The 144,179-nt window shown below is 42.2% G+C and overlaps 2 protein-coding genes, 1 long non-coding RNA gene and 2 pseudogenes across 8 annotated transcripts; 3 read left to right on the forward strand and 2 right to left on the reverse strand.

The window, feature by feature from the left end:
* The first annotated feature begins 33,680 nt into the window (after positions 1-33,680).
* Positions 33,681-43,136, forward strand: PDP1 (pyruvate dehyrogenase phosphatase catalytic subunit 1). 5 transcript variants are annotated; one of them, XM_010358624.2, is made up of 3 exons: positions 33,734-33,949; positions 34,791-34,825; positions 39,035-43,136. In XM_010358624.2, the coding sequence occupies exons 2-3, from the start codon at positions 34,795-34,797 to the stop codon at positions 40,690-40,692; spliced, it is 1,689 nt and encodes a 562-aa protein (XP_010356926.1). In that variant the 5' UTR covers positions 33,734-33,949; positions 34,791-34,794; the 3' UTR covers positions 40,693-43,136. The 5 variants fall into 5 exon arrangements, with proteins under 5 accessions (XP_010356927.1, XP_010356926.1, XP_030793791.1 ...); XM_030937929.1 differs by having other exon boundaries at positions 33,817-34,088; XM_030937930.1 differs by lacking the exon at positions 33,734-33,949 and adding an exon at positions 34,290-34,357.
* A 14,344-nt stretch (positions 43,137-57,480) lies between these two features.
* LOC115899650 lies at positions 57,481-119,257 on the forward strand. Of its 2 annotated transcripts, XR_004059262.1 has the most exons (4): positions 57,481-57,540; positions 59,065-59,220; positions 118,859-119,038; positions 119,160-119,257. It is a non-coding gene; the product is annotated as an uncharacterized LOC115899650 (long non-coding RNA). The 2 variants fall into 2 exon arrangements; XR_004059261.1 differs by having other exon boundaries at positions 118,859-119,257.
* On the reverse strand, positions 58,083-61,570 carry LOC104658556 (annotated as a pseudogene).
* LOC104658555 (phosphoglycerate kinase 1) lies at positions 76,670-78,461 on the forward strand. The gene has a single exon (XM_030937733.1). It carries the CDS (start codon positions 76,749-76,751, stop codon positions 78,000-78,002), a length of 1,254 nt encoding a protein of 417 aa, XP_030793593.1. The 5' UTR covers positions 76,670-76,748; the 3' UTR covers positions 78,003-78,461.
* Positions 78,632-78,984, reverse strand: LOC115899649 (annotated as a pseudogene).
* Positions 119,258-144,179: the final 24,922 nt, after the last annotated feature.

Consider the following 144,179-nt stretch of genomic DNA (forward strand, 5'->3'; position numbering starts at 1 on the left):
AGAGAAACATGTTTATTGTAAAGAAAAAAACAGAGCATGTAAATATTTTATTAATTGAATAAATCAAATGCTAGAACAACAGATTCAAGTTCAACAATCAGTACAAAAATCATTCTTGGACTATTCATAATTTTGCTTAGTCAGTTCTGCAGAGAGAAGATAATGGCATTTGACTTGCTTCTCTCTGATTTTCCTTGCTCGGGTTTGAAAAAGAATCCCCTGTGGCTTCTCTCCCCCACATTCCAGGAGGCATCCTGTTCACTCAGGATGGTGTAGTGGGAGTGCACTCACTGAGGAGTCTTGGGGGTGTTGAATAGGCTCTCCTATCACTTACTCTGACAAGTGACCACAAACACACAATGCTAGTTCTCGAACCTTCTAGAATCTGGACTGGATGATCCAGAGGGCCCTTCTGGCTAGAAGGCTAGAGATGTCCTTTTCCCCTCCCAGGAATCAGCCAGCTGAGAGGGTCCAAATCCATCCTTCTACTCCCAGCAGGTACCATGCTCCCCAAATCAAGGGAAAGATAAAACTCCCAGAAACCCTCACTTGATTTCCACCTCACCTTGTCATGGGAAGACCTACAGCTATAATCTGTGTGCTGGGAGAGAGAGCTGTGTCGTGTTTGAATATCCTACGAAACCTTAGGAGACATGGCAGGCGGTGAGGTTTGAGAAAGACAGAATCCCCACATAGCTTTGCTGGCTGTGCCACGTGTGAGAACCTTCCTGATGCTGCCAGGCCCGAAATGCCCCAGAAGTACATAGAAATGCTCTACTGTGAACCCATTTAACCAGCTTCCCAAAGGTTAGGATTGCTTTATTTCAGCTTCACAAGAAAGACCTCAAAGTGGCTTTTTTTCACTATGGATTTCAACCTGTCAATCTGTACAATGTCTGATTTAGCAAAATCTAAAGGCATCTGAATAAAAGGCCTATAGACAAATTGTGAATGCGCTCCTATTAAACCCTTGGACAGATTTAAAGGCAATAATGATCTCCACTTACCAAGGGCCGACTTTGCACAGGAGCGGCACTTTTGTCTTTCATCTTCTCAGAAACCCCAGGAGGTAGGTGTTACTACTGTTCTCACTTCAAAGTTGAGGACATTGAACCAGATAAGGCAGATTAATTAAGTTCACATAGGTAGTAAAAGCAGGAGCCGTACATAAACCCAGGCTCTTGCCTGTAGGCAACATTGCCTTCTATATGGACAGGAAGGAACAGAGCTTCAGGCTAAAGAGAGATCTGGAACCTGGGACTAGTTCATCAGCGTGGCTGAGTGCTACTTTTTTCCGTTCCTTCCTTGCTGCCTCCACATCCGCTCTGATCTATACTCCATATTTGATAAATGCAATAGCCCCACAATTTCTCTTAGAGGCATCTGGAAATATATAGGTCAAACTTAGAAAGGAGGAAAGTTAAAAAAAAGATTCATGGGGGTTTCATGGGGCTCAGTATCAAAGCACGTCTGCGTGTCACATGCACGCACGCACACGCACTGAGCCTCGAATGTGGCCTCCCCCCTCTGCACGTGAAGAGGAGAGCAAGACCTCTCTGTGCTGCAACAGCTCTGTGAGTGCTGCCCAGAGCAGCTGTGGCCTCCCGGCCTCATCACGTCACAGAGCAGCATCTCAGTTACAGCCCGCCACCCCGCCTTGATGCTTCCAACTCCCAGCTCTTCTCTTTTTTTCTCTCCTGACCTCTCTATCCTTGCTGTGGATTAGCTCTGTATGGCTAGCTTGGTCTGTACTTCCGCAAAGTGAATCCCATTTCCTCTCTCCTGCTCTGAACCCAGCTTTTTCGGATGTCTGTGTTGGTTTCCTCCTCCAGCCTTTGCAGTACCCACTGTGCCTGCACTCTTCCAGGTTATTAAGAGTAGGTGGCAAACGAGGACAACCAAGACCAGGTCTTCTGCTGGGTGCTTCCCTGGAGCCAGCTACCAGCTTTTCCCAAAGATGGGTACAGAGATGCCAGTGCTTAGCCTTGAAGGCTTGCTCTGAATTCCAGCTCTGCCACTCGGACCAGTACTTCACTTCCTGAGTCTCAGTTTTCTTATCTGTCTGATGGGTATAGCAATTGGTTTGATGATATGATGGGTACAACAGTCTCTTCCTCAAAGTGCTGGGAGAAGTGAGTGAGATAATGGTATAAAACACTTGGCAGGGGCACCTACAGAGAGGGTTCTAGCTATTAATATGATCAGAATGTTGTGACTGATTCCTCACCATTCACAGGACACCAACTCTGCCTCATTTTCACTTCCTCCTTTTACATTTTTTTTCTTTTAAACATACATTACCTGAGTAACCTTTACACGTAGGTGTTATTACCCCAATTTATAAGGAAGAAAACAAAGCCACGGACAGGTTATGTAACTTTCCCAAGGTCACGTCGTTTGAAAGAAGAGCCGCTGGGATTCAGTGGTCCACTCTGACTCCTTCAGGAGACCAGCAGCAGGGTGCTTCAGGGGCCGTGAACTTTGCTGGCGACTGAGAAGACCAGGTGATCAGACAATGCCCTGCAGATGGGGCCCAGACAAAAGGAGAAACAGGCAGGTAAACAGATAATTACGGAATAGTGGGATAAAGGTATCCAAGTAGGCAGTCAGGGTCCTGGGACCCCCCTGGGGGCAGGTCTCCAGAGCCCATGTTTTTTCCTCCACTACTGTACTGATCACAACTCAAGCTAGATTATTTCCTGCTAGATTATGGGACACGTTTGAGGAGAGAAAGAGTAATTCTGACACAGGGTAGGGGATGGGGTAGCAATGGAGAAGGCCATATAAGAGTAGGTGGCCTTATTAGAGTCAGCTTTTGAGGAAGGGACATAGGTAGAGAAGGTAGGAAAAGGCATTTCTAGGTGGTGAGACTAGCATGAACAAAGGCAGAGGGGCTGAAGTACATAGGATTCATGGTGGGCCAGAACGTGAAAAGCCTAGAATGCCATGGTAAGCAGCGTGGGCTTTATTTTGAAGTTAAAAATAGAACCACCTAAAAGGTAGGTCAAGATTGAAGCTATTTTGGGTGGCAGCATGTGTGTGGAGGCTGGACAGGAGAGAGGAACGTTTCAGGGAGGAAAACCAAGAAGGTCTATACATTTTTTTTTTTTTTTTTTTTTTTAATTAAAGAGATGGGATTCACTGCAGCCTTGAAATCCTGGGCTCAAGCAATCTTCCCACCTCAGCCTACTGATCAGCTGGGACTACAGACACATGCCACCATGCCCAGCTAATTTTTAAAGTTTTTGTAGAGATGGGGTCTTGCTGTGTTGTCCAGGCTGGTCTCAAACTCCTGACCTCAGCCTCCCAAAGCACTGGGATTATATGCATGAGCCACTGTGTCCAGATTAAATCTAACATTTTAATCCAGGTCAGTCTGAGTTACTATGACAGAGATGGTAGTGGTGGTATAAAATTCTCAGGACATAGGTTAGCTATGAGAAGGGATGGGGAGATTAAGAGGGTCCAGTCAGAGCTCTGCTATGTTGACTAATCAAGCCAGCACCCAGCGGAGGAGTACAGTAAATCACAGTCAACTTGAATACAAAATATTTCCTAGGCGCAAAACAGGAAGAGCAAGAACATGACTGTAGGTATTGCACTGTCAAAAGAAGGAATGTATCGTGGAAGGGAAACTGCCATTGCAGAAACAATTAAAAAGAAAATAAATACAAGCACAGAGATGAAGAAGTTGGCAGCTCCAGGAGAAGGGGCCCGATGACCCCCAAACTCTACAGTCTCATCCCTGAAGTGAGTGTATTTTGACCCAAGTGTGGTTCTTGATGTCATTAGCCTTTTAATTTATATCACTGACTCTCCTTGCTCTGACTTAATACTCACCAAATCATCTATTGATTATAATTCTCCTTTTTATATAGATCCTCCTACAGAGGAACAGAAACCCCTGAGCAGCCAACATGAATGTCCAGCACATTTGGCAAAAGGCAGTAGAGTGTGGCAGTGAAGAGCATGGGCCAACATGCTTGAGTTTGAAACTTTCCAGCTGTGTGGCTTTGGACAAGTTATTTCAAAGCTCTGCAACTCAATTTCCCTGTCTGTAAAATGGGGAAGTTAATCGTACCCTCTCAAAGGGTCATTGTGAGAATCAAATGACAAAATACATGTAGACACCTGGAAGAGTGCCTGCAAGTAGTAGATGCTCAATAAACGATGATTGTTGTTATTACAGTCTCATTGCCAACTGATAAATGGTGGCATTGTGGTTATTTAAAATATCGGTCTCTCATGAGGATGGTAAGTGTGAGTTGGTCTTCAAGGGTGTGCTTTCCTATGAGACTGATAAGATTGAGTTTCTGGGCCAGGCGTGGTGGCTCAAGCCTGTAATCCCAGCAACTTTGGGGGTCTGAGGTGGGTGGATCACCTGAGGTCAGAAGTTCGAGACCAGCCTGGCCAACATGGCAAAACCCCGTCTCTACTAAAAATACAAAAAAAAAAAAAAAAAAAAAAATTAGCCGGGTGTGTGGCACATGCCTGTAATCCCAGCTGAGGCAGGAGAATTGCTTGAACCCGGGAGGTGGAGGTTGCAGTGAGCTGAGATCATGCTGCTGCACTCCAGCCTGGCAACAGAGCAAGACTCTGTCTCAAAAAAAAAAAAAAAAAAAAAAAAAAACCGAAAAAACAAAAACAACCACACACAAACAAACACAAAAATCCCTGAGAACCTGATCTTCTACTATGGTGAATGTGTTTGCTTGTCTGTTTCCCATAAAACATTTACAAGTCCTTGAGAGGAGAGTTTGTGCCTCATTGTCTCAAATCCCAAGTGCCCAGAATGGTAGATGGCACATGGTAAGTGGTTAATACATTTTTATAGACTTTATAGCTATGATTCCAATATTGTCACTGGCCTATTTCAGATCTGTCCAGTAGAAAAGTAATTGAGCTATATTGAAATGTATAATTTTCAATTTTGTAGTAGCCACATTAAAAAAAGTTAAAACATGAAGTAAAAGTAATTTGGGAAATATTTTTTATATTACACTCTTACCTCATACCATATTTAAAAATATTAGCTACAGTTCAAAGACCTAAATGTAAGAGCCAATACTATAAAACACTTAGGAGGAAAAATGGGTGTAAATTTTCATGACCATGGATGAAGCAATAGGTTATTTGAGATGACACTAAAAGCATAAAAAACAGAAGGAAAAATAAATCGGATTTCATCAAAATTTAAAACGTCTGTATGCTAAAGAATACTGTCAAGAAAGTGGAAAGACAACCCACAGAAAATACTTTTCTATTGGACAGATCTGAAATAAGCCAGAGACAATATTGGAATCATAGCTATAAAGTCTATAAAAATGTATTAGCTACTTATCATGTGCCAGCTACCATTCTGGGCACTTGGGATTTGAGACAACGAGGCACAAACTCTCCTCTCAAGGACTTGTAAATGTTTTATGGGAAAGAGAGAAGCAAACACATTCACCATAGTAGAGGATCAGGTTCTCAGGGGTTTTCTGTTTGTTTGTTTGTTTGTTTGTTTGTAGGGTTTTTTTGTTTTTTGTTTTTTGTTTTTTTTTTGAGACAGAGTCTTGCTCTGTCACCAGGCTGCAGTGCAGTGGCATGATCTCGGCTCACTGCAACCCACAGGAAAAAAGTATTTGTATCCAGAATATATAAGGAACACTTACAAATAAACAATAAAAAGACAACCCAATTTTTAAAATGGGCAAAGGATTTGAGACAGTCCTCTAAAGAAGATATACCAATGGCCAATACTCACGTGAAAGGGTGTTCCATGTCATGAGTCATTAGGGAAATGCAAGTCAAAAACCATGTGAGCTACCACTTTATATGCATTAGGATGGCTATAATTTAAAAACAGAAAAAGACAGAAAATCACAATTGCTGATGAGGATGTAGAGAAATTGGAATCCTTACACATTGGTGGTGGGAATGTAAAATGTTGTGGAAAATGATTTGGTAGTTCCTCAAAAAGTTAAACATAGAGTTATCATATATTCCAGCAATTCCACTCCTAAGTTTATACCCAAGAGAATTGAAAACATATGTACATACAAAAACTTGTACACATGGCCGGGCGTGGTGGCTCACGCCTGTAATCCCAGCACTTTGGGAGGTCAAGGTGGGTGGATCACCTGAGGTCAGGAGTTCAAGACCAGCCTGGGCAACATGGCAAAATCCCATCTCTATTAAAAATACAAAAATTAGCCGGATACAGTGGTGCGTTCCTGTAATCCCAGCAACTCAAGAGGCTGAGGCAGGAGAATCACTTGAGCCCGGGAGGCAGAGGTTGCAGTGAGCCAAGATTGTGCCATTGTACTCCAGCCTGGAAACAGAAAGAGACCTTATCTCAAAAAAAAAAAAACAAAAACAAAAACAAAAAAACTACTAGTACACTAATTCACAGCAGCATTACTCATGGTAGTGAATAAGTAGAAACAACCCAAATGTTAACTGATGAACTGATAAATAAAATATGGTATATCCATGAAAGGAAATATTATTCAGCTATAAAAAGAATGAAGTACTAATACATATTACAACATGGAAAAATCTTGAAAACATTATGTTCATGGAAATAAGCCAGACACAACAGTCCACATATTGTATGATTCTATTTTTATGAAATATCCAAAATAGGGAAATCTATAGAGACAGAAAGGAGACTAATGGCTGCCAGTGTTTGAGGGGAGGCTCAAACGGGGAGTAACTGCTAACTTGCAATGGGGTTTCTTTTTAGAGTGGTAGAAATGTCCTGGAGGCTGAGCCCGGTGGCTCACGCCTGTAATCTCAACACTTTGGGAGGCCGAGGCAGGCGGATCACGAGGTCAGCAGTTTGAGACCAGCCTGGCCAACATGGTGAAATCCCATCTCTACTAAAAATACAAAAATTCCCGGGAGTGGTGGCATGTGCCTGTAATCCCAGCTACTTGGGAGTCTGGGGCAAGAGAATCGCATGTGTCCGGGAGGCAGAGGTTACAGTGAGCAGAGACCTCACACTGCACTCCAGCCTGGGTGGCAGAGCCAGAATCCATCTCAGGGACAGGGCCGGGGGGATGCGGGAACAAAACAAAACAGAAATGTCCTGGCATTCCACAGTGGCAAGAATTTCACAACTTTGTGAATATACTAAAAAACCACTGCATTTAACATTTTTAAAGGGTGATTTTTATATAATGTGAAATTTTATATTATATGAATTATATCTTAGGTTTTATTAAAACCAATGTATCTAAAATATTACAGGTTGACTATCCCTAATCTGAAAATCCAAAATCCAAAATTCTCCAAAATCTGAAACTTTCTGAGCACCAACATGACACTCAAAGGAAATACTCAATGGAGCATTTTGGGTTGTGTGTTTTCAGATTAGGGATGCTCAGCTGGTAATGTAAATATTCCAAAATCAGAGAAAATTCAAAACCTGAAACACTTTTGGAGTGTTTCCAAAGTGTCCCTTTAAAATAAGGAATACTCAACCTGTATCATTTTAACATGTAATTGATATAAAAAGTTATTAATGAGGTAATTTACATTTTGCCCATGCTAAGTCTTTGAAATTCTGTGTATATTTTATACTTACAGCATATCTCAATCTGAATGCTACATTTTCTTTTGAAATGTTGTATTTAGATTTCATAAAATTTACAATGAAAAAAGTAGACTCACAAGCCTAAGTTGTCTCAAGCATGCTTCAAAGTTTTCCAGTAACGGAATCAAGTATCAGTGTTTACATTTTTGTTTTAATTAAAATGAAATAAAATTTAAATTGCACTAGACACATTTCAAGTACTCAATGGCCACATGTGCCTAGTGACCACCTGAATGCACAATGCAGGTCTAAGGTAGACTACTAAGCCTATCTCATTCTGCTATTACCAATCTAAACTAGTGTTTTTGTTTTTCCCCAGTACCATTCAACTGTGATTGTTTCAGTCACTGTCCTAGTTAAAGTAGAACTATATTTGGGGAAACGGGTCTTTCAAGATTCTTCCTACTCCCCTGGTCCTTCCTCCTTCCCTGCTTCTTTACTCTGGAAGCATAGGAAGCTCGTGTTGATGTCATGGTGGTGGGTTGCCCTCCGATATCCCTCCCCTCCACCTCTTTTAGTAACCTCTCAATTTGTTTTGGGCAGCAATGCACAAATGGAATGATATAGTCTTGGCTCATGAGGTATTAGAGAAGCCCAACTCATCCGTAGAAGAGGGTTTCACTGGTCTATATACATCCTCTGGGTAGGTGGTGATACAGCTGTTCCCATCTAGCCTTTGAATGTGCACCAATATCATCTACCTATGTACTGAGCCTCTCCTCATCCCAAATCACTTCTTGCCCACTCGGACTTCGTGTAGTCCCAGCAGGACATATAGCAATCTCTGGACCATCTGCACACCACGTGCTGGTCCTTTCTCTGCCTGACCATGCCACATTGCCCTTTCTGCTCTTTTGCAGCCTTCCCTGGCGAGGAGGGCTCCTCTCAGATTTCCAGACTGTAAATGGGACACAGGCCCCTTCTGCCTTTGGCTTTCCCCTTAATCTAGCAGGGGACTGCATTGTTTCCTGTCTTAACGCTTGTGGTAAACCATTTATGCATACCTCCTAGATGTGCTTTTGAGGCCACCTCTAAACTAGAAGAAATAAATGAAATACAACACAGATGACCTTCACTTTGGGTTTCCTTTCAATGAGTTTAGGCTGCACTACACCCATTTGCATGGGGGGATATCTCAAGAATTCTGAACATGCATAATTGAATATACTTCTACTGCAGCACAACCTAGTTAGATTCTAGCAAAATGCTCCAATTTAATCTATGTTTAATATTTTTCCGTTGCTCACCAAACTGATTTGGCAATATATTGCAAAAAGAAGTGCTGAATCCAAAAAAATGGCAATATATCAAGAGCCAGATTTTCAAAAAGATAATCATAGCAAATTAAATCTTGGAGTACTTCTTTAACTTTTAAAAAGATTCTTTCATGTCTACTACAATAAAGCCTTTATTTAACTAGAACAAAGTATTTTACTCACATCATCTGGTTAAAAAGTAAACAAGCCTGAACCAATGCATCACTTAGAAATATATTTGGCTACAAGTAAGAGAAACCCTGACTCAACTGACTTAAAAAAATAAGGATTATTATTCCACATAACGGTGAGCCCAGAGCTGGGTGGTGTCAGAGTTTCAGCAGTTCAGTGATATCACCTAGATCCAAATTATTTGTATCTTTTTACTGTAACATCCTCAGAAAGTTGGCTTCAGTAGCAGCGGCAGCTTCCTGAGTTGCCAAAATGTGGCATAAGCCCAGGTATCCCCTCATCACACAGCAAGTCTCAAGGCATTTATGCAGTCATCCTCTGTCAAGAACAAGGGGACCCTTCCCCTAGAAGTCCCCATAGACCTCTCAGGTCTCTTTGGCCATAATCACATCACAAGCCAAGATTGGCTTAGAATAACCAATAATTATTCCTTAGGCTCAGCGTGGCCTTGTCCTAAACCCATGAAGATTAAGCAAAATTCAGGTTCTATTAGCAACAAGAAAGGGGGCTGGCTGGTGGGTGGGTGGTAAACCAAAAATAACTGTCAAAAGCATCCTTTTTTGTTTGTTTGTTTTTTTGGTTCAAATGTTTGGCTAATCTTCCTTTCATGTGTGGTGGTCCACATTCTGCCTTTTTGATAACTGGGGATGTTGAAATAACCTCAGTTCACTAAACTGTGAGCATCAATTTTTCATTATAATGGGCTGTAGGATTAGGAGGTTTGGAATAATGGGCTTTTTTTTTTTTTTTTTTTCTGAGACGGAGTCTGGCTCTGTCGCCCAGGCTGGAGTGCAGTGGCAGGATCTCAGCTCACTGCAAGCTCCGAATGGGCTGAATTTTTATTGGCTACTGGCTTATATTTTGGAAGGTGCATTTTGGGCAAATGATCAACATTTTTTTCTTTGGCTATGATTTACTGTTTAACTCCAAAAGCAGAGTGCTGAAAAATGTTGCTGACTGTACTGCCAGCCTCCTGTTTTAGTTGTTTGGCTATTGGTCACTTTCATTTGATTCCATAACAATCTACAAAGTAGGGTAAGTACTACAACTTCTAACTAGGGTCAGAGAAGTAAAATAACTCTCCTAAGGCCACATAGCAAGTTTTAGGCTTCCTAGCTGCAGACTTCTCACCAAGTATAGTGTGATGAGCAAAATAGCCTGAAAATAACCCTGGCAGCTCACTCCGATTACCAGTACAACCAGCTAGAAGAGATGCAAGACCTTTTTCTCCCAGCAGAAGGGGCTGCACTCAAGTGCAATATTCCAAAGGACTGGTGGTGTCCTCCCCACTGCAGGACCGTAGCATCCTATGGATCCCGAGGTCCCCAGATGCTAGGCAGCTGGCTTTCCCAGCTACTCCTGTAAGCAGCCAAGCCCCCAAATCTAGACTGCCTGGACCAAGCTGCCTATCCCTTCACTGACAAGGCAGCTTTCTCAAGCTGGCTTTATAGAAAAGGTAGAATCGGGGCGATATTGTTCCTCTGTTACAATATGGATTCACACTACATGTCTTGCAGAGCACTGTAACTTACTTTATAGGTTTACCCTTTCCCCAATAAAGCCTATTTCTTAACCCAAACTAGGTGAGCTTGTAGAACTCAATGGCTGTATACCAGGTGGTGACTCAGAAGGGACCCAATTTACACAACAGACACCTGCTTCTTTTATGTAGGTAGAAGGATGTGTCATCCAACTGTCCCTACAAGTGCAAAGCTATTAATATAGTGCTGCATTAAAAAAAAAAAACTCATGGAAAAATTGTTTTACCCTTAAAGTTATGCTTTCTAGTTATATTACATGCATCCATTTAAGTCATCCAATCTTGCCTCTACAAGATAGAGTATGTATAAACACATATCAATAAAAGTTATACATCATACTTTGTTCTGAGACTTCTTCTTTCTGCTTTTTGTTACCCCCATTTTAGATACACACACACACACATCCCACTCATGAATTTTCTGACAACTCACCAATGCCATTGCTAAAGCAGCTTGATTTCTCTAGTGATTCTGAATATTGAGATTCTAGGGGCACATGGGAACATTCTCCTCTCCAAATTCTTGTGATCCTACAATTTCTCTTATGTCTCAACCACAGTGATCTAAGACAAAGTAGCTTTTTTTTTTTTTTTTTTTTTTTTTTTTTTTTTTTAACTAAACAATCTCACTGTCATCCAGGCTGGAGTGCAGTGGTGTCATCTTGGCTCACTGCAGCCTTGACCTCCTGGGCCCAAGCAATTCTCCTGCCTCAGCCTCCCAAGTAGCTGGAACTACAGGTGCACACCACCAGGTCCGGCCAATTTTTGCATTTTTTGCAGAGACAGGGTTTCGCCATGATGGCCAGGCTGCTCTTGAACTCCTGGACTCAAGTGATCTGCCCACCTCAGCTCACAAAGTGTTGGTAAAACAGGTGTGACTGCCCAACAAAAGTAAAGGAGCAGGTTTCTCAGTAAAGCATTAGTCTACCCTCATGGGTTTTCCTTTGATTACTCTTTGGGATACTCTCCATCTTAATCACATATGCTAGAGACCAGGAGTTTAAGACCAGCCTGGACAACATCACAAGATCTCTGTCTCTGCCAAAGAAAAAAAAAATCAAACCAGAGAAACAACAACAAAAAATAATGGTTTATTTCATTGTCCTCCTAAGGTTTTCTTAAAATTGATTTTTAAGTGTTCATTACTTTTTACATTATTCATCTACCAAAATGACTAAAATAAGACAAACTGCCAATACTAAATGTGGAGAAGGATATAGAGCCACTGGAATGTCCATACGTTGTTGGTTGGGTAATATGATACAGCCACTTTTGAAAAAGGCCTGGCAGTTTCTTTTAAAATTAAAAATACAGCCACCGTATGATCCAATAATTCTACTACTAGGTATTTACCCAAGAAAATAACAACATATGTCCACAAAAGACTTATATAAAAATATTCATAGCAGCTTTATTCATAATAGCCAAAATGTAGAGATAGCCCAGATATTGTCAGTGGGAAAATAGATATACCAATTGCAGTAACTTTAACAATTGGAATGCAGTTTAGCAACAAAAAGGGAGCAAACCAGAGACATATGCAATAACATAAACAAATGTCTAAATTGTGCAATGTGAAAGAAGTTTTGCATAATGAGTACAGTCTGCACTGTATGATTCCAACTATACGAAGTTCTAGAACAGGAAAACTAATCCATAGTGAATAAAATTAGAACAGTGTTTCCTCTTTTTCAGATGAAATCTCACTCTGTCTCCCAGGCTGGAGTGCAATGGCGTGGTCTTGGCTCACTGCAACCTCTGCCTCCCCGGTTCAAGTGATTCTCTTGCCTCAGCCTCCTGAGTAGCTGGGACTACAGGCACATGTCACCATGCCCAGGTAACTTTTTTGTATTTTTAGTCGAGATGGGGATTCACCATGTTGGCCAGGATGGTCTCAAACTTCTGACCTCAGGTGATCCGCCTGCCTCGGCCTCCCAAAGTGCTGGGATTACAGGCGTGAGCCACTGCGCCCAGCCAGAACAGTGGTTCTTTCTGGGGTAGTTAGAATGGAGATTGACTGAGACAGATCATGAGACATTTTGGGGTGATTACTGTTATTTTGATAGGGATCTCAGTTACATAAGTGTATGGATTTGTCAAAAAGAGAATGTTCACTTAAAATTTGTACATATCATTATGCATACCTTAACAATAACTGTAAATAAAATTAAACTCTAATGAAATGTATGCTGAACTATTTAGGGAGAAGTGATGTCTGCAACTCATTTTGAAATGTATCAATAAATTAGATGGATTGATGGATGGATAGGGATGAATAGTTAGGTAAATATGTGATAAAGCAAGTATAGTAACAAGCTATGATAGAATCTAGGTGGTGAGTATATGAATGTTTAGTGTTAAATTCTTCCATATTTTCTTCTACTGAAACCCTGTGTTTCTGACAATTTTCATAACTTATATTGGATATAAGTTCATTAGCTTCTTTCATCTTCCGAAATCGGTACATCCTCCTCTTCACACTTCCTTTGGTTCTCACGGTTTCTGGAGGCAGAGACAGGCTTGAGACTACAGCTACCCATGCAGTGCTATTTGAGGGACTCCAGAAGGCTTCTCTGCTCAGCATCCCCCCTCACTTCCTTCTCCTACCAGTCACAACGGAAGGTTTCTACTAAGCATTTATTTCTTTAGACCTAGAGGGAGTTTAGGTCATCACAAATCTCCTATCAATATGCAAATATTCCCATGTCTGGGAAGTAATTTAAACCTGGGGGGACTTGTCAAATAAAGGAAAGCAGAGTCTTTTGTGACAGTAAATAAAATATACAGGAGATACGGACAAGAAAGAGAAAGAGAGAATCTATGTGGGAGGCTAAGACATGTCAAAGCCAAACTACAATATACAGTTTTGCCTAGAGTCAGGAGTCTGAGACCTGGCTCAAACCTTTACAAAGTACCGTTTATCTATAGGGAACAACTCTAATCCCTGTTCCCCAAGGGATAACAGCCAGAACCTAAAAATAGAGTCAAGATCATGGTCATCAAAAAATACTTTTCTGGCCCCAGCCTTGTTTGCTCTACAGAACTGAAGTTCCTCAATTTCCTCCACTTCATTCTGGGAGGCATTAGACAATGTCTTGTGCACGCCTGAGAATGAATCCTCTCTCGCTCCTTGACCTGCTGAGGCTGTAAGTTTCTCCTGGGCATGCCCCCAAGGCCTGTGCCAAAGGTCTGGATGCCTACCTGGAGCTGATTTCCTCTCCCATGCCATCTCTGGTCCAGAACTAGGCTTGGTTCAGCCCATGCCTCTGCTCAGCTGCTTTGCCCCTTCTGAGTTCTAAGACCTGAATGAGGAATGTTCCCTTTGTCCTCTAAATCCCCATGTTTTCCCTAGAAACTTCACTGAAACCCTGTTTTGCATATACATATATACACACACACACATATATGCACACACACATACATATATATATATATATATATTTTTTTTTTTTTAGACAGAGTCTCATTCTGTTACCCAGGCTGGAGTACAATGGTGTGGTCTCGGCTCATTGCAACCTATGCCTCCCGGGTTCAGCGATTCTCCTGCCTCAGCCTCCTGAGTAGCTCGGACCACAGGCGCGTACCACCACACCTGGCTAATTTTTTTGTATTTTTCTTTCTTTCTTTTTTTTTTTTGAGATGGAGTCTTGCTCTGTCGCCCAGGCTGGAGTGCAGTGGCGCAATCTCAGCTCACTGCAAGCTCCGCCTCCCGGGTTCACGCCATTCTCCTGCCTCAGCCTCCAGAGTAGCTGGGACTACAGGCGCCCACCACCACACCCGGCTAATTTTTTTGTATTTTTAGTAGAGACAGGGTTTCACTATGTTGGCCAGACTGGTCTCGAACTCCTGACCTTGTGACCTGCCTGCCTCGGCCTCCCAAAGTGCTGGGATTATAGGTGTGAGCCACTGCACCTGGCCTCCTGTTTTGCATTTTCGATTGCAGCCTCTTCTCTTCAAGGCTTGGGTACAGTTCATGGGGTCAAGCCTGGGGCCACCTGTGGGACAGACTAGGGCTGTACCGACACAGCCACCCCTTATCACTGACTCAGTTTTCTTGGACTATCTTGCAACTCTCTTCTCTTTCCTCAGGATGAATTCTGAGTTCATTCTAAGGAAAGAGAAGAGAGTTGCAAGATAGTTCAAGAACTAAGGCTTTTTGGTCCTTCATGTAAGTAGGCCACCCATAAGTGTTTCTCCTTCTGTTTCTTTTGAGGCAAGACTGAATAATAAGGAGATCCCAGCTGAAGCTATCAGGATGGGACACTAGTTTCTGAATAAAAATAAATGGATGCAGACCTCAAGTTACATTACTGCATTCCACTGAGAGAGAGTCTTATATCTTCACCTCCTTGCTTATGAGCTTGGCCATGTGATTTACTCTGGCCAATGACACATTGGCAAATGTGACACAGAGTCTTGGAAACAGTTCTATAATGGGAGCTCCCTTCTTTTCTTTTTTGGAAGACAGTAGCCAGTAGCCTGAGGTACCTGCTAGATGCTGCAGACACAGGGCCCAGTTGCCCTTGCACCATAGCCAACCACCAGATGTGTGAGGGAGGCCATATCTGATCAATCAGCTTCTGGCTGACCCGCCAGCTGACTGCAGCCACATGCGTGAGCCCAGGCGGTGCCAACAGAAGAACCACCTAGCTAAGCTTAGTTCATATTGCCAACACCTGGTATCATGAGCTGCTCAGTAACTGTTGTTTTAAACCACTACATTCTGGATTGATTTGTAAGGCAGAAACAGATAAATGATACACTGTTGGGTGGGCAGAAGAGGGAATGTGGAATTGATGGAATAAGCATCCATAACTGATTGATAAGACCTAAGGTCCTCTTCAGATTCTGAAATTATATGATTTGGTGAGAAAATCCCAATGTCTGCAATAAGTGTAATGCATGTAATTTAAATTTATAATTTAAAAACTTCTCTTCTCCTCTCTTTTACATTTAAAATCCCACAGATATGTGACTGATTATCTACACAGGGATCTTATTACTTCTTGGCCATGCCTTGGTGGTTCTGTTGCCACCAAGTACTCCAAGCACACAACCTCTCTTAAATGTGCACTGTTTGTAAACTTTAACTTTGCATGATTCATATCCTAATCTTGAATAAGAGCTATACACATGACAAAGAGTTGAGACTTATGCATGAATTAATTTTTTAAATAAAAAGATATTGAGATCACTTGCAAAGTCACACACAACCATAAAAAAATGCGGCTGCCATAACATTAAAGGAAATTACCTCTAGGCTTCTATCCAGTATGATGCAATTTTCAAGGACTAAGACAGAGGCCTTGAAAATGAGCGGTAATAATGGAAATGCTGACATATCCATAACTCTCATTGCTTAAGGAATGGCAAAGAAAGACTAGAATAATAATGACACATTGTGAATCCCCAGTATTTTTACCTAGTGTTGGCAGCAGGTGATGGAACAGGCTTTCATAATAACATTATAATTAAACTACAAATTGTTTGTCTAAATAATTTCTGAAAGTCAAGAAAAACAGTGCTGTATTTAATTTGGGATAAGATTTCATTTTGCTGAGGTTTTTGCTTCCTGCTCCCAAGTGAGAGGTTTCTCAGATAAGACACCACCCTGTCCTGGTTTACATACCTGGTGTCCATGGAGGGAAATGCAGGACGGAGGCAGATGCATCTTTGTAAACAACAGGTAGTGTCGCACTAAGGACTGTAGGCCTGGACCTCTTGGAAAATGTCCTTTTTCACCTCCCCCCTCCCCTTCCCTGGTTTTGACATAGTTTTCTCTTTGAAAACACAGGGATATCAGGAAAGAGTGTGAACAGAGTCTCATCTCCATTTATGCTCTCCCTGTACCCCCTGCTCTGCTTGCAAGTCTCCTGAGGACCTCAAAGGGTGTCCTCCTCCAGATACTGAGAGCTGACCCAGCAGGAGGGGCCCGGAATAGTTTGAAGGTGCAGCCACCCTTATTCATTACAGAATGTCCTCTCTTCTTATCTTGCCTGTTTTTAGCCTGAAGGACAAAGAAAAAGAGAGGAGTCTCAATTTTCCTTGTTAATCTGCTCCAGCTGGCAGCCTGTCCAACATTTGAAATCATCTGTGATGTAACAATTATTTTTTTAAAACACTGACATCCCATTTTATGTAATTTGATGGGGTAACAGGATGGCAATTCAGCTTAGAAAACATTTTGACCAGCAATCATTCAGACAAATAAAAATGAGGACAAAAAGGATGACTGCGACAAGCAAACTAGAACAGCCTGCTATGCCAAGCACTTCACATGAATCATGCTTTCCAAAGGCCACATTGCTTATCTGTTCCATAATAACCTGGAACCTCCTCCTCATCAAGTCTTTCTTGGGCTCCTTAGTAGCCCAAGGTTGGCAGATGTACGGACTTAGAACAGACGGATACCCAGAACCTCAGACTCACAGCTGAAGGGACCTCATCGTTCATTTTTGTTCACCACGGATTCCCCATGCCAGTTCGGGAGTTGGAGAAATTGGTGTAGAGTGGACTGGGTTGAATTGTGTCCTCCAAAAGGAGATGTTCAAGTCCTAACACCGAGTACCCATGAATGTGACTTTCTTTGGAAATAGTATCTTTGCAGAGGTAATCAAGATTAAGACGAGGTCATTAGGGTGGGCACTAATAGGACTGATGTCCTTAAAAGAGAAGAGACACTGGAACAGAAACACATGAGGGGAGAACTCCATGTAATGACAGATAAAGAGGCTGAATATTGCAGCTGCAGGCCAGGGCGTGCCAAGAATTGCAGGGAAACTACCAGCAGCTAGGAAGAGGCAAGGAAGGATCTTGTGCTATAGGTTTCAGAGAAGGAAGGGCCATTGGACACCTTCATGTTGGGCTTTTGGCCAACAGAACTGTGAGACAGTAAGTACCTATTGTTTTTGTTGTTGTTGTTGTTGTTTTTCTGGAGATGAAGTTTCGCTCTTGTTGCCCAGGATAGAGTGCAGTGGCACCATCTTGGCTCACTGCAACCTCTGCCTCCCGGGTTCAAGCGATTCCCCTGCCTCAGTCTCCCAAGTAGCTGGGACTATAGGCATGCGCCACCACACCTGGCTAATTTTTTTTTTTTTTTTTTTTTTTGTATTTTTAGTAGAGATAGGGTTGCTCCATGTTGGTCAGGCTGGTCTCGAACTCTGACCTCAGGTGATCCACCTGCCTCAGCTTCCCAAAGTGCTGGGATTACAGGCATGAGCCACTGAGCCCGGCCTAATAAATACCTATTGTTTTGGTGATGGGAGCCCTAAGAAATGAAGACAGAGAGCTTAGGCAAATGTCCACGATCACACAGCCTGTGATGACAGAGAAGACTGGCGAGTGTAGGCCCTGCCATCCCCATTCCAGAGCTCTGTCCTTTGTCCAGGGCTTTCTTCCTCTGAGGCTTCACGCATCAGTTGTCTGTGTATGTTTTCTCCAGCTCTTATTTTTGTTCTGGATTTCTAAAATAATTTCCTTCAAATAGACTTTTTTTTGTCTCCTGACTCCTGCTACATACAACTTTTTATTTGGAAAAATTTAAAACCTAAGATAAATTCAGAGAATAAGTCAATGAACACACTCCCTTCACCCTGATTCACTGATTCACATCGTGCCATGTCTGTTTCCCTCTCTTTTACTTTCTCCCATGTGTATTTACTTTTTTCTGGAATCATTTGAAAGTTGCAGGTCTCATGACATTTCATATCTAAAATATTTCAGCATGCATCTCCTAAGGACAAAGACACCCTCATAACAATCAGATTCAGAAAATTTAACACCAATTCAAAATCATTACCTAATAAAATGACCATATTCACATTTCTTCAATTGTCCCCTAAATGTCCTTTGTAGATATTTTCTTCCTTTCTTCCATTTCTTCCCCTCTACTTTCCTTTCCTTCATTTTTACACCCACCACCCAATCACCCAGCCATCATGCCTCTTTAGCCTCTTTTAATTTGGAGTATTCTCCCACCTTATGTTTATTTATCTATTTTTTCTTTGTCTTTCACAATATTGACATTTTTGAAGGGTCCAAGACATTTGCCCTACATTATGTCCCACAATATGAATTTGTCTGCTTGTTTCCTCGTAATTAGATTTGGATTAGACATTCTGTGGTAAGAATTTTACCTAGGTGATGCTGATTACCTAGGCGATTGTATCTCACTGGGAAGAACAGGATGTCAGTCAATCATCACCCTTATTACTGATGTTAGATTCACTGGTTATGGTGGTACCTGTCACATAGTCCTAATGTAAAGATATTTTTTTCCTCGTTGTAATTAATCAATGATCTGTGTGAGATATTTGAGAGAAGACTTGTTCTTACTCATTTAATAGAGTACATCCAGAGTTAAAAACAATATTGACTTGATATTAGATATCTCTCCATAGCTGAAATGCAAACCCTAACATGTCCTTTTACTGTGTGTGTGTGTGTGTGTGTGTGTGTGTTTTACAAGGGGTGGAGGTTGGGTTAGGTTAAAACTAACCTTCGTCTTCTATAAACCACCAGCCTACAGACATCTGAAGGTCATTCTCATGCCTTTATCAGTACATGTATAATATTATCCAGGTTTTGGCCTCATCTAAGCTTTCTGACCCCTATTAAAATTTGTGTGGAAACTTCTTAAGTTTATGCCTTCTTAAGGCATAAAAGGTAAAGTGTATCTTTAAAGGTAAGTTATGTATATAAAAAGGTAAGTACATCAAATAACAAAATGCTAGGTAGGTAACCCCAAGGCTTAAAGCATAAAATGACATTATGTAAATCAAAGTTTTGCTTCTCAGCATGTCAAGGCCGAAGGATCACGGATAACATAGAGCTTATTCTATGACACTAGCAGCAGGGTGATATTTTCCTTGCTGGCTACCACAAAGGACGTGAACTTGAGAATGCAGAACAAAAATAGATCTCCAAAGCCATGTCAATCATTTTTGAGAGGTCAAAAATACTCTCTGCTTTAAGTGGAAGTTACTGCTTTGGTAATCAGTGTAACAACATTAAAAACGCACACCTGTCTCTGAGTGAGTCTCAAACGCAGTGCTCAGAGTGGAAAACTCACCAAGCCCACCCTCAGAGCATTCCTTTGCCACTGTGGGGCTGCATCTGCTGTGGGATTCCTGTGGAATTCTTTTTGTATCATTTCCCTACTAGGTTGCAAGTTCCATGAGAACAGGATCTTTGTCCTGTTTTATCTCCAGTGTCAAGAACACTGTCTGGCACACATTGGGTGCCCAATAATTATTGGCCGGATGAACTAGTGACTAAAAGTAGTGCTCTTCAAAGTTAGATCAACTCAACCTTTCCCTAGACTTTCTAAGCAAGAGATGTAACCTTCTGTCTCCTCCACTCCCTTTTAACTTAATTACAAAATTTGTTTCTGGGGAGTGTGTAAAGGAGACTAAAGGAGCCCTTCTCAGTTTCTCCCTCTCAACCTCTAACCGCTCAGCTAGTCATTTCAGGCAAGACAGGCTTCAAGGCACAGCCCTGTGTGCCAGATCAGGTTAGGATTGCTCTCCTAGAGGCCAAGTATCTTCTTTTCTTTGCAAAGCTGGAACCAGGAAGGACTCACCCATCCTCACTGGTGAGCTCACCTCCTTCCAATATTTTCATTGCTGAGTTGCTAAAGGTCATGAGGAGAGTGCAGCCTCAGCATTGTTGATAGAATGTGTAATTTGTTTAAAACTTTATATTATTTCCCAGCATGGCTTTGTCTAGAAGTAGTGCAATATCAAATTTTAATTTGCTTAAATATGTGACAGCTAACCAAAATAAATTACCTGCCTTTGACGATTAGCACATTTATTGTTCATGTGTACATGCCTTTGTTTCAAGGAACCTGAAAGAAGCAATCAGTGCATACGAATCAGCATCCTCCAGACTCAAAGATAGTAGGTAGCCAGTGAACAGGAGAGGACAGAGGGGGCAGGAGAGAAGCACTCCTTCCAGAAGAAACGGCAATAATGCCACTTAAAATATAAAAAGTAGTATCATGTGCTAGTGCATGTAGAAAACTTCTGTTTATAAGAGCCCTGTGAAATAAGAACTATTATTCCCATTATAGAGAGCAGGAAACTGAGGCTTAGCAAGGCTGTGACTTGACAGTAGCAAGGGGTGGAGCAAGTATTTGATGGAGCGGGTCTGACCTCAGAGCCCTCGCTTCACCACATGCATGAGGAGTGTGTCCAAGTGTACGGTAGAGACGGAAGCCTGTTATTTACTATTGTTGTCTGGCAAGTTTTCAAGGAAATCTTTTTGATCGTTTCTTAAAATGCTTATGTTAGGAGAAACCCAGGACAGATGAACTCCTGTTAGATTACTGCCTCAGAGTTCAGATAGAGGAATCCCTATACTCTTCGTAAGCATCTTTTTGATTATTTAGTCCTTTTATCATCATTGTGGTTCTCCTTGAATCGCACTTCAAAGATGACACATTCCAGAAAAGTATGGATATAGTTCAATTCCAGAGAGGCATTTATGTGCGAATCCATGCAAAGTTCTGCTATTGTAGGTGCATTGAATGAAGGATACTGGGCACAGTCAGCCTTCATCATGGCCAAGTTAAAGATTATATTACTGCTGACTTGCTTAGACACCCGGATCCAATGGCTCATCCCTTCTCTCTTCCCCTTGCAAAACATCAGAGGGAAAAAAAGACCCATATATACAAAGGTCCTTTTTATTTTTTAGCCTAACACCTAGAAATAAGTAGAAGGTTTACATTCATCAGGCCTAATTTTACCTAAACTGTATAAGATTTTATGGGGGGGAAATCCTTCCCAAACCAGTTTCATTTCCATGTTGGCAACAGCCTCTTTCCACAACTACAGTTCACATTCTCTACCACTGTGGACACAAGTTCTCTTTCCCACTACTCACCTTCCCCCTCACTCCCCAAGACACATACAAGAAAAGCATCGAAAACCAGTTCTAAAAAGCAAGCACAGGCTAGGCGTGGTGGCTCACACCTGTAATCCCAGCACTTTGGGAGGCCAAGGCGGGTCCTTGAAATCCAAAAAGTTAGGAGTCATGTTATAAACGATTACATTTAAGCTGGAGTTGGAAGAGACATGCTCCTATATCAAAGAGTTCCTGCAATTTGCTTGTCAGTGGCTTCACCACATCTGGATTAAGGGGAAATTAATTTGCAAGAAATAAAAAAAAATGCTTGCTTTTCTTTTTTTTTTCCCTTGAGACAGAGTTTCGCTCTTGTTACCCAGGCTGGATTGCAATGGCATGATCTCGGCTCACTGCAACCTCCATCTCCTGGGTTCAAGCGATTCTCCTGTCTCAGCCTCCTGAGTAGCTGGGATTATAGGTGCCCACCACCATGCCCAGCTAATTGTTTTGTATTTTTAGTAGAGACAGGGTTTCATCACGTTGACCAGGCTGGTCTTGAACTCCTGTCCTCAACTGATTTGCCCACCTCGGCCCCCCAAATTGCTGGAATTATAAGTGTGAGCCGCCACCCTTAGCCAAATTTTTAAAGGCATAAAGACTATGTCTTACTCTTTTCTCCATTTGCAGAACACAGCGAACACCCCAGAACACAAACATTCGAAGAATATTTATCCAAGTAGTTTGCATATAACTAAGTCAAATGTAAAGAGAAGTTTCTCTCCCTGGACAAAACTGATCACCTTATTTGCAAACTGGTATACCACAACAGGCCCTGAAGCGAAGCCCCAAGAGGTAAAGAAAGTTATAAGAACATTCAAATACCACAGGCACATAGCAATGGCTTGAGAATTGAAATTGAAATTGAAATTGAGCTAATTAGTAAACACCATTGTTTAGAACAGTCTTGGCTAAGTAATAGGGGTTGTGTTTAAACCTTCAGGGTGACATCTATTTATACATACTTCAAGTGGTAATGGAATTTCCAGACGCAGAATAGAATAAGTGCCATCAAAAGGTAGGGTAATTGCCAACTGCAACTGAGATCCTCAATGTTCGTTTATCCAGGTCATTGATTCGTGAGTCATGGATTCGTGGAATGAAAACCGAACACTGAGCCAGCAGTTCCCTGAAACTAGGAAAACAACAAGTTCTTATTTCCCTGACAAAATCTGGCTACAGTTCAGCAATGCAGTAAAAAATATGCTCCATAAAAACATCTTTATGGATTTTCTCATTACATTGACAATTTCCCCTCATGGAGGGTGGAATCACCAAAAACTTGTATCCTAGATATGCATACATTTCCCATGAACATAAAAAGTACAAGGAATAAAATTATAATCAATCGTTTCATACTCTACCAAATTTGGAGAATATAAGCATACATAGTGTTATTGTTTTTTGTTTTTTGTTTTTTTCATTAAGAGATAGAGTCTTGCTCTGTCACCCAAGCTAGAGTACAGTGGTACGATCATAGCTCATTGCAGTCTCAGACTCCTGGACTCAAGCCATCTTCTTACCTCGGCCTGGAATTACAGGCATGAACCACTGTACCTGGTCCATTAGCTATTATTTTAACTCCTTAGTGGTATCCAAACATTGAATTGTTTGCTGTTGACTTGAGGTTCTTGGGCTTACTTTTAGTAGTGATTAAACGGAGATGTGAGGCTACACAAAACTTTATGGATGAAATTGTGGCAGCACTGGCAATTGTAAGCAGTGTCAGAGAAAGAAAACCAGAAACCCAGAACATCACCACTTGCTGGTGCTTATTTCCCTAGTTTTCAAGATAAAAGGAATGGAAACGGCTCTTCTAACCTAACACTTTGGCAAAAGCAGCATCACACAGGTTCCGCTACATCATGTACTCACTGTGATTGGCAGCCTCCAAGATGGCCTCCTGTGATTTCTGCTGGAATTCGTATCCCTATGGAATGCTTTCTCAAATTTTACCAGAGTACAGAAGTAATTGTATTTCACTTCCAAGATTGTTGTAAAAGATGTTGTAGCTTCTGTCTTGGTCTCTCTCTCATTGTCTGTCTCTCTCAGATTACTCACTCTGGGGAAAGCCAGCTGCCATGTTGTGAGTAGCCCTACAGAAAGGCCCATGTGGCAAGAAACGAAAATGTTCAGCCATGTGAGTGAGCTGGAAGCATATTCTTCAGCCTCAGACAAGCCTTCAGGTGACTCTGCAGCCCTGGCTGATGGCTTGACTGCAAACTCAAGAGACCCTGAGCTAGAACCACTCAGGGAAGCTGCTCCCAGATTCCCAACCCTCAGAAACAGAGTGAGATCACAAATGTTTGTTGTTTCAAGCTGATTTTGGTGGTGATTTGTTATCCAGCAATAGGTAATAGACCCGCTGTAATCTTGGACAAGTTAGATAAATTAAGCGCCTGTTCCTCATCTATAAAGCGAGGACTATGATAAATAAAAATACATTTATATTCCTCTCCTTTATTCCAGAATGAATTTATGACTACTGTTCGGGATATATAAAATAAAAGATAGCATAAGTTAAATGAGAAGGTAGGCAGAAAAACAAGGGTGGGGACATGGAACAGAAACAGGAAAGAGGTTTAAAAAATAATATATGGCACACATTCCATAACTGAGTCACAATTCTGGTTCTAAAACTGAATAATTCCTTTTACCTCCTCCTCTACCCCTCCAAACACAAAGAGATAGAGTCTTTTATTCAGTTCAGGGTCCAAGAATTTTAAAAAGAATCCAGTCACTTCTGAGACTTATAATTATCCTTAATACTAACATGGGTGGGAATTTTCCTTGGGCGCTGCCCTAAAGCAGACACTGTGTGGAGTACGAGCTGATGCCTTCATACTCATGGGTAACTGCATGAAATGGGATGATACATACAAAGTGTCTCATATCATGCAGGCTCATAATGGGCTCATACAAGTTACTACTATAACTATTACTACTCAGTGTCAGGTTTTACCAGTATAACAGCTCACCTCTTAAAAATGTTTGCCCTTCACAGGCTAATACTCTTGACTTTTTTTTTTTTTTTTTTTTTTCTGAGATGGAGTCTCACTCTGTTGCCCAGGTTGGAGTGCAGTGGCGCGATCTCGGCTCACTGCAAGCTCTGCCTCCCGGGTTCACGCCACTGTCCTGCCTCAGCCTCCCGAATAGCTGGTACTACAGGTTGCCACCACCACACCCGGCTAATTTTTGTATTTTTAGTAGAGACGGGGTTTCACCGTGTTAGCCAGGATGATCTCGATTTCCTGACCTTGTGATCCGCCCGCCTCGGCCTCCCAAAGTGCTGGGATTACAGGTGTGAGCCACTGTGCTTGGCAATACTCTTGACTTTCTATCCTCATACATATTCAAAACAATCCACTTCAGTCATGAACTGAATGCAAACAGTGTGGGAAAAATTCTGGATATTTTGGATATTTGTCCATATTACTTCCATCTCAATAAGAAAGTTTGACATAAATTTTGTCCATCCTCATGGCCACCCATGCACAAAGCTCTGGGCCTCTTTGATACCTTCCCCCTTTTCACCCTTTCTCATTTACCTCGCCAACAAGTCCTGATTTTTTAGTAACATATCTTCCTATCTGTTCCCTCCTTTACACCCTTGCTGCTATTGTCTAGCTCTGCATTTTAACTCCTTACACCCACGTTTAGGCAATCACTTTCAGTTATTGCCAATCAGCTATGATGTATATCATTGTCAGGGCAATTTTCTCCTTTGATCATAATTCAGTCAAGTGTCAATCTGCATCCCAACTGCACAATGAGGAAGCCCAACATCCTTGAAATTAAAGACCTTCAAGAATCAAGACCCAGACTCTGCCCCAACTCTAACTCCCATTCTTCACCCAACACAGCTCCTCGACTCAGATTTGCTCTCCTCCTGGGCTGTTCTGCACTGTGGTTCTCACCTAGAATGCGCCACCACTCCCACCCCCTTTCTGGATCTCAATTAAATTCACTAAACCTAGCTCAGATCCTAGTTCAGAGAACTGAGAGTCCCAGAGTTGGAGGGACTCTGAAGGTCATTCTGTCCAACTCTCAACCTCACCCATATATCATCCATTTACCTAGCCAACATTTGTTAGCTACCTCCTAAGCCAAGTTAAAAACATATATGATAGATTCAGCCTAGGAAGAGGTCACATCTATACAGGGAGACTGGCCTGTAAATGATGATAATGTGAGTATAAAGTTCAAGACACAAACAAAGTGCTTTGAAAGCACAATCTTTGTCATTTGTTGCTTACATTCTATTTGAATACCTTCAGTAACAGCAAAATCATTGTCTCAAGGGGTAGCTCATTCCATTTTCAGAAAACTGTAACCACTTTTAAATTATCATACTGAGTTTAAATCTAACTTCCACACCCTTATTCTAACTTTTTCTTTTTTCTTTCTTTTTTTTTTTTTTTGAGATGGAGTTTCGCTCTTGTTGCTCAGGCTGGAGTACAGTGGCGCGATCTCAGCTCACTGCAACCTCTGCTTCCCAGGTTCAAGTGATTCTCCTGCCTAGTAGCTGGGATTACAGGCGTGTGCCACCATGCCTGGCTAATTTTGTATTTTTAGTAGAGATGGGGTTTCTCCATGTTGGTCAGGCTGGTCTCAAACTCCCGACCTCAGGTGATCTGCCTACCTCGACCTCCCAAAGTGCTGGGATTATAGGCATGAGCCACCATGCCTGGCCGTTTTTTCTTTGTTGTTGTTTAAGAAAGTCTTACTCTGTTGCCCAGGATAGAGTTCAGTGGCTGATCTAAGCTCACTACAACCACTGCCTCTCAGGTTCAAGCAATTCTTGTGCCTCAGCCTCCTAAGAAGCTGGGATTACAGGTACATGCCACCACACCTGGCTAATATTTGTATTTTTGGTAGAGATGGGGTTTTGCCATGTTGGTCAGGCTGGTCTCCAACTCCTGACCTCAAGTGATCCGTTTGCCTCAGCCTTCCAAAGTGCCGGGATTAGAGGTGTGAGTCACCGCACCTGGCCCAGTTTTTTCAAACTCCAGTGTTTTCAAAGACAAAGCTAGCTGTCTTTTCATATAACTGTCATTAAAGAATTTGAAGAGCATGCCATGAATATCTCTAAACTTCTCATATGTTCTGATTCTAAACTTTTTATCCTGCTGGTAGCCCTCCTCTGGCTACACTGTAGATTTTTTTTATGCCCTTCAAAGTTTGGTGGGGATTCAACAAGGCAGAATGGAGGGAGGTTATCAGCTCCTTTGTTCCTAACTCAACCTAAAATCACATTTACCTTTTGAAGAGGGAAGGGGGCTTTTAGACAATCAAAATTGCTGCTCATTACATTGCTGCTTTTAGACAATCAAAATTTCTCATTACATTGCTGCTTTTAGACAATCAAAATTTCCCATGACTTGTTTTTTCCCTCTCTCATACACCTAAGTGCTCTCTAAAAGCCTGTAGCAAAAATGTGTTGGTTTTTGTTTTCTTTTTGTTTGTTTGTTTTTGAGTGCACTGGCACAATCACAGCTCACTGTAGCCTCGAGCTCCTAGGCTCAAGTTATCCTCCCGCCTCTGCCTCCCAAGTAATGGGGACTACAGATGTGTGCCACCATGCCTGGCTAATTTTTAAAATTTTTTTGTAGAGACGAGGTCTCACTATGTTGCCTAGGCTGATCTTGAATTCCTTGGCTCAAGCAATCCTCCCACCTTGGCCTCTCAAAGTGCTGGGATTATAGGCATGGGCCACAAGGTCTGGCCTGTGACACAAATTTGAATGGCTCATATTGGAGCTTGTTGCTTGCTGCCTTGTACTGTTGGTTAATGTTTTTTACATATATTTAAGCTCTCCACCTAAATATTAGGTTTCTTGAGGATAAAAATATTTATTATTCATTTTCCTTTAATAAATGTATTAATAAATACATGAGTGTTAAGGGAGAAAAATGCTGTGGTATGCAGCATAATGTCCCCTCTCTCCCCAAAAAAAGATGTCCACATCATAATCCCAGAACCTGTGAGTATGCTATGTTACCTGGCAAAGGAGAATTAAGGTTGCACATGGAATTAAGGTTGCTAGTCAGCTGATTTTAAAATAAAAAGATTATCCTCAACTATCATAGTGTACCCAATGTAATCATCAGGATCTTTTTAAAATGAAGAGGAGGAAGTCAAAGTCAGAGAGTGGCTGGAAGGTGCTAGCACTGAAGCACTCTGCTAGCACTGAAGATGGAGAAAGGAGCTATGAGCCAAGGAATGTGGGCAGCTTCTCAAAGTTGAGAAAGGAAAGAAAATGGATTCTCCCTTAGAGTCCCCAGAAGGAAACACAGCCCTGCTGAAGCCTTGATTTGAGCCCAGTGAGACCCATTTCAGACTTCTGACCTTCAGAACTGAAAGATAATATGTGTGTTATTTTAAGCTACTGAATTTGTGGTCATTTGTTACAGCAGCAACAGAAAATTCATTTTAAAGTACTAACATTTGGCGTTGCCAGTTATCATTTGGCTGATTCCCAATCCTTATAACACACAGAGTTTTTTAAAAGTCGAAGTTATTGGGTAAATTTTGAAGGATGAACCCAGAAAATAAGAAGCAGAGCTAGCGTTTGAACTCAAGTGTCTCTGACTCCAACTCACACTCATTCCACAAAACCAGTATGCCTTAAGGAGGGATAACATCAAAATGCAATATTGCACCTGAGTATTTCTCTGAATGTTCTGATTAGCGTTCCAGAGCCCATCCTTTCTGGCAGAAACTGGATGGATAATTCAATATCTATTATTCCTCTTTAATTCATTGCTTTTTTTCTCTCCTTGAACTTTTCTCTCTCCAGTCAATACTACTTAAACATAAAAGTAACATTTTGAACTGGATATTAACTTACTGCTTTTAACAAATCAAATTGTTCACTTCACATCATATTGTCAACTATAGTTATATTAGAATGTGAGTTGAATACAGTAGGTATTCACCTACAAATACAGTATCTGGTTTCTAAGGAAAATATGCTTTTATAATGTACGATTGGTTCTCCTGATAAACTATATTCAAACCCTGCAGCTCTCTAACAAGAGTGGCTATTCAGTGGTGATACACTTAGCTGTGCAAACTTTACTGCTGGTTACAGACACATTAAGCATGGGTGGAAATTCTCCAATTATAAGGATGCAGTTTGCTCTCAACCCCATAATGAAAACATAAAATTTTCTTTAGTTTTTCAGAAATCTAGAATTAATTAAATCCTAATCCTGACATAAGCCCTTTTGAAACCTAAGGAATAAAAGGTGACATATTCATTTATTCATTCATGAAGTATTTTCATTCACCTGTTGAAACATGTTGTTTTCTTTTCCTTCATTTAAAACAAGTCCATTCATCATCGAGCTCCTATTACACGCAGTGGTCACTATACTATAACATAGTGCCTTAGCGTGCAAGCTCTGGAGTAAATGGCTCCACAATTTCTTACTTCTGCGATCCTGGGGCAAATTACCCTCACTGAGATTCAGTTTCCTCTCCTGTGAAACAGATATAAGAAAAATGCCTGCCTCATAAGGAGTCAGTGCACTTAGAGCAGAGGTTGGTAGAAAGGATGCATCTGCTACCTGTTAGTTTTCACTATATGCCAGGTCATAGGTTTGTATTGGTGGGTAAAAAGACATGTTCCCTGTTCTTGAAAAGCTTATACTCTAAGTAGTTAAGATAAGCAAAGAATTATAGCTTTTAAAAAGTATGCAAATCGGCCACTACTATTTTTGGGTTCACAGCTTGGTGACTCCTACTGAAGTCTGTAGATTGGCAGGACCTGCTTTGGGGCAGCCATGACTGGCACCTACTGTAAGAAGTGCTCTAGATACACCCCACTGTCTCAGCTCCCCTGAAGCCTGTCCTCCACCTCGTATCCTCTGTGCTTTGGGGAATCCACCTACAGAATTATATTGAATAAAAAATTAATCTTGCCAAATTGTCTGATGCCCAGATAGTAACACCGACACCTCCCCTTTCATCTCTCCCCTCTTGCCCATACATGTCATCTTTAGTATTTGAAGATAGCCTAACTAACAGGAATTTTTGAAGTATGTGCCAATCTCAGGTCCATAGGCATGCAATCCTCTTGGTAAAGCACTTGAATTCCATCATTAAGCAACCCCAGACACCTACTTTTTGTATTCTTTGTCATGTTCAATTAGTACACAGAAACTTCCTGCCTGCCAGCCAACAGCCTTTGGTCCCTAATTTTGCAAGAGAATAAAGCTTTCTTCTCCCTTGAACATTCTACTCTCATGAATTCTGATGAGAATGGATTCCTTTTCAAATATAAAATGAGACAAATGTGAAAGCATCTAGAACAGTCTCTGGTCCAAAGGAGATGAACCACAGTACATGTTGTTTCTTTTGTATAGATGATTCGTCAATCTCACTGCTAACTCCAAACAATTTAATTTCAAAGAAGCAACTCCCGACACTGAAATGGTAATTAAACAGGTAGCCATTCTTTAGTTACTTAGCAATTTCTTGCTGATTTCCTAGCCAAGACCTATAGGGAAACAGGTGCTACAGGGGTATGGTAAACCAGCCTCTTTTCCCTGTGACTGCTGATTTTGGCAAAGGCCACAGTAAATCAGTAACCATCAGGGTAAGAGCATCTCAGACCCACATGCAGGTCTATTTTAAGCTTCTTGGCTGGCACCACTGAGACTGCTGGATCATCTCCATGTTGTCAAAGCTAACCACCAATACCCCTAAGGGTCTAAGGGTCTTATCACCTGCCCACAAGAACATCAGGGCAATCTGGTCAAGCATTGCTCATTTTCGAATCTGTCCTAGGGCAAATGGATGACTAAATGTTAAGGTTCACATTCAGGAAATGTCATTGCATTTTTGATTATCACAGAAAGCATTTGTGTAAACAGGTGATTTTGCACAGTGCTTTCTTAGTACCATACTATTTTTGAAGCCCCTTCCTCTCTCCTTCTCTACCTTCTCGACAAACGATCCTGGGTTGTTTCAGTGCTTCTTTTCAACACTTTCCAATGTTGAAGTATCAACAGGTGCTCTGGTGGCTAAGACAGTCTGGGGTCAACGCAGTAAACCCAAGGACCTGTCCTGACCCTGGCCAGATGGCCATGTGATAACAAACAGCACTTTTGAAGCAAGCCCATTGGGTGGCTAAATGGAGCTCCATCTAGAAACAGGAACAAAGCCAGGCCAGAGGAGAATCAAGGTTGAGATACTAAAGAATCTTCTCCAGTTGTACCAGTGGTTGGTACCTTTGCATAAGGGTAGTTTATTTATATATACCTCTCACTGAACTATACAACTTTACAACCAGAGGACAAAACTTATACCTGTAAATGAGATTATTTCAAAGCCATCACTTTAGGCTTTATTCTGATTTCAAAAACACCTTGGCATTCAATACTTACGTCAAAATTCTTTTGACTATATTTAGTGGTGGCAAATACCAGTTTTTTTGAGAGTGGGTGTTATTTCTGGAAATATCCAGGTCATTCAGAACTAAGAAGAATAAGACGGGAAATCAATACTATTCTGGTACAAAACCAAAGTGTTGGTTATAGTAAAACAGGTTGGAGTTTCCTGTGCAGATCTGAAAACAATTTGAAAAGGGAGTTTTAAAAGTGCTCTGAATAATGGCAATGTCAGTGTGGAATAAGGGTTGCTACTAAGGTAACAGCTTTGAAGAGGTCATTTGATATGAATGTTGGATTTTTTTTTTTTTTTTTTTTTTTTTTGGAGACGGAGTCTCACTCTGTTGCCCAGGCTGGAGTGCAGTGCTGCAATCTGGGCTCACTGCAACCTCCACCTCCCAGGTTCCAGCAATTCTCCTGCCTCAGCCTCCCGAGTAGCTGTGATTACAGATGCCCACCACCACACCCAGCTAATTATTTGTGTTTTTAGTAGAGACAGGGTTTCACCATGTTGGCCAGCCTGGTCTCAAACTCCTGTCCTCAAGCAGTCCACCCGCCTCGGTCTCCCAAAGTGCTAGGATTACAGGCATGAGCCACCACATCTGGCCTGGATGTTGGATTCTTACTACTCTATTTCACAACTATTTAAAAAAAAAAAAAAAGGTTTTTTTTTTTTTTTTCTTTTGAGACAGGGACTTTTGTAGTCGCCTAGGCTGGAGTGCAGTAAAGCTACAGCAGCCTTGGCTTCCTGGTATCAAACAAGCCTTCTGAGTAGCTGAGACTACAGGCATGCACCACCACACCCAGATAATTTTTTTAAAAATTTTTTGTAGAGATGGGGTCTCACTGTGTTGCTCAGGGTGGTCTCTGGACTCAAGCAATTCTTCTGTCCTGGCCTCCCAAAGTGCTGGGATTACAGGCAGGAACCCACCAAGCCTGGCCAGGAAAAAGTCGGTAAGACAACAGAGAAGTCTAGTATGTACTTCATTTCTGGGTCATAAAGCGGAAACTCTTAAAATTTCTCTCATAGCTTCAGTTAAGTGGTCTCCATGTCCACAAAGTAAGGGTTAAGAGGCAGCGATCCTACGTATAAATGAATTTAAACTGATATTCTAAGGTTCTAAGATTCTCCATTCTGTTAATAAATTAGTACCTAACTATAGAATATAATGCACTTGGAGGCCTGGGTTTCCTACTTGCCAGTTCTTAATCTAAAACACTGACATGGACATGTCGGTAATATCAAGAATAGCTAACACTTATATAACACTACATGCTATGCAATTTCTTAGCAAGCTATATATGTCAACTCTCTTAATACAGCCCTGTTATTACTTTTTACATTTTTATCTTACATGTGAGAGAACTGAGCCATGCAGAGTTGCCCATGACCACACAGAAAGCTGCAGAGCTGGGAATGGAACCAAGCCAGCCTGCCTCCAGCTGCACTCTTAATCACTAGGCTACACCATCCTATGCATCTATGAAGAAGAAATCAGATACATAAATTAATACGAAAAGGGCAGTGAAGAATATTTGCAAATTTATGGGAAGCCCATTTGAGAAGCAAAAAGGAGATGAAGGGAGGCAGATGGATCTGTAAAAACTGGGGTGAAGTCCAGACAGACTAGCCACAAAAGTTCCATGGGCAATCTGGGGATGGGCAAAGAGTCTCCTCTAGTTTATTTAGAGAACAGAGAATACAGCAACTTGAAAGATCCAGGAGTTATAAAGGACCAATTGGGGTATATAACGTTTTTTATTACATAAAAATCAGGTAATTCACTCCACATCATTTTGTAAACCTGACTGGCTAGTGAGAAGTTACGTGTAATAAATCAAAGTCAACTTATTGGTGAACACTAGGGAAGATAAGTGCAATGCTCTACCTGCCATTTGCAAGGAAGCTTTCAGAAGCCACTATCCCGTAAAAGGGATGTATGGATGGAAGTCACTGAAAAGCCCTCGACCTATCTTCCGTTTTACCACAGCCAAAACCAATGCCACTTTAAGTCTAATCTCATCTGAGGTGAAAACAATCTCATGGAGCAGAAATGGGACTTAGAGCAGGGAATGACTCGGATGAAGGTCTTCTGACTCCAAGTCCAGTGTTCTTTCCTTGTAACCATTCAGGGCAACGGAGCCAATATTGATTTCAAAACTCCTCGGAGAACGTAAGCACACATCTATGCTACAGAGAGAATTCCCTCATCACAGTTCCGTCTTGCTGCTGTCTACACCTGCTTCCTCTCCCTGGGACGATAGAAAACATGATGGGCGTTAATGCTTCTAAAATCTGCAACACATCAAATGAACGAAGCAACAGCTACTCTCGAGGTTCTCTGCTACGCCTTGTACCGCAGGCTGCCGTGAGCCGCAGGGAGTTGAGGTTCCCGTGAGGCTGGGAGCCGCTCCCGCAGCCTACCCTGGGAAGCCCGCACCCAACCGCGAGGCGCGGGGGAGGCTTGGCCGCTGGGCCGGCCACCCACACCACCGCATCCCCGCCGAGGTGCAAGGGATTCGAGGAAGCCTGCACGGCAGGGGAGCAGCCCGTTCCTCGCGCCCCACGCACACGAAGACGTTGGAGCCGGTCCAGGCGCCTCCCCTCTCCCGACCCCCGAGCCTGCTCCACCAACGCCGCCCGGCTCCACAGCCCACCGCCTAGCGCCGCGCAGCCACACCTTCCACCCGCTAGAGGGAGGGGTCACGTGAGGCGGGCCCGGGGAACCAATGGGCGGCTCGCGCCGAATGGAAGGGATTGTCTGACCTCCGTGACGTCACAAAGCTGGCGAGGAGCGCGCTCCTCTTCCGCCCCCGCCCCACCCCCGGCCGCGGCCCTCTCCGCCTTCCCTCCCACTCGCCACTGCGCAGCCAATCGGGAGGCGGGAAGACTCCAGCCCGAACGTGCGGGCGGGGCAGGGTGGCGGCCCCGCAGGGTAGGGGAGCAGAGTGGGCCGGCCGGGGGCGAGGGCCCGGGCTCCGGGAGGTGCACGGGGCTGAGTGGAAAAAGCGCCGAGCGGTGGCGTCGTTGTCGCTCCCTCCTCGTCGGGAAGAATCGTTTGGTCTCCTGCGGTGCCCGGTTCGTATTCCCTACTCCCGGCCACGAGGCGCCCCGTCCGGGATCCTCCACCCGTCCAAAGTTGTGAGGGGGCGCCGGGCGTGCTCGCGGACCGGCGGCCGCGGGCGTGCAGAGGGCGGGACGAGCCCTGGAGCGCCAGGTGCGCACCGGGGCGTCGGGGCTGTAGGGCGGGAGCGGTGGCGCTGGGGGCCGTCGGGGGACTGGGGGCTCGGGGCGGGGGCGGGGCCGCCGTGTAGCCCTAGCGTCTTCCGGCCTCTGCGCGCCGGCTGTCAGCAGCAAGGGCGCCGCGGAGACCGCGGCAGAGTGAGCTCCGGAGAGGCTGTAGGGCTGCGGCTCTGCCTGAGTGTCTCCCTGATGCACCCCGGGTCCGGGCTGGCCCCGCTGGCAGCTTGCCGCCGGCCGGCCCCTGTTCGTCTGGACTGAAGCGGGCACCCGTGGGGCCGGGCCGGGCAGGGCGGGACTGGGCGGGCAGCGGGCGGGGCTGCTGTACGCGTCCATGGGCTTCGCGCCCCGACTGGATGGAGGGGCTGGCCCTTGGGGCGCGCCCCTGCTCGCGCCTGGGCCCCGCTGTCTTGGGCTGTGGCTCTGCCTCCCCGGCGGGGTGGGTTGGTTTGGTTGGCTTCCTTGTTCTCTCCACCCCTTTATCCCTCCTCCATTCTCTTCCCCCCTCCCAGCCCATTCACCGGGCTGGAGCGAGACCTCGCCCCTCCTCCGCTCCCGCCTCCCCGCCGCCGCCTCCTCTAATGAGCATCTCTGCCTTGCTTTCAATGGGCCGGTGCTGCTGTCGCTGCTGCTGCCCGCGCGGGTTGTGGATGTTGTCGGCTCCGTGTTGTGATGACAGGAGAATGTGTGTGTGTCCCGGGCCCAGACGAATTGGTAGGTATTCACTTAACTACCTGCGTTGGGTACCCAGGAAGGATGGTGACAGATTTTTGTGTATGGATGGTTTTAGGTGGGTCAGCGTTGTATTAAGGGATGAGATAGATTGGAAAAAGGGACAAGGGCGTCTTGGATTGGGATAGCTTTGATGCCTTTGTGAGTGCAATTTTTCAGGTAGCGACAAAGGAAACTAATCAAACAGGTACTGGCATGGTGCTTCGTATCATTCTTCATTCATATAAAAAGATAGCAGGAGCTGTGAAATGGCTAGGCATTTCCAGAAAAATGTTGAAAAATCAGGGATGGTCTTTATGTAGAGTGTTTAATGCAATCGGATTACATAAACTGGGGTTCTGACACATTAAATGATTAGCATAGCTTTTCTTTTTCATTTACATCAGAAACTTTGCAAAGCTAAAGGGCCCCGGAGTCGGTGCCTTAATAGCGTTTGCTAATTAATTTGGTCCGTGGGTCTATTGATGGAGTGGAAAAAATGTCTTGGCACAGGCTCTGCTAAGCACATCAGTAAGAATGGATGGGTCTCTTTCCTGTTTCTGGTTGCAGTACATCTTTCTTTATTAGTCATTGGCCAAATCAGCCAAATCTGCCTGGGACGAAGATGCTGCGTATAACGTGGCTGAGTCTAGATCATGGAATAGGAACTTTTCCGTGAAAATTGTGATCAGGAATAACTTGAAAATTTGACACTGCTCTGTTTTACCAACAGTTGTACCTGGATGCTGTTCTTATTGCCTGATCAAGAGCCTTCTACACTTAATTTAACAAGCTTGTCCGCAAAAGTTTTGATGTAGAGGGTTTTCTTGTTGTATCAGTGGATATTCTGAAGGATGTTAAGAGTTTTTCATTGCTCACTTATTGTTTATGAAAGCATTTGAAAGCACTTTGACTCCCAAGGGTATCTGATCTGATGGAGAGAATATATCACTTGTACCGATGAGGATAGAACGCTCATTAATCACAGCAGTTTTCATAAATTCCAACTTCCCTAGGAATTTTGTCTTTTGAAGGCATGTCAGGAGTTGGGGCATTAGGATATAATCCCAGTCCATGTGCTAAGCCTCTTCATAACTGAAAGATACAGTCAATAAAATTCACTCTCATTTTTTTGTTTTTAATCTCAAGAACTTTTGCCTTGAAGGAAAAATGTAGTGGAGAATTTGTTTGATGTTTGAATATAAGTATTATTAAAAGCACCTGCTGTGTGAATCATTAGCTTTTTGTCACTAGATTTCATTCATTTTGCAATGAACTACAAAAGTAGAAAAGATGTCAAACCAAGCCGGATGCGGTGGCTCACCCCTGTAATCCCAGCACTTTGGGAGGCTGAGGCGGGTGGATGGCCTGAGGTCGGGAGTTGAAAACCAACCTGACCAACAGGGTGAAACCCCATCTCTACTGAAAATACAGAATTATCCGGGCGTGGTAATCCCAGCTACTCGGGAGGCTGAGGCGGGAGAATCGCTTGAACCCGGGAGGCAGAGGTTGCAGTGAGCCGAGATCACGCCATTGCACTCCAGCCTGGGCAACAAGAGCAAAACTCCTCCCCCCGTCCCCCCCCCCAAAAAAATGTCGAAGCAAAGGAATTTAAGGAAAGTGCAGGTTTCCTGGATTTGTTATTTCTTAGACAATCAAACACTGTTATGCATCTATCAACTCTCCCTCCCCCACCCACAAATAGTATTTTGAGTCAATTTATATTCCATACAGGCACATTTTCTTTTTTTATTCTGTAAGATTCTTAAGTTTTAAAGAAAGAGCAAATGCAGTCATAAAATTATGAAGAAAAATTGTTTTCATTAAGATTACATTCGTGTACATTTTTAGTGATAGAAAACCTTTATACAAAGCACAAAATGAGTTGATATGCTTTCTGCGTGCAAACCTAAAAAGAGATACGATTTAAGTGTGGAAGCCGCTGTCATGTGGCCCAACATTTGAGCACATCTTCTGGCTCAGTCATGTACACTTAACCTCTGGATGACTTTCAGGTATTCAGTTTGAAGTGCTTTTATTTAAATGGTTACTCCTGATGGATTCCTGGTTTTCTGGAATTTCTGTTTTTCATTAGTGCATTTCAGAATACTTTTTTAGTTACAGATTCTTATTTCCAAAATTATAGCCATTACTTTCTATTGCCTGATCTTGTCTTCATTTTCGTAGACAAATCCCTTCTTAGTGCAGTTAAAATGATGGTACTTTCTGCTACTTGCAGAAGAGAATCTGTGTGGCTGGCTTATGTAGTGCTTTTTACAGAAGCAAACAAGAATCAATGATTATTCGGTGTTTAGTTTTCTTTGCTTCCCGCTACCCCGATTTATCACTTTTTCTCAAATTATTCTTCATAAAAGGTATATGAAAATAATATATAGCTAACATTTGCTATGATATTTGTAAATTCTTTTGTTTCTTAATGAGTTTAGCCCTGGGAAGGAGTAGTTGCTATTAACTCAGATGGTTTTATTTTCCATGTTCCTTTTTGTTTATTGCATTTGTTTATTTAAAGTATTTCTAAAGTGTGTTTCTTTATAGTCCAAAAGACTATTTTGAAGCAGTATCTCAAGAATTCAGGGAAAATATATTTTATTGAGGAAGAAGAGGGATATTTTCTTGCCTAAATTATCTAGATTAATGATATATTTATTAAATTTTCCAAATAAATGCCCAGAAATTATTTTCAGTGCATATAGAGAGTGATAGGAGTTTTTTAAAGTTTGTAATTATATTGCTGTACCTTTTCAATCCAAACCTTAGACTATTATTTGACTATACTGCTTTCCTGGAGCACATAAATACCTTTTTTTTTTTTTTTTTTTTAACGTGAGAAAAAACAGTTTTGGTCTTTTGAAATTTATTTTAAGTTTACAATTGACACATAGTATATATTTATGGGATATACTGTGATGTTTCAGTGTGTGTATATATTGGTAGACATTGTGTAATGATCACATCAGAGTAATTACCATATCCAAGAAAACATTTTTCTAGGGGTTAATTCTACTTTGGATCCATAGTAGATGAAAATACTTATATGGTTTTTCCTTATGGCTGCTAAGCAGGGGACATTGTTAGTAGGTAAATTAAGTTCTAGGACTGAAGCCATTTATGTTACTAACAAAGCTTTAGAGCTACTACAATACTTAAACTTTTTTTTTTTTAAATTATGAATGGCACGGTAGAATTCAACAGTGAATAAATGAAACCTGAATTTTATTTTAAAGCCTCACTTCCATAAGCTTAAAGGCATGAATCTTAGAAAAGCCTTAGATAGCATCTGTTCCGTTGTGTTCATTTACAGGTTAGAAGAGTGAGACTCAAAGATGTGAGCTGACTTTTCCAAGATTATTTGGGAGTTGGTGGCAGACCTATGCCCATTAGCCTGGCAAATTGCCACAGTGGTCTAGAGAAGCAAGTTTTGCAAGACCATCTACTGGGGTACAGGAGAGAAATACTGGAATTTCTTTTTTTATTTAATTATGTAGAAATTTTTCTGTATATGTTACAATGCATATTACTATAGTAATATATGTATATGATGTATAAACATCTATGTTGTTCCTCAACCTACACTCCTCAGAGTCGACTGAGATACACACCTCATCCAGCGTATGCTACCTTTTGCAAGCCAAAGGAGAACTGGTGGCAGTAATTTATGAGTATACATATGTTTGGGCTGCATCTTAACACTTTTGATCATAGCCATGTGTAATCATGCCAAAATTGACCACAGGTCTATGTAAAGGATCTTAATAAATGGAAGAAGTCCCTGTGTAAAATGGGAGATTTCAAGGCATTTTTTAAGGATAGGGAGATAGAAGGATGATTGGTCAGGTAGACTGCTACTGCATAATGTTATATAACCTTCATCTTCTCAGCTTTCCCCAGCCAAATCTGTTGTACATTCTGCACAGTTTGTACTGCACAAAGAAGAACAAAGAAAAGAGAAAATTGAAGTTTGAGTACAGGAGCCAGGAGTTCAGTCCTGGTTCCACGAATGATTGGGAGTTGTGCCTACCAGAATATACCCTGTAGAAATAGTACATGATGTGTGTATAAAATGTAGTACTTTCCAGCAAAGGCTTAGCATGTAGATGGACTTGCTTAATATTTGTTATAAAGGCAAAGCTAGATTAAGTATCCTGAAATGTAACTCTTTTCTTTTGTACATCTGTCTAATTTGCTGTCTAGGAATCCCAGTCAGAAGTTCCAGCCTGCCACTGTTCTCTGATGCCATGCCAGCACCAACTCAACTGTTTTTTCCTCTGATCCGTAACTGTGAACTGAGCAGGATCTATGGCACTGCATGTTACTGCCACCACAAACATCTCTGTTGTTCCTCACCCTACATTCCTCAGAGTCGACTGAGATACACACCTCATCCAGCATATGCTACCTTTTGCAGGCCAAAGGAGAACTGGTGGCAGTACACCCAAGGAAGGAGATATGCTTCCACACCACAGAAATTTTACCTCACACCTCCACAAGTCAATAGCATCCTTAAAGCTAATGAATACAGTTTCAAAGTGCCAGAATTTGATGGCAAAAATGTCAGTTCTATCCTTGGATTTGACAGCAATCAGCTGCCTGCAAATGCGCCCATTGAGGACCGGAGAAGTGCAGCAACCTGCTTGCAGACCAGAGGGATGCTTTTGGGGGTTTTTGATGGCCATGCAGGTTGTGCTTGTTCCCAGGCAGTCAGTGAGAGACTTTTTTATTATATTGCTGTCTCTTTGTTACCCCATGAGACTTTGCTAGAGATTGAAAATGCAGTGGAGAGTGGCCGGGCACTGCTACCCATTCTCCAGTGGCACAAGCACCCCAATGATTACTTTAGTAAGGAGGCATCCAAATTGTACTTTAACAGCTTGAGGACTTACTGGCAAGAGCTTATAGACCTCAACACTGGTGAGTCAACGGATATTGATGTTAAGGAGGCCCTAATTAATGCTTTCAAGAGGCTTGATAATGACATCTCCTTGGAGGCACAAGTTGGTGATCCTAATTCCTTCCTCAACTATCTGGTGCTTCGAGTGGCATTTTCTGGAGCCACTGCTTGTGTGGCCCATGTGGATGGTGTTGACCTTCATGTGGCCAATACTGGCGATAGCAGAGCCATGCTGGGTGTGCAGGAAGAGGACGGCTCATGGTCAGCAGTCACCCTGTCTAACGACCACAATGCTCAGAATGAAAGAGAACTAGAACGGCTGAAATTGGAACATCCAAAGAGTGAGGCCAAGAGTGTGGTGAAACAGGATCGGCTCCTTGGCTTGCTGATGCCATTTAGGGCTTTTGGAGATGTAAAGTTCAAATGGAGCATTGACCTTCAAAAGAGAGTGATAGAGTCTGGCCCAGACCAGTTGAATGACAATGAATATACCAAATTTATTCCTCCTAATTATCACACACCTCCTTATCTCACTGCTGAGCCAGAGGTAACTTACCATCGATTAAGACCACAGGATAAGTTTCTGGTGTTGGCTACTGATGGGTTGTGGGAGACTATGCATAGGCAGGATGTGGTTAGGATTGTGGGTGAGTACTTAACTGGCATGCATCACCAACAGCCAATAGCTGTTGGTGGCTACAAGGTGACTCTGGGACAGATGCACGGCCTTTTAACAGAAAGGAGAACCAAAATGTCCTCGGTATTTGAGGATCAGAATGCAGCAACCCATCTCATTCGCCACGCTGTAGGCAACAACGAGTTTGGGACTGTTGATCATGAGCGCCTGTCCAAAATGCTTAGTCTTCCTGAAGAGCTTGCTCGAATGTACAGAGATGACATTACAATCATTGTAGTTCAGTTCAATTCTCATGTCGTAGGGGCGTATCAAAACCAAGAATAGTGAGTGGCTCTTTCACTGACAATTCTCAAATGATACACATTTAAAGGGCAGATTTTTAAAAAACATACTACTATAATAAACATTTCCAGCTGGTCATTCTAAGCCTTTACCCATTTGATACTCTAGCTAGTCAGGTACTTTAAATTGACTTTGCAGCAGGGTGGCAGGGTCAGGAGAGTCTGGTTCTGCCTAGCTCAGATTTCATGGCACCTGCACTTGAAGCAAGTCACTTCTTTATCACAGGTGTCTTGAAACATTGGCTTCTTTTACCAACCTGAGAAAATTAGGATGACCTGGCAAATAAGATCTTGAACAGGCCAAAAGCAAGTATCTTGCTGTGTGTAGTCTCTTGGTTAAAGTGAAGAAACAGTACTGTTCACACCTGCAGACCCCTTTCTTCACTGAGATTCCAGTGTACGTGAGAACATATATTTATTGCATGATTTTCTAGGTGCACAGTCTATGCATTATTCATATACATTTATTTTAGCCTGAAGTGGTTTTCAAATCCAATTCTTTAAGCCATAAATGACCAAGATCCAAGCAATCTGAATTTGTTTTTGTGATTATTTGACTGGAATGCTTCTTAAGTGGAATAACTATACTGCCGTTATCCACCCGATTTCCTAATGTAATTGAAACATTTTCTATTTTGCCACACACTTGGAGACAATAAGGGTTTTTAGTTTTATCTACTCTTCTATTGAAGTTAAATAAAGAAAAAAAGATTTTTTATTTGTATTAATGAAAAGCTTTAGTTTAAAATAAGGAGATCCAGAATAAAAAGAAGAGACTGATCTCTTCAATTATTGTCATCTGTAGCCACCAGCACACCACTCTTACATAATCCCCAAAGGCTTGGCATGCTGTAAGTGTGTGGTGGGTAGACTGCTGCCAGGGAATCGTACTTCTTATTTAGTAGTGATAAGACTTTTCATCATTTTTGGAATTTTAAAGATGACATATATAAAATAAGTTTAAATATCAATTTGGGGAGTAAGGTTTAATATGACCATTGGATATTGAGACAGGAGAAAGTTTTTGTTTTTCTCCATTTAGACATAAGTCAATTAAAATATTTGGGTTTAAAATGACTAAATGCTTTAAACATACTGTAGCTTAAGATATATGTGTTAAGATATATACATGAGAAGCTTTAAAAGGTAACTACTGTGCATGCCTGATGCTTAATAGAACACTTACTTAGTGACATCAAATGTTTGCAGCAGTCTCCATAATTATATTCAGTCCCTTCTAATACTGTATCAACGTAAATGAAATAAATATATTCAAATTGGCTTTTTGGGAGCTTATTTACTATGCATCAAATGGCATTTTGTTCCTGTGTTTAGTAGTGATCTGTATACAGCTGTGCATATACTTTCATCACTTATTCTAGCATCACTGTTAAAAAATGGCTGTGATTATGTTTGATATTCACCTGGATTTTAATACAAGCCAATATCAGCTTCCCATCATGTAATAACTTGGGTGTTTAGGAGTCTTTTCACATTTTTGGGGGATATGAACCAGATGTTCAAAGATTCCGTCTGGAGTGTGGATACTGAATCCGTGTAGTACTGGCTGCAGAATTTGTTTCAATTGAAAATAGACTCAGGAAGATTACTGCTCAGAATATCATATAATGTTTATTTTTTGAGGTGTTTTTGTTTTTATTTGTGGTTTTTTTTTTTTTTTTTTGGAAGTCAGCTTGGAACTTTTTTCCTGGGAAGTATTTGGGAGAGGGAAAGGCTGTACTATATATTTATTTCTAAATGTTTTGACTGGGCCTTTTTCTTTTAATGATATATGTGGACTGCTCTAGCAAACCCTGTTTTCAGCTACTATTTGAATGTTCTTGAACACCACCACTGAAGAGTTTCATATTATACACCAAATAATGTCTCATCTCTATATAGTATAGGGAATATAAAATTGGTTTCCTGTGGTCATGATCAAGATAGTAATATTATTACACAAGAAACTTGGTCTGCAGTCTGAAAGCTGGTCTACTCTCTATAGAAATGAAAATGCAGCATGGAGTTGACATTGTAGAAATGAAAGTAATTGAGTATTAGAAATCTGAATGTACTGTCATCTAAAAGCAATTGTGCTTTTATTGTAATTGGTTGTCACCGTGATATGGTATCTAGAATTAAAGAATACATGTAAACTTTCATGGTATTTAGCCTTTCTTAATTTTTTTTAAAATTTAAACTTTCTAATGTATGTATTCAACTTCTGTATTTATATTTAATCAGTGGTTCATGATACATAATACACCCTTAACTAGTTAAATGGAATGTTGGTATGGTACAGAGTACCATATTGGTAAGAAAACTGTCTTATAAAAGATGTATGTGTGTGAAGACATGAAAGTTTAATGTACAGAATGGTTGGAGAAATGCCCATGGTGAATTAAAGCTTCGTATCTGCTTTCTGAATGCCCTGTGTTGGTTTTTAATAACAAGATTCATTAGATGCTTCCTATGTATGGTAGATTATGTTTAACTTTAGGATCCAGTAGATACATAGTACTTCAAATTTGTAAAAATTGAGGTAAAATTTTTTTTTTTTTTTTTGAGACAGAGTCTCGCTCTGTCGCCAAAGCTGGAATGCAGTGGCACGATCTCGTCTTACTGCAACCTCTGCCTCTTGGGTTCAAGCAGTTCTTCTGCCTCAGCCTCCCGAGTAGCTGGCTCTAGAGGTGCATGCCACCATGCCTGGCTAATTTATGTATTTTTAGTAGAGACGGGGTTTCATCATATTGGCCAGGCTGGTCTTGAACTCCTGACCTTGTGATCCACCCGCCTTAGCCTCCCAAAGTGCTGGGATTACGGGCGTGAACCACCACACCAAACCAAAATTGAGGTATAATTTAAACAAAATGCACAGATTTAAAATTTGCGATGTAACATTTGGTAACACCCCAATAAAGATATAAAACTTTTCCTTCAGAAAATTCCCTATGCCCCTTTCCCATTAATCCCTCTCATAACTATCGTTCCACTTTTCTCACTATAATTTTGCTTCTAGAAATTTATGTAAATCATACATGTACTTTTTTTTTTTTTTTTTCAGACAGTCTTGCTCTGTCGCCCTGGCTGGAGTGCATGATCTCGCCTCACTGCAGCCTCCACCTCCTGGGTTCGAGCAATCCTCCTGCCTCAGCCTCCCGAGTAACTGGGACTACAAGCATGTCTCATCACACCTGGCTAACTTTTGTATTTTTAGTGGAGACGGGATTTCACCATGTTAGCCAGGCTGGTTTCAAACGCCTGACCTCAAGTGATCTGCCCACATCAGCTTCCCAAAGTACTGGGATTACAGGCGTAAGCCACTGTACCCGGCCTATATATGTACTTTTTATGTTTGACTTTTGCTCAAATTTTGGAGATTGACTTATGTTGTATTCATAGTCTGTTCCTTATTACTGAGTAGCATTCCAGTGTTTGAATGTATCACAATTTATCCATTCTCTATTGATGGATGTTGTCAGTCTCCCCCTCTTCCCCTTTAAAGATAATTTTTAGATTAATAATTCTCAGAAATGCTGTTTGGTTAAGGTGTAGCTTTAACTTTGCAAATAATGATTACCAGTAAGTTTTATGTTAAAGCTTTGATGATAGGACCCTTTAATGCCCTTAAAACAAATGGTGGGAATTTTTCATGGTGAAAAGTTTGGTGGGATTAAGGTGTCGCCCGTTGCTATTGGCCTCTCTGTTCCTCTCCCACTAAGAATTTTGTTGAGTTCATTAAGCTTGGTAAATTATTGTGTTAATGACAAATTGAGAAAATGGCAAATTATACCTCGGTGGGTTTTTTGTCTGTTTTTTGAAAAACGTCTCTGTCACCCAGACTGGACTGTAGTGTTGTGATCACAGTTTATTGCAGCCTCAACCTCCTAAGCTCATATAGCTTGGTTTTTGATGGTTTGGGTTTATTGCTGCATTGGCCATAGTTAATGATTAGGGATGAGGAAGGAAGAGGATGAAGTGCTGACTGCTGGGGATGGGGCAACTGACTTGAGTATTTCTGCTTTCATTGAACAAAGTTAACACTGCTTAGAATGAGCTTCCATGTTCACTAGTCAAACACATACCTGAATGTGGGTTGTTCGTTTGTCCTTGGATATACCAAGAGGATCTAGGTAACTGTTATCCTTTCCATAGGTTGACATATTTAATTCTGACTTTTTTCATAAATAATAGAACAATTGCTATTCATTGTAGAGTTTTTCAGACTTTCAAAAGCTGCGTTCTATTAAAATTGATGCAGTGGTGCCTTTACTACCTAAACAAGCTGAATAAATGAAGACGTCTTAATGGCATCAGAATTGGCTTGTTACAGTATGAAAGTCATTTCCTTTTTTCCTTTCAGAATGTACTTTAAAAGCCAAGCTTAATCCTATTAAATCCTATGTGTCCAGTTCTTATGACAATGCAATTTATAACCCTGGATTGAATCATAATGCATAGCATTGTTTTCTAAGTAGGTCTCAAATTACAAGTCTTCAAAACGAATATATTAGGAATGATGAAATTTGTATACTCCATGTGCCATTAAAAATGGTTATCCAATGCATGTATATTAAGGTCCACACAATTTAGGCTCAGTTATTTAGCCAATATTTAGGTTCATAAATGGTCCCCATCCAACCCTTGACTCCCAGAAGCTCCCTATGCACAGAATGAGAGAAGCGTTTCCTTGAGGGTCCACCAGGAACTGTAGCTGCTATTTGTGAGTATCAGGTACCCAGCTTCAAAAGGACTGGATATTTCATCTGAGTTCATCTTACTACCCCCACCCAAAGGCAGGTGGAGGAGACAGTTTTCCATCCAAGATTCTGCCCAGACTGATGAATTCTCTGCTTTTCTTTCTTTTCTTCTTTTTTTCTTTTTGAGACGGAGTTTCGCTTTTCTTGCCTAGGCTAGAGTGCAGTGGCGCAATCTCGGCTCACTACAACCGCCTCCTGGGTTCAAGTGATTCTCCTGCCTCAGCCTCCTGAGTAGCTGGGATTACAGGCATGCGCCACCACACCCGGCTAATTTTGTATTTTTAGTAGAGACGGGGTTCTCCATGTTGGTCAGGCTGGTCTTGAACTTCCGACCTCAGGTGATCCACCTGCCTTGGCTTCCCAGAGTGCTGGGATTACAGACATGAGCCACAACGCCCGGCCAGTTCTCTGCTTTTCTAAAATGTACGTAGTTCACTGACTTTCTGCTTGTAACATGCTCAAAGTGCACAAATACTAAAGTGTGAGGTTAGTGATCACATTCAGCCTTTCAGAAACTTTAAACCCTGGGCACTAGCAACAAGCAGCCAAGAAGAGTCAACTAAAGATTTTATCTCACCCGTGGCGATGAACCAGATTGTCTTTTTGAAGGCCAGGAACTGTTTTATTTGCTGGCAGTGCTGCCTCAGAGACCAGCCTTCCAGCATGAACGCTGAGAAGAATGGGAAATGTGACAAGAGACCTAAGCTAGGAAAAACAAGAAGAGGCAAGGGAAAGAATGGTATTGGCAATTACCATTGTGATTACAGAGGCAGTAGTGGGGTCAGGGAGCATCAGATCCTAATAATTTGCACCGGTGACAAGGATGAGAGCAAAGCACCGGAAATACAGCAGTGAGCTAAATGGTAGCAAGGTAAAGGACTTTAAAAATCATTTTTGGCCGGGCACAGTGGGTCATGCCTGTAATCTCAGCACTTTACAGTGCTGAGGCTGAGGTGGGTAAATCACCTGAGGTCAGGAGTTCAAGAGCTCCCTGGCCAGTGTGGCGAAACCCCATCTCTACTAAAAATACAAAAAACTAGTTGGGCATGGTGGTGCATACCTGTAATCCCAGCTACTTGGGAGGCTGAGACAGGAGAATCACTTGAACCCGGGAGGTGGAGGTTGCGGTGAGCCAAGATTGCGCCACTGCACTCCAGCCTGGTGACGGAGCGAGACTCTGTCTCAAAAAATAAAAATAAAAAAATCATTTTTAAACCCTTATGCGCACATATTTTATGGTAGGGCAGCAGCAATTGACATTAGCATGGCCATTTAGTCCTGGTCCATTAGATAAGCAAAAAGGAAAGTCTTTGAAACTGACCATATGGAAAGGGATCTGTGGTACTCAGAAGGATAGTTTTCTACAAAGAACTTTGCTTAGAAATTATTTTTCTTTGCTCCAAACCTGTAGATAAGTTAAATAGCCTAATTTAGCCTGATGAAAACAGAGATAGGATCATTAAGGCCCTGGTGTTGGGAGAGACAGCTGTGAGACTGAGCAGACCAGAGAGAATGAGGGTTATTAAAGCAGGGCCTTGTTGACTGTGAAGTCAGAGCCCTGTGGCTCCGGGCATAACCAGAAAACACACTGATGTTGCAGCCATAGTAATACTAACAGTAACCACAACTATTGTTTCTTGTGTACTTACTATGTGCCTGGTTCTGTGAAAAGTACACCGATTACATTTCCTCATTTTATCCTTGTGCTGGCTATTGTCTGGCCCATCAATCCCTTCTCAGGCTGTCTCTGCCCTGCTCAGTGGACCAGGAAGCCATACCCTGCAGGCTGTAGCTCCCAGGGCTCATTTGCCTCCTGATTGCCATTTCAGTTCAACAAACAGGTAACACCAGCAGATGATCAGAGGGTGGGATAAGAGAGAGGCCAGGATATTTCTTCCTTATTCCCTCCATGCTGTGGGCTGCATCTCCATCCTTGGCTGTAACCCTCACACTTTACTGGTCGTCTTCCATGATTCCAGGCCTCAGTGGGCTCAGGTAACATTATTTCCTTCCTTTGTCCTTTCGGGCTTAGGGAGGGTAATGACTTCTACTGTTGTTAGTCTCCTGGTGGCCCACCATCCTTTGTTTGTTACTTTACCCTTTTTCAAACCTCTATAAGAAATCCATTCATTTGAAACATCTAGGGTAAAGTCAGTTTCCTGCTGAGACCTGACCAACATAAGCTTCAAAGCAAGCTGAAGTATTATATCCTCTATTTTATCCAGCACAAAGAGGCTAGGTAACATGTCACACACCAAACAAATTCATGTCTGTGTATTTCAAAGCCTACATGTTTAATCAACAGCATGCTGCCTGGCCTCTCCATGTAACCAGAATGATTCCTTTGGAATCGAGAAAGTCTGAGGTCTAAGTGGCCAATAAGCAAGTGATTCCTTGAGAAGCAGAAACGAAAATTGACATAGCCCAGCAGTTAACATAGCGCACAGGGAATGGAGCCCCCAACAGGTGGAAGGAGTGAGCTGGGGGCAGAAAAAACAGAATTATGGTTTTATAGGTTAGAACCAGTTGTTTCTCAGCAGTGCATTGCAGTACACAGGTACATATTTCTTAGTTCCCTGTTTCAATTGTTGAAGTATTTATTGGTTAGCATAGTCCAGACACAGGATAGGTGTTAGGGGTGAAACGTGGTTAAAAGGTAGGATCTGCCTTCAAGGAGCTCACAGTTTGGAGGGCAAATTACCATTGCATAAAATAATAATTACCCTTTGGTAATTAAGGATGATTCAGAAATTAAGACAAATACAAAATTTCAACAATAATCCAGAAAGAAAGAGTGACTCTGTCCTGCTGTGCCATAGGACAAGGCAGGCCCTAGAGAGTCGGGGAAGTTTCATTAGAAGGGACAGTGCTTGAGCAGAGATTTTAAAAGGGAAAAGGGTTTTGCCAGGCAGGAAAGAATCCAGGGGCCAGGCTCGGTGGCTCACACCTGTAATCCCAGCACTTTGAGAGGCCGAGGTGGGTGGATCACCTGAGGTCAGGAGTTTGAGACCAGCCTGGCCAACATGGTGAAACCCTGTCTCTACTAAAAATACAAAAATTAGGCGGGCGTGGTGGTGCATGCTTGTAATCCCAGCTACTTGAGAGGCTGAGGCAGGAGAATCTCTTAAACCTTGGAGGCAGAGGTTGCAGTGAGCCGAGATTGTGCCATTGTACTCCAGCCTGGGTGACAGAGCAAGACTGTGTCTCAAACAAACAACAATAGAAAAAAAAAAGAAGAATCAGGCATGACTTTCTTGGAAGAAGGTAGAATTCGTGTTTGAGGAGCTCTGAGTGCCTTTCATATAGATAGAACATGCACTGGCAGGCAGCTGTGGTGGGTGATGAGGGAAAGGTACGAACAGCACGGAAGAGCCCTAAGCAAATACACAGTCACTCTGGAGCACTCAAACCTTTAGAGACAGAACTGCTTGAGAAGGCAAAGGCCAACCAAAACAAGCATGGATGCCAGAGTTGGTGGGGGCAGCCATGGGAGGAAGGACAAAGGAAGGTCAGCTGGACCCGTGCCAGGCTGAGATCTGGCTTCTAGCCACTCACAGGTAGGAGCCCAGACTAATTTAAGTGAGGAAGGGTTGATGGTTAAACAAGAGAACATCTGTGTGATTTGCATATTGCCAGTAGTCATTTGTGGGTCTGCAGTCAAATTTAGTAACCTGGTGTTTAATTCAAACATAGTCATATTTTCATTCCCTCAGTTCCTTGGCTACTATAGTACACTTACTGAACACTACTCAGGTATTGGGCAACTTAAAAGCCACTGAACTTGAGTAACCTAACCAGCCATCCATCAAAGTCTTGGACCATGATAGCTGGATTGAATTACCAGCCGCAGGTTGGTTCAGTCCAATCTGAAGGGGTGGCCTGCCCCTCCACACCTGTGGGCGTTTCTCGTTAGGTGGAACGAGAGACTTGAGAAAAGAAATGAGACACAGAGACAAAGTATAGAGAAAGAAAAAGTGGGCCCAGGGGACCGGCGCTCAGCATACAGAGGACTCACGCCGGCACCAGTCTCTGAGTTCCCTTAGTATTTATTGATAATTATCTTTACCATCTTAAAGAAAAGGAAGTGGCAGGATAATAGGATCATTATAGGGAGAAAGTCAGCAGTAAGACATATGAATAAAGTTCTCTGTGACATGAATAAGTTTAAGGAAAAGTGCTGTGCCTTGATACGCATATGTAAACATCTCTATAAACCTTTTTAGTGCATAAAGAGCAGCATTGCGCTAGCAAGTCCCGCCTTTCGCCCTAAGGCAGTTTTCTCCTTTCTCAGTAAACAGAACATACAATGGTTTTTTTTTTTTTTTTTTTTTTTTTTTTTTTTTTTTTTTTTTTTTTTTGAGACGGAGTCTTGCTCTGTCGCCCAGGCTGGAGTGCAGTGGCCGGATCTCAGCTCACTGCAAGCTCTGCCTTCCGGGTTTACGCCATTCTCCTGCCTCAGCCTCCTGAGTAGCTGGGACTACAGGCGCCCGCCACCGCGCCCGGCTAGTTTTTTTGTATTTTTTAGTAGAGATGGGGTTTCACCATGTAAGCCAGGATGGTCTCGATCTCCTGACCTCTGATCCACCCGTCTCGGCCTCCCAAAGTGCTGGGATTACAGGCGTGAGCCACCGCGCCCGGCCACAATCGGGTTTTATACCAAGATGTTCCATTGCCCAGGGGCGGGCAGGAGACAGATGCTTTTCTCTATCTCAACTGCCAACAACCGCCAAAAGGCCTTCTTTCCTCTTGTACTGGTCCTCCTCAGCACAGACCCTTCACGGGTGTCAGGCTGGGGGACAATCAGGTCTTTCCCTTCCCACGAGGCCGTATTTCAGACTATCACATGGGGAGAAACCTTGGACAATACCTAGCTTTCCTAGGCAGAGCTTTCCCGCAACCTTCGGCAGTGTGTGTTGTGTGTCCCTGGGTACTTGAGATTAAGAGAATGGTGATGACTTTTAACCAGCAAGCTGCCTTCAGGCACTTGTTTAACAAAGCACACCCTGCACAGCCCAAAATCCTTTAAACCACGAGTCACCATAGCACATGTCTCTTGCAAGGACAAGGTTGGGGGTAGGGTCACAGATTAACAGCATCTCAAATACAGAACAAAATGGAGTCTCTCATGTCTACTTCTTTCTATATAGACACAGTAACAGGCTGATCTCTCTTTCTTTTCCCCACAATCCAGCAAGTGTGTATTGGGTTGCTTCACTGTTTTGGGTACTAGGGATACGTAGTAACCAGCCTTCAGGATGGCTCTTAGTGACCCCTGCCTCCTGATATTTATATCCTGTGTAGTCAGTACACTCCCAGGATTGGGTTAGAGTATAGCAGAGGCAATGAGATGGCCCTCCTGATATTAGATTATAAAAAGACACTGCAGCTTCTGTCTTGGACACTGCTTTGCTCTTGGATCACTGACTCTGGGAAGAGCCATGCTGTGCATAGCCTTCTAGAGAGGCCCATGGAAAGAAAGGGACTGAACCCTTCTTCCAACAATCACATGAGTGAACCTGGAAGCAGATTTTGCAGTCCCAGTGACGTCTTCATGGCTGCACCCTTAGTCGACAGCATGACTGACCTCATGAATGACCTGGAGCTAGAAAAGCTGTTCTCAGGTTCTAAACATTCAGAAACAGTGTGAGAAATAACTTTGTTGTTTTAGATGCTAAGATTTGAGTTAATTTGTTACAGTCTTGAGAATTTTACAGTTTGATCACACAGACACTGATTATTTGACTGTGTCTCCAACTTGGATTACCTGGTAAACAAAATGTGCAATGACCAAAGAAGTCACATATTTAAAGGTCACTTGGGTTCAAAGAAATGGAGGTAGATCTATATGTACTCTCATGAAAAGACTTCTGAGACATATTTAGTGGAACAAGTCAAATTGTATAATATGGTCTTTATTTATTTTTATTTTATTTACTTTTTTGAGACAGTCCTGTCACCCAGGCTGGAGTGTAGTGGTGCAATCTCGGCTCACTGCAACCTCCATCTCCCAGGTTCAAGCGATTCTCATGCCTCAGTCTCCCTAGTAGCTGGGATTACAGTGTGTATTGCCACGCCTGGCTGATTTTTATATTTTTAGTAGAGACAGACTTTCTCCATGTTGGCCAGGCTGGTCTTGAACTCCTGACCTCAAGTGATCCTCCCATCCCCACAAAGTGCTAGATTACAGGTGTGAGCCACTGCGCCTGGTCCTGTGGTCTTATTTATGTTTTTAAAAAAAGCATCTCCAGTTTTCTAGGTTGTCAGTGAAAGGTAATTCCACTGGGGGAGGAGCAGCTGACAAGCCAACCCATGATGCCCCGCAAATCACTTTCATTTTCTGCTAATGAAATTTCTGCTAATTTACTATTACTAATCCTTGAGATTCTCAGCAGGTATATTTACACATTAAAATTCAATATTTGAAAACATGTCTGACACTGTTCAAAATCATTTTTAGGTGAAAGTTTTGTTACAGGAATTAATAGTATGGTTAGTAAATAAATGATATATAATGTAAACGTATCAGGCCTCACTGGCCTGTGACTGTAAAATAAGGTCATATGTAATTATAATTTTTTAAATTGAGGTAAGATTAACATGCAATAAAAAGCCCAGATCTTAGAGGATTGATAAGTTCCAACAATGTCATACACCTATATAACGACCATCAAAATAATATATAAGACAATTTCTTGTTTTCTTTTTTATTTACTGCTCCTTGTAGAGCAGGGCTCTCTCACAGGCAGTGTGCCCAGAGTATCCAGGACATTTTCATGGTCCCAGAAAGTTCCTTGTGCCCCTTTCCAGTCACTACACTTCCCCCGCAACTGCAAACACATGCTGATTTTTGTCACCATAGAAATTAGATTTCATATAAATGGAATCTCATATCAGCATCATGTTTTTGAGGTTTATACATGTTGTGTATCTTAATAATTTGTTCCCTTTGTTGTTGAGTAATATTCTATTGTTGGACTGTACTACACTTTGTTTATCCACTCACCTCTGGATAACATTTGGGTTGTCCAGTTGTTGGCTATTATCAACAAGGCTGCTGTAATATTGTTGCGTAAGTCATTTTGTGGGCATATGTTTTACATTTCTGCTGGCTAAATACCTACGAGTGAATTGCTGGGTCATAGGGTAGTTGTATGTGGAATTTTAAAGAAACTGCAATTCTCCCAAATGTGTGAGCCATTTTACAAGACCGCCAGCAATATCTGAGAATTTACTATTGCTCCACATCCTCATTCACATTAGGTGGTATTCGTGTTGTTTATTTCAGCCACTCTAGTGGGTATAAAATGGTATCTCATCTTGACAACCAAAGGTGTTGAGCACATTTTCTCATGTGTCATTTTTATACCTGAAGTGTGATGATCTGAACTTGAGTGCTGCAAATTAGCTCTTTCTACTGGTGTCTTCCAGTTCTTTCCGGCCGGATGCAGGCAATACCTCACAGGTTCCCACAAGCCAGTCAGTGGGTGCGAGTCAAACTTTCCCTTTACTCCCCAGGTTCCTTAACATTCAGGACTCTTTATGTCCTCTTTGATGTTTCCCATTATGGGTTCTGTGCCTATAAATGGGGGGAGGTAGGCGGGGTTCTGTGCCTATAAATGGGGGGAGGTAGGCGGGGTTCTGTGCCTATAAATGGGGTGGGGTAGGCGGGAGTGGGGGTTGGGTGGGATGTGGGTGCATCATCTGTTGCCTGGTTACAGGGATCTGTTCCCTCTCCCTGGTAATTTGGGAAACTAAAGCACACTGTAGTTTCCACTGCATCAGAATAGAACCAGAGCTTCCTCATTTTTCCTTCTTCATTTCCCCAGCTACTAGGTTACCTATCATCACCACCCCCGATTTAACTTGTTTCATCACATGATATGTATGACAATTGTTTGAGTCATTAGTTTTTCTTTTTTTTTCTTTTCTTTTTTTTTTTTTTTGAGACGGAGTCTTGCTCTGTCGCCCAGGCTGGAGTGCAGTGGCCGGATCTCAGCTCACTGCAAGCTCCGCCTTCCGGGTTTACGCCATTCTCCTGCCTCAGCCTCCCGAGTAGCTGGGACTACAGGCGCCCGCCACCTCGCCCGGCTAGTTTTTTGTAGTTTTTAGTAGAGACGGGGTTTCACCGGGTTAGCCAGGATGGTCTCGATCTCCTGACCTTGTGATCCGCCCGTCTCGGCCTCCCAAAGTGCTGGGATTACAGGCTTGAGCCACTGCGCCCGGCCTTTTACTTTCTTTGAAAGGCAAATTAAAATCAGTGTTAGGAAGACACAACCTAAAAGTAACAAGTTACTAGGATGAATTGCATCCCAGAAATATGGGCATCTATCCAGTTTCAAAGGACTCCACTGAGAGAAAAGTTTTCCATGAAAGAAAAAAAATCTTAATCTTTTTAAATCTAGTTTTAATTACTCATTTAATAAGCTTTTTACGACTTCCTGTCCTGGAAATATCTGGTAACAGGGAATGGAATTGAATCTACTAATTCAGCTTTCTGTAGTCAGTAGATAATAGTCACAGATCAGAAGCACCTGTGGTCAGGCGCTAGATTTTTTTTTTTTTTTTCCCCTCTATTTCTTGGCACTTAGCCCAGTGCCTGAGTTTCATGAGCGGTACAAGGTCAGAAACAACCAGGTTCACGCACAATTGTGTCTTCCCACAGTGTAAGACTTTTATTGATGCTATTTCAATCACAAAAGCCACAAGCGGCATGGAGTTCCCAAAGAGGTGAGTCTCCTTAGTATTTCTTGTTCACTCATGAGTCAGAGCTGTGGGCATACAGGCTCAAGCCACTTCACAAGTCAGTCAACATTGCAGACCGTACATAATAGTACACTTAATCAATATATGAATGAATAGATTAAACATTCCACAGAGTACTTTTTAACATCAAGAGAAAAGAAATAGGAGAACTAGGACTGGAAAAGAGTAGGTCTGGTTAACAAACCACTCCAGGGAGCGCTAGGAAGATGCAAAGAATCTCCTGGTTTGGGTTGGGTGGTTGGTAGGACTTTCAAGGAAGAGTCTTTCATGTGGCAGAGGCTTCAGTGGCGGATTCTGAAATCTTTTTTTTTTTTTTTTGAGATGGAGCCTCACTGTCCCCCAGGCTGGAGTGCAGAGGCCTGATCTAGGCTCACTGCAAGCTCCGCCTCCTGGGTTCACACCATTCTTCTGCCTCAGCCTCCCTTGTAGCTGGGACTACAGGCTCCCGCCAGCACGCCTGGCTAGTGGGTTTTGTTTTTTTTTTTTTTTGTTTTTTTTTTTTTGTATTTTTAGTAGAGACGGGGTTTCACCGTGTTAGCCAGGATGGTCTCCATCTCCTGACCTTGTGATCCATCCGCCTCGGCCTCCCAAAGTGCTGGGATTACAGGCGTGAGCCACCGCACCCGGCCAGATTCTGAATTCTTATCCTGAGTGACAGTAAGACAGTGTCAGTTAAGACGGCCGTTTGGAGCTGTTGAAGGCCTGCTCTTTTTATGACCAGAGTCCTCTGGTGAGGACTGATAGTGGAAGAGTATGGTCAGTTATGTCCTTATCTGGTTGAATGTAGTTTTTATTTTTATTTTCTGTTTATTAAACAAAACACCTTATCCTTGTTGACAAAGTCCCTTCTGAAACAGAAAATTGAGGCCAGGCTCAGTGGCTCACGTCTGTAATTCCAGCACTTTGGGAGGCCAAGGTGGGCAGATCACCTCAGGTCAGGAGTTCGAGACCAGCCTGGCCAACATGGTGAAACCCCGTCTTTATTAAAAATACAAAAATTAGCCAGGCCTGGTGATGCACGCCTGTAAGCCCAGCTACTCAGGAGACTGAGGCAGGAGAATTGCTTGAACCCAGAAGGCGGAGGTTGCAGTGAGCTGAGATCATGCCATTGCACTCCAACCTGGATGACAGAGCGAGACTCCATCTCAAAACAAACAAACAAACAACAAAAAGGAAATAGCAAATTGAGTCTTTTTCTAAGTAGGAGTTACATAATTATGTCCAAGGTGCTCTATACACTGACTTCTAATTGGGCTGCAGAATACGCCTACAAAATTGAAAGACTTTTCAGTGTTATTAACATTTTTCCTTATGGATATTCCCTCCCTACAATTTCTTAAAGGTATGACCCAGCAATTATCTAATTTTTAAAATAGTTTTAGTATTAATTGTTCTTTCTTTCCAGGAGAAGTAAATAATGACTTTACTTTTCCTGGACGTGAAGTCTCTTCTCTCACTTTAAATTTAAGTAAATAAGTTTAAATTGTCAACATTTCCAGCAATGGAGATTTTTACGTTAAAAAGATAGGCATAAGAGTCTGTCTTTTTGATTGCTAAAAATAAAGTCTAGATTTGGGCATGAATGTTATTTTAATTTCTAGGTGGAATGTGATTGATTATTCTCAGCGTGTTTAAAAAAGAAATTTTAGGCTTTATTTCTATCATTTAGACAGACCCTAAGTGTTGATTGTAGAAAATTAGAAAATACATGTAAGCAAACATAATTAATAATCAGAGTCAACAATTATCTTGCTATCCAGTGATAACAATTGTTTACAATTCCACGTAGATCAGGAGACAGTGTAGGAGAGTGGAATTAATAGTGGCTTACCCACAAGTTTACCTGGATTTGTGTCTCAAGTTGACCACTTCCTGGAAACATTTTTACCTTTTGTTGCCTCATATTCCTCATCTATAAAATGGGGCTAACAATGGTACTTTCTTCATGGGCTTTTTGTGAGGATTACATGGAATAATGTATATATGAGGGCTTGGCAACAGACCAAAATGCTCTGGAAGCTCTTTTTTTTTTTTTTTTTGAGACGGAGTTTTTCTCTGTGTTGTCCAGGCTGGAGTGCAGTGGTGCGATCTTGGCTCACTGCAAGCTCCGCCTCCCAGGTTCACGCCATTTTCCTGCCTCAGCCTCCTGAGTAGCTGGGACTACAGGTGCCTGTTGTATTTTTAGTAGAGACAGGGTTTCACCGTGTAAGCCAGGATGGTCTCAATCGCCTGACCTCGTGATCCACCCGCCTCAGCCTCCCAAAGTGCTGGGATTACAGGTGTGAGCCACTGCACCTGGCCTGTCCTTCCATATTTTTTGCTATGCATGTACACATTTAAAATAAAATCAGATTGTACCATGTATATTGATATGCAACCTGTTTTCCACTTACTAATATATAACAAATATCTTTTTTAAAAATCACATAGTAATCTATTTTTTGGACATGCCAAAATACATTTAACCAATATTTATTTATTTATTTTTTTTGAGATGGAGTCTCACTCTGTTGCCCAGGCTGGAGTGTAGTGGTGCAATCTCGGCTTACAGCAACCTCCGCCTGCTGGATTTAAGCAGTTTTCCTGCCTCAACCTCCCAAGTAGCTGAGACTACAGGTGTGCACCACCATGCCTGGCTAATTTTTTGTATTTTTAGTAGAGATGGGTTTTCACCATGCTGGCCAGGCTGGTCTTGAACTCCTGACCTTGTGATCTGCCCGCCTCAACCTCCCAAAGTGCTGGCATTACAGGCGTGAGCCACTGTGCCCAGCCATGTCCTATTTTTTCAATGTTTTTATATTAATATTTAGTTGTTGGGTTTCTTTTTTACTGAATTAGTTTTAATATTTGAAAAAGTAGTAAGAATTTAAGTGACTGGATTTTGATTTTTTATTATGCTTGTGCTCTTTTTCTTAGTAGCAGAGAGAATTTCCATTTTTTAGTGGAAGTTTGCAAAATATGACCATGTGATACTTCCGCTTTATAGAGTCTTTAAGTAGGCAGATTAATACTTTACAAACAAAAACTACCAGCCTGAGACCTAACCCCTGACCCTTCCTAGTTCATCTATTGCTGAGCGTCCTGCCCTGCCAAGACTCTCTCCCAGCTCCCTCCCACCCCATTTTTGCTGTCTCTCGCTAGCCCACTGCCTTTCTTATCTCTGGTCTGAAGAATGAGCTGGTTATGTCGTCACATGCTTCCTAATGGGGCTGGGCTGTCATGCATCACTGCTCACAGCTTTGTCAGTGCAAGTCCAGCCAAGAAGTGATCTAATTCCAGAGTGAGTTGAACCACAAAATCCCCCAGAGGTAAGTAACCATGACCAACAGATTCATTTGGGCTGCCAGGTTCTTACTTCTTTGTTTTTTGTTGGGGAGGGATTTATAGTTTGTTATGACTTACAAGTGTCATTTTAAAAACATTAGTCCATTTAAACCACGTAGAAATAAGTTTCCAAAAAGTCTGAAAAACAAAACATACTTTAAACATGTTTTTTGTTTCTGTTTTTTTTGAGACGGAGTCTCACTGTCGCCCAGACTGCAGTACAATGGTGTGATCTTGGCTCACTGCAACCTCTGCCTCCTGGGTTCAAGCAATTCTCCTGCCTCAGCCTCCAAAGTAGCTGGGATTACAAGCGTCTGCCACCAAGCCCAGCTAATTTTTGTATTTTTAGTAGAGACAGGGTTTCACCATGCTGGTCAGGCTGGTCTCAAACTCTTGACCTCAGGTGATCCACCCGCTTTGGCCTCCAAAAGTGCTGGGATTACAGGCATGAGCCACTGTGTCTGGCCATAAACATGTTTAAGTAGATAGCTTATCTGAAATTCCAGATTGTTCAGTCATTTCACTATTATGCTGTGGCAGCCAAGTAATCCTTAACTTCAGTTGGAGTGATCCTCCCAAATCAGCTTTATTGCCGATTCCAACTTCTATGTTATCCTCTGTCATTTGCCCTTCAGAGCTTTCCTTGAGGGTTAAGATGGCTGTGTTGACAAAAAGAATCAAACTGTAAAATAGTAAAATATTTGAAGAGATTTATTCTGAGATTTATTCTGAGTGACCAGGAGGTCCTGAGAATATGTACCCAGGGTGCAGCTTGGTTTTATACATTTTAGGGAGACATGAGACTTCAGTCAAATACCTTTAAGAAATACTGTCCAGAAAGGCAGGACAACTTGAAGGTTGGGGTGATGGGCTTCCAGTTATACATAGATTTAAAATTTTCTGGTTGACAATTGGTTGAGTTTATCTAAAGACCTGGGATCAATAGAAAGGAAGTGTCTGGGTTGTAGAAGAGGTTGTGGAGACCAAAATTTTATCATGCAGATGAAGCCTCCAGGCACTAGGCTTCAGAAAGAATAGACTAAATTCTTCTTATCAAACTTAGGGTCTGTGTTGATGTTAATGCCACAGAGGTATAGAGGCCTGTCCAACTGACTTTCCATCATGGCCTGAAGCAGTCTTTCAGGTTAGGAGTGCCCTGACAGAGGAAGAAGTCCATTCAGATGGTTGGGGAGGCCTCAAATTTTGATTTTTGGTTTACAGCTGTATGAATGCATCTTCAAGCTCCAGATCTTCATTGTATCTTTTCTCAGTATTTTCCCCTTCACATAGTTCTTTGCTATTGTTTTCCAGCAAAGTAAGCTCTGGATGGATCTGACTGAAATAAACATGGTCATCCCTCCTTCCAACCACAGATAAATCAACTCCAAATAGACAAACACCACTTGACTGGGTGTATTCTTGGGTTACAGTGATTACACTCTGTACCAGCCAAGCTATGGAAATGGGTTCTTGGTGATGTAGGATTTTTCTTCTTGGTCACTTTGCAGGCCAGGGGATCCTCAGCTGGTGACACCCCTCCCAGCCCTCACTCGGCCACACTGGTGCATCCCGGCTTGCCTGTGTTACAGCTTGTACCTGTGTTCAGCAGTTCTTGAGCTCTTGTACTGCTCCCAAGAAGAATGAGGAGATGCTGATATTGAAGGGTGAGGAGGGCGGAAAAAAATTTTATTGAGTGGTGGAACAGCTTCCAGTAGAGAGGGGATGCTGTGGGGTGGTCTCCCACCTCACAGTCAGATGGTTCTCTCCTCCCTGCATGGCTGGGTCCAGGGGTTTTTGTGGGCTCAGAATAGGGGTGGGGCATACTATAGGTAGTATTGGAAAAGGCAACATTCAATTGGTTAAAAGGCATTATTCAGAAAGAATCAATTGGGAAAGGGCAGGCAAACAGGAACAGGAGTTCTCACTCAGTCTCAGGTTTAATCCAGGGCCAGCAGTCTGGTCTTTCAGCCTTCAGGCTGTTTTTGGCTTGAAGATGGGGTTTTACTGGGGTTTGTATCCCCAGGCCCTGGTGACTTCAGCAAGTTGCCACCCATGGGTGCCAATGCGGCTTTCACCCATGTTAACAGGGAGGCCTAGAGGATAGGAATTATCTGCATTCACCTATACCCTGTTCTGTCCTCCCTCCTCTTGGTAACCTCATCTATTCCATGGATGCTAGCATGACCTTTATCCATGAAATGGGTGGGGGGAGCTAACCAGCAGGAATTAGTCATGCTCACCTGCGCTGTGCCCCTTGACTTCTGTTATTGCCTGCCTTTGGATCCCTCTGATGTAGTTTTCCTTTCTAGGAATTCAACCTGAAGCTCCAAATTGAGTTTGGGGCAAGTTTGCCTCAGGAGGGTTCATGGACGCATTAAGTTAAGTCCTAGGTGGCCTTCGCCAGACTGCAGACAGCAGCCAGCAGGGCTGCTCCTTCACTGCTTCCTTATCATAGGCCCAATACTAAGGTGAAACCTGGAACTGGGTCCTCCTCAAACAAGGGAGTGAAAGGGAGAATTGGGGTCCTGGCCTAGTAAGATGCCTTTCAAAAGGAAAAAAATCCTCTAGCATAGAAAAAGCTCCCTGTATTTGCAGGACTGTGTTAACTCCTGACATGGTGGAGAAAAGAAAAAGTGCAGGGTGGGGAAGGTGCCTGGGGTAAAAAGCCTCTTGATCTATGCAATTGAGTTCCTCCAAAAGGGAGAGAAACTCTTAATCTGTGCTTCCTCTTTGCCTCTAAGAATAGATAGAAACTGCCTTGTTTTCAATTGCATATCTGATGGCTGGGCCAAATGCTCTTTCCACCCAGTAATATCTCTGTAGTTTGCAACAACACCCTTAACATTGTAAGGGTGTTGTTGCAACACCCTTACAGCCATGACAGCTGTAAAAAAAAGAAGGAAAATGCTGTAGGAAAGACTGGATTGGAACGATGCTGACATTCCCAACCCCAGAGATGATGGAGGTGGGGGTGTTGGGGTCCTCTCCAGCATCCTGTCCTCTTAGTTGTGCCATTGCTCTTAATTGGCTCACCAGAGGTTTGGTGCTTCATCTGCCTTCAGAAAAGAGTCTTAGTACAAGAAGCCTCAGAAAAAAGTGAAGTGTCTACATCCGCATTTACTCACCCTTCAGGTATCCTGGGTGATTCCCCAAAATGATGTAGGATTTTTCTTTTCAGTCACTTTGCAAGCCAGGAACCCCTGGCTGGTCATGCCCCACCTGGGCCTTGCTCAGCCACGCTGGCATGCCCCAGCTCGCCTGTGTTATATTTTGTACCTACATTTGGCAGTTCCTGAGCTTTTGTAATGTGCCCAAGGAGAGGGGAGAATCATTATACTGAGCAACTGAACAGCTCTCAGTGGAGAGGAGATGTGGTGGGTGGTCCCCCAACCCTGCAGTCGGGTGGTTCTCTCCTCCCCACATGGCCAGGTCCAAGGCTTTTTATGAGTTCAGAATAGGGGTGGGGCAGGCCATAGGTAGTATTGGAAAAGGCAACATTCGATTGGTTAAAAGACATTATTCAGAAAGAATCAATTGGGAAAGGGCAGGCAGACAAGAACAGAAGTTTTTACTCTGAGTTTTGGGTTTCATCTGGGACCAGCAGTCTGGTCTGTCAACCTTCAGGCTGTTTTTGGCTTGAAGATAGGGTTTCACTGGGGACCTGCCCCTATCTGCCTAGGCATTTGGCTGCTTCCTGTCGTTATCATTGGTACGCAGATATTATAGTATTGCTGAGCTAGTTTTTGAATTCTGTGCACAAGCACTCTGATCTGGATCCGTGCCACTGTACACCAACCTGCTATGCTTGGTAATGGGTTCTACTTTGTGTGCACTTTGCTCATCATACAGAATGGATTTCTGTTTCTTCTCAGTGCTAATACCACACCATTTGCAGCTTTAATTCCCACTTGAAGGGGCTCCTCCCACTACAGCAGCTAAAGCATATTCAGTCTGGACAAGTGTACAAGATGGGCTGAGTGTAGTCAGTGAGAAGCTGTACCTGTGCTCTGCCATCTTTACCTGGAGAGCCAAAGCACATCCCCTCACTTTTCTTCTCTGGCTCCCAACCTGACTTTAACTGTGTTTTCCTTCTGTGCAAAATACCAAACACAAGTACTAGAGATCCAATTCCAGAATGACAATGTGAGAAGTTTTTCGGACCTGCTTCCCAGTGAAACATCAGTAATTGGTGAAAATTATTAGGAAAAAAACCCCAGAGTCCCTGGAGATTGTCCAGAGGACATACAGCAAATGAATAAATATTTATTCAAGTAAATCTCCTAAATTTTGGACAGTGAGAATCTGCGACACTTGATCTGCTCCCTGCCTCCCGCTACCCTCAAACTCCATGTGATGGAAGATCCACTGCAGGTTGGGTGGCCAAGAATATGGAGTCACCTCCTATCGCCTCAGCTCCCGGTCTCTCTCCCAGAGTTCAGGCTGCCAGCATTTCTCTCGTCCCCTTCTCCGTGTGGCAGAGGCTAAATTCTCAGTGAGTACAGCCAAAGAGTTGGGGACTCCTGTCCTTCACTCACTCAGGACCTTGATGCCTGAGGGCTCTCTGGAAAACAATGGAAGTTAAGGTAATAAGCAATTAAGAGGAGGTTGGTAGCCCCAGGTGAGCTATGAGCTAACACAGGTCAGCTGATTTACCAAAGAGACAAGTGAGGGGTGGGGGAGAAAGCTAAGAAGATCCTTCCTGGGGTTGGAACAAACCTCAAAGACTAGTCTCAAAAACTACTGCTACCCTAGACATGACAGGTTGAAAACACTAGGCCACAACTGCTTTTGCCCTGGCTTGCTTTTAGGGCAGATGTTGCTCACTGGAAGAGGCAAGCCAGGAAGACTAGGTGCTACTGCCCCTGTCCAGCATGCTGCTCATAAAACAGGGGTGTCACTTTGAAAGAAGTGTGCCACTGTCCCCACCCCCAGCTCTGGAGCAGTGGTACAGAGGTTTTGCCCAGGGAGAGCAGGCCATAAGAAGAGAGAGCTCTGGCTGGGCATGATGGCTTATGCCAGCACTCCTAGCACTCTGGGAGGCTGAAGCAGGCAGATCGCTTGAGCTTAGGAGTTCAAGCCCAGCCTGGGCAACATGGCAAAACCCTGCCTCTACAAAAAATACAAAAAAATTCAGCCGGGTGTGGTGGTGCGTGCCTGTACTCCCAGCTACTTGAGGGGCTGAGGTGGGAGGATTGCTTGAGCCCAGGAGGTCAAGTCTGCAGTGAGCTGAAATCACACCACTGCACCCCATCCTAGGTGACAAGGTAAGACCTGGACTCTAAATAAATAAATAGGAGAGCATGAGCTCTGAGCTATCTCTAAATAAATTGACTTTGTCTTAAGCAAAATGTGAGGACCTTGATGCCTGAGGGCTCTCTGGAAAACAATGGAAGTTAAGGTAATAAGCAATTAAGAGGAGGTTGGTAGCCCCAGGTGAGCTATGAGCTAACACAGGTCAGCTGATTTACCACAGAGACAAGTGAGGGGTGGGGGAGAAAGCTAAGAAGATCCTTCCTGGGGTTGGAACAAACCTCAAAGACTAGTCTCAAAAACTACTCCCGCACATGGGCCCAGATTTAATTGGATCCAACTGTAGAGTAATTTATGCTGCAGGACATCCAGGACATTATCAAAAACAATAGAGCAATCAACATGCAATTAGTGGAGTCTAACAGCTGGATGTGATACCAGCGGAGGCAGACAGCTTAACAGAGAGATGAGGGAAAGACGCAAAGAAAGCCCTGCTAAAATCACTGTCACTTCTGGGTTGACTGTGCAAATGTCCAAGACCATGTCCTCTGAAGATCAACTTCAGAGGCTTCACTGTGGAGAAAATAGACTTTCCTGAAATAGCCCTGCCATGTCACTAAAAAGTAAGCAAACAACAAAAAGTACCTCTATAGGTTTGTAGGGAAGAATCAGTATATAGCATTCTTAAAATATATTATTCAATTGTCTAGTTTTCAACAAAAAATTGCAAGGTATACAAAGAATCAGGAAACTGTGACTCACACACAGAGGGGGAAAAAAAGCAGACAACCGAAACTGCCTCTGAGAAGGCCCATATGTCAGACTTGACAAAGACTTCACACTAGTTATTATAAATATGGTCAAAGAACTAAAGGAAACTATGCTTAAAGAAGTAAAGAATAATATGATGACAATCTCACCAAATAGAGACTATCAATAAAGATATATATATCAACCAATAATTTGGTTGTTTTACATTTTAATTCAAGAATTTTCATTTGGTTCTTTACATGCATATGTGTATACATATATACACATACACATATTTATTTATTTAAATACATAAGTTTATATTACACATGTTCAGCATATGCAAAGATGTATATATGTAATATCAGTTTATGTATTTACATAAATGTGTATATATGTACATATACATACATGTACATATGTTTGTATGTAAATAATGAACCAAATGAAAATTCTAGAGTTGCAATGTAAAACCCCAGGGTGAAAAAATGTATCAGAGGGCCTCAGGAGTAGATTTGGCAGAACAAAGAATCAGCAAACTTGAAGATAGATCAATAGAGATAAGGCAGCCTGAAAAATGGATAGGAAAAACAATGAAAATAATGAAAACGAACAGATTATTAGAAAAATATTGGACATCATTAAATGCACCAAAATATGCATAATTGGAGTGCCAGAATAAGAGGAGAGAGAGAGAGAAAGTAATAGAAAAAACACATTTAAAAACTTATGGCTTAAAAGATCCCAAATTTGATGTGAAACATTAATCTTGAAATACAACCCGGCAAGAGAATAACACATTTGGAGGACCCACACCCCTATTTCAAAACTTAATACAAAACTGTAGTAAGCAAGACTGTGTGATACTGGCATATGCACAGACATACAGATCAATAGAATTTAAATGAGAGTCCAGAAATAAACTCTCATATGTACAGTCAGTTGATTTTTAGCAAGGGTGCCAAAACAGTTCAGTTGGGGGAAAGGCAGTCTTTTCAACAAATCATGCTGGTACAACTGTAAAGCCTCATGCAATACAATGAAGTTGGATCCTTCCTTACTTCATAAACAGAAATGAACTCAGTATGAATCATGGAGCTAAATGTGAAAGATAAAACTATAAAATTCTTAGAAGAAAATATAGGAGTAAATCTTTGTGACCTTGCTTTATGCTAAGCCTTCTTAGATTGATGCCAGAAGTACAAGTGACAAAGTAAATGATAAATTGGACTTCATCAGTATTAAAATTTTGGGCTTCAATGGACATCATTAGATTGGATAAAATATTTCTAATTTGACATCCACAGAATTTATATTTATAAGTCATATATCTGATAAATGACTTGTATTTATTAGATATCGACAGAGTCTCTCTTGGTCACCTAGGCTGGAGTGCAGTAGCACGATCATAGCCCACTGCAGCCTCTACTCCTGGGTTCAAGTGATCCTCTTGCCTAGCCTCCCGAATAGCTGGGACTATAGGCACACACCACCATGACTAGCTAATTAAAATAAAAAATTTGTACAGACAGGGTCTCCCTGTGTTGCCCAGGCTGGTCTTGAACTCCTGGTCTCAAGTGATCTGTCTGCCTCAACCTCCCAAAACACTGGGATTACAGGCATGAGTCACTGAGCCTGGCCAATGATTTCTTTTGAATTATGTCTTTCTCTCAATGTTGCTGATATGACAGGAGCAACATTAATTAGTTTCCTTGTACTCCCTTCTTGACACACTTAAGGACTCATCTATCTCATGAAGTTTTTTTTTCTTTTCAAGCAATTCTATGTTACATTAGAATATCTTCCTGCAGAGAGGTTACAAGATCCTGTATTGTTGTTTGATACTTTGTACGTATTGAATTTGATGATATTAATGTCTGCATATCAACTACAGAACTTTTTATTATTATTATTATACTTTAAGTTCTGGGATACATGTGTAGAACGTTCACGTTTGTTACATAGATATACATATACCATGGTGGTTTGCTGCACCCATCCACCTGTCATCTACATTAGGTATTTCTCCTAATGCTATCCTTCCCCTAGCCCCCGACTTTCTGATAGGCCCTGGTGTGTGATGTTCCCCTCCCTGTGTCCATGTGTTCTCATTGTTTAACTCCCACTTATGAGTGACAGCATGCAGTGTTTGGTTTTCTGTTTCTGTGTTAGTTTGATGAGAATGATGGTTTCCAGCTTCATCCATGTCCCTGAAAAGGACATGAACTCATTCTTTTTTATGGCTGTGTAGTATTTCATGGTATATACATGCCACATTTTCTTAATCAAGTCTATCATCGATGGGCATTTGGGTTGGTTCCAAGTCTTTGCTATTGTGAATAGTGCTGCAATAAATACACATGTAAATGTGCCTTTATAGTAGAATGATTTATAATCCTTTGGATATATACCCAGGAATGGGATTGCTGGGTCAAATGGTATTTCTGGTTCTAGATCCTTGAGAAATCGCCACACTGTCTTCCACAATGGTTGAGCTAATTTACACTCCCACCAACAGTGTAAAAGCGTTCCTATTCCTCCACATCCTCTCCAGCATCTGTTGTTTCCTGATTTTTTAATGATCGCCATTCTAACAGGCGTGAGATGGTATCTCATTGTGGTTTTGATTTGCATTTCTCTAATGATGAGTGGTGATGAAGCTTTTTTTCACATGTTTGTTGGCTGCATAAATGTCTTCTTTTTTTTTTTTTTTTTTTTTTTTTGAGACGGAATCTCGCTCTGTCGCCCACGCTGGAGTGCAGTGGCCGGATCTCAGCTCACTGCAAGCTCTGCCTCCCGGGTTTATGCCATTCTCCTGCCTCAGCCTCCCCCGAGTAGTTGGAACTACAGGCACCCGCCACCTTGCCCGGCTATTTTTTTTTTTTTTTTTTTTTTTTTGTATTTTTTAGTAGAGATGGGGTTTCACCAGGTTAGCCAGGATGGTCTCGATCTCCTGACTTCATGATCCGCCCATCTTGGCCTCCCAAAGTGCTGGGATTACAGGCTTGAGCGACTATGCCTGGCCATAAGTGTCTTCTTTTGAGACGTGTCTGTTCAGATCCTTCACCCACTTTTTGATGGAATTTTTTTTTTTTTTTCTGGGAAATTTGTTTAAGTTCCTTGTAGATTCTGGATATTAGCCCTTTGTCAGATGGGTAGATGGCAAAATTTTTCTCCCATTCTGTAGGTTGACTGTTTACTCTGATGATAGTTTCTTTGCTGTGCAGAAGCTCTTTAGTTTAATTTGATCCCACTTGTCAATTTTGGGTTTTGCTGCAATTGCTTTTGGTGTTTTAGTCATAAAGTCTTTGCCCATGCCTATGTCCTGAATGGTATTGCCCAGGTTTTCTTCTAGGGTTTTTATGGTTTTGAGTCTTATGTTTAAGTCTTTAATCCATCTGGAGTTAATTTTTGTATAAGGTGTAATGAAGGAGTCCAGTTTCAGTTTTCTGCATATGGTTAGCCAATTTTCCCAACACCATTTATTAAATAGGGAATCCTTCTCCCTTTCTTGTTTTTGTCAGGTTTGTCAAAGATTAGATGGTCATAGATGTGTGGTGTTATTTCTGAGGCCTCTGTTCTGTTCCATTGGTCTATATATCTGTTTTGGTACCGGTACCGTGCTGTTTTGGTTACTGTAGCCTTGTATTATAGTTTGAAGTCAGGTAGCGTGATGCCTCCAGCTTTGGTCTTTTGGCTTAGGATTGTCTTGGTAATGTGGGCTCTTTTTTTGTTTCATATGAAATTTACAGTATTTTTTTCTAATTCTTTGAAGAAAGTCAATGGCAGCTTGATGAAAATAGCAATGCATCTACAAATTACTTTGGACAGGGCCAGGCACCGAGGCTTATGCCTGTAATCCCAGCACTTTGGGAAGCCAAGGCAGGCAGATCACCTGAGATCGGCAGTTTGAGACCAGCCTGACCAACATGGAGAAACCCTGTCTCTATTAAAAATACAAAATTAGTCAGGTGTGGTGGTGCATGCCTGTAATCCCAACTACTCAGGAGGCTGAGGCAGGAGAATTGCTTGAACCTGGGAGGCAGAGGTTGTAGTGAGCCAAGATTGCGCCATTGCACTCCAGGCTGGCTAACAAGAGCAAAACTCCATCTCAAAAAAAAAAAAAAAATTACTTTGGGCAGTATGGCCATTTTCACAATATTGATTCTTTCTATCCCCATTTGTTTGTGTCCTCTCTTATTTCCTTGAGCAGTGGTTTGTAGTTCTCCTTGAAGAGGTCCTTCATGTCCCTTGTAAGTTGTATTCCTAGGTAATTTATTCTCTTTGTAGCAATTGTGAATGGGAGTTCACTCAGGATTTGGCTCTCTGTTTGTCTATTGTTGGTGTATAGGAATGTCTGTGATTTTTGCACATTGATTTTGTATCCTGAGACTTTACTGAAATTGCTTATCAGCTTAAGGAGATTTGGGGTTAAGACGATGGAGTTTTCTAACTATACAATCATGTCGTCTACAAACATAGACAATTTGACTTTCTGTCTTCCTATTTGAATACCCTTTATTTATTTCTATTGCCTGATTGCCCTGACAGAACTTCCAATACTATGTTGAACTGGAGTAGTGAGAGAGGGCATCCTTGTCTTGTGCTGGTTTTCAAAGGGAATGCTTCCAGCTTTTGCCTATTCAGTGTGATATTGGTTGTGAGTTTGTCATAAATAGCTCTTATTATTTGGAGATACGTTCCATCAATACCTAGTTTATAGAGTGTTCTTAGCATGAAAGGATGTTGAATTTTGTTGAAGGCCTTTTCTACATCTATTGAGATAATCATGAGGTTTTTGTCATTGGTTCTGTTTATGTGGTGGATTACATTTACTGATTTGCATATGTTGAGCCAGCCTTGCATCCCAGGGATGAAGCTGACTTGATTGTGGTGGATAAACTTTTTGATGTGGTATTGGATTCAGTTTGCCAGTATTTTATTGAGAATTTTTGCATCAATGTTCATCAGGGATTTTGGCCTGAAAATTTCTTTTTTTGTTGTGTCTCTGGCAGGTTTCGGTATCAGGATGATGCTGGCCTCGTAAAATGAGTTAGGGAGGCGTCCCTCTTTTTCTATTGTTTGGAATAGTTTCAGAAGGAATGGTACTAGCTCCTATTTGTACTTCTGGTATAATTTGGCTGCAAATCTGTCTGATCCTGGGCTTTTTTTGGTTGGTAGGCTATTAAATACTACCTCAATTTCAGAACTTTTTATTGGTCTATTCAGGGATTTGACTTCTTCCTGGTTTAGTCTTGGGAGGTTGTATGTGTCCAGGAATTTATCCATTCTTCTAGATTTTCTAGTTAATTTGCACAGAGGTGTTTATAGTATTCTCTGATGGTAGTTTGTATTTCTGTGGGATCAGTGGTGATATCCCCTTTATTATTTTTTATTGTGTCTATTTGATTCTTCTTTCTTTTCTTCTTCATTAGTCTGGCTAGTAGTCTGTTTTGTTAATCTTTTCAAAAAACCAGCTCCTGGATTCACGGATTTTTTTGAAGGGCTTTTCATGTCTCTATCTCCTTCAGTTCTGCTCTGATCTTAGTTATGTCTTGTCTTCTGCTAGCTTTTGAATTTATTTGCTCTTGCTTCTCTAGTTCTTTTAATTGTGATGTTAGGGTGTCGATTTTAGATCTTTCCCACTTTCTCATGTGGGCATTTAGTGCTATCAATTTCCCTCTACACACTGTTTTAGCTGTGTTCCAGAGATTCTGGTACATTGTCTCTTTGTTCTCACTGGTTTCAAAGAACTTCTTTATTCCTGCCTTCATTTCGTTATTTACCCAGTAGTTATTCAGGAGCGGGTTGTTCAGTTTCCATGTAATTGTGCAGTTTTGAATGAATTTCCTAATTCTGAGTTCTAATTTGATTGCACTGTGGTCAGAGGGACTGTTAAGATTTCCGTTCTTTTCCATTTGCTGAGGAGTGTTTTACTTCCAATTATGTGGTCAGTTTTAGACTAAGTGCAATGTGGTGCTGAGAAGAATGTATATTCTGTTGATTCCGGGTGGCGAGTGCTGTAGATGTCTGTTAGGTCTGCTTGGTCCACAGCTGAGTTGAAGTCCTGAATATCTGTGTTAATTTTCTGTCTCGTTGATCTGTTTACTATTGACAGTGGAGTGTTAAAGTCTCCCACTATTATTATGTGGAAGTCTAAGTCTCTTTGTAGGTCTCTAAGAACTTGCTTTATAAATCTGGGTGCTCCTGTATTGGGTACATATATATTTAGGATAGTTAGTTCTTATTCCATTGATCCCTTTACCGTTATGTAATGGCCTTCTTTGTCTGTTTTCATCTTTGTTGCTTTAAAGTCTGTTTTATCAGAGAAGAGGATTGCAACCCCTGCCTTTTTTTTTTTTTTTTTTTTTTTTTTTTTTGCTTTCCATTTACTTTTGGTAAATCTTCCTCCATACCTTTATTTTGAGCCTATGCGTGTCTTTGCACGTGAGATGGGTCTCCTGAATAAAGCACACTGAAGGGTGTTTACTCTTAATCCAATTTGCCAGTCTGTGTCTTTTAATTGGGGCATTTAGCCTATTTACATTTAAGGTTAATATTGTTATGTGTGAATTTGATTCTGTCATTATGATGCTAGCTGGTTACTTTGCACTTTAGTTGATGCAGTTTCTTCATGGTGTCGATGGTCTTTACATTTTGGTATGTTTTTGCAGTGGCTGCTACCAGTTTTTCCTTTCTGTATTTAGTACTTCCTTCAGGAGCTCTTGTAAGGCAGGCTTGATGATGACAAAATCCCTCAGCATTTGCTTGTCTGTAAAGGATTTTATTTATCTTTCACTTATGAAGCTTAGTTTGACCGAATGTAAAATTCTGGGTTGAAAATTCTTTTCTTTAAGAATGTTGAATATTGGCCCCCACTATCTTCTGGCTTATGAGGTTTCTGCAGAGAGATCTACTGTTAGTCTGATGACCTTCCCTTTGTGGGTAACCTGAACTTTCTCTCTGGCTGCTCTTAACATTTTTTTTCCTTCATTTCAACCTTGGTGAATCTGATGATTATGTGTCTTGGGGTTGATCTTATGGAGGAATATCTTAGTGGTGTTCTCTATATTTCCTGAATTTGACTGTTGGCCTGTCTTGCTAGGTTGGGGAAGTTCTCCTGGACAATATCCTGAAGTGTGTTTTCCAACTTGGTTCCATTCTCCCTGTCACTTTCAGGTACACCAATCAAACGTAGGTTTGGTCTTTTCACATAGTCCCATATTTCTTGGAGAAGTTCATTCCTTTTCATCCTTTTTTCTCTAATGTTGTCTTCATGCTTTATTTCATCAAGTTGATTTCAAGCTCTGTTATCTTTTCTTCCACTTGATTGATTCGGCTATTGATACTTGTGTATGCTTCACAAAGTTCTCGCATTGTGTTTTTCAGCTCCTTCAGGTTATTTATGTTTTTCTCTAAACTGGTTATTCTAGTCAGCAGTTTCTGTAACCTTCTATCAAGATTCTTAGCTTCCTTGCATTGGGGTACAATATGCTCCTTTAGCTTGGAGAAGTTTGTTGTTACCCACTTTCTGAAGCTTATTTCTGTCAGTTTGTCAAACTCATTCTCCGTCCAGTTTTGTTCCCTTGCTGGTGAGGAGTTGTGATCCTTTGGAGGAGAGGTATTCTGACTTTTGGAATTTTCAGCATTTTTGTGCTGGTTTTTCCTCATGTTTGTGGATTTATTTATTTATTTTTTAATTTTTTTTTGAGATAGAGTTTTGCTCTTGTTGCCCAGGCTGGAGTGCAATGACGTGATATCAGCTTGCTACAACCTCTGCCTCCCAGGTTCAAGTGATTCTCCTGCCTCAGCCTCCCGAGTAGCTGGAATTACACATGTCCACCACCACACCCATCTAATTTTGTTGTTGTTGTTTTTTTTTTTTTTTTTTTTTGAGACAGAGTCTTGCTCTGTCACCCAGGCTGGAATGCAGGGGCGCAATCTCTGCTCACTGCAAGCTCCGCCTCCCGGGTTTAGGCCATTCTCCTGCCTCAGCCTCCCGAGTAGCTGGGACTATAGGCGCCCGCCACCTCGCCCGGCTAGTTTTTTTTTTTTTTTTTTTGTATTTTTAGTAGAGACGGGGTTTCACCGAGTTAGCCAGGATAGTCTTGATCTCCTGACCTCGTGATCCGCCCGCCTCGGCCTCTCAAAGTGCTGGGACTACAGGCGTGAGCCACTGCGCCCGGCCTTTTGTTGTATTTTTAGTAGAGATGGGGTTTCTCCATGTTGGTTGTTGGTGAGGCTGGTCTTGAACTCCTGACCTCAGGTGATCCACCTGCCTCGGCCTCCCAAACTGCTGGGATTACAGGAGTGGGCCACTGCGCCTGGCCTATCTTCATGGATTTATCTACCTTTGATCTTTGATGCTGATGACCTTCGGATGGGGTTTGTGCGTTGGCATCTTTTTTGTTGATGTTGATGTTATTGCTTTCTGTTTGTTAGTTTTTCTTTTAACAGTCAGGCCTGTCTTCTGCAGGTCTGCTGGAGGTCCACTCCAGACCCTGTTTGCCTGGGTATCACCAGCAGAGGCTGCAGAACAGCAAAGATTGCTACCTGTTCCTTCCTCTGGAAGCTTTGTCCTAGAGGGGCACCCACCAGATGCTAGCCAGATTTCTCCTCTATGAGGCATCTGTCAACCTCTGCTGGGAGATGTCTCCCAGTCAGGAGGTGCAGGAGTCAGGGACCACTTGAGGACGCAGTCTGTCCCTTAGCAGAGCTCAAGCGCCGTGCTAGGAGATCTGCTGCTCTCTTCAGAGCTGGCAGACAGGAACGTTTAAGTTTGCTGAAGCTGTGCCCACAGTCACCCCTTCCTCCAGGTGCTCTGTTCCAAGGATATGGGAATTTTATCTATAGGCCCCTGACTGGGGCTGCTGCCTGTCTTTCAGAGATGTCTGGTCTGGAGAGGAGGAATCTAGAGAGGCAGTCTGGCTGCAGCAGCTTTGATGCACTGTGGTGGGTTCCAGTTCGAACTTCCCAGCAGCTTTGTTTACACAGTGAGTGGAAAACTGCCTTCTGAAGTCTCAGTAATGGCAGACGCCCCTCCCCAACAAAGCTCCAGCTTCCCAGGTGGACTTCAGACTGTGGTGCTGGCAGCTAGAATTTCAAGCCAGTGGATCTTAGCTTGCTGGGCTGCATGGGGGTGGGATCCACTGATCAAGACCACTTGGTTCCCTGGCTTCAGCCCCCTTTCCAGGGGAGTGAATGGTTCTGTTTCTCTTGGGTTTCAAGCGCCACTGGGGTACAAAAAAAAACCTCCTGCAGCTAGCTCAGTGTCTGCCCAAATGGCCCCCCAGTTTTGTGCTTAAAACCCAGGGCCCTGGTGGTGTAGGCACCCGAGGGAATCTCCTGGTCTGTGGGTTGCAAAAACCATGGGAAAAGCGTAGTGTCTGGGCCAGATAGCACCATCCCTCACGGCACAGTCCCTCAAGGCTTCCCTTGGCTAGGGGAGGGAGTTCCCCAACCCCTTGGACTTCCCAGGTGAGGCAATGCCCCACCCTGCTTCTGCTTGCCCTCCATGGGCTACACCCACTGTCTAACCAGTCCCAGTGGGATGAGCCGGGTACCTCAGTTGGAAATGCAGAAATCACTCACCTTCTGCATTGGTCTCACTGGGAGTAGCAGACTGGAACTGTTATTTGCTCATCTTGCCAGCACCCCCCACCAACATTTTTTTTTTTTTTTTTTTTTGAGACAGAGTCTCACTCTGTCACCCAGGCTGGCGTGCAGTGGTGCCATCTCGGCTGCAACCTCCACCTCCTGAGTTCAAGTGATTTTCCTGCCTTAGCCTCTTGAGTTGCTGGGACTAAAGGTGCCCGTCACCACACCTGGCTAGTTTTTGTTTTTTGTTTTTTTTTTTTGAAACAGTCTCACTCTGTCGCCCAGGCTAGAGTGCGTGGCATGATCTTGGCTCACTGCAACCTCTGCCTCCCGGGTTCAAACAATTCTCCTGCCTCAGCCTCCTGAGTATATAGGACTAAAGGCATGTGCCACCATGCCCAGCTAATGTTTTGTATTTTTAGTAGAGACAGGGTTTCACTGTGTTAGCCAGGATGGTCTCGATCTCCTGACCTTGTCATTGCCCACCTCGGCCTCCCAAAGTGCTGGTGTTACAGGCATGAGCCACCATACCCAGCTAATTTTTGTATTTTTACAAAATAACCCTTTTACACAGGGTTTCACCATGTTGGCCAGGCTGGTCTCAAACTCCTGACCTCAAATGATCCACTCACCTCAGCCTCCCAAAGTGTTGGGATTACAGGCATGAGCCACTGCAACCGGCCTAACTGCAGCATTTTTAACATATGGGATACACATGCACATCTGGTTTATTTGCTATGTGATCTGTATCTCTCTTTTGACTGCTACTTTAAAACTCTTTTTGAATTAAACCCTTATGGTACAGCTTTATGTTCCTTATTACTGTATTATTAGAAAATTGCTTTGCATACAAATGCTTAATTTTAAATGGGTGATAATAAGTAGGATGTATTCTGCTGCCATAATATATAGATTATGAAGAGGTTGGCACATGATTGGGCTGGGGTGGTAAAGAAAGTACTTGAAATAGTCAAAGGGAAAGATTTCATTTTTCTCAATTTAACCTGCTCACAGAAGGGCTATAAGAGCCTCATTATCTCATTTGGACAGGACCTGTGGAGTCACAGCCTGCATGGTCCAGTCTCAGGATGGCTCATATTAGAAGAAGCACTGCTCAAACAGGCGTTTCAGTTTTACTCAGAGCTCTAAAAATTTGAAAGGCTGTAAGTCATAATTCACAGTTTAAATCCTCTGCCTTGGCCGGGTGTGGTGGCTCACGCTTGTAATCCCAGCACTTTGGGAGGCCGAGGTAGGCAGATCACCTGAGGATGGGGGTTCAAGACCAGGCTCGCCAACATGGTGAAACCCCGTTTGTACTAAAAATACAAAAATTAGCCAGGCATGCTGGCGCACACCTGTAATTCCAGCTACCTGGGAGGCTGAGGCAGGAAAATTGCTTGAACCCAGAAGGTGGAAGTTGCAGTAAGCCGAGATGGTGCCATTGCATTCCAGCCCGGATGACAGAGTGAGACTTTTCTCAAAAAAAAAAAAAAAAAAAAAAAGGAAATCCTCTGCTGGAAACACTTTTGCAGCACCTTGTAAATGCCAGGGCCTTGCCCTCTCCCACCCTCTCACTTCTGCTTCTCCTTCGGCTATGCCCTCTCTAGTGCGTCTGATCTGATATGCACACCCCTTCCCTCCCTTCTCTTCCACATTTCTGCAGTTGGCAGTATAGGTAATGGAGGAAGAGCACAACACCCTGGTGATTTTAGTCCAGATGTATTTCAGTCACATTAAATTTATGAGGTTTCAGATTTTATCTTACTGTTTGCTTGTGGTGTGTGTGTTTAAAAATTAGGGTTTGTAAAATAATTCTTGTGAAAGTGTGCTATTTTCCTAGCAAGTTATCTTCTTTCTACGGACAGTGGCTGTATTTTCCTCGCCAGTGCCCCCTCGTTCTGTTCCTCCTCCGCATGTGAGTTTGATCATTGCGCGTTATGGTTTTCTCTAGCACGTTTATTGGTAATACATCCTTTTTTGAGAAAGAGACCAGCCGCTCACCTCCCATGTCCCGCTCCCCAGCCTGGTCTACTGGCAGCAACACACAGACCCTCATGAAGGCACGGGGACAGCTGCTTCCTGACTTTGTTGTGGATGCTGCAGGGCTTGTTCTGAGGTCACTGAATTTGTGGTTTTCTGTTTGTTTCTTTTGAGACGGAATCTCGGAATCTCGCGCAGTCACCCAGGCGGGAGTGCGGTGGTGTGATCTTGGCTCACTGCAATCTCCGCCTCCCAGGTTCAAGCAATTCTCGAGACTCAGCTTCCCAAGTAGCTAGGATTACAGGCACGCGCGACCACACCCGACTAATTTTTGTATTCTTTTTCTTTTTTTGAGACGGAGTCCTGCTCTGTCGCCTAGGCTGGAGTGTAGTGGTATTGTCTCGGCTCACTGCAACCTCCACTCCCCGGGTTCCAGTGATTCTCCTGCCTCAGGCTTCTGGGTAGCTGTGATTACAGGTGTGCATGACCACGCCCAGATAATTTTTGTATTTTTAGTAGAGATGGGGTTTCACCATGTTGGCTAGGCTGGTCTCAAACTCCTAATCTCAGGTGATCCACCGGCCTCGGCCTCCCAAAGTGCTGGAATTTCAGGTGTGAGCCACCGCACCTGGCTGAGGTCACTGACTTCGAACATGGGGCGTCCTTTCTTTATATTTTGGTTTCTGTCTGGCACGGAGTAGGAACACAGTAAAGATGATCTGGCTCTGCATTTGTAGCCCCGAGGCAAAATTGCCATCCTTTTCTTTGTTGTATCAACAGCTCTCTTACAATGGCCAGGAAAGTAAGGAAGATGAAAGCTGCTTACTGTCACACAAGTTGGGTACAAAATTCCTATTTGGTCACTTTGGGAGAGAGTTCAAACCAAGTTCTCTTGAGTCTGCTAACTTTGTTTTAAACCCAGTCTATTCTCCATTCAGGGTCACATTTGCCTCTGTCCCAAAGAGGAAGTCTGCCACCCTCTTGGCTCAACTAAGTTTCTTTAGGTACTGGAGAAGTTTACCTTCTACAGAAAGCAATGGTTTCTTTCCTTTCATGGCAAATTGAGCTCACTCTTCATTTAAATACTAAGACATCGAGCCCATGAGAAGAGGTGGCCAATGCTAGGTCTCTGCCAGATTCTGCCTCCTGCATTTTAAAAATTTGGTTATTGTTAAAACCCAGAAGGACACGAAGAGCGCTTCCCACTGTCTATCCACAGAAGACACTGCACTGCTTCATTAGCATCGTGGCCATCAAACACAAACATACCCAACCACTCCGATGATATCACAAAGTCCCAGGGAGGACGGGACAATGGAGAGCAATTCAGCACAGCATGCCATTTTTAAATACTGTGCTCTCAAAAATAAATATAGCCACTAAAGGGAAAACAGTATTAGGTTTAAATTGTGAGATAAAAATGTCTGTTATGTAAGGTTGTAACGTTCATGCTCAGCCCTTTTCTCTCAGGACTCCTCTCCCAGTTCTTTTTCGCTTCAAAGGGAAGCACTGTTTAAGAAAGAGGAAGGTGATTCTTCTCTTCCCGAGCGCAAGTCTGCAGCAGGCTCCCGGGTTGTCCGAATCACCGACCTCTCTTCCCAGCTGTATTTCCAAAATGTCGCTTTCTAACAAGCTGACGCTGGACAAGCTGGATGTTAAAGGGAAGCGGGTCGTTATGAGAGTCGACTTCAATGTTCCTATGAAGAACAACCAGATAACAAACAACCAGAGGATTAAGGCTGCTGTCCCAAGCATCAAATTCTGCTTGGACAATGGAGCCAAGTCGGTAGTCCTTATGAGCCACCTAGGCCGGCCTGATGGTGTCCCTATGCCTGACAAGTACTCCTTAGAGCCAGTTGCTGTAGAACTCAAGTCTCTGCTGGGCAAGGATATTCTGTTCTTGAAGGACTGTGTAGGCCCAGAAGTGGAGAAAGCCTGTGCCAACCCAGCTGCTGAGTCTGTCATCCTGCTGGAGAACCTCCGCTTTCATGTGGAGGAAGAAGGGAAGGGTAAAGATGCTTCTGGGAACAAGGTTAAAGCCGAGCCAGCCAAAATAGAAGCTTTCCGAGCTTCACTTTCCAAGCTAGGGGATGTCTACGTCAATGATGCTTTTGGCACTGCTCACAGAGCCCACAGCTCCATGGTAGGAGTCAATCTGCCACAGAAGGCTGGTGGATTTTTGATGAAGAAGGAGCTGAACTACTTTGCCAAGGCCTTGGAGAGCCCAGAGCGACCTTTCCTGGCCATCCTGGGCGGAGCTAAAGTTGCAGACAAGATCCAGTTGATCAATAATATGCTGGACAAAGTCAACGAGATGATTATTGGTGGCGGAATGGCTTTTACCTTCCTTAAGGTGCTCAACAACATGGAGATTGGCACTTCTCTGTTTGATGAAGAGGGAGCCAAGATTGTCAAAGACCTAATGTCCAAAGCTGAGAAGAATGGTGTGAAGATTACCTTGCCTGTTGACTTTGTCACTGCTGACAAGTTTGATGAGAATGCCAAGACTGGCCAAGCCACTGTGGCTTCTGGCATACCTGCTGGCTGGATGGGCTTGGACTGTGGTCCTGAAAGCAGCAAGAAGTATGCTGAGGCTGTCACTCGGGCTAAGCAGATTGTGTGGAATGGTCCTGTGGGGGTATTTGAATGGGAAGCTTTTGCCCGGGGAACCAAAGCCCTCATGGATGAGGTGGTGAAAGCCACTTCTAGGGGCTGCATCACCATCATAGGTGGTGGCGACACTGCCACTTGCTGTGCCAAATGGAACACGGAGGATAAAGTCAGCCATGTGAGCACTGGGGGTGGTGCCAGTTTGGAACTCCTGGAAGGTAAAGTCCTTCCTGGGGTGGATGCTCTCAGCAATATTTAGTACTTTCCTGCCTTTTAGTTCCTGTGCACAGCCCCTAAGTCAACTTAGCATTTTCTGCAACTCCACTTGGCATTAGCTAAAACCTTCCATGTCAAGGTTCAGCTAGTGGCCAAGAGATGCAATGCCAGGAACCCTTAAACAGTTGCACAGCATCTCAGCTCATCTTTACTGCACCCTGGATTTACCTACATTCTTCAAGATCCCATTTGAATTTCTTAGTGACTAGACATTGTGCATTCTAGAGTGCATATATTTATATTTTGCTTGTTAAAACAAGTGAGCTGTGTTAGCTTAGTTCTCTTTTGATGTAGGCTATTATGATTAGCTTTGTCACTGTTTCACTACTCAGCATGGAAACAAGATGAAATTCCATTTGTAGGTAGGGAGACAAAATTGATGATCCATTAAATAAACAATAAAAGTGTCCACTGAAAAAAAAAAAAAAAAAAAAAAAAAAAAGAAAGAGGAAGGTATGACCTCAGAAGAGAGAAGAAATAGCAACAAGAGGGACCTCAGATCCTAGAGGTCTTCACAAGTGGGTGCAGGTGAATTTGTTGCCATTTGAAGGACTCATTTCTTGACAAATATTCTTTTTTTTTTCATTTTTATTACTCAAAAAAGTTTCATATTTATTTAGCTTTCTAACTCTGTGTTTGTGCCTTCAATACTTTCACAACGATTTTCTGCTCCTTGTTGAGGAAAGCACTCTTGATACTGTCACGAACACATTTAGCACACATGAACCACCATAGGCCCTGCTGACATGTTTCTTTGTTTTGGACAATCTCATAAGAACTTTAGGTCTTACAGCACGAATCCCTCGAAGTCTGCCTGGGCACACGCCACATGCAGAATTTGGTGCTTTCCCAACCTTCTTGGCATAAAGGTAAACAATTCTATTACCAGGGGTTCAGGACAGCCTAGTTTTGTTAGAAGCTGTATTGTAGGAAAGCCTACGTCGCTATGTCAAACTCTAGACCATTCTGAGTGCCTGCAGACAATGGCCCCCAATAAATTTTCTTCTAAACAATGGCTTCTGCAGAACTTGGACGGCTATAAAAGTCTCAGTTGCTTGTGTTTAGCTAATCATTCAACATTTATTAAGTGTCCACATTGTACAAGGAACAGAGTTTAATTCTAAAATAAGCTTGAAACACGTGACTAAAACTTCAGTTCCTAGACAAATATAACAAAATTGCACAACTTGCTACATGTTATCTGATTTACTGATTGGACCATATTTACTTTGAGTAGTGGATGAGGCTTAATAGAAAACAGCTTGATCTTTTCCCTTCCCTATGCCCCAGGTTCCCTGGCAGGGACTGGAAATAGGGGGAAAGGAAGAGGATGCCAATTTAGAGCTGAGTTGTGTACAATGCTTAGGCGTGTACTTTTGCTTATCATCTTACAAGTTTCTGGTCAGTTCCCAAACCCATTCCCTATTCAGCGATTCCAAAGCTACATCACATTCCCAAGCATCTTGAAAGTCTTCCTCTCCCATTGCCCACCTGTTCTCAACAGATGGCTTGTCGCATACTGAGAATATTGAGGCTATCAGCTGAGAACTTCTTTACTTTCCTCCTTCCCAGCCAACAGATTGACCTGCTTTCAACCTCCCTCCTTCTCAGCAGTTTTAAGGCTCATCTCTCTACCAGTCTTACTGATCAGATCACTTTTCAGCTTCTCTGGAGTGGCATCACATCTTAAGATGGAGATTAGATTCTTTAGTCAGCCCATAGGCAAGAGTCACATATAGTCAGAATTACTCAGAAGTTTTCTTAAGTCACCCATAGCAGTAGGTCAAACATAGCTTTGGGAATACAATACTGTAAAGTAATATGCAGGTGTGAGTATATCAAGTAGACAGTATTTATAGGTGTAAGGTATATATACTATATAATGTGTACTATAATATATAACATACAATTCCAAGGAGGGATTATGCTGATAAAATAAATCAAGCTAGCTTTTTGTAACACTTGAGCAAATTTATAAATTTTCCTTTTTTTTTTTTTTAAGATGGAGTCTCACTCTGTTACCCAGGCTGGAGTGCAGAGGCACCATCTCAGCTCACTACAACCTCTGCCTCCTGGTGGGTTCAAGCAATTCTCATGCCTCAGGCTCCCGAGTAGCTGGGACTACAGGCACGCACCACCACGCTCAGCTACTTTTTGGATTTTTTGGCAGAGATGGGGTTTCAACATGTTGTCCAGGCTGAGAATATTCTTATTTCCCATTTGGTGTCATCACCTAAGTTTTTGTGGATAACTTTGTCAGTTTCTCTGTAGTCTTTAGTTAGTTCTTCAGTTTATTTTACAAGATTGTAGTAAATACCCACTAGTATGAACAATGCATTTCTCTTATTTGTCTGTGGTTGGGAAACTGCTAAATCATCCATACCTTCTTCAGTAGGTTTCACTAAAAGTCCTCTCTGTCTGCCTGTAGACAACCTCATTGAGGGCAATTGCCCATTGAATTTCCAGCATTATTTACATAGTTCTTTCTCTCTTTCTCTCTAGCTCCCTCCTGCTCCATTAGACGATAAGACTTGGCTATGTCTAAGAGAAATCCAAAATAACAGTGGCTTATATAAGAGATAACTTTAATTTTATTTTATAAAACAAATCCAGAATTAGGTGCAGAGCTGTTTTGGTGGCTCCATGGTCACCAGGGACACGGTCTCCTTCTCCTTTTCTGTCCTGCCATCCTGGTTTGTGGCTTCCATCCTCGTGGCTACTGCAGCTCCAGCCACTGTATCCACATTCCAGTCAGCAGGAGGAAGGAAGGTGGTGTTCAGGAAAATTACCCCAAACTTGGAAATAATGCAAAAGGATGATTTCATATCCTGCCAATGTCATACTAAAGCATTGTCCAGTTCCCCTAATGGTCATCTCGCTCTTGGGAAATGAACTACTCTTTTGGTACTATTGATTAGAGTTAGATGTTAACTTAGAAGAACTGATTAGATGCAGATGAAAACCAGCAGAGATGGTTTTCTAACCTTGCAGAACATTCGTCACTTTTACATCTAACTTAGCATTGTTATTTCAGAGTTTTTGGTGTTTTTTGTTTGTTTGTTTATTTCTACTGAACCTGCTTTGTCATCTTACTGACTTCCCTCATCAATGATTAATTATACTTTAGGATGTGCTCAGATAATGTGTGGAAATTATATTTTTAATATTTGTATGTTTTGACAGTAGGAAGGACAAAGGGGCTTTCTTCAAGTCAATAATTTCCCTAAATGTCTACCTAAAATGTCTGCTTGTAACTTATTGGCCAGAACTTAGTCACAAGGCTACACATAGCTACAAAGGAGGCTGGGGAAGTAGTCTTTAGCTAGGTGCATTAAAATAAGGGCTCTTTTCCTAAGAAAGGGAGGCAGAGATCAGATAGCAGGGAATAACTAATAGTCTTTGCACAGGGACATGTATCAATTGATTTTGCCTCTTTTACCTGTATTTCTGCCTTTCCCTCTATGTTTGCTTCTTTCTAGTACCCTAAAAGCACATCAGAGAATACCAACAGCTTTAACACCTTGGACCTGAATCCTCCTCCAGCTATCAGGACAACATTCTTTTTCCCCAATGGAGGTCCTATAAAGAACAGTCTCACTTGGCTCTGCTCTCTCACCTCCTCCTCCTCCTTCACCCACTTTAAGCAGGTTTCTCTTCCTCTCATCCACTAAACCTTCTCTGCTAGGCCACAGCTGATCTCCTAAACATCACACTCAAATCAACTGCATCTTGCACAAAGCAATGATTTAATAAATGATTACTGAATTGTTCAATATGTTTGCTCTGTTTTCTTATTCTTTCTTAAGACAGTATTACTTTCTTCTCAATTGCAAAATTAATATTTTAGTTTTATTATGGGCCAACTAGGTTCTTTTGACACATCTATGAAAATCTAATTCTTAGACAACACTTTGGTTCTGTACAAAAATACATTCCAACTTTCAAACGATTGGCCTAAGAGTACACTTCTGGAAATTTTTGACCTTTTTGTAGGCCCAGGTCTGTTTATTCATTTCCCCTTCCATTGAATAGGAAAAAGAAATTGGCTTTTTGTTGCTAATAAAAGCAAATTCTACTTGGGTTGTTTCCAAAGCACAAGAGCCAGTGGTAAGGAATCCCCAAGGGAAAAACACAAATAAGAATCTTTAATAATGTGTTTTCCTCTAATCCCCTTCCTGATCCTTTCTCACCAAATGGATCTAGCTATTTTCAAGTTCAGTTTTTGCTCTAAACCAGAGAACATAGTGTCCTAAATTGATACTTCACCCTCTATAAGCCTCCCCCTCTTGGCCTGCTTTATTTATCAGGCAGGGCACCTCCAGGGATTTGGGGTTGGGCTTGAGGAAGCCCAGGTGGTTGGCAATTGCCAGCAGGATGTAGTTATACTGCCCCAGTGTGGCAGTTTTCATCCTATTTCAAATGCAGCTTTATTTTTTCTCTCATGCTTCTTTGAGTGAGTATATCATAGGACATTAAGGGATGGTGGTGGCTTTAGGGAGACCCACAATGCTTCTATCAGTTCTTCCTCCCAGGTTTTGGGGGCTATAAGTGAAGGGAAGAATGGCTTTGAATTTTAATAGACTACTCTCATCTGCCATATCTAAAGAATGCTTCTAGCAGGGAGAAGGCAAACCTCAAGGGAAGAGGTTGGTCAGTTTTTAATCAGCTGGGTCTCATCTAATCTTGCCAAGCTCTAAGCAGAGATTGCAAATTTTGGATCCATAGACTAAATCCAGCCTCAGACATGCTATGCTTGGCTGACATGGATGGTACTTTTTGTTTTAATTCTTTAAAGGCAGCATTTAAAAGGAAGATTTTGTATACAAATCCAGACTTCTGCCATCTTAACATTGCATTCCTGAGTTGCAGCAGTTGGCTGAAACCGAGTAGCTATTGTTTCCTCCAGGTGGGGTTTGCCCTCTGCAATTTTGTCACAGACTTCACTTCCCCCTGTGACACATCCAGCTGCTTCCCCCATTTAATATCTGCTGCGCCTCTGCCGGCATGTGAGTTTTGGATCCCTGTTGCAAACAGCTGGGGATGGGGAGAGGTATCAGGACAGACTTCACAGAGGAGAGGAATTAAGCTGGTCCTTGAAAACTGATAGGAATTTTCCCAGTAAAATAAAAAGGTATGGAACCTCTAGGAAAGCAGACAAGTAGAGAAAAGACACAGTTATGAAGATTTTGGGGAAGGATCAAATCGAACCTTAAGAAAGGCCAGTGTAGTCTTTCAGCATGACGTTGAATTTCAACAGACTTTAGTTCCAATTCAGGCTCTACCACATACTTTCAGTATGACCTTGAGTAAATTATTCAATTTCTTTGAGCCTCAACATACTCATCTGTATAGTAGACATAATACCTCTATCATATGATCATGACCACAAAATGAGGTAACATATATTATTTTAAAAAATTTGCTGGAGTTCGAAAAGTGCACATATCAAAAATGTGCAGCTCAGTGAATTTTAACAAAGTGAACACATTCATGTCACCAGCACCCAGGTCAAGAAATAGACAATATTGGCATTTCTTTTTTTTTTTTTTTTTTTTTTTTGTTTTTTTGAGACGAAGTCTCACTCTGTCGCCCAGGCTGGAGTGCAGTGGTGCTATCTCAGCTCACTGCAACCTCCGCTTCCTGGGTTCAAGCAATTTTCCTGCATCAGCCTCCTGGGTAGCTGGGATTACAGGTGCCTGCCACGGTGCTGGGATAATTTTTGTATTTTTAGTACAGATGGGGTTTCACCATCTTGGGCAGGCCGGTCTTGAACTCCTGACCTCGTGATCCACCTGCCTTGGCCTCCCAAAGTGTTGGGATTACAGGCGTGACCCACCACGCTCGGCCTATTATGATTTTAATTTATAAGAAAAGCAGTTTAATGGGCTCATGGCTCTGCAGGCTGTACAGGAAGCATGGTGGCATGTGCTTGTGGCGAGGCCCCAGGGAGCTTTTACTCATGGTGGAAGGCAAAGCAGGAGCAACTTTAATTTTTTAAAATTTCAGCTTTTAGGTCCAGGGGATACATGTGCAAGTTTGTTACATGGGTAAACTGTGTGATACTGAGTTTTGGGGTGTGAATGATCCTGTCACCCTGGTAGTAAGCATAGTACCTAATAGGTATTAATAGTTTTTCAACCCTTGTTTCCCTTCCTCTTTCCCCTCTCTGGTAGTCCCCAGTGTCTACTTTTCCCATCCTTATATCCATGTGTACTCAGTGTTTAGCTACCACTTATAAGTGAGAACATGTGATACTGGGTTTTCTGTTCCTGCATTAATTCACTTTGGATGATGGCCTCCAGCTGCATCCATGTTGCTGCAAGGGACATGATTTTGTTCTTTTTTATGGCTGTGTAATATTCCATGATATATATGTACCACATTTTCTTTATCTAGTCCACTGTTGATGGGCATCAAGGTTGATTCCATGTCATTGCCATTGTGAATAGTGCTGTGATGAACATACAAGTGCATGTGTCTTTTTGGTAGAATGATTTATTTGCCACTGGGTACGTACCCAGTAATGGGATGGCTGGATTGAATGGTAGTTCTGTTTTAAGTTACTTGAGAAATCTCAAAACTGCTTTTCATAGTGGCTGAGTGGATTTACATTCCCACCAAGAATGTATAAGCATTCTCTTTTCTCTGCAACCTTGTCCACATCTGTTATTTTTTGACTTTTTAATAACAGCCATTCTGACTAGTATGAGATGGTATCACACTATGTTTTAGATTAACGTTTCTCTAGTGATGTTGAGCATTTTTTCGTATGTTTCTTAGCCACATGTATGTCTTCTGAGAAGTGTCTCTTTGTGTCGTTCGCCCACTTTTCAAGCGGGTTATTTGTGTTTTGTTTGTTGAATTATTTAAATTCCTTTTAAGTTCTGCATATTAGTTTGTGAATATTTTCTCCCATTCTGTAGATTGCCTGTTTATTCTGTTGATAGTTTCTTTTGCTATGCAGAAGCTCTTTAGCTTAATTAGGTCCCACCTGTTAATTTTTTTGTTGAAATTGCTTTTGAGGACTTAGTCATAAATTCTTTGCCAAGGTTGATGTCTAGAATGATATTTCCTAGGTTTTATTCTAGAATTTTTTATAGTTTTATGTCTTTCTTTTTCTTTCTTAAAAAAATTATACTTTAAGTACTAGGGTACATGTGCACAACAAGCAGGCTTGATGCATAGATATACATGTGCCATGTAGGTTTGCTGCACACATCAACTCATCATTTACATTAGGTATTTCTCCTAATGCTATCCCTCCCCCAGCCCCCACACCACACAGGCCCCGGTGTGTGATGTTCCCTGTCCTGTGTCCAAGTGATCTCATTGTTCAGTTCCCACCTAGGAGTGAGAATATGTGGTGTTTGGTTTTCTGTCCTTGTGATGGTTTGCTGAGAATGATGGTTTCCAGCTTCATCCATGTCCCTGCAAAGGATGTGAACTCGTCTTTTTTTATGGCTGTGTAGTTTTCCATGGTGTATATGTGCCACATTTTCTTAATCAAGTCTATCATTGATGGACATTTTGGTTGGTTCCAAGTCTTTGCTATTGTGAATAGTGCCTCAGGAAACATATGTGTGCACATGTCTTTATAGTAGCATGATTTATAATCCTTTGGGTGTATACCCAGGAATGGGATTGCTGGGTCAAATGGTATTTCTGGTTCTAGATCCTTGAGGAATCACCACACTGTCTTCCACAATGGTTGAACTAGTTTACAGTCCCACTAACAGTGTAAAAGCATTCCTATTTCTCCACATCCTCTCCAGCATCTGTTGTTTCCTGACTTTTTAATGATTGCCATTCTAACAGGCATGAGATGGTATCTCATTGTGGTTTTGATTTGCATTTCTCTAATGACCAGTGGTGATGGACTTTTTTTCATGTGTCTGTTGGCTGCATAGATGTCTTCTTTTGAGAAGTGTCTGTTGATATCCTTTGCCCACTTTTTGATGGGATTGTGTTTTTTTCTTGTAAATTTGTTTGAGTTCTTTGTAGATTCTGGATATTAGCCTTTTCTCAGATGGGTAGATTGCAAAAATTTTCTCCCATTCTGTAGTTTGTTCACTCTGCTGGTAGTTTCTTTTGCTGTGCAGAAGCTCTTTAGTTTAATTAGATCCCATTTGTCAATTTTGGCTTTTGTTGCCATTGCTTTTGGTGTTTTAGTCATGAAGTCCTTGCCCATGCCTATGTCGGGAATGGTATTACCTAGGTTTTCTTCTAGGGTTTTTATGGTTTTAGGTCTTATGTTTAAGTCTTTAATCCATCTGGAGTTAATTTTTGTATAAGGTGTAACAAAGGGGTCCAGGTTCAGTTTTCTGCATATGGTTGGCCAATTTTCCCAACACCATTTATTAAATAGGGAATCTTTTCCCCATTTCTTGTTTTTGTCAGGTTTGTCAAAGATTAGATGGTTGTAGATGTGTGGTGTTATTTCTGAGATCTCTGTTCTGTTCCATTGGTCTATGTATCTGTTTTGGTACCAGTACCATGCTGTTTTGGTTACTGTAGACTTGTATTATAGTTTGAAGTCAGGTAGCGTGATGCCTCCAGCTTTGTTCTTTTTGCTTAAGATTGTCTTGGCAATGCGGGCTCTTTTTTGATTCCAAATGAACTTTAAAGTAGCTTTTTCCAATTCTGTGAAGAAAGTCATTGGTAGCTTGATGGGGATGGCATTGAATCTATAAATTACTTTAGGCAGTATGGCCATTTTCATGACATTGATTCTTCCTATCCATGAGCATGGAATGTTCTTCCATTTGTTTGTGTCCTCTTGTATTTTGTACAGGTTTGTGGTTCTCCTTGAAGGGGTCTTTCACATCCCTTGTAAGTTGGATTCCTATGTATTTTATTCTCTTTGCAGCAATCGTGAATGGTAATTCACTCATGATTTGGCTCTCTGTTTGTCTGTTATTGGTGTATAGGAATGCTTGTGACTTTTGCACATTGATTTTGTATCCTGAGACTTTGCTGAAGTTGCTTACCAGCTTAAGGAGATTTTGGGCTGAGACAATGAGGTTTTCTAAATGTACAATCATGTCATCTACAAACAAGGACAATTTGACTTCCTATTTTCCTAATCGAATACCCTTTATTTCTTTCTTTTGCCTGATTGCTCTGGCCAAAACTTCCAACACTATGTTGAATAGGAGTGGTGAGAGAGGGCATCCTTGTCTTGTGCCAGTTTTCAAAGGGAACGCTTCCAGTTTTTGGCCATTCAGTATGATATTGGCTGTGGGTTTGTCATAAATAGCTCTTATTATTTTGAGATACATTCCATCAATACCTAGTTTATTGAAAGTTTTTAGTGTGAAGGGCTGTTGAATTTTGTCGAAGGCCTTTTCTGCATCTATTGAAATAATAATGTGTTTTTTGTTGTTGGTTCTGTTTATGTGATGGATTATGTTTATTGATTTGCATATGTTGAACCAGCCTTGCATCCCAGGGATGAAGCTGACCTGATTGTAGTGGATAAGCTTTTTGATGTGCTGCTGGATTCAGTTTGCTAATATTTTATTGAAGATTTTCACATAGATGTTCATCAAGGATATTGGTCTAAAATTCTCTTTCTTTTTGTTGTGTCTCTGCCAGGCTTTGGTATCAGGATGATGTTGGCCTCATAAAATGAGTTAGGGAGGATTCCCTCTTTTTCTATTGATTGGAATAGTTTCAGAAAGAATGGTACCAGCTCTTGTTTGTACCTCTGGTAGAATTCAGCTGTGAATCCATCTGTTCCTGGACTATTTTTGGTTGGTAGGCTATTAATTATTGTCTCAATTTCAGAGCCTGTTATTGGTCTATTCAGAGATTCAAATTCTTCCTGGTTCAGTCTTGGGAGGGTGTATGTGTCCAGGAATTTATCCATTTCTTCTAGATTTTCTGGTTTATTTGTGTAGAGGTGTTCGTAGTATTCTCTAATGGTAGTTTGTATTTCTGTGGGATCAGTGGTGATATCGCCTTTATCATTTTTTATTGCATCTATTTGATTCTTCTCTCTTTTCTTTTTTATTAGTCTGACTAGTGGTCTGTCTATTTTGTTGATCTTTTCAAAAAACCAGCTCTTGGATTCATTGAGTTTTTGAAGGGTTTTTTGTGTCTCTATCTCCTTCAGTTCTGCTCTGATCTTAGTTATTTCTTGCCTTCTGCTAGCTTTTGAATTTGGTTGCTCTTGCTTCTCTAGTTCTTTTAATTGTGATGTTAGGGTGTCGATTTTAGATCTTTTCTGCTTTCTCTTGTGGGTATTTAGTGCTGTAAATTTCCCTCTACACACTGCTTTAAATGTGTCCCAGAGATTCTGGTATGTTGTGTCTTTGTTCTCATTGGTTTCAAAGAAATCTTTATTTCTGCCTTTATTTCATTATTTACCCAGTAGTCATTCAGGAGCAGGTTGTTCAGTTTCCATGTAGTTGAGCGGTTTTGAGTGAGTTTCTTAATTCCGAGTTCTAATCCAATTGTACTGTGGTCTGAGAGACAGTTTGTTGTGATTCCTGTTCTTTTACATTTGCTGAGGAGTGCTTTACTTCCAATTATGTGATCAATTTTAGAATAAGTGCAATGTGGCTCTGAGAAGAATGTATATTGTGTTGATTTGGAGTGGAGAGTTCTGTAGATGTCTATTAGGTCTGATTGGTGCAGGGCTGAGTTCAGGTCCTGGATATCCTTGTTACCCTTCTATCTCATTGATCTGTCTAATATTGACAGTGGGGTGTTAAAGTCTCCCATTATTATTGTGTGGTAGTCTAAGTCTCTTAGTAGGTCTCTGAGGACTTGCTTTATGAATCTGGATGCTCCTGTATTGGGTGTATATATATTTAGGATAGTTAGTTGTTTTTGTTGAATTGATCCCTTTGCCATTATGTAGTGCCCTTCTTCGTCCCTTTTGATCTTTGTTGGTTTAAAGTCTGTTTTATGAGAGACTAGCATTGCAACCCCTGCTTTTTTTTGTTTTCCATTTGCTTTGTAGATCTTCCTCCATCCCTTTATTTTGATCCTATGTGTGTCGTTGCACGTGAGATGGGTCTCCTGAATACAGCACACTGACAGGTCTTGACTCTTAATCCTTTTTGCCAGTCTGTCTCTTTTAATTGGGGCATTTAGCCGATTTACATTTAAAGTTAATATTGTTATGTGTGAATTTGATTCTGTCATTATTGATGTTAGCTGATTATTTTTCCCATTGATTGATGCAGTTTCTTTATAGCATCGATAGTCTTTAGAGTTTGGCATGTTTTTGCAGTGGCTGGTACCGGTATTTCTTTCCATATTTATTGCTTACTTCAGGAGCTCTTCTAAGACAGGCCTAGTGGTGACAAAATCTCTCAGCATTTGCTTGTCTGTAAAGAATTTTATTTCTCCTTCACTTATGAAGCTTAGTTTGGCTCGATAGGAAGTTCTGGGTTGAAAATTCTTTGAAGAATGTTGAATATTGGCTCCCACTGTCTTCTGGCTTGTAAGGTTTCCATAGAGAGATCTGCTGTCAGTCTGATGGGCTTCCCTTTGTAGGTAACTTGACCTTTCTTTCTGGCTGCCCTTAACATTTTTTCCTTCATTTCAACCTTGGTGAATCTGGCAATTTCTTGAGGACTATCTTTGTGGTGTTCTCTGTATTTCTGAATTTGAATGTTGGCCTGCCTTGCTAGGTTGGGGAACTTCTCCTGGATAATATCTTAAAGAGTGTTTTCCAACTTGGTTCCATTTTCCCCATCACTTTCAAGTACACCAATCAAATGTAGATTTTGTCTTTTCACATAGTCCCATATTTCTTGGAGGCTTTGTTCATTTCTTTTTACTCTTTTTTCTCTAACCTTGTTTTTTCACTTTATTTCATTAATTTGATCTTCAATCACGGATACCCTTTCTTCCACTTGACTGAATCAGCTATTGAAGCTTGTGCATGTGTCACAAAATTCTTGTGCCATTGTTTTCAGCTCCATCAGGTCATTTAAGGTCTTCTCTACACTGTTTATTCTAGGTAGCCATTCGTCTAACCTTTTTTCAAGGTTTTTAGCTTCCTTGCTATGGGTTCAAACATGCTCCTTTAGCTTGGAGAAGTTTGTTATTACCAACCTTCTGAAGCCTACTTCTGTCCACTCATCAAAGTCATTCTCTGTCCAGCTTTGTTCCATTGCTGGCAAGGAACTGCAATCCTTTGGTGGAGAAGAGGTGCTCTGGTTTTTAGAATTTTCAGCTTTTCTGCTGTGGTTTCTCCCCATCTTTTTGGTTTTTATCTACCTTTGGTCTTTGATGTTGCTGACCTACAGATGGGGTTTTGGTGTAGATGTCCTTTTTGTTGATGTTGATGCTATTCCTTTCGTTTGTTAGTTTTCCTTCTAACAGTCGGGTCCCTCAGCTGCAGGTCTGTTGGAGTTTGCTAGAGGTCCACTCCAGATCCTGTTTGCCTGGGTATCACCAGCAGAGGCTACAGAACAGCAAATATTGCTGCCTGATCCTTCTTCTGGAAGCTTCGTCCCAGAGGGGCTCCTGCCTAAATGAGGTGTCTGTCGACCCTCCTGGGAGGTGTCTCCCAGTTAGGCTACTCAGGGGTCAGGGACCCACTTGAGGAGGCAGTCTGTCCATTCTCAGAACTCAAATGCCTTGTTGGAAGAACCACTGCTGTCTTCAGAGCTGTCAGACAGGGATGTTTAAGTCTGTAGAAGTTGTCTCCTGCCTTTTGTTCAGCTAAGCCCTGCCCATTGGGGTGGAGTCTAGATGCAGTAGGCCTTGCTGAGCTATGGTGGGCTCCGCCCCATTAGAGCTTGCTGGCTGCTTTGTTTACATACTCAAGCCTCAGCAATTGTAGACGCCCCTTCCCCCGCCAGGCTCCTGCCTCGCAGGTGAATCTCAGACTGCTGCGCTAGCAGTGAGCAAGGCTCCATGGGCATGGGACCCTCTGAGCCAGGCATGAGAGAGAATCTCCTTGTCTGCCAGTTGTTAAGACCTTGGGAAAAGCACAGTATTTGGATGGGAGTCTCCCATTTTTCCAGGTACAGTCTGTCATGGCTTCCCTTGGCTAGGAAAGGGAAATCCCCTGACCCCTTGTGGTTCCTGGGTGAGGCGACACCCTGCCTTGCTTCAGCTCGCCCTCCATGGGCTACTCCTACTGTCCAACGAGTCCCAGTGAGATGAACCAGGTACCTCAGTTGGAAATGCAGATATCACCCGTCTTCTGCATTGACCACGCTGGGAGCTGCAGACCGGAGCTGTTGCTATTCGGCCGTCTTGGAATGGAGCTCTAGTTTTATGTCTTACATTTAAGTCTTTAATCCATCTTGGGTTAATTTTTGTATATGGTGAAAGGTAGGGGTCCAGTTTCATTCCTCAATATTTGGCTAGACAGTTATGCCAGCACCATTTATTGAATAGAAAGGGCTTTCCCCATTGCTTGTCAACTTTGTTAAAGCAGATCATTTATTTTCATTGCCACATAGTATTCCATTGGGTGATTATCCTACCATTTATTTATCCAGTCTTGATTAATGGGCATTTGGATAATTTTCCATTTTTGCTTTTAAGAATAGTACCTTGCTGGGTGTGGTGGCTCATACCTGTAATCTCAGCACTTTGGGAGACTGAGGCGGGCAGATCACTTGAGTCCAGGAGTTTGAGACCAGCATGGACAACTTAAGCGAGACCTTGTCTCTATTATAACACAGTTTTTAATTAAAAAAAGAGAAGAGTATAATTATGAAAATTTTAATACCCGTCTTTTGGTGAATATATTCTTGAATTTCTGTTAAGTATCCACCTAGAAATGGAATTAGTGGGTCATATATTAATGTGTAGTAGAAACTGCCAGTTTTTGGCTGGGCGTGATGGCTCATGCCTGTAATCCCAGCACTTTGGGAGGCCGAGGTGGGCGGATCACAAGGTTAGGAGATTGAGACCATCCTGGCTAACATGGTGTAACCCCGTCTCTACTAAAAATATAAAAAGTTAACCAGGCGTGGTGGCAGGCGCCTGTAGTCCCAGCTACTCAGGAGGCTGAGGCAGGAGAATAACGTGAACCCACATGGCGGAGGTTGCAGTGAGCTGAGATTGTGCCACTGCACTCCAGCCTGGGTGACAAAGCGAGACTCCGTCTCAATAAAAGAAATTAGGCCGGGCGCGGTGGCTCAAGCCTGTAATCCCAGCACTTTGGGAGGCCGAGGCGGGCGGATCACAAGGTCAGGAGATCGAGACCATCCTGGCTAACATGGTGAAACCCCGTCTCTACTAAAAAATACAAAAAACTAGCTGGGCGAGGTGGCGGGCGCCTGTAGTCCCAGCTACTCGGGAGGCTGAGGCAGGAGAATGGCATGAACCCAGGAGGCGGAGCTTGCAGTGAGCTGAGATCTGGCCAGTGCACTCCAGCTTGGGTGACAGAGCGAGACTCCGTCTCAAAAAAAAAAAAAAAAAAAAAAAATTGCCAGTTTTCCAAAGCAGTTAGTAACTAATTTTTGTTGTTGTTGTTGTTGTTGTTGTTTGTTTGTTTTGTTTTTTGAGACAGAGGCTTGCTCTGTCTCCCAGGCTGGAGTGCAGTGGTGTGATCTTGGCTCACTGCAGCCTCTGCCTCCTGAGCTCAAGTGATTCTCTTGCCTCAGCCTCCCAAGTAGCTGCGATTACAGGTGTCTACCAACATGCCTGGCTAATTTTTGTATTTTTAGTGGAGATGGGGTTTCATCATGTTGGCCAGGCTGGTTTTGAACTCCTGACCTCAAATGATCCACTCACCTCGGCCTCCCAAAGTGCTGGGATTACAGGCATGAGCCACTGCACCCGGCTGTAACTAATTTATACTTCTAACAATAGTCTGGGGGAGTTATGGCTTCCCCACATCCTCTCTAATAGTTAGTACCTTCATTTTCATTTTTGCCATTCTGATGGATGTGGTTTTAAAGTCCATTTCTTTAATGGCTAAGAAAAGCAAGCACCTTCTCATATGTTCATTGAGCATTTGAATATTTTTTTGTGACATGTTAGTTGAAAATTTTGGCTCACTTTTTAAAATTTGGTCGCCCATTTTTTTGTGTGCATTTCTAAAGTTTGACATTTTATGATAGGCAATCAAGGAGCACTATAAAAGAAAGGAATGTGATGACAGTTTAATTCAGGAGGAGGATGTGGGAGTATGTGATAGTGGATGAAAAATAAAGGTCCCAGCTGGGTGCGGTGGCTCACGCCTGTAATCCCAGCACTTTGGGAGGCCGAGGCAGGCAGATTACCTGAGGTCAGGAGTTTGAGACCAGCCTGGCCAACATGACGCAAACCCGTCTCTACTAAAAATACAAAAATTAGCCGGGCATGGTGGTGGGCACCTGTAATCCCAGCTACTCAGGAGGCTGAGGCAGGAGAATTGCTTGAACCTGAGAGGCAGAGGTTGCAGTGAGCTGAGATCGTGCCACTGCACTCCAGCCTGGGTGACAAGAGTGGAGATAAAAAAACAAAAGCTCCCCAGCCTTTGGTGTGGTCCCCAGGTCCTAGAATAGAGACAGATTTTAGGAAGAGAGGAGGATGGCACCCCCTTTTGCGAAACATCTCCAGAGTGGTAGGACCTTGGAGAAAAGTAGCTGTGGGTGACAGACAGGTCCACATACCAAGAGCTGTGATCCTGAGGCACATGCAAGGAGAAGGAAGTTTTACCTCAAAGAAATGGGTTTGCTCATGACCCTGTGGCCCTTTGAAGGACTGTGACTGATAGGGCAACTCTGGGACAACAGGGACCAGAAGTGCGGTATAGATAGACGAAAACCTGGGCTAGAAATGGTGCCTTGTGTAGCAAGGAACAACTATGGCAAAGGCAGCGGCAACTGAATAAATCCAGATTATTCTCCACTTGAAGATAAAAGCCTGTTGATTTTCCTTTTTGGTGAGCTCCTTGATGACTGCAAGAGATCCACAGTGGAAAAGGGGAAGCCCCAAGAAGGAGGTCCATGACTCCTGCCAGTGTGCAATGTGGGGTCTCAAACCAGTTCTAATTAATTTGAGAAATAAATAAAATGTGATATTATTTGCATCCCTCCTGACTGGAGCAATTTATACATGCAGTACTATATTTTTAATTTTGTTATGTAATGGCCAAAGCACATGTCTTGCATAATTTTTATTTTTGATACTTATTCCTTGTGTTATTTTGTGAAGTTGATTTTTTCCCCTAATTCCAGAAGTCATCCCTGTAAATTATAGAAAAGTTTAAAAGATAAAAGTACAAAGAAGAAAATGAATCTTTTGTGATACAGTTTTTAATAACCATAAATATTATTTTGCACATATATTTGATTGTTTCCCAGTGTTGGACATTTTAGGCTGTTTTCAATATTTTCTTCTTTTTTTTTGGGATGGAGTTTTGCTCTTGTTGCCTACACTGGAGTGCAATGGTGCGATCTCAGCTCACTGCAACCTCTGCCTCCCAGGTTCAAGCAATTCTGCCTCAGCCTCCCAAGTAGCTGGGATTACAGACGTGTGCCACCACGCCCGGCTAATTATTTTGTTTGTTTATTTGTTTGTTTCTTGAGACAGAGTCTTGCTCTGTTCCCCGGGCTGGAGTGCAGTGGCTCGATGTCGGCTCACTGCAAGCTCCGCCTCCTGGGTTCATGCCATTCTCCTGCCTTAGCCTCCTGAGTAGCTGGCACTACAGGCTCCTGCCACCATGCCCGGCTAATTTTTTGTATTTTTAGTAGAGACTGGGTTTCCCTGTATTAGCCAGGATGGTCTCGATCTCCTGACCTTGTGATCCGCCAGCCTCAGCTTCCCAAAGTGCTGGGATTACAGGCATGAGCCACCTAATTTTTGTATTTTCAGTAGAGGTGGGGGTTTCACCATGTTGGTCAGGCCAGTCTCAAACTTCTGACCTCAGGTGATCCACCCACCTCGGCCTCCCTAAGTGCTTGGATTACAGGCATGAGCCACTGCACTCAGCCAATATTTTCTTCTTATGACTAATATTGAGATGGACTGCACATTCTTAATTATTTATTTAAGATAAATCCTAGTAATGGAATAACTGAATCAAAAGGTATATCCATCTTTAAATGTTTGTTATATATTTCTAAATTACTTTCCAAAAAGTTGCATCAATTAACTGTCTCACTATCTCAGCAGCAGGGATTGAGAGTGGCTGTTTTTGGCACTTTGCCAACATCAAGTATTGTCATTTTTTTTTTTTTTTTTTTTCTTGGTTGAGATGATGAGTTTATTGGCATAGCCAATATTCACACATTTGTACTTGGGCTTCTTCAGGCACCTTGAACTTTGGGACTAGACTTTATACAGAGTCAAACACCACATAGAAGCACATGGGCCCCACGCGCAACACTCCTGCTCCTTAGTGAGGGGGACAAGCTACCCAATGTCTCATGATCAAAGTACTTTTTAGTTCTTACATAAAAATCTTAATTTGCTCTGGCCTCCAAAAGGCTTTAATCCTGGCCTCCAAATTCGTCTCAAGAGATGTTCTCTTCACGTGGGGCTGGTTTAAACAGAGGCCACTTCACCAGAGCAGCCTTTCAGTCCTTCAGGAGTCTCTATCCTGTGATATGTACATGTAGGTTTGTGCAGGCAGGGAACACACATGACAGAACTGCTTTGGTGGTACTGGATGGGTGGTGTTTCTTCACTGGATTTTGGTGACTGCTTCACTGGATGGAGGTGGCCACATAATCTAGATTTTGTGTGGTTAAGCCGCACATGTTGACTCGACCACTTGGCAGCAAATAGATGTTTTTTTTTGTTTGATTTTAGGTATTGTCATTTCTTAAATGCCATTATATAAAGCATGTCACTGTCAGCTCCGACCTGGATGACATCTGACAGCCTCTTAATGGTGCCCCAGTCAACACACTCCTCACTTCAATGAACTCTTCATGCTCTACCCAGAGTGTTTCTTCTAACTTGTGAATCAGATTCCTTCCCTGCTTGAAATCTTTTAATAGCTTCTATAACCCATAGAATGAGGCCTCAGTGTCTTTATGGTTCATGAGGTTCTTCATGTCCCAGTTCTACCTGTTCCTTTGGGGTCTTCTCTATCATCTCATCACCTGCCTCTATGCCCCAGGCATACTGAACTTATTTCTGTTTTTAGAAGTTACTCATATTCTCTGTTGGTCTCTGTCTCTTCCTCTCTCTGCCTTCTGATCTCTGCATACACGAGTTCTTGAGGTTGGAACATGCATTTTCTTCCTCTAGCTAACCGCCTTCTCTTCCATCAGTGAAGAGCAGCTGGACTTTGTCAGAGCTGAGATGCTGAGACTGGCGTCTGGCGCTAGGCAACACCGCCCCCTTGAGGAGCTCTGCATGCTCTGAGCCAACCAGCTGGCTATTTCCTGGAAGGCTTGCAGAACTCAACTGACGGATATTTAGGGATCCTGATGCCAGCCATATCCCAGTGATCTCTTCAAATGTTGCCTCTGCCTCATCCACTCTTCCCTTGATTATTCTAGGATTTCAAAAAGCCTGTTAGACCTCCTCCCTGGATCCTCAGGGTCTCTGATTCTGTCTTGTATTTCTATCTCTTTGTTTCTCCGTGTTGCATTCTAATAGTTTCTTCTCTCCCTTTTTCCAGTTTGCCAATTCTCTCTCCAGCCATGTATAATGTACTATCAAATCGTCCTGTAGCGAGCTATTGATTTTGGTTATTGCATTTTTTAATTTTAGAATTTCTATTTGGTTCTTTTTCAGCTCCATCATGCTACTTTTAAATACATATTCCAGGTCTCTACTAAAACTTTTAAGCCTCTGTCTTATTTCTATAAACATTGCATAGTTGTTGTATAGTTTGCATATGATAATCTTAGTAGTTAGGTCTTTGTGTATCTATTTCTGTTGTTTGGTCTTTCTGCTCTTTTTTACATATAGTATTTGGTTTCTAAGTGTGCCTGGTTATCTTTCACTACGTATTCATTGTAGTGTTTGAAAAGTTGTTTGTAGTAGTAATATGAAGCCTAAGATGAGGACATGTTCATTCTGAGAGCATTTGCATTTATTTCTGCTAGATGCTTAGAGGTACTACTAGCCTAGGCCTTCCTTAATCTAAGTTCAATTCTTGAGCTTCCCTTGGCCACTGAGGCATGGTAAAACCAGGCTGCAGGTCACTATGGGATTTTTCTTCCAATTCACTTTGTTCTGAGGCTGTGTCCTTCTGGGTTCCTGGAGAGGGGATGTCCTACCACCATACCTATTTTTGGTGGGCTCTGCATTTTGACTTTGTCTTCTTGGGTTTGGAAATTTGCCAGGTTAAGTTTTCAACTGTGTCTTTGGATCAACAAATCAAATACACTCAGAATAAAGGCAGTGGGCTTACCTCTGAGCACTGGGCTTACCTCTCTGGGTTCTTAACCTCTCTTAGATTTGAGCTCAATAATTTCTCACTAGTGTTTTTTGATGTTTGATGCTTTAAAAAGTAATCCAGATTTTTTAGTTATCTTAGGAAGCTGGATTGATCCTAATCATCTTACTTTCCATGCCAGAGGTGGAAATACCTATTTCCTGTTTTCCTTGGCTCTAGGAATGCCAAGGGATAAAATTTGAATTTAGCTCTGGGTTGCAGTTCAGATATGAAAAGATCTCTCTGGACTGTATATATGGACTCTGAGGCTGAAAGAGCCCAAGCCAGAAGGAGAAACCAAAGCCCCTTTTCAGCTCCTTAGATGGATGGCAGGGTATGTGCACAGTACCCTGTCTGGCGGTCATTTGTCTGGAGCACTTCTCTTGCGCTAAGGCAGGCTGTGTCCGTATCTCCACTACTTGGCTCTCAGATACTGTAACAGAGCTAGGGCATGACAATCTGCAACTCCCAGAATGCACTTCTGCTAGGGTTCTTTTGGTCACTGGCCCTACCCACAGCCCTTGATTTTAGAAACCACATTTCCCAGCATGCAATGCACCTCTGTCAGTCCCCAGCTCCAATCTCATTTCTTTTTAAATTGTGTTCTGACAATCTCTGACTGAATGTAGAAAACGGTGGGACAAAAGGAGAGGAAAGGACCCAGACCTTGAGTCAGGGTCAGGCTGAATAATGGCCCCCCAAAGAGGTCCACTGTCCACATCTTAATCCTGGGAATTGTGACTATGTTACCGTATGTGACACTTGCTGCTCTGATTAAGTTAATGATGTTGATAGGAGGTTGGCTTGAACCCAGGAGTTCAAGACCAGCTGGCACAACATGATAAAAACCCATCCCTACAAAAAAACAGAGAAATTAGCCAGGTGTGGCAGTGCATGCCTGTGGTCCCAGCTACTCAGAAGGCTGAAGTGGGAGGATCATTTGAGCCTGGGAAGTAGAGGCTGCAGTGAGCTGTGATCATGCCCCTGCATTCCAGCCTGGGTGACAGAATGAGAAAAACATAAGAAATAAATGAAAAAGAATCAAAACAAGTTAATGATGTTGAAATGAAGAGCATATTCTACGTTATTCAGGTGGTCCCAATGTAAACATGAGGGTCCTTAGGAGAAACAGGTAGGGTGTCAGAGTCAGAGAGGCTGGGATGATGGGAGGGACTCTGAGGCAAGAATTGCAGGTGGCCTCTACAAGCTGGAAAAGGCGAGGACACAGATTCTTCCCTGGAACTCCAGAAGGAATGCAACCCTGCTGACATCTTGATTTTAGGATATCTGACATCTAGGACTGTAAGATAAATTTGTCTTGTTTTAAACCACAAAGTTTGTAGTACTTTGTTACAGCAGCAATAGAAAATGAATACAGGCAGGCCATTGATCTATCATCCAGTTTTACAACTACTGTAGTTAGGGAAAATGATTCTCAGATTGTAGAAACAGGTCAATGGTATGCTCAACAAAACCCATCATGACTTTTGGGTGAGGTTGAGTTTTGTCTTTTTCTGTGCCTTTTATGCTGCTACTTCTTCCTTTTGTGTGTTCCTTATTTGATTTCACATAGGCATCTTATCACAATATGGAAACTGCCCTGGATTTCTGATATCTTCTTTCTGAGCAGAAAAGAGTCACTTCCTTTTCACAGTGATGAGGCAGGTTATTTACCCCCATCCAGTTCATGTCAGTTGTGCATTTTCTGTGTAAAGTCCAGTGTTAATCACCAGCCCAAATTTTGAAAGTCCTCATGGGGAAATAAAATGAAATAGAAAGGCCGGGGGTAATGGCTCATGCCTGTAATCCCAGCACTTTGGGAGGCTGAGGCAGGAGGATGGTTTGAGCCCAGAAGTTCAAGCCCAGCCTGGGCAACATGGGGAAACACTGCCCCTACAAATAAATAAGTAAATAAATTAGCCAGGCGTGGTGGGACATACCTGTAGTCCCAGCCACTTGGGAGGCTGAGGTGAGAGTGTCAACTGAGCCTGGGAGGTCAAGGCTGAAGTGAGCCATGATTACACCATTGCACTCTAGCCTAGACAGCAGAATGAGACCCTCTGTCTCTCTCGAAAAAAGTAAAATGCAATAAATATTCCTGCTATTTCAAATATTCCATTAAAGATGCCTTCAGTGTTTTAGATTATGGCCTAGGCATTTAAAATAGGCTTTTGACAGTGCTAGGAAAAGGCAGCATGACATGGCAGGTAGAAGACAGGCAGCCCCTTCATCTCCCTGTGCTCCTGCTGCTCTTTCAGGAAGTGGGGATTGACTATTTTGAAATTTATTTTACATTTTATCTATTTACATAAACTTGGAGCTATGAAAACAGAAGACACAGTCCTTGCTTTTGCTCTTGCGTTCATCAGGGGAGACAAGCAGCTCAAGAAATAATTGTCATGCAGCATGATCATTGCTATGGGACAGTGATGAGATGAGCATGTAACTGAACCAGCAGGAGATGGTAATGGCATGCATTACTTCATACTACTCCAGGCACGCACTGTGTCACATGCTGGAAGATGCTTCACCTTGTGAATAATACAAAGCTGTGGAAAGAAATTTGTCTGAAACCCTAGGCCACATGTGCTCAGGACTCCCTCATCTCCACCCCAGAGGTGTCCCTTCTTGTTTTGAAGTGATGACCCATCTGTAGGTGTGGGGCAGCCACCCCTCTGGGCTTAGGAAAGACCCTATGCCTTAGTCTCTGAGACTTTGCAATCCTCCCCCTCAAAAACCATGCTGTTTTCAAACTCTGCTGTTTTAAGACTCTATTGAGCCTCAATGATGGGTTTGGGGTGACTGTTTGTGTAACCTGAAGCCCAGGACAGACTTGAGTATGTATCTCGGAGGTTCAGACGTTGTCCATCTGAGAAGTCAGCCCACCTTTTCATAGTCTTGCTTTGATTTCCCCCTTCTTTTCCTACATACTTGTGTTCAAATTCACAGACAGAAAATCTGGAGCTCCCAGATATAACTGTATTTCTTTGCTCTCGAACCCAGCTTAGCTCTCAGAGACTCCCTTCTTCCTAGCCTGTGGTAGAAAAGCTAATCTTGCCAATTCAAGGTCATTCCATCAGTTCTAGGTTAGACTGTATGTGTCTTTGGATCCAGTACTCAGACAATCTCTGCATTCTTCTTTTCCCCTCCTGCCCAGCAGTCATCTAAGCTCCAAGGGGTTTGGGGATCACCAAACCTCATTATCTGTGGTGTCAGGGAAAAGGCGTTGGTTCTTCACGGGCTCTTGTCCCCAGGCACCCACAATGGATGCCATGTGTCCTTTCTGTTTGTGAGGACAGTTTTGGCTATTGCTGTGGGAGCTGGGCTTCTCTACTGACCATGCATCCACTTGGCTCCAGCCACAATTATTTACCACTGTGCTGCCCACCACCTGGCTCTGCTATGGGGTCTGTATACCTCGTCCTTCACCATCCTCTTGGCCAACCCCGAACTCTCCAGAGCCACCTTCCATGCCTCTTACTTGGGTATGTGGAAAGTCCAGGTTTCCTCTGCCCTATGGGAGCCAAGGAAGGCCTGGAGCTATGGCAGGGCTGGCTCAGATCCTCCTTTGCTAAACCCACCACACTGCCTTTTCTGACCTCCCCTGGCTATCCCATGTGGATGTGGGGTGTTCTTTGTGTCTGTCTCCTCTTACAGTTGCAGACAGCTTGCACTGGGCACAAAGACCCTCTATTCCAAGCATAAATCTCCAAGCATATCCAGGATTTTATTACCATCTTTATCTTCCACCCAGTTTCAACACCTAGGTGAAGGCAAAGGGTAATTGCCACACTAGCATTTCAACTTTCTTGCTTTCCTTTTCCAATTTCATCTGAGACTTTTTTTTTTTCTCTCAGCCCACAAAAGGATTGTATTCTTCCTTGCTCTCTGGTTTCTGGAAATCGCTCTAGGCAGGGTTGGAAAACTATGATTTGTGTGCCAAATCTGGCTACAGCCTGTTTTTGTAAATGAAGTGTTATTGGAAAACAGTCACACCCACTTGTTTACTTACTGTCTGTGAGCTGCCTGCTACAGAACTGAGTAACTGAGATAAGGACTATAGGGTCTGCAAAATCTAAAATATTTACTATTTGTAAAATGCTTTACAGAAAAAGTTTGCCCACCTCTGCTCCAGGCTCTGAATCCTCTAGTTTTGACACTAGATATTTACAGCCAAGATTTTTGAATCCAAAGAAATCTGCTTCTCCCTAGCTCCCACCCTGCTCCCTGGTTTTGTGACAGAAGGCCATGGTGACTTCAAGACTCTTTAGGAACTCAAAGCCAGCTGTCCACTTGGGATTCATTTGTGTCTTCCCTTTCCAAGCACAGCAAGTCTGGTTTGGTTTTAATAAGAAGGGAAAGGGCATCAATTACTATTTCAAAAGGTCCCATGATGCTTTCTTTCTAATTTTCTGCTGCTGATCTCTGTGTCTGTATCTCCAGGCAGATGCCTGGTCAGGCCTGCGGCAGTGCACTCTCCAGCCCCTGCAAGTGGAGCGATTTTCCCCAAGGGAAGCAGAGACCTTGGCTCCTACTGAGTTTTGGTCAGATTTACCAAATGCAAGAATCACTGAATGAGCTGGAAAAGATGATCATACCTAGCATCTTTTTCACTGAGCCTCTTGTCCCCGACTTGGTTTAACAATGGAGACAGGACGTGGGGAGAGTAATGAGGAGAAATGAGGAGTGGCCTGGTCAAGAGCACACAGCCTAATTTGTGGGCCATTTGCTCCCCCTCCAATTGCCTGTGCCTGGGCTGAAACATGCCCAGCGAGAGCAGCACAACTCCAGGCACCCCATGGTGTGAGCCTGACGGAGCCTGGCTTCCCTAGCTAGATGCTCCCACTCATGCGGCAGCCAGGGGCTCAGCTGAGTAGCATGAGTTCACACAACAGGCAACAGGACAGGAATGCCGATGACCTGCAACTCCCGGGTCCCTGGATTCTGTGTTCCTGAAATTTCCCTGTCTTTTTTATTTTACTTGTTTCTCAGATCTCTGGTTTAGGGAAGAAAAAAGATGAAAGTTACAGTAGGACTACAAAGATACAACTGGGATGGAGGGTTTGGGGTGAAGGAGTGTTGATTCCAAAGGACCATTGGCCATGGTCACATCACCCACCCCAGCCAGCCTCTTCTTTCTTCTTTTTCCCTTGGAAATTGCTTCTTAGATAGCGACCACTGTTAATGATAACACTGGTTGTATTGCCTAAAGGAGTGTAATGTATTAATCATAGCTAATATCATTAGCACTTGCCATTTATGGGGCAAATCTGAACATAGACGGACCTGGTTAAAGTTAATGGCTCCCTGCTCTCCGCTGGCTCCAGCCCCTACTCCTTACGTGGTTATGATGGTCCATGCCAAGCGCTCCCACCTCCTCTCTAGTTATGCCCCCTTCAAATTCTCTGCTTCAATCATATTTTAGCTCTTTGACTTAAAAAAAATGCCTGAAGTGTACTTATTCTCTTTTACCAGTGAATCTTTGAACATAACGTTTTCTCTACCTACCTCCTGCACTCACACATTGACCTACACCCCAATTCCTCTTTCCCTAATTCCTTTCTGTTCCTCAGATTGCAGCTTAGCCACAACGTCCTCCTGGAAGCCTTTCCCAGAGGAGGACTTCCACGTCCTGAGACTTCCATGACATGCCCCTTATCATAGTATACCATAATGATCTCTTCACTTCTTTGCAAGCCTCCTTAGGCCAGGGCTTTGCCCAGGTGCTTAGTCCTTAGAAGGAATTTAATAAATATTTGTAGAATAAATGAATGAACCAATGTCTGAACAAATGGAGGTTTTGCTAACCCTTTTTGTAGAGTTCTTACATGGCTTGCCCACAGTCAGGTGCGTAACAGGGAGCAGAGTTGGGACTCAAAACCAGGCTTACCAACTCCACGTCTGGTGCTCTTTCTAGTATCTTATAAGGCCTGACATAAGCCTGGCTATTCAAAGGGCTTAAGGGGAACCTAAATAAATAATTAGAGTAATGTCTGGGAGAAAACACACAAGGAAGAAATCATGATTATTTCTGGGAGATGGAGGAGTGCTCTTAGGGAGTTTTTGTGAGCTTATGCAATGGCCACATCTCCAACCATGCTCTCTTCAACTTCTGAATTAGGGGGACTAGGAGTGGGGGACTGGAACATATCTGAATTTCTTTTTTTTTTTTAATGAGGAGAATATATTCAAGTATCATTGGAATAATTAAAAATTAATTTAAAAAATGAGCACTGCCAAGGGATTTTTCTGTACTGCATTCTTCAGCTGATGAATTTTTATATTAAAGGATTTGAATTCCTATTTTTTTTACTGCTTATTCCAAAAAGAAAGGAAAAAAGAAACAAAAGAGAAAGCAGACAAGGAAAGCATGAAAACACCAAGATACTTTCGCTCCAATTTTCAAAGATGCTTACTGCTGCACTCACTGAATGCAAAACTAATTGAATAGAGAAGATGGACTGCGGTGACTGAAGTGTGACAATGACTAGACTACTTAATTTGTTGTTTTCTTCCAATTTATGACTCTTCGTCACAGACGATTTGTCTTTGATGCTATTTCTAGTCATAAAGCATCTGGTCTGTATAATTAAGGGGAGCTGAGAAAATGTAATTAGCCAAACATGCAGGAAGGAGATGGCAAATCTTCTTCATGACAGAAATGTAGCCCCAGACCATATTCCTTCTCAGAGAAAGACATTATTCACTGACTCAGGTGGGACGGTTCCCACAGTGAATTGCTCCATTCCCTGAAGACCGTCCTCTATCGCTCCCTCTAGTGGCTGATCTGTTTTAAAAATCCACCTGTACACGCTGCTCCCTCACCCCCAGCTCCATTCCCCATTCTGGATAAATGTATAAAAATCCCTACCTGTTGGCTTAGAAATGCCCCTGGAAGATGTATATGAGCATGGCCTAAGCCATCTGGACTGACAGGAAGAATGTCAGAGGAAGAACCCAGAGCAACAATGGCAGCAACTTCCAAATAACCGTGAAACTCCAGCAAGTGTACACCATGCCATCCTCTAGAAAGGACAAGGTGGTAATGTGAACACACATGTGCATTCTCCGGTGCCCATCGGACAAGCCCCATGCCTAGTGTTGCAGTTGAGCATCCGTACATGGGACACGTTATTTGATTGCATGTTATGGGATCGTCAGGGATGGGTATTATCAGGATGGGGTTGTAATGGGGAAAGAATGTTATAGCTGCAAGAGCGTGGACAGGTTCATATGTAAGGATGTACGTGGAGCCTGAAGAGTTAAGGCTTTGTAAGTCATTCTGTTGAAACTAATCATTGGATGTGTTTTGTCAAGTGGCGAATAAGGCTGATCTGAAACAACAGCAACAAAATACAAACCAAATGTTCCCATCAGCCCTGACTATAATCTGTGGCTGCAAATGGGACCACTATAAGAGCAATAACCCACATTTCATTACCGCAGCTGCTGAGTAAAATACTGGTAAGCACAGGACATCTGGGTCATAGACTGTGGGTTCAAAGCTAAGACCCAGCTCTCCCCTGTGTGGAACCTCAGGTAAATTGTTCCATCTCCCTGCGTTTGGTTTATTCATTTGGGCAATGTAATGATGCCTGTGGTATAGGCTGATGGTGAGGATTAAATAGTGAGTGCAAGTAAAGAGCATCAGACAGGGCTGTGCCCATGCAGACTGAGTAACTGATCATTATTACTACCATACTCATGTTTACCACGTCCTCCTGGGTCCCCAGGATGTGTCTCCTATTTGCTCACAAACAAGTGGCATCTGCCGTGATCTCTCGGTTCCCTGATCTCCTGTGGCCCTGCCTATAGAGTAGGTAATGGACCTCTTCACTGCTTTTAGGGCCCACCATCATGATTGACATCTCTTGGGGTGACTGGTTGACTCACCTCCACCCTCCCTCTTCTGGCTCCTGTGGTCCTAACTGATCTATGTGACCCTAGTCCTCACCATGGGAAGTTAATTTCGGAGTTGCCCTTGATTTGTGCTGTGCCAAGCAGTATGGGTCCCCTGTGAGTCTGCAACCTGGAACAGACAGACTGAGAAGTTAACTCTAGCTGGAGAAGTTTTTGTGAGCTTATGCAATGGCCACATCTCCAACCATGCTCTCTCCAACTTTTGAGTCAGCTCCTGTTTCTTAGAGAGCTGGAGGGTGGATGCTTGCCCCATTCAGTGCACCTTTCCCCTTCTCTACCCTTGGTCCTTAATGATGATTTGTGCCTCAAAGCACAGCGTTCTGTACCACTCCCTTTAAGTGGTAGGTGGCAAATACCTGTCTTGTATTTCTTCCCAAGCTGGAAGTAGGTTTTTGCTTGTAAAGCTGGAGCAGAGAGAAGAGTTACTACCTGGAAAGAATGGAGAACATCTGCAAAATGAACAAATCTCCTGTTTTCCATGGCATTTTGGCATTAAACAATGTCACAGATGGCTTCACTAGAGGATTCTGGACAATGTGCAGAGATTCAAACCTGTCTGTTTATTTACCCCTTCTCTTGAGAACAACAATTGTGGGATCAGTTGGGAGGCAAAATGGTATAAGAAAAGAACACTGGCTTTGGAGTCCAGACAAATTCAGCTTCAAAACCTGGTGCCTTAACATAGGTTTCTATGATGATTTAGTTGACCTCTGAGCCTCAGTTCCCTTGTCTGTAAAATCAAGATGGCAGTGCCATATTATGCAGGGTTTCTTAAGTTGCAAGTGGTTGAAACCTAACTTGAACTTGCTTAATCCATAAAAAAGGGAATCTATTAGCTCAGGTAACCCAGCCAAGAAAAAGCCTGGCCTCAGAGTTGGCTGGACTCAGGGACTGAATCCCTACCAAGTAAAGTTCTTGTCTTTGCTTACCTCTGGAAAGGTAATTTTCATAACAAATAATAATGAAAGTGGTAATAATAAAAGTGGTTTTATTCTCTCCTTCTGAAGATGGGCTGCATTCACTGGCGAGGAACATGTTCTAGGCTCAAATCTTTGCAGATAGAGACCTTTGTAGACATTTCCAGGAAATGACTCTGATTCCTTAGCCACGGACTCTTGCCCAGTTTAGGCCAATCACAGGCCAGTGGGAGGAGATACTACACGTGGCTCAGCCTGCCTCATGGGACAGCCCTATGGGCCAGTAGCGGCATAGTGAGGCTTTGGGGAAATCACTACGAGTCGTCCCAACCTGTCCACTTCCTCACAGCACTTTTGTGGTTTGAAGGAAGCCACATAGTCACATAGCTCCTTGAATAGTCTCTGTGGTGATTGTCCTCCTAGGGGAAGCTTTGGGGAGAATGTCGGCCTCTGCCTCTCTGTTCCTCTGACCCTTCAGACTCATCATGTGTAAGTGTGGCAGTTACAATTCTCTCCGTGTAGCTTCCTGACTCACTGATCTGCAGATGGCCCCACCCCAGGCCTGAAGCATGGCAGCACCTTTGGTATCTCCAGGGCTCCCACAGCCGACGTGTCTTCTACCGCAGGCACACAGCTCTTTTTCTGCATCCTCTTTCATCCCTGCAGCTGTCACTGTGGTCGGTTACCTCACAGCCTCCTAAACAGGGGCCATCTCTGATCACATTTGTCCCCTGCTTCCAAATGACAGTGGCTCTCCATTGTCTCTCAAATTAGTGGGAGACTCCAAGGCTTGGCATTCAAGGACTGCCACAATCTTATCCCAAACAACTTCCAAGCCACCCTTGCGGGTGTTGGGTGTTTAGATCATGCTACTGTAGGACACACAAGTAGGAAAGCCTTTGGGGACCAGTGTAAGGAAATGAGCAGGAAGGAGTGAGACTGGCTGGTGGCAGGTTGCTAGGCAGCCACACAGCAAGAAAAGCAACCTGCATGAGGCAGATGATCCTAGAAGCCAGTGAGAACTCCCGCATTCTTTGATGTGTGTTTTAGCTAAGAGCAGCCAACTTAGGGTGCTAACCGATAGAATTTTGCGAACGCATTTAACTCTGATATTTAATATGTTGAGGCTCAAGACATTTTTCCCTCTTTGGTGGTGAAAAAACTCATACACTACTATTGTTTTTACTGGGGAATGTGTATGGGCAATTGGTGGGAGTGGTGTAGAGTGGGAGAGATTTTTCAAGTAGCAAAAAAGAAGACTAAAATGAAAGCCATTATTCTGCTTTTCAGAACTAGTTGCTTTTATTTCATGATGGTTGCCTGGAGACTTTGTTTATATGTATTTATAAAGAAATAAATGCTGAACTTAGGCCTAGAAATCCAAATGAAAAACATGTCATTCTCAGCTTTGAGATGTGGAGTGTTTGCTCTATGAGGATAAAAGGCCATGCTTGCCTGAATTCTTTTAGTTTAAGACTCTCTTTTTAATCTGCTGATGAAGTTTTACATATGTATACACACACACATACATACTCTTCCCAAACACACACACACGTATTTTAAACATTTGAAGCTGTCTTTTAAATGAACAATTACTTATTGCCAACAGGCACTCATTTCATCTTAGGAATGCTAGCAAATACTCCTGGCACCTAAGCATGATTAATATAGAGAGGAACATATGAGACACAATGCAAGGGTGGCTGATAATCCAGGTCCTGCTTGTCACAGGCCTTGGCTCAGCTCAGCTGGTCATGCAGATGAAGGCTGAGGAGATGGGCAGCAACCAGAAAGGCTCCAGGGTTGGCATCTGTGCACCAGACGACTCATAGGTCAAAAGCAGATTTTTCAAACCCTGCTCTGGCTAAAAAAGTCCCAGTTTCCCTGTGCCTCACATCCTGTTCTGTTTTCATGGAAAAAAAAAATCAAAAGAAAAGTACATTGATTGATTTCCCAGACTTGCTCTTTTTTTATTTCCTGGTTCTGAAAATTTTCTTTTTCAGTCTTACTCTTATAAGCCTGCAATTAATTCAACATTTGAAATGTGAGCTTCTGAAACAAACTCCCATGAATGCTGCATAACTATGTTTGGTTTTGCTTTTCTCTTAAACTCCCCTTCTGGTTTTTGTTAACATTAAACACACACACACACACACACACACACACACGCACACACACAAAGATAGACGGGGACCAGGGAAGGGATTTTCCAATGTGTTTTCAAAACAACCACTTACAGTCAAACATCAGCAAGGCCAGTTATTCTAATATTGCAGTAACGACTTTCCAGGCACCAAAAAAGAAGGCATGTTGTAATAACTTTAAGACAAATTGCTGACAACGTAATCATTGTCTTTTCCTCCTAGAGAAGTAAGAATTTTCCAAGCATTCTTAAGGACTGTAGGCTTTTCTGTGCCCTTAGAAATCATCAAACTTTAATCCTCATTAGATACTGGTCAGTATTTCCAGAGGAGAGGAAGTGCCACATGACTTTAAGTATCAAGCTTATGATTACCAACAAAGGAAAACTATGTGCATTACATGAGTGGTAGCTGCACCGTATGCCCAGACTATATTATGAATGTTCACCTACTCATTCATTCGTTCATCCCATATTTCTAATCAGCAATTAACACAAACAGGATTCCTGTTCTAATAGATTTTTCAGGCTGATGTGGGAGGCAATAGGAGAATGTAGATAGACATTGAATAAGTATTTACAAGTGCACTTAGTTTTACAGAGAAGGGAACAGTTCTCTACGTAATAGAACTACCCTAGTCTAGGAGCATGTGAAAGATTGCTGCAGAGAAGGCCACCAGCCTTTTCTCCCAACCCTCTAAGCACCTGCCACTCTAAGAGATGAGGTCTATTTCCCCTCCCCTTGAACCTGAACTAGCCCTGTGATTTGCTTTGATCAATAGAATGTGGCAGAAAAGATACCATGTGACTTCCAAGCATAGTCATTAAGATGCCTTGTAGCTTCTATTTTCTCCCCTTGGAAGCCAAGCCCATATAAAGAAGTCCAACTGGAGAAATCTCATGGAGAGAGAATAGGACCCAGTCTGCCATCCCAGCCGAGGTGCCAAACCTCATGTGTGTGAAGCCAGCTTGGACCCTCCAGTGTCAGTTAAACTCGTCCAGTGCCACATAGAGCAGAAATTAGCTGTCCCCAATCAAGTCCAACTACACTGCAGATTCATGAGCAAATGAATGGTTGTTATTTTAAACCTTTTGAAGAGGTGTGTTACCCAGCAATTGATAACTGAAACAGAGTTAGGGAGGTTTTCTGGAGGAAGTTCTATTTAAGCTAAGTCTTGAAGACTGGGCAGAATTTGACTCTTCAGGAAAGGGTTAGTATTTCAGGCAGGTGGAGCAGCCTGGCAAGACCCCAAAGGCTGGAGGAACATGGCACCTTCAAGACCTAGAAGCAAGCCAGTATGACCAGAATGTAGAGAAGTAGTGAGCATGGAGGCTGGGGAGGTAGACAAGGCTTGTAAGTAAGGAAGAATATAGCTGATACTTACTGAGTGTCAAGTAACCATCTGACATGGTTAGCTTAGCAAAAACAAAAGTAAGACCTTTGTTCAGAGGGAGGAAATTCCATGCCATGGATGTTTCTGGCTATTAACGCAAAGACATGGCTGATTACAAGTAAGGTCTGATGAGAAGTAGAAGGTTCATTTATCCAATAAATATCTCTTGAGTACCAGTACTGTCCTCATGAGAGAAAGAACTCACAGTACATTTCTGATAAATATGAGCCAGTGTCATGCACATAAAAATGCCATGTTTCAGTGATCTACACATACACACGCCCTCTAAAATCAAGAGGGGACTTAGAGTCAGGCAAACATTTGCAGCCTTGGGAAAGTCACTGAATTTCACTGAGCTTCATCTGTAACACTGGAATAATAACACTCCCTCCATACGATTATTTGGAGTCTTAAATGAGAAAAGTCTATGTAAAGCACCTAATGAAATACATGATAGGTACTCAAAAAGTGACAACAAATTAAAAGAGAAAATATTGTGTGGATATAGGACAGACCAAGGCCAGGCATATCTTTTTACATAGCAGAAATGGAATTCAATCAAGACAACAGAAAAAGTGCTATTATTTTGCCTTCTTTATTATATTTATTAGGAAACCTATTTCTACCAGCAGATATGGACTATCCTTTAAAAGTTATAGTTGAAGTGTGGTTAGCAAAGCCTTCTCCTGAATCCTTTCCTGTTCTCAATGGCATGATATGTCAAGAGCACATCTTTTGAGTCTGTTTGATCCAGTGATGTTCAAATGTGCAACAAGGAACTTAGTCTGGTGCTTACTATATGCCTGACCTAAAGTTGTCTAACTTCCCCAGCAATCTCCAGCGATAGGTATTAATTTTCTCATTTTTCATAATTTTCTCGTTTTTCTCTTTAATTTTGCCCATTTGCAGATGAGCAAAGCAAGGGTCAGAGAAGTTACTGACTTCCCTGGCACTAGGCCCCACAGCCAGAAAGTGCCTCAGAATTCAAATCCAGGTTCACCTGACATCAAAGCCTGTGCTCTTTTCCCTAGGCCAACCCACCTCCTTCCAAGCAGACCTGTGTTTAGACGTGCTGTCACTTCTGAAGGAAGTCATCCCAGCTTAAACTTACGGGATCTCACAAAGGGCCTGCAGTGTGTCTCCTTAAGGACTACCATAAGTCAGTGGCTATTTTTTTTTTTTAATTGAGATGGGGTCTCACTCTGTCACTCAGGCTGGAGTGCAGTGGTGCGATCTTGGCTCACTGCAGCCTCCACCTCCCAGGCTCAAGCAATCCTCCCACCTCAGCCTCCCAAGTAGCTGAGATCACAGGCACACACCACTGTGTCTGGCTCATTTTTTGTACTTTTGGTGGAGATGCAGTTTTGTTGTGTTGCTCAGGCTGGTCTTAAACTCCTGAGCTCAAGCAGTCTGTCCACCTTTGCCTCCCAAAGTGCTGGGATTACAGGCATGAGCCACTGTGCCCAGACAGCTATGTTTTCAAAGCAACAAATATATCAAAGCAGATGAGCCCAGGGTAGGTGAACTGTTCCTTGGGAGGAGTAGCACAATGACTGTAGCCAGCTTACTGGAGACTGTGCTCAGAAAAAGCCAAGAGGGAATCTTTGGCAGCTGCTGTGATCTCACCTGCATATTTTAATTTTTTTCATCTATTTAAAGCCTGTCAAATTGCCTAAGAGTCAATAGAGATGATTTCCAAGGGCCGTTTAATTCCAGGTTTCTATTATCTCACAAATTCTGCCATATTGGATTTTAGAGCTGTTCTTTGGAAAGATGGAAATGTTTCTGAGTGGAGCTCTGATTCCTCTAATCTTGGGTACAGGCTTATTCATATCTAAGAATGGACTCCTTCTAAGACAATTCAGGCTGAATGACTTCTTCCAAGGAAGGAAGGAAACAGATGTTTATTAAATTTCATTATGCGTCAGGCAGTGGGCTAAGAATTTCCCCTTATGTTGTTAAACTTAAATCTGGCAACCTAGACTATCAAGGCTAACTTTGACCTGAAATAACAAGACAAATCCTATCTTTATCATTGGTTGCTGTTGTGGAGTAGCAGTGGGTGAGGTGCGTAGAGATCCATTCATCCATGCAGCAAAACACTTGACTGGCTTGAGATGTGACATGCAGAGCAAAAAGCAGGACATTGCTCTGGGAGAATTACAGAAAAGGGCCAAGTAAACAACAAAGTGATCACTTTAGTGCTGTGGTGAGACATGCCCAGGCAAACCCCAGAAAATAAGGGGATAGCCAGCCGCCACGGAGGATGGGAGATGAATGGGTTTTTTTGGGACACCAGGAAGGTGGGTAAAGCCAGGAGGAAGGACAGCAACAGACCCTACAAGAAGGAGCCAGAGAGGTGACAAAAGTGATAGGCATGATACAGACTATAGTTTCCTATCAGGCGCGTGAGTCACACAAACATCAGCCCACCTCTTTGATAGCATAGGAAATAATGGCGCCACCAGTTCCCTTTCTGAATACTAAGGACAAAAACGAAATTACACTGCCTGTAATGCAAGGCTTAGTCAGACATAATTTAGTTCCCAAATTAATCCTGAAGTCAAAAAGCTAAAGGAAAGTGGAACAAAAAAGAATCCGAGGCTCAGGGCAGCAGAAGAGGGCTCGTGGAGAGGAGATGACAGTCAACTGAAGTCGTCAACAGAGGGAGCTGGGAGGCCGCTAACCCCTTTGATTTCAGCAGGGACTGGCTGTCTGCACACAGCTCCCGGCTCCCCGCGGCGGGGGCAGGAGTCAACGCCGTCAGTTACACGCTCATCAGATGTGCACGGGCGCCACACACGATCCTGCTAACGTGGTCTGAGAAACATGACCTCAGCGCAGGTGAAGCATGGGCAGCTGACGCTACGGTGACGTGTGCAGATCTGGTGGGGACTCTGACGCAGCCCCAGGGCGAAACCAACCCTCTTTTTACTTTCAATCCAGCTTGACGCCCGTCGTGGAGAAAAAGGCGGGACCTGCTTGGGAAGACACAGGAAATCCGTCCCTTTTATTTTCCTTATTTTATTCAATTATATTCATCCCCTTTATAAGTGATCTCATCTCTCCAGAATCGGCGTTTTCTCTAACAAAGAAAATGTTCTTTTCCTTAAATGGAAAGAAAAATAAGCTAGAAATGTCCCACTGTGGTAACAGTAGGAAGGAACTAGGGCCTTAGAGAACCAGCCTAAAATTGGCAGTAGGGCTATAGCTCCCTGGCAGAGGAAGGATAGCTGCGTTTCCCTGGCGAGGGGTCCACGTGGCAGCACAGAGGGGTTAAGTTCCATGAGGGCAGTAACCAACTGTGCCCGGTTTGATTCATCTTATTAACCTCAGCCCTTGGCAAAGTACCCAGCACGTAGTAGGTGCTCAATACTTTAGTGTGGGCTGAGTAAATGAACAAATAAATGAATAAAGGCGAAGTCTTCAGGCCAAACAGACTTATATTTAAAATCTGGCCCTTAATTCCTATCAGTGACAGTGTATTGGGCAAATTATTTGACCTCCTCTTGGCCAGAAGTTCTTCAACAACAATGACTGTGCCACACTCATCACTCAGTTCTCAATGTCTGAAAAATAACAGGTGCTCAATAAAACATTTTATATAAATTATATTCTATGCCTCCATTTGTTCATCTGTAAAGAGGTACCATAATATTTACCTAGTAGGGTTAACTGTTATGAAGGGTAATGAGATAACGCATGTAAGTTCCTGGCACATGAGAATCACCGAATAAATAGTTGGTTTATTCTATTTATTTGTGTTGGAAAACATTGCCCCTGCCCTGTGTTCCCTTCCTCCAGGAAATCCTCAGATGTGAACCTGGGACCTAACACCGTGGGCTTTTCCAAGGACTTTGTAGTGGCTGTTTGTGCCCTGCCTGTCCTTGCCTGTGGACCCTCTAAACATCTAAGTTTGCACTCAGAACCATTCCAGGGGTGTCCTCATTGAGAGACCCTGGTAAGAGCTAATTGTCCACTTCAACCCAAGGTTGGAGATTGGCTCCTAGCAATAGGAGAGATGGCAGCCTCAGTGCTGGAACCAGGAAGAAGGCAATCAGCTGTCTGGGAGGCAGGCCTGTTTCTCACCATCTTCTTAGCCCAGGGTGGAACCAAGAAGGAGAACACTGCCATTGAAACCCATCCTGAAAAGAGCCACAGACCAAATGCCAAGATTCAAGGGCCTTCCTGGTCTGAAAGTTATGCCTGAAGCTAATTCTGGCCATGTTTTCCTTGAATTTTACTTTGGGAAAGATACAACTGGGGGAATCAACGCCCAAATCTACAGAAGATAAATGATTCCAAACGCTTTATGGGGAGTTTTACAACCTCAGGACCATCTAGAAGCTCTAGAAGGCAGACATTTGCAACTCTAGGGCTTTGTAAGATGACCAAAGACAATTTTCTTTCCAGGGTGCCTAAGGGCAGTGTTGCCTGTGGAATTCTTGAGGAGCCACTCAATTCTGTGTTTCAGTAAGATAATGAGACAAAGAAAGCTCAACAGCAACTATTACTGCTTGAAGATACTTTCTCTTTCTCCTTGGGAATGGATTAGATGTATCTTTTAGGGAACAGGCAATGATGATATTTTGCATTTGTAAGGTGCTTTCACATTTCTTACCTAACAAGTTTGTATTTATATTGCCTGCTTTCATCTTTAAAACAATTCTGTAAATTAGATAATCACGCACTTTTAGTTCCATTTTACAGATGGGAAAACTGATATTTGGAAGGTCTAGTTTATTATTCAACCTTGCATTTAATTAGAGGCAGATGTGAAATTTGCTTCCATCTACAGTGCTTTTTAGTGGACCATCCAGCCTCTCAGTTCACAGCTTAATTTGGAGTAAATGGAAGAAGGTGAAAATCAATATGATACCAGACTCCCATAACAGAAAGAAATAGATTTTTGTAGCTTAAGTCTGCTTTATTAAGAAAATGCCTCTTCCAAATGTTTTCATTAAAAAGACTAAAAATGTCTCTCCTATAGAACTTAAATTTGAGTCTTTTTCCCTTCAAATTCCAATAATCCTCTTCAAATATGTGACCACTATTTCCTATGAGTTTGTCTTCTGAAATATGTATGAAGGAACGTCACCTTAGGGAATTAATTTTCTCTAGAAAAATATATGAAGTTGTCTCCTATAATTTGAAAAGATTTAGCTCATAATTGACTCTTGGGATGAGTGAGGGGTGCTTGATTCCTAAAATGTGTTTCTTAAATTTTATGCATATTTAGTTGCTTGTGAGTTTTGACATAAACATGGTCTAGAAAGCAAAACTGCCTTAAAGATGAATTTAGCCTTGACTGACTTGATTGTTTGATTGATTTATCAACAGGGTAATTGGCAAAGCTAAGTTATAATCACATATTTTAATTTAGAAACAACACTTCTCACAAAGTCAGCATCTTAAATCTTGTTTCTGAAGAAATTGGCACCAGGACAATGTCTTCTATTGGAATAAGTGTGGGTGAGAAGCAGCATCATATGCCTGGAAAGCTTATGGGCTTTGAAATCACAGACCTGATTACGACACTGGACTCCATTCATTTTTTCATTTATTAAAAAAACCCTACTCTGTGTGCTAGGCATTGTGAGTGAGGCATAGATGATGGTGAACAAAACTTGTGCTTCCTGCCTTTGTGGAGCTTCCAGTCTCGTGACTTTACTCACTGTATGTCCTCAGGCAAGTTACAGTACTTCCTGAGCTCCATTTTAACTATAAATTATATAGGAATCAATACTAAAATGAGGTATTTTCTTCACAAGACTGATGAAAAATGACTAAAATAACACAAAGCATCTGGTTCGTGGCGAGGACTCAGTAAATACTGATTTACCCTGTTTAATTACATCAAGTCCAGCAGCAGAGGGCAGTAGCATCCCTGATGACCTCGAGTCTGAATAAAATCCCTGCAATTTGGCTTTTACCCTCCAAACCCTCCTCCCTAAATCTGCTGCCACAGTTTTCCCGTAGCTGGTGACCTTGGTCAGCTTTGCTCAGGCTTCATCCTCTTCCAGCTCTTGGCTGAGCTCTTCACAGGACAGTCATGGATTCCTGCTTGAAACCCTGCCTCCCTGGCTTCCCCATTTCTATTCTTTCGGTGTGCTCTTTACTTTCCAGCTTCTTTCCCTCCTTTTTGTCTTGCCCTCTCTTCCTTCCCCTCATCCCCTTAATGAGTACCTTGTCAATGTACATGGCACGCACATCTTCTTTACCAGCCAGGACCTTTCTTCTGCCCTCCCTTCCCATATATCCAGCATTCAGCAGGCATCTCCACTGTGTCCCTTCATACCTCTAGCTGAATGCTTACAGAACTGATCCCATCCTCTCCTCAAAGGGCCTCCTTCCTCTTACTTTGAATCAGTAAGTTACTTAAGCTCTCAGACACCCAGATTAGAAAACTTGGAATCTTTTTGGACCCTGCTTATCCCACAGTTTCCACATTTAAGCAAGTTGTTGACTTGGCCTAATCTTCTGAATCTCTCTTCCCCTTCCCTTTCCCATCACCCTTGTGCAACTTCTCATACCTCTTATTCAGACTACAGCAATGGCCCCCTAAAGGGACCCTGCTCTTTCTCCATCCTACCACACTTACTGCTGTTAGGCTCAACTCTGTTCCTAAAGTGCAGTTCTGATCACCTTACTTCCTTGCTAAAAACCATTCATTCATGAGTCCTCCAAGCTTCAGTCTGGCACATCAGCAATTCTTTCCAATCTGACTTTAGCTGACGTTTCTGTCTTATCTCTAACCCTCTCCCAACACTCTTGGAATTGACGGTCCAGTGGGGGGATCAAAACTAATCTATCACCACACAAGCATGCATCTGTGAATTACAATAAGGGCTCTGAATGAAAAGAAGAATATGCTGTCTGAACATAAAACTGAGAGCCTGGTCTGGCCCATTCAAGGAGCTGATAAAAAGATTGGAGGGATGCAAACAGTGGGGGCATGCATGCAACTCAGAGGAGGGGTGGCAGGGCCTTAGAGAGGGTGCCTGATAGATTTTGATCTGTATCCCAAGAACAATGGAAGGCCATCGGAGGGTTCTAAACCTGGTGGGCAAGATTAGATTTACATCTTTAAAAGATGGTTGCACAGCAGGTAAGCTCCCTGAGAAGGGGGGTCTCTGCTTTTCACTCCTGGTAGCTCTCCGAGTGCCTGAAACAGAGTCTTCTAAGACAAGCACTCCATGAGGAACAATTAAAGTGCCTGGACAAAAGGAATAAAAGCAGGTAAGAAGGAAGAAGAGGAGATGAAGGGCGGGAGATCAGGAAAGCCAGGGAAATGGATAGGAGAGAGGGGGAAGCCATTTAATATTCAAGGTGCATGTATAAAATAATGAGATACTTTTACACAAATCATCTAAATGTGGGTTGCCATTTTACAGCTATCACAAGTGGCAGAAACCCTATTGGAACTTAGCTTTGGAATTGTCTTCAGCAACTGTTTATCAGTTACACACCTCAGATCTCATGGCTTTACTGTCAAATTTGATATAAACTGCCTATTTTTCCCATGTTCCCCTCATCGTGCCTATATGTTCCTTTTATTTTATCACTTTTTCTTGGAGACAGGATCTCACTCTGCCACCCAGGCTGGAGTGCAGTTGCACAGTCATAGCTCACTATAACCTCAAACTCCTGGGCTCAGGCAATCCTCCTAACTCAGCCTCCCGAGTAGCTGGGACTACAGGTTCTTGCCACCATACCCAACTAAATTTTAAACTTTTTTATAGAGATGGGGTCTCACTATGTTGCCTAGGCTGCATATGTTCTTTTTATACCTCTTTATATTGTTTTCTGTCTTGGATTATAAACTCCTAGAAGACAGAGACCAGATCTTTCCAATTACCCATAGCAGGAGAAGCAGCTGTTATGGTGCTGCATGCCCTGTGGGAACTTCTCCCCGTTAGTGTAGGGGATGATAAAGAATGGGGAATGAGGGGTCAGTGAATGAAAGGGGAACTAGGAACAGGGTGGGGAAAGAGGCTTCTGTCTTCCTTTTTCTTTCTTTGTCTAGTACCTAGGATGCTGAACTTCTAAAAATATACCAAGGTGGAGAAATTGCTTTCATAAGAGCATGAACTCTTGAGATGCAATGCCTGGGTTTGAATTTGGGCTGATTTCCTATTAGCTGAGGGGCCTTAGGCAAACGACTTAACTTCTCTGTGCCTCAATTTTCTCATCTTGAAAACGGATTGATGCTACTACCTTTGCCATATGGCTGTTTGGAGATTAAATGTGGATGCACTCAGAGCAGGCCTAGGCTGTGGTGAGCACTCAGCATTTGTCAGCTGGTTTTATTATTACTGCTGCTAAGCAGGAGGGTGCTCCTATTTGTACTTCCTCCAATTTCAAGATCCTTTGTTCTAAACAATTGGAAATTGCAATGATGAAGTTTGAGGCACATGTTTCGTTTATTCTTCCACAGACTTTAATTTGATGGTCCACAGAAATGTAATTAGCGTCGTGCAAATATTTTGGTCAGGACTAAAAGCTGCCTTCAATATTTTGCAAAAAGAACCAAACATAAGAGTCATCACGTTTTGAAAGCTGAATGTGAGAGCTCTGTGGGCAAATCCCCTCACAAGTGAGAGATTTTGAATAAACAGTAATTATGTAGCAAAAACCTAAGTAACAGCTGCAGGGAAGTATTGAGACAAACAGCCTGGAGGTTTGTGTACATGAAGGATGTAACCTGGTGGAGTAATTTATTATCTGGGACAACTGAAATATTAACTGTATGAGCATCATCTGTATAGGAAATTTAGGGAATAAAAATATTTCCACGTCATCATGGAACACTTATTACTATAAAGTTTACATTTCAAAAGTAGGTGTGACGTTAGCCAGCTGTGGTTTACTGATATGATATACAATGATGATAAAACCTATGTATATTTATCTGATATTGTCAGAATTGCCAGTCACTTCCTGGATAGAGTATGGTAGTGATTTTCCATTTTCTCATTGTTTTTATTTAACAGTAATTTTCGAAAGGATTTTAGCACTTCAAGTAAATGGTGAGGAAACAAAGAACTAGAGAGGGAGAGAGCATGTGACATACATGAGTGGGTAGAGATGAGAAAATAGTACAGCCGAGTGCCCCTAAGTATAAAGATGAAATGAAAATCTTCTGTTTGCCTCTATTGTGAATTTCAGGTCAAATCTTTCCTTATTGAAAATTCACCCAAGAGGCATCAAGATGACCTCTGGCCAGAGACTGAGTCATCTTTGCATGACATCAACACGACCTGCTTCTGCAGGCCCTCAGGGAACAGAGCAGAAGCTCTATTCCAGATCGAAGATGACAGCCTGGGATCCCTTTCCATCCATGTGCATGTAAGGATCTTGACACGCAAAGCCAAGATACAGCCTTCCTCCTTGTATAATTCATTCTGGTTATCCACACACCTAGAACCGTGAAGTTTATAATCTGCTCCTTTCTAACTGCTGCTTATAGAAATATATTTGCCAAAGTCAATCAGAGCCATGGGCAATGTGAGGAATTGAGAAGTGAAGCCAGCTGGACTTCCTGGATCGAGTGGGGACTTGGAGAACTTACCCGTCTTACAAGAGGTTTGTAAAATGCACCAATCAGTGTTCTGTAAAAGTGCACCAATCAGTGCTCTGTAGCTAGCTAGAAGTTTGTAAAATGGAGTGCTCTGTAAAAACGCACCAGTCAGCGCTCTGTAGCTAGCTAGAGGTTTGTAAAATGGACCAATCAGTGCTCTGTAAAATGGGCCAATCAGCAGGACATGAGTGGGGACAAATAAGGGAATAAAAGCTGGCCACCTTAGCCAACAGTGGTAACCCGGTTGGGTCCCCTTCTGTGCTGTGGAAGGTTTGTTTTTTCGCTCTTGACAGTAAATCTTGCTGCTGCTCACTCTTTGGGTCCGTGCTGTCTTTAAGAGCTGTAACACTCACAGCGGAGGTCCGCAGCTCCATTCTTGAAGTCAGAGAGACCACGAACCCACTGGAAGGAATCAACTCTGGATACAGAATGAGAGGGTATCCAATGGGAGACAGTTGTAGAAATCCCAAGTGTGAGTAAATGTGCGTGGAAGTAGATTTGTTGCACACTCATTTTCTTTAGGGACCTGCTGCATATGTGTGCCACTTTTGCACAACTCTGGAGGAAATAACCACTTGACGTGATGAATCCAAGAATTCAAGCAGAAAGAGTTGGATAATCCTTCCACATCACCCCAATTAGTCCTCAGGGATTGTCTTTTAATTTTTTGACAAAGCATTTACAGAAAAATACATAAATGAATGGAAAAATTCCTTCTCCTTACAGCTTAAGCTGGGGTGTGGTCATGATAAGACACATACATTTGTGAAGTGTAGGGCTATAACACTCTATTTCTTCTGAGATAAGCAATGTGATAGGTTTTTATTTCTACATCATTTTAGAGATAGGTACAAACAAGGCTCAGAGATTTAAGATTTCCAGAAGTGTCCAAAACAGAACTTTTCATTCTTATCCCATTACTGTATATTGTAAATCATTACAGGGTTATTTTAACTGAAATTGCCTGATACACTGAAAAGTCATGCCCACTAGGTGTAGGAGATAAAGAAAGGAAAATAAAGGGAAAGGAAAAGGAAGGAAGGGTGGGGAGTGGGGGCACAGGGAAGAAGAAGGGCTGAATTATCCTTTACTGTCTCAGTTTGGTTTTTCCAGTTCAATCGCCGGTAGCCCAGGTGGAAGAGATGCATGGGGCTAACCCTGTACCTTCTGGCACTCAACAAATTAACTGAAGGGTGTTTGCACTGAGCTGTTCTCATGCCAAGGAAGAACCACTAACACAGACTAGGTTGGGAGAAATGGTAGGTTTGATTTACTCACAGTTTATAGCAGCAAAAACAAATTGAGTGAAACTAAGGCAGACTTACAGTTTGTTTACTAAATTCTTGGCCAGCCAGAATCATGCACCTGTCATATTTAGTCAGCTCTTATTACCAAGATTGCACAAAAATTTAGACAATGCAAGGTGTTTAAAGTTTTTTCTCAAAGTAATAAACTCTAGACATTCTTAGGTAGCAGTGTATTTGGATGGCAGATTTCAAATGTAAGTATCAGAGAAACACCAGGCAATTGGTTTTTCAGTGAAAAGAAAATTGTGAATTGTGGTTAGCAACAGATAAAACTAGCCATACCAGTTACTTTTAAGATCTCTCTCTTTCTCTGTTTTTAAGAGACAGGTTCTTGCTCTATCACCCAGGCTGGAGTGCAGTGGTGCAATCATAGTAAGCTATAACCTTGAACCCCTGGGCTCAAACAATTTTCCTGTGTCTCCATGCCTGGCTAATTAAAAAAAAATTGTGGAGATGGGGCCTCATTCTGTTGCTCAGGCTGATCTCAAGCTCCTGGGCTGAAATGTTTCTCCCACCTTGGCCTCCCAAAGCACTAGGATTAAACATGTGAGCCACTGCGTCCAGCCAGATCACTCTTTTCTTAATATTCTGCTGTTTCATTACAATAGGTCTATGAGTGGATATATTTTTATTTATCCTGTTTGCAAATGGTTATGCTTCTTGAATCTGCAGATTCATGTCTTTTATTAATTTTGTAATTTTTTTCTTTTTTCTTTTTTTGTTTGAGAAGGATTGGACATTGAGATATATACCTATATATCTCAATGGACAGGTTAACAGCAGATATATATATATATACACACACATACACACACACACACATGTATCTGCTATATATATGTGTATATATTGTATCTCTGTGTGTGTACATGCATGTGTGTGTATTATATATGTTTTTAAATTTTGAAATTTCTTTTATAGAATCACAATAAATTGCAAAAGTATTTCATAGACTTCCCATATCATATCATCTAGCTTCCCCCATTGGTAACCTATCAATTATAGTGCATTATTGAATTATTGAAGCCAGGAAATTGATTGGAACAACACCACTAACTACATTACAGATTTCACTCAGATTTCACAGTATTTTCATATACTCACATTTTTAATGTCTTTGTATATATTTGTGATTACGTTTTATCACAACAATAGATTCATGTAACCACCATCACCAAAATTAACATACAGAATTGCTCCATCATCACAAAAGAAGTCTTTCATGCTGCCTTTTATAGTCACACCCTCCTTCCCCTTCCCTTATCCCTGAAAACCACTTAATCTATTCTCCCTGTCTACAATTTTATAACTTCAAGAGTTTTATGTAAATGAAACTGTATAGTGCATGTAGCCCTTTGAGACTGGCTTTTTTCACTCAGCATAATGCCCTTAAGACCTTTTCAAATTGCAGTGTGTATCAGTGGTTTATTTCTTTGTATTGCTGAGCAATGTTCCATTGTTTGAGTGTTTCAGAGGCTTCTTAATCATTCACCGATTGAAGGACATGTATGTTGTTTCTAGTTTTTGGCTATTACAAATAAAGCTGCTATAAACATTCATGTTCAGGGTTTTGTGTGAACACAAGTTGTTACTTCTAATTCCCAGGAGTGTGATTGCTGGGCCATATAGTAATCGTACATTTATTTTTTAAAGAAACTTCCAGGAAGGCTGATTTCCAGAGTGATTTTACCATTTTACATTCTTAACAACAATGTATGAGAGATCTAGTATCTCTGGATCCTTGTCAACAGTTAGCGTTACAAGCTGAGTATCCCTTATCTGAAATGTTCGAAATCAGAACTGTTTCAGATTGTGGGTTTTGTTTTTTTTTTTCCAGATTTTAGAACATTTGCATTATACTTACTGGTTCAACATCCCTAATCCGAAAATTCAAAGTATGAAATACTCCAGTGAGCATTTTATTTGAGCATCATGTTGGCACTCAAAAAATGTTGAATTTTGGAGCATTTCAGACTTTGGAATTTTGGATCAGGAATGCTCAACCGGTGTCAGGGTTTTGTTGTTGTTGTTCTGTTTTGTTTTTGTTATTGTTGCTTTTTTTTTTTTTTTTTTTTTTTTTAGCTGTTGTAATAGCTGTGTAGTGTATCTTACAGTGGTTTTAATTTGAATTTTTCCATAATGGCTAGTGATATTGAACACTTTTTCACATTTCACCTAAACATTGCTTTTCATATACTCACAGAAGATAAACATCCCTTTATCTTCTTTGGAGAAGTGTCTGATTACATCTTTTCTCTATTTTCTAATCAGATTGCTTTCTTACTGTTGAGTTAGAGAGTTCTTTATATATTCTGCATACAAGTCTGTAAATCAGATGTGATTTACAAATATATTCCCCTTCATTGAGTTTTAGCTTTTATCACTGTATTTTTTATTTCTAAAAGTTCTATTTTCAAAGCATGTCTGATCTTTTTTAAGAGACTCTTGTGATTTTTTCCTTAAGTCTTTATTTTATGTATTTAATCCTTTAGATACTTTTAAAATCATTTTTATTCAAAAATTTTAGTGTTTAACTTTCAAATTCTGCCTTCTGTACAGGAACTGTTTGCTGACCCTTTTTCATCATATTATTTATTTGTATGTTTTATAATTTTAGATTGTGAACTTGCCTTCATTAGAACTTAATCTTTGGAAATCCCTACAGAGACCATGTTAAGGGGATGTTCTTCAAGAGAGGCTTTGTATTTGCTACTCCAGAAACATTAGCAGCTAAGCACCACATTTATACCATCCTCTCAACCTGAGTTTCCTAGACTATGCCCATGCCATGAATTTGAATACCAGATAGTTTCATGGCTGTCAATCTTCACAGAAATATATATATATTTTTTAACTCCTAAAGATGGTGGGCATGTTTGCTTGTTTGTTTGTTTTAAATTCCACTCTGCCTCATCCTGCCTTCAGGTTGTGGTTTTAGTTCCAATTTCCTGTCTCTAGGGCCTAAGGCTTTATTTCCTATTCCCACGCAAGGATTAGTGTCTAAGCCTCTTTCCTGCAGCAGCTAAAGTTTCAGTTCTCATGTTGACCTCACTGGTTTTCATTTCCCTCATTATTTTTTGCTACCTGGGGATTTCTCTGACTTTATTGTGAGCTCCTTTTTTTTTTTTTTTTTTATTAAAAATATATCTTTTTCAAAAATGGTAAGTTTATAAATATTTCTCATTTTATCCAATATTTTTTGTGTTTAGTAATGGAAAAGTTTTCAAATTATCTAGGTGAGTACTTTTTTCCCATTAATTGTTCATAACAAAACTTACAAAACCATATACTGAATTCTTTAGTTAAGCAACATTAGTATTCATAGTGGAGATACAGGCACTGTATGACCTCGGAAATAAATATGCTTTGAGAATACAATTACAAGATTCTAGCTCTTGGCTCAAATGTCACATCTTCAGAGAAGGCTTCCTTGAACAACTCCCATCTCAAGTCACCCTTGTTCTAATTTAATTTCTTCAAAACACTCACACTTTATTATTTCTTTGATACTTAAGATATTTTTATTGTACATATCCATCAGGCTGAGCATCAAATCAGAGCAGAGGGATAGAGAATAAGTTTTACCATCGAAGGAGTCACTAAGATATTGGTGAGGATATGGACAAATTAAGTGTCATATAGGTGACCAGGATGCACGAATGGAATGTGATTTCAACTAAGAAAGTGAAATTCAGTAAAATGTGTTGTATTCTATTTGAAAGGAAAATAAACTCAACAAAAAGAGTGGTTGTCTTTATAGACTCTAGAAAAAAATCTGAGGGGAGGAATTTGGCAATGTTTCTCCAGGTCTGGCCAAGGTTAAGGCTATCTGTTCTAGGGCATACTGTACAAAGATTACTCACTGCACTTCTCTGCAGTCTGAATGAAAATGCCTTTGGGAGCATCGCTTTGATCTGATTTCACAGATCAGCAGCAGGCAACTATCTAACTAAAAATTTGGTTGTCCAGGTTTTCTGCATGGCACACATGAGCATTTTGATCTCTGGGAAGGACTACCCCATTCTGTAATTAGTAAACTGGCATTCTGATTTCTTGCAAACTTTGTAAGTGAATCAGCCCTGATTAGTTCTGGTGCAACATCAAGTTCAGTATTCATCAAGCTGAGAGTCAGACTGTGAAGCTCAGTCAGGTCAACAAACCAGCCTCTTAGGTGCTCCCTCAAAGCTCACCCCTGGTCTGGCAGCATTGTGTGACGCAGGACACTTAAAATTATTCATTCCTGGCCCTTACCCCAGCCTTTTCTAATCAGAATGGAGAGAAGGGATAGGAAGAGGGGAGGTGGGGAAAAGGGATAGGGAATTTGCTTTTCACAAGCTTTGCTGATGATCCTTATGCAGCAGATTTGGGAAACACTGTCCAAGATCATTTTCTTTTTCATCCCTCTTTAACTGGAAGGTGTGTCTTTTTTCCCCCTTGCCCCAAAATAATGCCTCTGATGGCAGGAGACTTAATTGAGTTTAATGTGTATGTCTAGTCCTGTAAGTGTAATTATCCCATGGGTAATCACATTTTGAAATAAAAGCTTGTTAGTGTAAACAAATCTCTGCAGCACTGGGGCTTTCTCATCTTTTGGAACAAGTAGGAAGGTCAGGTTCAGTTGTAATGCCCTTTCACTCACTCTCTGCACCTATCTCCCACATCTGGTATCTCTCTCCTGTCCTCGCAAGCTGCAAAAATGTAGTTCTCAAAGTGTTGAACGGAGCTGCCTGACACCAGCTGCCTCTATGCCTAATTTCAACCAGCCCTGGAAGATTCCCTAGGAGACACAGGGTTTCAGCCAGGATCCCACGTCTCTTCCAACCTCTCTCCCTGCAAGGAGCATCTACTTCCTTCTTTGGAAGGTAGACAAGGAACCAAGTTTATTATGTGGCCCTTGGAGTGCAATTATTTTGGATTCCTGTTATTTTGGTGGGGAGGAGAGAGGATTTTGATATCTCACCTTCTACTTACTATTATTCAGCTGGGAAAGAGTAAAGGAATTAACAGAAGATGGAAGGACTGAATAAGCAATTCAATGTGACTGTCACCCAAGAATCTGAGTTGGTGCTCTTTTCAGAATGGTTGTTTCGGAGAATATGTTTCTCCAAATTAAACTGCTTCCTGGAATTCAGTATACTCATGGACTTTTATTCTGTTTTGAAATATGCAAAGTGAAAAGGCTTAAAGAGAAGCACAGGTTACTGACAATCCGCAGGACCCAAGTACACACCATAGGTCTCTCTCCCAAGAACCAGTGCTAAGATTAGATCAATCTAATTGTCATTTAAACTTGATGTATGTAAATGAGAACGGTAGCAACTCCTGGGCTGCAAAGAGTTTAATTAATTCATTAATTTCTTCAATTTTATTCAACAAATATTTGTTGATTGCGCAAAACATGTTTTTGTTGTTGTTGTTGTTGTTTGTTTGTTTTTTGAGACAGAGTCTCGTTCTCATTCTGTTGCCCAGGCTGGAGTGCAGTGGCATGATCTCAGCTCACTGTAACCTCTGCCTCCCGAATTCATGCAATTCTCCTGCCTCAGCCTCCTGAGTAGCTGGGATTACACCTGGCTAATTTTTTGTATTTTTAGTAGAGATGGGGTTTCACTATGTTAGCTGGACTGATCTCGAAGTCCTGACCTTGAGATCCACCTGCCTCTACCTCCCAAAGTGCTGGGATTACAGGCGTGAGCCACCGTGCCTGGCCGCATTTTTTTTTTTTTTTTTTTTTTTTGAGACAGAGTCTCACTCTGTTGCCCAGGCTAGAGTGCAATGGTGTGATCTTGGCTCACTGCAACCTCTGCCTCCTGGGTTCAAATGATTCTCATGCCCCAGCCATCTGAGTAGCTGGGATTACAGATGTGCACCACCATGCCCAGCTAATTTTTTCTATTTTTAGTAGAGACGGGGTTTCACTGTCTTGGCCAGGCTGGTTTCAAACTCCTGGTCTCCAGTGATCCTCCCATCTTGGCTTCCCAAAGTGCTTGGATTCCAGGAATAAGCCACCATGCCTGGCCTGTGCAAAGCATTTTTGAAGATGACAGCTACAGATTTCACATGAGTTAGAGCTATCTTGAGAGTGCACCTATTCAGTATCCATTAAGGTGAAGTCTAGGAACTTACGTGGGAGCTCACATCGCCTTGAGTCACATGTACTTGATTACCAAGTCAATATGATTGGCATTCTGCAGGACTTTCAATGGTACTCCTATGCCTTGTGATGGATCAGGAGCAAGTATTTTCTCTCATTGCCCCTGATAAAGTTGTGGAGGCCACAATGCGATGAGTTATAAATGTATTTTACTGTTTCCTCACAGAGAGCTTGTACCGTTACTGAAAGAAGGTCCAGTGCATCTTAGAGCAGCTCTTACCTTCCAGGTGTTTTTCAACAAGCACTTATATGCATAGAAAGGCCACACGGCATGAAGATGGCAACAGATTTTTCAAATGTTTTCTGTTGAACTGGTACTTTTCAAGGTGGACTCAATAGCTTCTCATTAATATATTCGTATATGACACCAATTATTTTCTGTTTTCAGAAAGAATGGAAGAGTTTAAACATCCCATTAAACCAAGTATATAATATAATAAAGTGAAGAGTAAAGGCTAATTTTTCTTTTTCTCTTAACTCCAGAACTCATAAACAAATACACCACACAAAATGATCCATCATTGGCATTGCACCAGACACATTACATATATCTGTATCTATTTGTAAATAGCCTCTGACTTCTAACATGTCTCAGTCTGGCAGACATATAAAACAAGAGTATCTACAAATATTTTACAAATGCAAATAACTGCATACCAATATATGTAAGGGTGAAATTATAACAACCATGTGACCAGGACACCCATAGGTCTGATCACATACTGGTGATCAGTATGTGGCAGACTAGGTATAATCCTTGAATTACATGAATTCCAGATGCTGAGACTCGCTGAGATTGAGCTGGGAAGGTGAAATGTTCTGGATGCATCAATGCAGTCTCCTTGGAGAGAACAGGCTTTGACTTGGGTGGTGCATAATGAGAATATGTTTTGGCAAAAGACTGAACAAAGGCTGTTTCAAACAAGAAGCAAGCGCAGCAGAAGAGTAAGGTGAGGGCAACCAGGATGCTAAACTTACTCTTTTCTCTCTCTCTCTCTTTTTTTTTTTTTTTTTTTTTTTTTTTTTTTTTGGGACAGAGTCTTGCTCTGTCACCCAGAGGAGTGCAGTGGTGCAGTCATGTCTCACTGTAGCCTCAAACTCTTGGGCTCAAGAGATCCTCCCACCTCAGCCTCCCCAGTAGCTGGAACTACAGGCATGCCCACTGCGCCTGGCTAATATTTTAAACATTTTTTATAGAGACAGGGCCTTGCTTTATTGCCCAGGTTGGTCTTGAACTCCTGGTCTCAAGCAGGCCTCCCACTTCAGTCTCCCAGAGTGCTGGGATTACAGGCGCGAGCCACCACGCCCAGCCAGGATGCTAATTTTAGGTATTACTGGAATATAAGAGGTTAGAGAAGATGTTACGTGTCAGATCTCCTCTCCAGGGGAGAGCATCGTATGTTTGGAATGAGTATTTTGATAAGCCGCTTAGCATGTTGGGGTTAAGGGCCTGTAGCATATTCATATTCAAATCATAACACCTCATCTTTGAACTTCCCAGTTTGGCTACAGGGCTTTTGTTTTGCTGGCTGGGATACTGCCTCTAGTGGCCTTCTTCCCCTTTTCCCATCCACACCTTGTGTGCTGTTCCAGGGCTTAGCCACCCTAAATGCATGTTGAACAAATGTGGAGTTCAATCTGTCCAAGGCTGGGAATCAGGAAGACTGTCTGTGGCAGACAGTACTGCTCACAGTAAAGGGACAGATATCCCAGGCAGCTCAGGCTTGGTAGAGAAGCACAATATCTGCAATCAAAATACCTGGGCTCAAGTCCCAGCTCTGCCACTAACTATGCATGTAATCTGAGTAAGTCAAGAATACGGACAGCTTTTTATTCATCTTGACATCAGTGGAGTTAGCACAGTGCTGCAGGGCCTGAAGACATTGCATAAATGTTTGTTGAATATATGACCAAATAAATGAATGACTGCTCTGAATTTTAGTTTCTTCATCTATGAGATAAGAATCGACATAACACCTTCTCCCTGAAGAAGGGGTTTTGTCCTAGTTTCTGATTTTTAGATTGAATGAGAGAATACATACGTAAGCACTATGAAAACCACAAGGAACCCTCGAAATTCCAATAGTTTCATGGTCAGCCTAGTTAAAACGATAGATCAGGGGTGTAGTCTGCCCGTGTTAAGACTGAATGTGTATCTAAATGAGTGTGGATTTTAGAGTTCTGCAGCCCCTGCTTCCAAATTAGAGTTAAGAGAACACATGCTCTGCATCCCCAAGCTGGAGAGCACTAAATCTGAAACTATCATCAGTACTTTACTGGTTAATGGCAAAATGGGGAGAAGAAGGGTGCTGTGATGTATTTTTTCATAAAGATACTTATACACAAAATTGAGGACAATCCTTTTTTTCTGATATTATGTTCTTTATTAGTATTTTGATTTCAAAGTGTTCTTTTAAAAATGAGATTATGTTAATGGTAGATATCTATTTTCAATCTCCTTATCTAGCAAATAAGAAGATGGCAACCATATATAACTCTTTCAATATGTTTTTAATTTTATTTATCCCTAAACCCTCAAGTTCAGGAACTACTATCCTAAAAGAGTTCCAGATGGACATACAGAAATTTGGGGTTCCTGCTTCAGCATCATTGTCTGATCCTTTAATCTGCTAGAGTTTGGCAGTCATTTCTAAAGAGTTCAACATTCTATAGGCAAAAATAAACTAGATAAACCCCTTTGGGGTGTTGTTCTAATGAAACAGTGAGAGACCAAGAATTTTTTTTTCTTTTTTTAGTTTTTGCTGGAGTTTTGACATATCTTACTAACAGAGTAAATGGATATGAAGTCTACTCCTAAACAAAATGAAAACACCAGTTGAAATATGAATAAATGAAGTTGTTTATAACAATTTCAGAGCTGCTTTAATGAACAGAGTAAAATGGGATGTCTGTTTTAACTCAACTACTTTGGCATTTTCCACCTCTTTGCCTTTTCCAAGATAACTTTTAAGACTAGTTTTGACTAGATTGGGTAGATTTTAACGAGATTGGTATCAAATTATATTTCTGTTTTTGAGACGAGCTCTCACTCGAGCCCAGGCTGGAGTACAGTACCATGCCATGATTTTGGCTTACTGCAACCTCCACCTCCCAGGCTCAAGCAATCCTCCCACCTCAGCTTTCCATGTAGTTGGGGCCATAGGCGCGTGCCACCACACCTGGCTCACTTTTTGTATTTTTGGTAGAGATGGGGTTTTACCATGCTGCCCAGACTGGTCTCGAACTCCTGAGCTCAGATGATCCACCTGCCTTGGCCTCCCAAAGTGCTGGGATTACAAGCATGAGCCACTGCACCAAGCCTCAAATTATATTTCAATTTGACAGGTAAGTCAGTTCAAAAACCGAGATTTAAGCATTAAAGAAGCCATTAAGAATTTGCAGGTGGAGCCACCTTATTTTTCTTAAAGTTTTCTTCAATTAAATGTTTATGGGGATAGAAGTTATAGAAGTATTTGTTTGCACTGTCTTTGAATCCCTTGTTATTTTCAGGCCGTTCTGTTATTTCCAGGGTTTTCGATGTCCCTGCGCTAATTTTTATTTAATTTCTCAGCTGAGGGGTCTGCCGCCCAACAGATAGTATAATTTTGGCCTCTAATGTGCATGTTCAGATCTGTATTTTCAGTGTTTCTTAATTGACTTTTGCTTACTCAAAACAAGCTCAAACCAACTGCCTCTCTGGGCTACTCTGTGAGTTTCCACTTGTTATTTTTTATGACCCTTTATCACTAGTGAGCTACCATTTATCGAGTACTTACTATGTGCCAGATCTTTGGCAGACACCATTCTATAAAGACCCCTCTACCCACTGGGCAAATATCAGTAGGCTCCACCCATTTCTTGTACTTGTCCTTATCACTATTTGTGTGTTTTTCTTTTTTTTTTTGAGAGGGAGTCTCGCTCTGTCGCCCAGGCTGGGGTGCAGTGGCCGGATCTCAGCTCACTGCAAGCTCCGCCTCCTGGGTTTACGCCATTCTCCTGCCTCAGCCTCCCGAGTAGCTGGGACTACAGGCGCCCGCCACCTCGCCCGGCTAGTTTTTTGTATTTTTTAGTAGAGACGGGGTTTCACCGTGTTAGCCAGGATGGTCTCGATCTCCTGACTTCGTGATCCGCCCGTCTCGGCCTCCCAAAGTGCTGAGATTACAGGCTTGAGCCACCGCGCCCGGCCTACCCCTTACCACTATTTGAAGGGCATTGTTTACTTCAGGCCATTATAGGCATAAGAAAAGGATTTGCTGAGAACAACTGAACCTGCACTTTGGAATTAATATATGCAGCATAACCGTTTACCTATTTACACATGGTAGGTCATGGGTTGTAGGATGGTATATAGTGTGATTCTAATATTGACACCCGGTCATTTCCCACTAAGATTTAAGACAAACCTTTAGTCCAGGGTTACTAGAATCGTGTGTCATGCTATAGTCTGTCCCCATTTCCATGATTCATGCTGCTCCACCTGGATACAGTTTGGACTGATAGCTTTAGCATTAGAATATATGTATATGATTTGCAAAGGGTTTTTTGTTGTTCTCACCGCAGTGGTTCAACACTTAGGTACTGGAGTGTATTAAATGACTTGCCATTTTCCAAACTCTCCCTTTTTCTCAGTCTTTGCACATGGAATTTCTCTACCTGGAATCCCACCCTAACCTTTCTGTCTGACAATCTCCTATATTCCCTTCAAGACCCAGTTCAAATGGAGCCTTATCTATGATGCCCACCCTCAGTCTCCAGTGAATCCATTCTTCCTCTCCACTCCCGAAGTGCCTTCTGCATAATCACAACAGGATCCCAAGTATTTGCAGTTATGTCTATTTCTCCCATTAAATATGAGCTCCCTTGAAGGAAGGGAGTGTGTTTATCATTTCTGTATGTGTATCATTTCTGTATCTTCAGCAAGTAGAAGTACTTAACACATAGCAAGTGATCAAGAAATGATTGGGGAGTAGATAAATAAAGGCTAATTGCTTTCTCTTTCATCAACTGTGTTTCTATGTTTCTGGTTATTTCCACTTGTTTTTGTTATTATATAAACATGAGTAATGCAGGAAGTACTGGGGACATGTCTCTTCTACCATGTCACTGCCGATGACTTTTGCAAAATGCCTATGAATACCTTGTACAAAACAACCTTCTGCAACTATGGCGGAGACAGTTTTATAGAATTTATCAATTTGGATGAAGGTCTCAGTTTGGCCGTTTAACAGTCTCATGCTCATGACTCATGGTTAAACTCATAAGAGCTCATGTGATCCCAGTCAAAGGCTGGAGCAGCTGAAATCTATGACACACCCCATTAAGAGCTGCTGAGTTATACACATCATTCCAGGAGGCACTGGAGCCTAGCAGCACTTTCAGCTTCTAAATACCTCACTACACTGAACACCACTGCACACCACTTTAGCTTTCCTATACATGGGGCACAGCTGAAAAGCTGTCAAAACAGAACGATGCCGTGGAACTCTGGAACTCTGCTGACACACTCACAGAAACAGATGACAAGATGTGGAAGAAAGGCTTGATTTTGATTTTTGCTTTATAAACTCAGCAAACCGGGCAAAACAGCAAATGTCAGGTTCTATCTCTGGTTCACTCCTGGCAAACCCATGTTTTGTGATTCTGTAATGCCTCACATTACTACTTCTTTTCCAAAATGATCTCATTTTGGAGATGGGCTTTCATCCTGATCATATAAGGGGAATAGATGTTGACGTGGCTGCACAATCCTTGCCTGTACAAATAGGAATCAGGGTTCCATATTTTCTTTACATTTATTTTTGTTTTGGGTTATTTAATGCTGAGTCCATGCCTTGTTCACTCATCCTTCTACTGTTCTTTCTTTTCTTCATAAGACAATAATGAAAAGTGGACAAACTTAGAAACAAATGTAGGCCAGGCATTAAAAAGTATTTTTAAAAGTAGACAAGCTATGAGTTATGTTGTTAGTAATATGGTTCTTTCTACATTGTTTTCTTTTTTTTTTTTATAGTTTGGTCTTATATTCTTAGTTACTAGGGAGAATTATAAACTCAGAGTTTGGAGCGGCTTGTATAACTTTTCTATCAGATTGTTCTCCCACTTCTGTTGGAATGCCTCCTGGACAGGCAAGTTACTATCCAGAAAAGCAATATAGTATATGAGATGTTGCTGGTCTCAGAGACAGGGGATCTAGATTTGAGGCTTTATGCTGTGATTTACTGTTATATATTCTTACCCTCTCTGAACCCTGGTTATTAGTTTGTGAAATGGGGCTAATAAAACATTCAGTTCAGGCTGAAGGTAGGCTAGGATAGCAATGCCATGGAGTCAACACAGAGTAGGACGAACCAGGGGTGCTGCCAAGGCCCAGCACCTGCTAAGTGACTCAGCAGAGAAGGCAGTCCCAGAAGGGCAGCCTAAGGGGTGCCTGAGGAGTGCAGAGTGACCGGGACTGAGAGGTCCCATCAAGCCAGTGGAACAGGGATGCAGGGTGAGCCCTTCCTCAGTGGCTACTTAGGAACCAGGAGGCAATGATAGGTGTTAAGATGATGACTCAATTTAGACCTGCCATTTATTGTCTATGCAACTCTAGACAAGTTATTTAGTATTTTTGACGGTCATTCTTCTCATCTGTGAATTGAAACAGTAACATCTATTTGTGAGGTTGCTGAGAGGCTTAAAGTAATTGAGATAACAGATGTCAAGCATTTAGCAAGAGGCCTAATATGTAGCAAATGCTTAAAATGCAAACAAGCAGCTGAAAGGCAGCAGAGTTGAGGGACATCTGTCCTTATCTGGTAGGATTTCTTCAATAAGAGGACAGATGGGGAGGGGGTAGGCTCTCCATCTGGGAAGAGTACTGGGAAGAGCCATCTAAATACAGCTACAGCACAAAGCACAAGGTGGCCTCTGCTCTTAAGGAGGGCTATGCTGTTGAATTAGGAGTGGGTGTCAGGCTTCAACTGGGACTCCTGGGAGGACTCATGGCTCTCATCCTACATTACAGGGTGCCCAACGCTTTGCAATGGAGTGTATCATCCCAGGTTCATCTGTTGACTGGGGGAGCTTCATATTTGAGCCTACAGGTGAGTCTGTTGTTGACTGCAGCTGACTTAGAGCCTAGAGGAAAGATGAGGGAGCTGACACTGCCCCTAACTGCTCACAGGTGGATTGAACGAAAATACTACTCGAGCACCTTAGCATGGCTTATGAAGCTCTCTATGACCTGGCGCCACTTCATCTCTTTGGCCAGTCACCTCTTCACACTTTAAGCTTTAGCAATATTCCCATCTGTACTGTGCTGATTGATGCTGCTGTAGCTCTGTTCTTTCCAGTACTCCGGCCTGAAACGCTCTTCCGTCATTTCTTCATCTGGCCAACTTTCAACATTCTTCAGAGCTCAGCTGAAGAGCCACCTCCTTCAGGGTGTCCTCCCTGAGTCCCATGGGATAAAAATAGCAACCATTTATTGAGCACTTAACTGAGTTCAGGCAAATGTAATAATTCCGTACTTTGTGTCATGCAATACTTTAACAACCCTGAGGAAACAGAGCCTCTGAAAGCTTGAGTAGCTTGCTCAAGGTCTGCCTTAGCAGCTAGGTTACGTTGAAGCCTGGATTTTAAACTATGTCTGCCTAAGTCCAAAGCCAATGATCTCTAGTCACTATGACACGCTGCCTCCTTGTCACAGGCCTTCTCCTACAGTTCCACAAACCCCTTTAAAGTCCTGTCCCATCATGTGAAATCATTTTGTATATAGAAATCATTAGCTTATATGTTGGCTTCCACTAACAGATGGAAACTCTTCCGGGACAAGAGTTCTAGGTACCCACTAATACTCTTAGTCAGTGCTCAACACAGAGTATTCAGTCAGTAAAGGCTAAAGGGCATATAAACTGAATGTGTATGAAACTTTTTTTTGTTCGTCTGTTTTGAGATGGAGTCTCACTCTGTTGCCCAGGCTGGAGCGCAGTGGGGTAATCTCAACTCACTGCAGCCTCCGCTTCCCAGATTCTAGTGCTTCCCAGGTTCAAGTGATACTCCTGCCTCAGCCTCCTGAGTAGCTGGGATTACAGGTGTGCACCACCACACCCAGCTAATTTTTGTATTTTTAGAAGAGACGGGGTTTCACCATGTTGGCCAGGCTGGCCTCAAACTCCTGACCTCAGGTGATCTGCCCTCCTCGGCCTCCCAAAGTGCTGGGATTACAGGCGAGAGCCACCGTGCCCAGCCTATGAAACATTTTTAAATGGTGATGGTGAGAGACATGCGTCTGGAGAAGCTCCCCACACAGTAGGAAATAGAAAAATATTAACAAGCAAGGTAAGTTAATGGGGAAAAGAAAGCCTTTTATGCAAAGGGTGCTAAAATAACTAATGGGGGAAAAACTTCAACAAATCTCAACCTTTATTTTACGCCACACACAAAAACTAAGATCTGTCATAGCCCTGAATATAAAAGCTACAAACATAAGCTTCTAGAAGAAAACTTGGACTAGAAAAACTTCTGTGACTATATTTTAGGCAAAGATTGCTTAGACAAATCTTAGGGCCAAAAAAAAGCACTAAGCATAAAAGAAAAAATTGGACTTAATCAAGACCAAGCATTTGTGCTCATCAAAAGACACTATTAGGAAAATAAAAAGCAAACCACACCTGAATGAGCTCTTCACAATATATATATCTGATAAAAAAAAAAAAAAAAAAAAACTTTTATCGAGGTAATACAGAGAACTCCTATAATTCAATAATAAAAAGACAAGCAGGCCGGGCGCAGTGGCTCGCGCCTGTAATCCCAGCACTTTGGGAGGCTGAGGCAGGTGGATCACGAGGTCATTAGTTGGAGACCAACCTGGCCAACATGGTGAAACCCCGTCTCTACTAAAAATACAAAATTAGCCAGGTGTGGTGACGCATGCCTGTAATCCCAGCTACTAGGGAGGCTGAGGCAGGAGAATTGCTGGAACCTAGGAGGTGGAGGTTGCAGTGAGCCAGGATCACGCCACTGCACTCCAGCTTGGGTGACAGAGCAAGACTGTCTCAAAAAATAAAAAATAAAAATAAAATTCAAAAAGGGCAAGCAACCCAATAAAATAAATGGCAAGAGACTTAACAGGAATTTTACAAAAGAAGATATATAAAAGGCCAATAAGCACATGAGAGACACTCAGCTTCACTGAATGAAGACAAGACAAATTAAAACCACAATGAAACACCACTTCATGCCCATGAAAATGACTAAGATTATAAGAAAATGGCTAGGATTCGATAATACTAAAATTTGGCAAAGACGTGAGGCAACTGGAACTCTCCTACGTTACTGGCGCAGCCATTTTAGAAAATTATTTGTCAATTTCTTGTAATGTTAAATAAACATTCTTTTCTGTTATGATACAGAAATTCCACTTCAAAATATTTACTCAAGATTAACAATAGAGAGTAGAAAGATGGTAACCAGAGGCTGGGAGGGGTGGTGGGTGTAGCTGGAGCAGGGGAAGTTGGGGATGGTTAATTGGTACAAAAAAAAAAAGTTAGAATTAATGAATAAGGCCTAGTATTTGATAGCACAACAGGGAGCCTATAGTCAATAATAATTCAATTGTACATTTAAAAATATCTAAAGGAGTGTAATTGGATTGTTTCTAACACAAAAGATACCTGCTTGAGGGGGTGGATATCCCATTTTTCATGCTGTGACTATTATGCATTGCACGCCTGTATAAAAACATCTCATGTACCCCAAATATATATGTGTATATATATAAATATATTATATATAAAATATATATTATATATTATATATAAAATATATATGTATATATATAATATATAAATACATATATGTAAATATATGTATATATAAATATATGTATGTATATAAATATATGTATATATATACACACACACCTACTATGAATAGGTATCCACAAGAATTAAAAATCAAAAATTATTTTAAAAAGATTAATGATAACAAAAGTTTATAAAACAACTTATTTATAGTAGCTTTATTCACAATAGCCCCAAACTGAAAACAAATTGTGGTATACATGCAATGGAATCTCATTCAGCCATAGAAAGAAACAGCCTACTGATACACGCAACAACACAGATGAATCTTAAAAACACATTGAGTGAAAGAAGCCAGTCACAAAAGACTGCGTGCTTTATGACTCTACCTAGATGATATTCTGGAATAAGCAAGACTAAACTATGGAAAGAGAAATCAGAACAGCGATTGCTGTTGGTGTGGGTTCAGACTAGAAAGGGCATAAGGAAACTTTCTGGGGTGATGGAAATATTCTGTCTCTTGATTGGGTTGGTGGTTACACAGGTGTATTTATTTTAAAAACTCATAGAATTGCAGTCTTAATTTTTGTGTGTGTGTGACAGAATCTCGCTCTGTTGCCCAGGCTGGAGTGCAGTGGTGTGATCTTAGCTCACCACAGCCTCTGCCTCCCAGGTTCAAGTTATTCTCCTGCCTCAGCCTCCTGAGTAGCTGGGACTATAGGTGTGTGCCACCATGCCCTACTAATTTTTGTATTTTTAGTAGAGATGAGGTTTCACTATGTTGGCAGGCTGGTCTCGAACTGACCTCGTGATCCGCCTGCCTCAACCTCCCAAAGTGCTAGGATTACAGGCGTGAGCTGCTGGGCCCAGCCTTAAAATGTATTTTTAAAAAGTTATTTTAAAGAAAGAAATAGCATCACTGTGCTTTGTTCAGATCACACTTGAAATACTGTGTTTAGGGTTTTTGTTTGTTTTATTTGTTCGTTTTTTTTTTAGACAGTCTTGCTCTGTCACCCAGACTGGAGGGCAGTAACACGATCTCAGCTCACTGCAACCTCTGCCTCCTGGTCTTTAGCAATCCTTTCACCTCAACCTCCTGAATAGCTGGGACTACAGATGCATGCCACCATGCCCAGCTACACTTTTTTTTTTTTTTTTTGTATTTTTTGTTGAGATGGGCTTTCACCATATTGCCCAGACTGGTCCTGAACTCCTGAGCTCAAGCCCGCCCACCTGGGCCTCTCAAAATGCTGGGATTACAGGCATGAGTCACTGTGCCAGGCCCTGTGGTTAGTTTTGAATATATTTTTAAAAACAATAAATCTAACTATATTCAGATTAAGGTTACCAGGATGAAGAAGGGTCTGGAGACCACGATACATGAAAAAGGCAAGGAACTAGGGCAGTGCAGGCTGTGGGGGAGACCAAGAAGAGTCTATTCAATCACTGGGAGGGTAGTTGTGTGGTAGCAGGTCTAGATTTATTAGTTGAATCTCTAGAGGACAGAATTAGGACGAGTGGGTGAAAATGATGAAGAGGAAGATTTTTCTAAACACCGGAAGATGAGGCTTTGGAGCAAAGCAGAACTTGGACAGTTCATCAGGAAGCTGCTGACAGTCTGAACAAGAGGCCTGGACCACACACGCTGTGGGGATGGAGCAGACCTTCTTGAGGGGAGAGTGGATTTGAGAAATAGTAGGAAGTATAATTAACCTGGATTGCATATATGAGTGTGTGTGTCTGTGTGTGAGTGTGTGTAAGAAAGAGAGCAAGGGCGGGCGCGGTGGCTCAAGCCTGTAATCTCAGCACTTAGGGAGGCCGAGACGGGCGGATCACGAAGTCAGGAGATCGAGACCATCCTGGCTAACATGGTGAAACCCCGTCTCTACTAAAAAATACAAAAAACTAGCCGGGAGAGGTGGCAGGTGCCTGTAGTCCCAGGTTCTCGGGAGGCTGAGGCAGGAGAATGATGTAAACCCGGGAGACGGAGCTTGCAGTGAGCTGAGATCCGGTCACTGCACCCCAGCCTGGGTGACAGAGCGAGACTCCGTCTCAAAAAAAAAAAAAAGAGAGAGCAAAAGAGAGAGATACAAGGGGGAGCAATGAATTGAGAATGACTCAATAACTAAATCCTATTTTGCCTAAGAAACTCCATTAATCACTAGCATGTGTCATATGATTATATGAATCATGATATGGTTTTTAAAATGTGAGACCTTAAAATTGTACAATTGTGTCTGACTAAGCAATTGAAATGGATTTTAAAGAAAATGATGTGACTGAGTCACAGAACTATTAGAGACAGGAACCAGAAGCCAAACACCCACCTGTCTAACCTTTCAAGGTAAAAGGATAAGCTGTTCCCGTTCAGTCCCCATCCCATCACCCTATTTTAGTTTCCTGCACTTCCCCCATCTGATATTTTCCTGTTTCTGTTTTATATTGTCTGCTTCTATCCACTGGAATATGAACTCTTAGGAGCAAGGACATTGTGATCTTATTCACTGCTATGTGCTCCGGCCCCTAGAATACTGCCCAGCACAATCAATGATTGAGGATTGAATGGAGGTTTAAGGCACCACTCATTTGGTGGCAGTTTACTGGTCAGTGGGTAAAGAGGAATGGCAGACACAGTTGCTGGCATATGTAAGTTATTCACAGAAGAAGTTGTGGTGAGCATTTTACGTGTTCATTTCCTTAAGCTCAACACTTTCATAATACCCTTGTGGCAGACACACCTTGTATGTGGTGACACAGGGCCCCTGACCTCACTTCTTGCTCCCGCTGCTGCTGCTGACACAGATTCCAGACAGGGTTTGATGTAGATTGTCACTGCAAGAGCACCTCTCTTGTCCTGACTGGGGCTCCTCTGATGTCAGGGGAGGTGAGATGCCCACAGGAGCCTGCTGGGCACTTTTGCATGTGCAGCCCAGAAATAGGGACTCTGAGGACACCCTTGATCAAAAGGGCACAGGAGTCAATGGACAAATGCTTCTCTCTTTAGAAATGGGGTCTGGAAGATCTGAGACTCACTGTATGATGCTCCTCAGAGAGTTCTGATCAGATCAGGCGCCATTCCCCTGTAGCAGGGGCCAGCTTGAGACTCACTGTATGATGCTCCTCAGAGAGTTCTGATCAGATCAGGCGCCACTCCCCTGTAGCAGGGGCCAGCTTGAGACTCACTGTATGATGCTCCTCAGAGAGTTCTGATCAGATCAGGCACCACTCCCCTGTAGCAGGGGTCAGCTTGAGACTCACTGTATGATGCTCCTCAGAGAGTTCTGATCAGATCAGGCGCCACTCCCCTGTAGCAGGGGCCAGCCTGAGAATGCATCCTGGCATTGGCTTTCCCTCTTGCCAAGCTCCTAGTTCCACTTGGCTCTTCCTCACCCCTCCCTGGCTTCATTTCCCAAATAAACCATACATGTAGGCATTTGTCTCAGGCTCTGCTTCCCCAAGAACCCAGGCTAAGACAGCAACCTAATTTCATTATCTTGAATCTAAAAATGCTTTCTTGTTTTAGAAAACCCACCTATATACAGGGCAAAATCTTCTGGCTCCAAGAAGAATGCTTTAAATCCTACTATGCCCTTTAAATCACTGGTCCCTTGGAAGTTGTTGAATGAGGCACACTGGATGAGTGGGTCTGGACATGTGGCTCTCAGGTAAAAGCAGTATCTTAGGGGTTTTCCCAGCTACCATCTAATGGGTAATGGCAAACCCCACCTGAGATGGGCAGGAGCTGAGGAGCCCAGGAGCTGATTCAATGATCAGGTGTGAAGGGTGAGTGCAAGGCTGGGGTGTAGGTTGAGGTAAGAGGCCACGAAGCAAAGCTCTGAAGTCACTGTCACAGTGGGGAGTGGGGTGCAAGGTAGCCTGACGTGGAATGGTTCAGGGCAAAGACTGTGAAGAAATCCGGGACACAGACAAGCTGTCTTTGGATGTTGGCCCTAGGTGGCATATGGACCAGGGGCTAGAAGGTAACTGCTAGGCTGAATGAGTGGGTCGCATGGAGATTTCTCAGCTTCCAGACAGTGCTCCATACCCTTAGCTACCCAAATCAGCAGAATCTTTGGTGAGAGGAAGCAAAGAAGGCCCTGGGGCTAGAGACAGAGGACAGAGAGTAATCAGCCAAGTTTCCTCCTCTCTGTTAAAGTCTGCATCTCCTTCCCTGGCTATTTGCTTCTTCCCTTTTCATTGAGGTAAAATTTATATAACATAAAATTAACTAAAGTTAAAGTGTGTAATTCAGTGGCATTTAGTACATTTGCTTTATTGTGTAACCACCACCTCTTTCTAGTTCCAAAACATGTTGCTTACCCTGTAAGGAAATCTTGTATCCACTCAGCAGTCATTCGCCATTCCTCTACCCCTTCCTCAGTCCCTGGTAACCTCTAATCTGCTCTCTATCTCTATGGATTTACCCATTCTGGGTGTTTCATATAAATAGAATCATACAACATGTGTCTGGCTTCGTTCACAAAGCATAATGTTTTCAAGGTTCATCCATGTCGTGGCATGTATCAGAATGTCATTCCTTTTTTTTGAGATGGAGTTTTGTTCTGTTGCCCAGTCTGGAGTGCAATGGCACGATCTCGGCTCACTGCAACCTCTGCCTCCTGGGTTCAAGTGATTCTCCTGCCACAGCCTCCTGAGTAGCTGAGATTACAGGCACCCGCCACCACACCTGGCTAATTTTTTGTATTTTTAGTGGAGACAAGATTTCACCACATTGGCCAGGCTGGCCTCGAACTCCTGACCTCAGGTGATCCACCCACCTCAGCCTCCCAAAGTGCTGGGATTACAGGCATGAGCCACCACACCCAACCCAATGTCATTCCTTTTGAAGGCTGAGTAATATTCCATTGTATAGACACACCACATTTTGTTTACCTATTCATTAGTTGACAGAAATTTGACTTGTCTCCACCTTTTGGCTATTGTGAATAGTGCTGCTATGAACATTTGTGTGCAAATTTGTGTTTGAGTCCCGGCTTTCAATTCTTTTGAGTGTATATCTAGGAGTATAATTGTTCACCATCCATTTTTTTATGTGTACTCCTTTTATCAATGTGCTTGTTTGCACCCCCGTGACTCTCTGCCAACTGACTCACAAAGAAAGTCAATGACCTTTTTGAACTACAGCTCCATGAATGGAATTAGGGCTACCACTTACTAGGTTGGTGCAATTAAATTGCGGTTTTTGCCATTAAAAGTAATGGAAAAACCGCAAATACTTTTGCACCAACTAATAAATATGTACCACTTGGCCACAGCTGAAGAGGCTGACTTCTGGAAGAAGACTGTGAGGAGTTGACCTAAGTGTTCCATTTGTCTTCTTTTCCCACACAATAAAGATCTCAGCCTTGGATGCATTCAGCTGTGAGTGAGCGCTGGTGTGTATGTCCGCATGGTCACAGATGCATAGATTTCAGTACGTTGATGCCACAAATACATAGATTTCAGTACATCGTTAAATCATTTCCAAAGGGCAGTGAGCGGTGTCCCTGTGCCCTCATTTTCATATCCCCTTGTGGAAAGTCAGCATACAATTGGTTTTTTATATTCATTACCATGTAAGCACTATCTAGAACAAATTTTTTAAAAATGGAAAAACAGAGGGGAAAAAATAGAAAGCACTTGACACTAGCCAAGCTTAAGACCAGTTCTCTGAATTGAAACATACTACTTGTGCTGTGACAGTCTGGGTTGGAGTGGAAGCCTTTCTGTTTTCTACTGTTGGAATGCCCTCTAGACTAGATTTGGAAATGTTTCACTCTGGTGGTTATAAGACATCAAGTCGCGGCTGGCTTTGATTAGAGCTTGTCCTAAGAAATAAATGCTGTTTTAAGCAACAAACATCCCAGAGTTTTCTTTCGGCAAGCTGTTCTGTTTTGGAAAGTTGACCATGTGTGTCTGAGTACATAATCTGTTTGTGGAGAACAACCTGTGGTCAAGATGGAGACAAGAAATACTAATTTAAAGCAATGTGCATAGGGACATACAACGTATTAAGAATATTTATGGGCAGTTGGATCTCCTTCCTTCCCACCTTGACCTCTTACTTCAGCTCCTGAGCTATTACTGTGAGTGCAGCAGCGCCTCTGGAGGGGGAAGGTCTCCCACATTTCTCCTGCATCTCCCGGCTGCTGTGAGTGCTCACATCGCTCCCTGGCTGCCCACGACTCAGATTTTCCACTGTGGAGGTCACTGACAGTGGAGCAATTAAACAGAGGCAAAATAGCTGAGATATTTAAGTTTCGGTACATAAATCTTGGTGGGAACCTTACAAGGGCCTTGCGTTAATTATTTTCTTTCAGAATCCCAAGGTCAACAGGAACAATCCTTTGGGAGCCAGCTTGCTATTTGGATTTTTAACTCTCCTCATCAGTCTTACCAAGTGTTTTAACTGGTGATGGTTTTCATTAGAAAGCTCAATTTGCATCTCGAGGTTTCATGCATATTTTAGTAATGTATGTAGAAGGAAAACGCAAGGAGGCATCTAAAATTTTAGCTTCCAGAATTAAAAAAAAAAAAATTAGCAAACGTTTCTAGGAAAACTCTTAAGTTTTAAATTCTATGGTTTCAAACAAAGCTTCTCTTCTCATCTTCACAAAAATAGTGTCCTTTTAGTACCTAATAGTCTATAAAGTGCCTTCATCTACCTGGCATCATGAGGTATCATCCTCTTCCAAACATTATTTGTGTTATAATCCACATCTTACAGATGACAAAATGGAGGATCAGGAGAAAGCTGAGCATGGTGGTTTACAGCATGAACTCCGAAGTAAAGGAAACTAGGATTGAATCCTGGCTCCACCTCCGTCAGATTACTTGATCTCTGTTTGCTCAGTTTCCACATCTATAAAATGGAACTAATGAAACTTTAGTAATTAGGTCTTATGGTTGCCGAAAGAATTAAGTGAGTTTATATATATGTTAACTTAGTAAGAAACATTCACAAGGATTCCTTCAGATCTCTCTCCCATGGGTTTTAAGGTTTTAAGTCGCCTGGCCTTCAACTCTTAGGGTGGGCTCCATCTGTTAATGCCCAAAGTGAGGCAGCAGAATTGGCTCATGCAACCAACTACGTGGAGGCCATCTAATTGGAAATTTTTCATCAAACTCAGTTTTCTCTTTGCTAAAATGGTGCTAAGAATATTCTCAATATCGTAAAGATGTTATGAGGATAACATGAGGCTAATAAGCATAGTGCCTGGCACATGATATTTAATGCATCTTATTAACTGCTATTATTATTACCAATATAATTAATATTAATTATTATTTTTACTATCACCTGAACTTTCAAAACTATACTAATTTCCTTTCCATTCTATCCTTATCAAATAAAGAAAAGAAAAAAATTATCTGTCCCTACTTTCTATAAGAAGAATTTATAAGAACTCTTATACATCTACTTATTTTCTGTCTGCAGACTCAACTACTGTCTTCACTATGCCATTACATTGTCACCCATGTACTAGCACGCAAGCACCTGGAATCGTATCAGGAGGCCTATTTCCTGATCCCCAATCCAGCACTAATTTACTGTGTGACCTTAGGCAAATCACTTGGCCTTTCAGTTCCCCAGTTTCTTCATCTGTTAAAAGCAACATGATCAAACTAAAGTCTCTTTTAATACTAAAATCACGTGTTTAAAATC

Source organism: Rhinopithecus roxellana, chromosome 9 (assembly GCF_007565055.1).
Source record: "Rhinopithecus roxellana isolate Shanxi Qingling chromosome 9, ASM756505v1, whole genome shotgun sequence".
NCBI classification, from domain to species: Eukaryota; Metazoa; Chordata; class Mammalia; order Primates; family Cercopithecidae; genus Rhinopithecus; species Rhinopithecus roxellana.

What these genes read in the sequence shown, in the direction of transcription:
- PDP1 (XM_010358624.2), top strand. Translation starts at nt 34,795, where the DNA reads ATGTGTGTGTGTCCCGGGCCCAGACGAATTG. An exon ending in TCCCGGGCCCAGACGAATTG is followed by an intron (nt 34,826 to 39,034) that starts GTAGGTATTCAC and finishes TTTGCTGTCTAG; the next exon opens with GAATCCCAGTCAGAAGTTCC.
- LOC104658555 (XM_030937733.1), top strand. Translation starts at nt 76,749, where the DNA reads ATGTCGCTTTCTAACAAGCTGACGCTGGACAAGCTGGATGTTAAAGGG.